The following is a 121896-nucleotide window of genomic DNA, read 5'->3' as shown; positions in this document are numbered from 1 at the left end:
TGAAATAGCTCAACTGGAATTCCATCACCTCCACTAGCTTTGTTCGTAGTGATGCTTCCTAAGGCCCACTTCTCATTCCAGGATGTCTGGCTCCAGGTGAGTGATCACACCATCGTGATTATCTGGGTCGTGAAGATCTTTTTTGTATAGTTCTTCTGTGTATTCTTGCCACCTCTTCTTAGTATCTTCTGCTTCTGTTAGGTCCCCACCATTTCTGTCCTTTATTGAGCCCATCCTTGCATGAAATGTTCTGTTGGTATCTCTAATTTTCTTGAAGAGACCGCTAGTCTTTCCCGTTCTACAGAATGGGAAAGATTAGCGATCAACAAAGTATATATTTCTTATTTTAAAAATACACAGTATTTCATAGTATACACATCCTAATTCTGACTCTTCGGGGTCTGGGCACGCCCATGTTCATGGATACGATCTCTCCGGGAATCGCTGTGTGCACTACTCAGCTACGGAGCACAGCTTGCCTTCACTGCCATCTTTAAGTCACTGCTTAGTTTTTAAAGGCAAAACAGTTACCAGTTTTTGTGAGTTTTTTCCACTGGTTATAAAAATAAAACACACACACATTATGCAGAAACGTAAGCTCAGGCATAAAAGGGAAAATAAAAATGCGTTTCAGTCCATCCTTCCTGTGACTGTAGTTTAACATCAAGCATTAGTTTTCAGGTTTTTCTATTAACATATGCATCCTGTGTTATGTAAACATACATTTGAGGACTTTTCCAGGTCATTAACTTTTTAAATGATATGGTCTTGCATGAATGCCTCTCAGGAATATGTGGTGATGAATGAAAACACTCTTACTATAAATATTTTGACTCAGTTGCCAGTTTATTTTCCAGAAATGCTCCATCTTTTTTCTGCCCCTACAGGCCAGGTGTGAGCATGTGTTCCCACGAGGTTCAGGACCGTCTGGCTCCCTGACTTCGGGGGGTGGGGAGCATGGCCCCAGGGGTGTGGGTGTCTCAGCTCAGCTGACGAGCCCTGCAGACAACAGCTTCAGCAACAGACGCTGACCTGTCACGGCCCCGGGGGCTAGAGGCCGGGGCCGGGGCTGCAGGGTGGGCCCTGGGCCTCACTCCTCACCGGGTCCTCTCCTGCACACCCCTGGGCCCCCACCTTCGGGACTCCATCCCACCTGGTCACCTCTGTAGAGCCCCATCTCTGCAGAAGGCCATGCTGGGGTTTGGGGAGATTCTGGGGAGCAGCTTTTGGGGAGCTTCCTGGGTGTGTGATGTGCAGTTAAGGCCTGGATCTGGGACCCGGGGGGCACGGGGTGTGGGTCTCCCCTGGGCTGGGACCCCCCCCCTCCCGGGAGGCAGGCCAACATTACTTGATGCATTTGATTTAGAAACTTAAAGGAAAACGGAGTGTAAAGCAGGTGGATCACAACTGTCAGCCCAGAGGCTGCGGACGCTCTGGGGGGAGGGGTCCCCTCCCTGCGTGAGCCGGAGGTGTCCCTCATTCTCTCTGGAGGTGTTGGGCTGGTGCTCCTGGCGGCCTCTCCCGTCTCTCCTATTTTACAGGGTAACTGATCTGTTTCAATAACTGCGTTGAGACCGTCTGCCCAGGAGATGCTGCATTTGTGTGTTTACCACGGAAGTGACTAGAAAGAGGGCGTGGCTCTGCTTTATGCAATACGTGTTTATGTCAGAATCTTAAGGGAACTCTGTTTTAAACGTATGAGCAGAGCTGGGTAACTTAAAGGGCCCCTGCCAGAGTCCTTCAGTCCAGGTGTGTTAGACTCTTTAAAGGCAGGAGTGACCATGTGAACGTGAGAGCAGACCGTGACCCCCAGAGCTGAGAACAGTCACCCCCTGACCTGGCGCAGGACCCCCCACTGCACACACAGGCCCGTGTCCGCGCCCCCGCCCCCAGTGCTGGGAACGCGCAGGACGAAGAATGGATTCGCTCCCCGGGCACCAGACCTCCTCCGAGGGGCTCAGCAGAGGCTGGACAAGGCCCGGGGGAGAAGAGTGGAGCTGCAGCTCTGGGGCGGGGGAACGGGCCCTCTCCCCCCGACCTCTACGAATCTCTAGGACGTTCCGGCTCAGGGCGAGAACCGTGTGTGTTACATGGTCAGCTCTTCCCTGAGGCTGCTGGGAGTGGCCCCGGGACACCCCGGCCCCCCTGCTATGCGCAGCCCGCATGATGGAGAAGGCGGGAGGGCAGGGGGGTGCACGCAGGGGGCGCTAGGCCAGCTTGAGGCACTGCGTGTTGAAGCAGTCGCCCTCCTTGCTGGCCACGGCCTCCAGCAGGGCCTGCTTCTTCTGCAGGCTGCGGGACGACTCCAGCTCGTACATGGTGGTCAGGTTGAAGAGCACGCTCTCGTGCAGGTACTGCCGCGGGTCCCGCTGGGCCATGGCCTCCAGCTGCCGCAGCGAGTCCTTGAGGCGGCCCAGGTACAGCAGGCACACGGCCGCGTTGTTGTTGGCCTGAGGGGGCAGGGGATGGGGGCAGGGCTGGGCGGGGGTGTGCGGGCGGCCCAGGGCCCCCCAGCCCGTGAGGGTGCCCGACGCCAGCAGACGCGCCACCTCTGCCCGGGGCGCCTTACCACTGCATTTGATGGGTCCACCCTCAGGATCTCCGTGAAGAACCTGTGCGCTTCCGCGAAGTTATTCTGACCGAGGTGAAGGAAAGCTCTGCAAATAAGTGACACGGGAAGGATGATCAGAAGTCAGGATGCAGGCGGGTGTGTGGCGGGGACACTGAGGGGGCAGCTCCAGGAACTGGAACCTCGCGGGGAGGGCACGGGGAATGCAGCCCGTAATAACGCCTTATCTTAGTGGGCGGACAGATCACGTCTAGCTAGACTAGTCGTGCTGATCAGTTCGAAAGCGAGAGGAGGACCAGGTCACTATGCTGTGTAACAGGAACAAATGGTGTTTCAGGTCAACGACACTCCAAACAAACTCACAGAGAAAGATTCGGCTTGGGGTTCCCGGGGGAGGAGGGCAGGGATGGGATGAAGGTGGGCCAGAGGTACAAACCTCCAGTTATGAATGAGTACCGGGGGTGTGGTGTACAGCACTGTGAATATCATCAACACCACTCTATTACGTGTGAACGTTGAGAGAGTGCGTTTAATTTCGCATCTGTATGAGATGATGGGTGTTCACTGTTTTGTGGGCATCACTTCACAGTGTATGGAAACCAAGTCATCACTGTTCACACCTTAAACCTGCACTGTGTGGTCAGTTAATCTCAGTAAAGCTGGAAAACACGAAAAAAAAAATACACACCTGTTCATCAAAACCATGGTTTTGCCTTGTAGTCCATCCAGTTTCTGTGCTACTTTCTCTACGTCTTGAAAGTACTTTTCAGCTGTTTTTATGTCTCCAATCTGCTTTGACAAAATGAAGTAGTCAGTTCAGGCGATGAATGTTAAATCTACATCCACGCATACAGTTCCCTAAGGTCAGGTGAGGATACTGAAGACGTGATTACGAATCAGGCAGGGTAAAACTTTGGTAACTATTTACTGTCATTTTTCATTAAAAAACAAATAGCAAAAGCCATTGAGGACAGAGCAGGATGTCAACATCTGTTCGTGTGTCAGAAAGTGAGTGATTAGATTATACAAAAAGGCAATTAAAAGGCAATATAATAAAAGTATTGTGATATATCTAGTAAGCAAATAAACAAACCCAAACTAGTTATTGAAGAAAAAACATGAGATAATAAGTGGAAGAACTAATCAAGAAAAAGAAAGCGTAAGTAAAACAGAATTACAGATATAAGAGGAGAAATGACCACAGGTAAAATGAAACTGAAGTGATTATGAAGAAGACTGATTTACAGAACTCAAAGCAAATACACGTGAACACGTGGAGCAAACGTGCGCTCTTTCTGTTCTTTCTAAATTGCCAAACTGATCCCAGAAACAGAGAAGAAACCTCTCCCACACATGGAACACTAAAGGTGTTAGTAAGCTGTCCCACAAACCCCATGAGTGTGGCTCAGGCCTCTTTGAGGTCAGTTATTCACATCTTCCAGCAACAGATAATTCTAGAATTATCTGAGAACAGAGAGAGAAAAAGCAAGCTACCTCTATGAAGACAGAAAACAGATACCAAGTGCTCCTGAGAACAGTGGGTGCGCACACACACACAGACACACACGCACGCATACACAAACACACACGCACACAGAGACACACACAGATACGCACACACACATGCATGCACACACACACAGACACACACACACGCATGCATGCACACACATGCACAAACCCAGACCAACCACAACTGCAAAGAGCTGGGGCCCTCCCGCAGAGCACAGGGTTTCGGGGGGATGCGGCCCTGAGTGTTTCCGTGGTGCAAAGTGAAGACGCTCCCACCTGCTTCTGCCCTCCATCCCGGGGAGGAGGGCGTGAGGGGGCTGGGGCGGGAGAGGAGCACATGGAGGCCGGCTCCTCACGTCAACACGTTTCTACTGCAACAGGGCAACGCCTCAGTCACCGTCTCTGCACCGCCTGATGGAAATCTACGTACATTCACGTGTAGCAAGTGGCTTCCCCGTGACATCGAAGTGGGAGGCTCGACGCTCAGTACAGTCAAACCAGGACCAAAAGAGAACCCGGCTTCTGACAGCAACAGAAGCCTGACGTGACGCCCTCCCCGCGCTCCTGGGACCTACAGGGCTCGCCCCCAGCCCCACGCACCTGCAGGGAGATGCGGCCGATGCAACTCAGCACCTGAGGCTCCTGCTCTGGGTGGAACTGGGTGACGGCGCGGTACGCGTCCACAGCCAGCACGTAGTCCTGTGGGAACACGCCAGTCAGGAGACGCCGATCCGCGTGCACGGCGCCCAGACCGCGTGAGCAGGGGACACGGCCCCTGCCAGGCGGGGGGCAGACGGCGCAGCGGGCCGGCTCTGGGGTCTGGCGCTCCCGAGAGCTCCCCGCCTTGGGGGCCCGGCTGTGCGCTTGGCCCGGGGGCCTTTCTCCCTCCATCCGCTGAGCAGCAAGTAGCATTTCACCCGGACCAGCTTTTTCCTGCTTCTGTCAGCCCCCAGGGTCCAGGCTCAGATGGCAGGCGGCCCCGTCCTGTCTGCGCAGGGGACGCTGTCTGGGGCTCATGCTAACAGCTCACTGTCTTGATGGGCGCGGTCACAGACCATAGGCCTTGACGGTAGTTTTCTCCTGAGCCTCCGTGGAGCCCCCGAAGATACTTCTCTTTCTTTACTTGCCTCCGTCTTCATCTTCACACAGACCGGGCCTGGAGGTGCTCATTTGCTAACGGGGACGTCAGATGACCGGGGATGTCCCACAGGAAAACCAGGCGCAGACGCTCCAGCCCCGCATCTTGGAGCGAAGCGCATCTGAACGCACTGGGCGCCCTGGTGCCCGCGGGGAGCCGGCCACGCCCACTGCCCGTGCCCCACACAGTGTAAGTGCCCGTGTCCACGAGAGTGAGGGCCCTTTCCCGGGGGCGCAGTGGCCCCCGGACTCCCAGGCCTGGACGGGAGCCCCGGAGCAGCTGCAGCGCTGGGCTCAGGTGTGCTCCGAGGAGCCCGGCCCAGAGCTGCTGTTGGCTGGAGGCCGTTTAGGGAGACTGTCCTCTGCCGGGTGAAGACACGCCGCCCCTTCAGGGCTGCAGTGGGCTCTCCAGGGAGAGTGCCACCCACTCTGGTCGGGCAGCCATGGCCGATGGTGCTGGGAGTGGCCGGCGTGCGGGGCGGCATCGACACCACGGCCTCACGCTGCTGTGCAAACTGGCTCGCCTGAGGCAGCAGCCGGACGCACACGTGTGCCGAGGCTGTGACCGCAAGATGCTTCACTCCTTTTTAACACAGGAACACGAAAGAATCGTCTCAAATTTCAAATTAAACTGCATTTGGGGCAAAAGCACTTCTGAACCACCGTATTGGTTCTGTGCTGGGTTCCGAGAGCGTGGCTGGCAGGCGTAGTCAGGATGAGGGGAGCCCCTCGGTGAGCATGGGGCCGGGACCCCGAGGAGCACTGGAGGAGGAGGACTTCGGAAGCCTCGTGCAGACCCGGCACCATCACTAACCAATTGTCAGTGCTGCACTCCGCGGAGGGCCCGTTGAGGAGAAACTAAAGCCTGCGGACCCCAGGTGTGGCCCTAGCCCCTCTGCTTACAGGCCGCATGGGGGCCCTCCCCCCCAAGAGCCCAGGGCTCCCCGCCTCTGAGGAATGGTACCTTCATGAGCAGCAGGCAGTTGGCCATGGAGCACATCACCCGGCCCAGGCGGGACCGCCACAGCTGCACGGAGGCTGCAGGAGAGAGGGGGTGAGCGCGCGGGGACACGGCCAGCAGCCCAGCCACAGAGGGACGGAGCCCCCCGTCCCTGCGGCCCTGCCCTGTCGGAGGTGGGCGGAGCCCCCGTCAGAGGTGGATGGAGCCCCCGTCAGAGGTGGATGGAGCCCCCGTCAGAGGTGGACAAAGCACCACGTCCCTGCGGCCCTGCCCTGGCCACGGCTTCCTGTGCCGCTCGGCCCATTCCTCGGGCTGCGCTCTCAACAGCTGCCTGGCTTCAGGGTGGACAGATCCTGACTGGACCAGGAGATGAGCCATCGTGTGGCAGGGCCGCTCCGGTGGGTTGTGGATGGGCAGGGCTCCCTGCTGTTGGGCTGGTGGACAGTCACACGTGGGCGTCAGCACCAGAGCCCTGGGGACAGCGGCCTGCCTGCCCGAGGCCTGGGTGTCCCACCCTCTTTCGTGGAAGCATTGGTTCCTAACCCAGCTGCCTCGCGGGCTCCGAGGGCTGGCGGGGGGGGGGGGGGAGACGTGGGGTGGGAGGGTGGAGGCCGGGGCAGCTCAGACCCCAGTAGGACCTTCCTCCTGCGCTGGGACCAAGGGGCAACTCTGGGGGTAAGAACCTCCTAAAAAGGAGGCTCGTTCCGGGAGGAAAGCAGCGAGGAGACATGCATGGGAGGGTGAGCGAGACTGACAGAGGCTGAGACCCGGAGCAGCCTGGGCCGGCCCGCGGGCGGCACTGACCTTGCCTGTTCTCCTGCGCGATGCTGCTCATGGTCCCGTCCTCCGCCAGGCCTTGCTCCAGGTTGGCCAGGATCTATGGGACATGCAAGGACGACAGGAGTGAGTCTGCTTCTGGGCGCTCTCCTAAGACGCCCCGGAAACAGCAGGTTTTTCTGCTGAGGAGTGTCTCCCGGGGACACGAGTCGAGCGGTTGCCGCTCGGGACGCACAGAGCGGGCGGCAGACAGAGGGGGGCCCTCTGGCTTGAGGAGGGTTAGGGCTGATGATGCCCGTAGAGCGTCCAAGGACCCCGGACGTGCAGAGGGTGCGCCCTTCTGTCTCGGAAGCTTCAGGTATGAGACACATGAGGACGATTATTCACTTCTGTGAAAAACGTCAGTCTTGCTCCTCCAGGACACCTGAGGTGTGTGGCCCTTTGTTAATCTATCACAGAAGTTCTGAGCATCTATCACTTTACAGCGTTTTTACTCTTTGGCTAATGACCTTGAATCACTTCTTTTGTGACTGTTTCCCCCGAAAGAAAGGAAGTTGCTGCCGTGGTGATCTGGGCAAAGGATAGATTCTCATGGAGGGCAGGATGAGGAGAAAAAACTGTTAACAGCAAACACTGTTTGCTGGGGAGAAAAATAAAGGCGTGTTAACTGGAGATGGGCAGAGAACTCACGGTTCTGTGATGGCGGGCTTCAGGCACCTGCTCTGCGGAGACACCCTTGCTCCGCGGGTCACCCCAGAGGGGAAGCTCACCGCCAGCAAAGCAGCTGCTCTGGGCTCTCACTGGCCGGGGACAGGCCACTGGGCCTCTTCGGCCTCAAGGGTCTGCTCCTCATGCCAGGAGGAGGACGACGTGCCGTGAACACAAAGGCCTGTCCTACCACGACCGCTCAGGACACACCCGTGGTTTAAAACTAACAGCGGCAAAGACGAGCTAGTTGGCCCAAACCAGGTCCCTCTTTTCAGCTATTTATTAGCCGTCTCCTGACCAGGAACGGAAGTCTTGATGGGCCACTGAGTGGGGACAGGAACACAGAGAGGGCTGGAGGCACCGAGGAAGAGGAGGGGGCCTGGCTCTCCCGGCTTAAGGGCCGTGCAGGCTCCCGCGGGCCCACCAGGCGTAGGCCTGGGTGCAGGTCAGAGGCCATGAGCCTCTGCCTCCCAGAACCACCCAGGTGGGCTGCACCCAGGGCGCCCAGGCTGGAAGGTGCTCGGGAAATGTGCGTGGGTGGGGGCAGGTCAGCCCCACCTGGGCTCCAGGCCAGAGGACACAGTTCCCGAAGCAGCTGCAGTAATGAAGTAACAGTGGCTCTGAAAAGTGAAGATGTTGCCTGGAGGTCAGGCGGGAGGACTCAGGAGAAAGTGGGGTCTGGGGGACAGTCCTCAACCCCATGGGCGGGGCCGTGTGACCAGAGCTGACGGGCTGCATGGAACCTGCCCGCCTCGCCCCCACCCAGGGTCGGGCTCGTCCTGGGCTGGCCCTGGGCGGGGCAGGGTCACTCAGCCGGGCAGGCACCGTCAGCACCACGGCCAGCAGTGGAGGGAGGCCCTGGGCCCAGGAGGCAGGCGCTTGCTTGGTGGTTGGTTCTGTTCAGGAGAAAAATGCTGGCCTCTCGCGGGCTGCGGGTGGGGACGGTCTAAGGACTGGGTTTACGTATGAAGTGTCCAGTCCTCAGACCCCCGGGCGCCGGCCCTCACGACTCACTAATGACCCATGAGCCCACAGAGGGGCTTAGATTCCCCTGGAGCGTCCTGGGACCTTGCCAGCCCTACCGTCTCTTCCAGACTTCGGAAAAGAGGCTTTTCAAAGTGAGAAGAGGCTTCCTGGAGCCGCCCCAGGCCACTGAGGGAGCATTAAGCACTCCCAGGAGCCAAACGCTGGTCCGCATCCATCATCTGACCCCACGACAGCCTGGAGGCGGCTGGGGACATTCTTCCTCCCCACGAGAGGCGCTCAAGGCCTCCAAGAACCAGTCATCCCGCTAGGAAGATTCTGCCTGGCTCCAAAGTCCCTCCAACCACGGCCCGTGGATGTGCCCAGCGGGTGTCATACTTTGAAACCACACTCTTCCCCGTCAGGTCAGAGTGCGAACCTTCAACGACAAGGTGAACCAGCCCCCACTTCCTGCTGGGAACCCGGAGGACCACCCAGGAGCTCCGGAAGCATCCACCAAGAGAGGCTGGAGCCTGGAGGAGCTCGGCAGGTCCAAATAACCCCATCTTACGAATCTGTCACACGTCGCTGCCCCGACTGCTCACAGTCACAGCGCTGAGAGCCCCCCTCTCCCACTGGCTACCTGGCAGGGGGTGGGGCGGGGCTGCAGCCGGGGGACCCCAAGCCCCACCCCCCGCCCCATCGCTCGTGGAGCAGTCTGACCGGCTGGCGCAGCCCATGCCTGCCACGTCACAGCCGCTTTACAGCTGAGAGCAGCTCGGGATGCCCTGCTGAACCTCACCTGCCTTCAGAGCCAGAACTGCGAATGACAGCTGTCACGACAGTCGCCATGACGCCGTGTGATCTGCTTTGATGCTGGAACTTTTCCAGCCATTATCTCTTTAAATCTGGCCCCAGCGCCTGTCAGACATGAAGCAGGTGCTCGGAGCCTCCGCAGGACGCGCAAGCGGCCGGCAGCCCAGCCACACGTTCACGGGTGTCACTTCTACACGAGAGGAAACGCTTCTGCTTTTCATTTACTGACAGCACCAGGAAGAAGGGTTTCAGGCCACAAGCTTTGCCAAAACCCACCCACCATCCCCCAGAACAGCTCAGCAAGAAGCGCGTAGCATGGCCACAAGGAACTGGGCCACCTGCCCTCCTGGAGGGGGACGCGGAGATGGGGGTGGGGACAGGGCGGCCCAGCCGGAGCAGGGCTTACCTTGCTGCAGACGGCCTTCACCCTGTGGAGCCGGTCCAGGGCCTCCTGGGGGTTCCCCAGGTACTGCTGGAGCTCCGCGTGCAGGATCCGCATGGAAAAGGGGACCATGGAGCCTGGAAGCAGAGCCAAAGCGGCGTCAGTCTGTCTGCCATCACCAAGCACAGCCGGGAGCCCGCGGACGCTCCCGAAGCAGGGAGGACAGACCCTTCCTTTCTTGGCGAAGTACACAGTGATGCCGGTTCTCAAACCTGTCCTGGTTCTTTTGGTAAAGCGTGTGTTCCAGACGACGGCCACAGGAGGGCTGGCCGTCACCCCCTGCCCACAGCTACGCCCCAGTTGTGTGGAGGCCACCACCTGCTCCAGAATAGGACACTTGAGGACCCTCTGTGAACAGGCCAATATCTACTTAAGATAATTAAATCAATAAGGAATAACTTTCCGAAGGAGAAGGCAGTGGGTGCAGATGGTATCACTGGTGAGTTCTACAGAACATTAAGGAAGAAGAGGTGCCAATTCTCTATAGTTTCTTCCGGAAAATAGAAGTGGAGGGGATCCTTCCTAATTTGTCCTATGAGGCCAGCATTAGCCATGTATCAAAACCAGACAGTATCACAAGAAACAAAAACTATAGATCAACACGGCTGACGGACACAGATACAAAAATCCTCGGCAAAATTAGCAAGTCAAATCCAACTAAATTAAATCTACCAAAAAATTAGCAAGTCAAAACTAACAGTGTATAAGAGAAATTATCCACCATGACCAAATGGGACTCATTCCAGGTGTGCAAGGCTGGTTCAACGTTCAAAAATCCATGTCACCCATCATGTCAAACAAGCTAAATGAGAAAGATCACACGATGAATCCAGGGGAACAGAAAAAGCATTTGACAAAATGTGACATCATGATGAAAACTCTCAGCAAATGAAGAGCAGAGGGAAACCTCCCCAGTCTGATAAAGAATACCTATGAAAACCTACAGCCAGCGACCTGATTACGGTGAGAAATCACGCGCTTTTCCTCCAAGATCCTGAGTAACGCAGGGAAGTCCCCTTTTCGCCGCTCGTACTGAACGTGGTACTGGAAGTCCCAGCTAACGCGGCAGAACAGGGAAGCCGAGACCCTGCCTGCAGCGCTGTCTGCTCTGGGCCCTCAGGCCATCCTCTCTTCTCTCCACGCATCGTCTTCTATGGACTCAAGCCTCCTACCGGAGCCCACCCGCCCTGGACCAGACTCTCGCAGCCCCAGGAGGTGGACAGCGGTGGCCCTCCATGTGCGCCTGTGACTTGCGTCTAGAGTTGGGACTCTACTCAGACCAGAGTAGGAAAGGTGGGCAAGGGAGGGCCAGCACTGGTGTCCTGTAACCACGCTACCTTTGCCCGTGACTTTCCTGGAGGGCCCCGAGACAGCCAGGCTCCGGGGGGCGTCGGCTTCCCCCTTCTTGCTTGGCACCGCTGGGCTGGTGCAGCTTACTCGTCTCAAAGGACAGAACCCAGGAGGGAAGCAGACACTTGGCCTCAAGACACAGAGAGAAAAAATGCCCCTCCCTAGAAAAACACGGCTCAGAGTCAGGACAAGAGAAGGGGATAGACCGTCTGTTACTTCCGGCCTGAACAGGTTAGCTGGAGAGCCGCATACTCAGCAGGTCTTGGTGCCAAGTAGAAGCGCACGCGCTGGACGTACAGTGAAGGGACGCGGCCACGGTCCCCAAGCAAACGCTGCAGGCTCATCAATAGAACGGCAGACACTGCTTTGACCTAAGTCGGGCCTTTCTTTTGTTTGTTCGTCTTAAAGAAATACAAACAAAAATACCTAAGCTGGCTCTCAGTCCGGCAAACCCGGCCTCGCTGTGTGTTAAGAGTCACTGGGAATCGGTGAAACCCTTCACGCCAGCGGAGTCCGGCAACACGACCCGCGCGGCTCCACGCCAGCCAGGGGCCCGTCTCCCCGGCAGGGAGCACGCGCCTTGAAACAGAGCGCGTGTCAGAATCTGGAAGGAGACTGGCTTCCCGGAAGGTCCCCTGTGTGGCCGTGACCTGCCGACTGCTAGGTTGGTATAAATACTGTAGGCGCGCTCCCGTGAATCATTTAGGAAACGCTAAGTGCAAATGCTCCTACACGGCTCATGCTCTGGAGCCCCTGGCAGGACTGCAGGCCCACTCGGCCGCCAGCACCAGAGCAGGTGCCCCAGGAATCACAGACCGTGCCGGACAGCAGGCCTGGATGGCAAAGCAAGAGGGGTGACGTCAGCCTGACCCCAGTGGGCTGCCTCCCTCAGCAGGCGCGAGACTTCCCGGCGTGGACGGGCTGGGCCTCCGGCCTCCACTGGCCCCGCGTGCTGGGCAGGCGGCGTCTTCCCTCCAGCGCTCCGGCCACCTGCACGGGACAGGGAGCCGGACACGGCCAGGCTGCTGTGAGGCCCGAGGGGCAGACGCAACGGCCCGGTGCCTGCCGGACGCCCAGCAGAGCACAGACTCCGCAGTCAGCAGGCCCAGCTCGCCCCCGCAAAGCTGGGCAGGGCCTCTCTCTGTCCAGGCGGCAGGGCCCGCTGCCTGAGCGCTGCTCTGGGCTCGCTTCCCTGGACCCTCCCTGGTCTCCCCGCCCCCTGGCGCCCCACCTTTCTGTGCTCCGACGTGGGGACAGAGGTCGGGGACAATCTGTGCCAGGCTGATGGCACAGTATCTCTCACCCACGCTGACAGTGGAAACAAAGAGCCAGCCCGAGCAAGGCCAAACAACCCTCAACAAACACACCGCGACTTCAGGCTACCTGGAAACAGCGCCAGCCCGAGCGAGTCCGAGATGACTCATTACTAAGGGGTCATTCAGTGCTGCCCCCACGCCCCGCGGCAGACGGGGAGCTCAGAACGGGCCAGGTGCCCCGCAGCATCTCGGGCGCTGTGTCTGATGCAGGCAGTGGGCATGCATGCATCTCCCTGCTTCTCGCGTCTGGAGGAGGGTAGAGGCGGCTTCGCCCAGGTGTCCTGTGGAGACGGAGCCCGACCGAAGAGGCCGTATCTCTGACGGCCTGTTCCAGGAAAAGACTGCAGACGCCAGAGTTCACAGGAAGGGTGAGCCACGTGAAAGGCGGCAGGACCCCGGACCAGCCCCCTCAGACTGAGGAAGATACGCCTGACTCGTGCAACTCGGAAGAGCTCTGGCACAGAGGAAGGCGAGCTGGAGCCCAACTTGCCCAGAGGATGGTCACTCTGGGGGGCGGGTCCGTCTTGTCACGGAAAACAAAGGGGTCACCTGGCACCCGCTGAGCTAACTCCGTACCACCGCGTGAGCTCACCTGCTGGCAGTGTCTGCATCCAGCCTGGGAACTAGACGTGAGCTGCGTGGTTCTGGAGGGAGCGCCGGCAAGGACTAGAGAGCAGCGGCGGCTCACCTTTGTGGACACGGGCGGGAGGGGCGATGGGGCACTCGGGGCCGTCAGAGCCGGGTGTGCGGACACACAGGCCCTGGGGAGGCGCGCTGTCTGCTCACGGCCCCCAGCCCGGGCTTGTACACCGAGGCCAGCACAGCGCAGACGCGAGCGGCCTCTGACGCCACCTCCAGGCCCCGAGGTACAGGGGCGCACCCACAGCGAGGGGGAGAAGCGGCGGTCCAGGGGGAGGACGCGGACCAGGGCCGAGGAGGGACAGGCTCCCAGCGGGTGTGTGGGCCCCGGCCCAGTCCACTCGGGCCTGTTCAGTGACCCGTCATCACTGTTTCAGAACAAGGAGAGAATCCAAACAACCGACTGAAAGGCAGCCTGAGTGTGTGGAAACCACACTCCCTTGTAAGGAACTCCATGAAATTGCTAGAGGTATCAGCGAAATACGGAAGACCACAAGAGTCTTCCTTTCTTGGATGAAAACAAAAAAGGGAAATTTCACAATATTAGCTCATGATTCATTACGACTTGTTATGAATACTCTGAATGGATTAAAAACTATGCCCAATATTTAAATAAAACATATTAAAGCTCATTCATAAAAGTTATTCCTTTATATCGTTATAGCTTCCTTTTTACAGCACAGTTTAATGACCTGCTTTGCTTATGTACTGCAAGCTAAAATGAAACAAATGAATCAAAATCCCACATTTATGCTTGTTATACCACAAAATGGAAAGAAAAATTGGTAAACATTGAGCATACCATTATGGATGAATGTTAGCACACTTTAGCTAAGATACATGTATAATTTATGTCTATTTCATAACTTAAATTAGCTGCTTAATGGAGCAGGGCGACCAGCTCCTCTTTATCCCTAAGACAACACGCTGCAATTCCAGTTAGGATGGGAAGCCTGCTTAGTCTGCACGCTGACGTCCCGGGAGCTGGGGGTGGGCGGGCGACGCACCATCCCACGCCTGGGCCCGAGGGCCTGGGTTCTCACTTCACGGGAAGCTGGGTGTCATCTCCATAAACCTCTGTCCCTGAGGAGAGGGAGCAGGGCCGCAGTGCCCAAAGGACCCGGTCCAGCACCCTGCCTGGCATCATCGACCAGGACCCTGGGGCTGCTGAGCGCTCGGCGTGGTCAGGGCTGGACGCTTTCACTGGCCACCCTGGAAATACCTGCTTTTCCGTCTCCAATCATTCTTTTTTAATAAAAACATGTTTATTTAGTTAGCTGTGCCAAGTCTTAGCTGTGGCATGTGGGATCCAGCTCCCTAAGCAAGGACTGAACCCATGTGCCCTGTCCTGGGAGCTCGGAGTCTCAGACACTGGGCCACAAGGGAAGCCCCAGCTCGTCTCATTCCTAACCTGCAGTAAACTCAAAGTAGCTGATGTATGAACAGTTGTTTGAACTTACAATTTACGTGGGCCTCAACAGGAAAAGAAAATCAGCATTTTTATGTAGCTGTGAGTGTTAAGGTGCCTGAAATCCAGGCCCACTGGGCGCCTGCCTGTATGCTCGGAGGTCTGACTCTCTGTTAGCAGCGGACAGACCGGCCGTCAGCATCAGCTGCCCACCCCCGGGCCCAGCGCGGGGTCCCGCTCACGGCATGACTGGGGGGGCCCAGGGGCACTGCGGCCGGGGTCGGGGGGCGGCGAGCAGGCCAGGCAGGGGCTCACCTGGCCAGAGCTGGGACACGGTGCCAAGAAACCATTTTTCCTTTCCTACGCTGGAGGGAAACAGCTGCTCCTTGTTAGAAGCACAGGAGAGCCCTCTCTTGATCATCAAAGCTTTCAGGTAGAATTTTTTGAACGGAAATATCCCAAACCTCCCATGTAATGTGCCTGTTACCTCTCCACAGAACGTCGCTCCCTGTAAGAAGAGGCGACAGAGCCTGATCCTCACGGGGGCAGAGTCTGCCCACTGTCTTTCTGGGAGGGACGGACCGTGAAGGGTTGGAAATGTGGACGAGAAAGCTCTGGCCCTCACTCCCCAGTGGGGACGTGGCCCCCGACAGCCAGGGGACGCTGAGCCCCTGGATACGCACGGAGCTGCGTGCATGACGTGCCTTATGGAGCAGAGCAGGCTACGGCCTGCGCCCCAGGCTGCGGGGCTGCCTGTGTGGGGGGGGGGTCACAGAGAGACCAGGTGGGGGCTCCCTGAAGTGAGTGTGGGGGGTCAGAGAGAGGAGGTGGGGGCTCCCTGGGGTGAGTGTGGGGGGTCAGAGAGAGGAGGTGGGGGCTCCCTGGGGTGAGTGTGGGGGGGGTCACAGAGAGACCAGGTGGGGGCTCCCTGAAGTGAGTGTGGGGGGTCAGAGAGGTGGGGGCTCCCTGGTGCGAGTGTGGGGGGGTCAGAGAGAGGAGGTGGGGGCTCCCTGGGGTGAGTGTGGGGGGGGTCAGAGAGAGGAGGTGGGGGCTCCCTGGGGTGAGTGTGGGGGGGTCAGAGAGAGGTGGGGGCTCCCTGGTGCGAGTGTGGGGGGGGTCACAGAGAGACCAGGTGGGGGCTCCCTGGGGTGAGTGTGGGGGGTCAGAGAGAGGAGGTGGGGGCTCCCTGGTGCGAGTGTGGGGGGTCAGAGAGAGGAGGTGGGGGTTCCTTGGTGCGAGTGTGGGGGGTCAGAGAGAGGAGGTGGGGGTTCCCTGGTGCGAGTGTGGGGGGTCAGAGAGAGGAGGTGGGGGCTCCCTGGGGTGAGTGTGGGGGGTCAGAGAGAGGAGGTGGGGGTTCCTTGGTGCGAGTGTGGGGGGTCAGAGAGAGGAGGTGGGGGCTCCCTGGTGCGAGTGTGGGGGGTCAGAGAGAGGAGGTGGGGGCTCCCTGGGGTGAGTGTGGGGGGTCAGAGAGAGGAGGTGGGGGTTCCCTGGTGCAAGTGTGGGGGTCACTGAGAGAGGAGGTGGTGCCCTGCCGCCCCGCGCAGACACTGTCAGACCCACTGGAGGAATCATGGGTGAGCAAAGCCGGGTGGGCGCAGCTCCCACCCACCCCTTAATGCCCAGGACCATCCCCTCCGCCTGGGGCCGCACCCCTGAATGTTGCTCACGGGGCTCCTGGCTTTGGTCCCTTCCCCCCGATCTTCTGGAGACCTGCTGGACTTGGGGGGCCACTGGGGGGCAGGCCGTGTCACACACGTGGGATGGGCCTGCTGCCCCTCCTGAGTGCATGCTGCCCGGCAGGCTGCCTCGCTCCCTCTGAGCCAGCTCCATCAGGGCGACCACCGGACGCCTGCCCCGCTCCGGGCTTCAAAGCCTGCCTCCCCTTGTCCTCCACGAGCTGACTGCTGCCCTGCTCCGGGTTTGAAAGCCTGCCTCCCCTCCTCCTCCACAAGGGCGAAGTTCCCGCAGTCAGAAGGAAGAGACAGAATTTTAATGCCAGGGAGGCTAAAGGCCTCAAAGTCCCCCACGCTGAAAATCCTCCTCCAAGCCTGGGGAAACTCGGGGCAACACAGCCCGGCTCCCGTCAGTCTTTACGTGTGAGAGAGCCGGTGATGAAGGAGGAAGCGCTGAGAACCACGACAGCACAGCCCCAGCCTCCCCCGCGTCCCCAGAGACGGGGCTGAGCTTCAGGGAAACAGCAGAGGGCAGAAGCTGAGCCTCGGCCGAGCGGGCCCCCGCCGGCGCCTCACCCCTGCGCCCCGGGTACACGTGCGGGTAATACTCGTAGTAGAGGTCCGGCTGGTCCAGGCTGCCGAAGGGCTCGAACTCCATCTCGGCGTTCTGGAACAGGCCCAGCTTCACCAGCAGCGCCAGCCTCACAAACCAGAGCTGCAAGCACAGAACACGAGGCGCACAACCGTCACCCGCGTAGACGGGTCCAGAGGTTCCCCCTCCCCACTGGCTGCTTCAAAAACGTAGGCGCCTCTTTAAGTTTTCACTTCACTTTTATTTAGGCTGTGCTGCAGGGCGTGTGGGACCACTGGACCGGGGAAGTCCTCAAGGCCCATTAATTTGATATCAGAGCTTGATTTCAAATAGATTTAAACAAGTACTAAACTAACACTCCCTGGGGGCTCAGCTGGTAAAGAATCCACCTGCAATGTGGGAGACCTGGGTTCGATCTCTGGGTCGGGAAGATCCCCTGGAGAAGGGAAAGGCTGCCCACTCCAATGTTCTGGCCTGGAGAATTCCATGGACTGTACAGTTCATGGGGTCGCAAAGAGTCAGACACGACTGAGCAACTTTCACTCACTTCACAAACTAACGCTCTTTCTTAGCAATTTGCATAACTATAAGTTTATAAAAATGGATATAAAAGAGACGCTCCCTCCCTGAAGGAGAGCAGAGTCCAGCTGGGGCTGGGGAGGTGGTGGAAGGCAGGGGCAGTTGGACCTAGCGAGGGAGAGAGGCGGGGGCACTGGTGAAGGACCTGGACTCTCCACCAGGAGGCAGGGACCATGATGGGATCAGGGGGCGGTGCACAGCCAGCTCCATGTGGCCGGAACGCAGGGTCCCTTCCGGAAAATGACGGCCGCCAAGTGAGAGGGCAGGACCAGACACTGGCAACTGCCGGGGCCGCGGGAGTGACCCGAGTCAGCCTTGTCCCGCTGATGGGAGAAACAAGGTTCAAACAGACCACGCCGCAAGGGACGGACCGAGAGGCTAGGCCCGGGGTCGGGGAGGTGGGGGGGCCGCCGGGGCGGGGGGCCACCCGGGGCAGGGGGCAGGACTCAGCAGTGCTGTCGGAGCAGTCGGGGAGAGAGCTGGGCTGGGTCTATGGCAGCTGAAGCCGCGTCCGCTGAGGACCGCCCTGGCTGCGGGCGCAGTCAGGGAGCACTGTGCGGACGCTGCGCCCCGGGGCCTCGGAGCCCCTCCCCTCACCGGCTGTCAAGGGACCCAGAGAACCTGGGGGATGGTCTGGCTGGGGAGGGGGTTCCAGGGGACGTCAGCATGAGAGACCGCGGCTGGGGTGGCGGGCTTCAAGGACTTGGGCAGCTGCCCCCTCTCCTTGGAGGGCTTTCCTGCCATTCAGAACCCCGCTACCCACACCTGAATGACTGAAGCCTTCACTGTCCCCAGGTGACGGTGGCCCGGAGAGGACGCGGTCATACCTGCAGGGAGTCCGCCGTGTGGCTGGTCGGCAGCCCGCTCTTGCCGTAGCCTTGGCCATGGGCCGTGAGCAGCCGCCCGCACAGGTCCACCGCAGCCCGCCAGTTCTTGCAGCTCTGTAAGACACGGACGGTCACCAGAGGGCCACCTCAGGGACAGCCACGCCGGGGCCGGCCACCCCAGGGCCGGCCACCACGGGGTCGGTCACCCCAGGGACGGTCACTACAGGCTTGGTGCTCCGACGCACAGGCCTCACGGGCACCAACCACAGACGCCCTTCAAGATGAGCCAAAGATAAACCCTTAAAATGTAACCACTGATAGAATCCCAGGAGCAAAACTCTTGTTGGAAAGCCCCACTCTGCCCCCAAACCCATCAGGCTGCTTCCTGTTTAGCAAGGTAACTCCATCTCATGATTTTTTGAAAATTAAACCACAGTCAACATTTAATTTCAAGCTGTGCTGGATACGTTTATTTGTATCTAAGGTCTGCATGTGACCGTAAGTGGTTTTAAATATGTTTAACAGAATTCTCCGCTGCCAACATGAAACACGATCAGTGAGCTGCGCTGACACATCGCGATCCAGGCCGCGTGTCCACATGCAGCTCCCTGTCAGGCCTGGACCCGCAGAAGCCCAGCTGAGGCGGCGCAGGGGCGCAAGGACTCGGCCTCAGCTGCTCCTCCCTGCCCTGAGGGACGCAGGAAGGAGGACCACCAGGCTGACAGGAGGAGGAACAACACCAGAGGGACCGTCTGACCCCTGAAGAAGCTGAAGAGGATGCTCACTGTGCAGTTCCCAAGGACAGGCACTGCCCGCTGCCCTCAGGGCACAGACCAGGCCTCGGGGCCGCCTGTGTGCCGGAGCGGGTGAACACTCACCCTGGGCCCTGTTAACCGCAGGTCCAGAGAGGGAGCCGGACGTTAGCCCGCGGTGTTCTTTTTAAAGGATGCTCTGGGCATTCTGTGCTTGCAAAGTGCTTCTGAAACAAGAAGCTGAGGGCGCCAGGAGAGTGAGTCCAGCCTCTGGTATCCTCAGCGAGAACTCACATTTCTTCTTACGATGCAGTCAGCACCAGCTCCTTGAGGAGGAACCGCCTTTGCTCGTCTTCCTGTGTGTGTGTGTGTGTGTGTGTCTCTGTGTACATGTGTCTGAGTGTGTGTACGTCTGTCTGTGTATTTGTGTGTCTGTGTCTCTGTGTGTGTGTGTGTGTGTGTGTCTGTGCACGCACACACACCCAGCATACCTAGTGCAGCTGGATCAGGAAGCATGCTGGCTCGGCCTTACTCCAAGCTCCGTGGTGATCGGGCCACATGCCCCAATGTGCCCCACCTGACGCCCGGCCCCAGGCGCCCCAGGCTCCTCAGGGCTCCTCCTGACTCGACAGTCACGGCGTCAGTGCCGAGTGACAGTCCACCACCGTGGCAGTCACCCCACCCGTTCACCTGCTGAAAGGCTCCTTGTGTGGCTGAGTGCTAGGTCGCTTCACTCGTGTCTGACTCTGTGACCCCCTGGACTGCAGCCCACCAGGCTCCTCTGTCCATGGGACTCTCCAGGCAAGAGCACTGCAGTGGGTTGCCAGTTCCTCCTCCAGGGGATCTTCCCAACCCAGAGATCGAACCTGCGTTTCTTACATCTCCTGCATTGGCAGGTAGGTTCTTTACCACTAGAGCCACCGAAAGGCACCTGGACTGCTTCCAATTTCTGGCCACAGCGAGTCAGGGTGCTGTGAAGATATGTGTGGAACCTCTGAGTACAGGGCCAAGGTGGGGGTGGTGGCGACTTATTTAGTCATTGGTTAAGAAGAAACTAACAGGAATATTAACACGTTTGCTTATTATCTTCAATTAGGGAAGGAGCCACTTTTTAAAAGACTTACATTTACTTAAGAAAATGAGTATTAGGATAGCAGGTTTTTGCTTCATTTTTAATAATCGTCTGGTTTGAAATATAGAAAACACATTTTTAATATAAAAATCATAGCAAGAGCTGAAAGCTTTTCACATGGTAAATTTTACCATTTTTAATCATTTATTCAGCTCAGTCGCTCAGTTGTGTCCAACTCTTTGCTACCCCATGGACTGCAACACACCAGGCTTCCCTGTCCATCACCAAACTCACATCCATAGAGTCAGTGATGCCATCCAACCATCTCATCCTCTGTCGTCCCCTTCTCCTCCTACCTTCAATCCTTCCCAGTATCAGGTGGTCAAAGTATTGGAGTTTCAGCTTCAACATCAGTCCTTCCAATGAATATTCAGGACTGATTTCCCTTACGATAGACTGGTTGGATCTCCTTGCAGTCCAAGGGACTCTCAAGAGTCTTCTCCAACATCACAGTTCAAAAGCATCAATTCTTCAGCACTCAGCTTTCTTTATGGTCCAACTCTCACAGCCATACATGACTACTGGAAAAATCATAGCTTTGACTAGACGGACCTTTGTTGGCAAAGTAATGTCTCTGCTTTTTAATATGCTGTCTAGGTTGGTCATAGCTTTTCTTCCAAGGAGCAAGTGTCTTTTAATTTCATGGCTGCAGTCATGGTCTGCAGTGATTTTGGAGCCCAAGAAAATAAAGTCTGTCACTGTTTCCATTGTTTCCCCATCTATTTGCCATGAAGTGATGGGACCAGTTAAAATGATCTTAGTTTTCTGAATGTTGAGTTTTAAGCCAACTTTTTCACTCTCCTCTTTCACTTTCATCAAGAGGCTCTTTAGTTCTTCACTTTCTGCCATAAGGGTGGTGTCATCTGCGTATCTGAGGTTACTGATATTTCTCCTTGCAATCTTGATTCCAGCTTGTGCTTCATTCAGCCCAGCATTTCTCATGATGTACTCTGCATAGAAGTTAAATAAGGAGGGTGACAATATACAGTCTTGACATACTCCTTTCCCGCTTTGGAACCAGTCTGTTGGTCCATGTCCAGTTCTAACTGTTGCTTCTTGACCTGCACAGAGATTTCTCAGGAGACAGGTCAGGTGGTCTGGTATTCCTGTCTCTTGAAGAATTTTCCAGTTTGTTGTGATCCACATAGTCAAAGGCTTTAGTGTAGTCAATGAAGCAGAAGTAGATGTTTTTATGGAACCCTCTTGCTTTTTCGATGATCCAACCAATGTTGTCAATTTGATCTCTGATTCCTCTGCCTTTTCTAAATCCAGCTTGAGCATCTGGAAGTTCACGACTCATGTACTATTGAAGCCTGGCTTAGAAAATTTTGAGCATTACTTTGCTACCCTGTGAGGTGAGTGCAATTGTGCGGTAGTTTGAGCATTCTTTGGCACTGCCTTTCTTTGGGTTTGGAATGAAAACTGGCCTTTTCCAGTCCTGTGGCCACTGCTGAGTTCCACACCGCCTGTGTCTTGATGGTAACAACGAATTTCTCCAGAGGGTCTCCTGCTCTTTCCACCTCACTGTCTTCCAACCCCAGTTCCCCTTCCTGCCCGGTGGCCCGCCTCCACTTTCATTATGAGTTGTTAGAAATGTTTGTTGAAAAAACTGGTTTTCAAAGCTAGAATTTAAATATACTATTGTAATTTTTAAGCACTGTGAAGAAAATCTTACGAAAATCTCTTCATTACTGTATATGACATGCAGAACTCTGATATCAAAGGTAGTTATATATGAGAAAAAAGATCTAAATTTCAAAATATTGTTTTTTTAAAACTAGGAAATAAGATAGAGACTGTGTTTGAGAAACTGAACATAGTTGAACATTCCCCAACTTCCAGAAGAGGAGAAAAACAGTCCAATAAAAATCACTCAAGTAACTAACAGTATGTATGTAACTTTTCCCGCCTGTGACTCAAAGGCAATCATCAGTGTTACATGTGACACCAGGGACGTGATTAAAACGTCCCTCTCCATGGGCAGCGACATTCATTTCCCCGTAAACGGCGATCTTGGAACAGTGACATTACTTAGGAAAATGTGCTGAGAAACTGTCCTAGTTTTAAAGATGAGTGCGATTATTTTAGGACATAATTAAAATACCAGGGCCAGGTAATGGGCTTTCCTGAATACATTTCCCACCTTAAACAGGTCTCCTTGCTAGCACTGTTAATATAATTTTTACTGGCCTCAAGTATTTTCAATGTATGAGAAAAAATCAAACCAAACCACATGTACTTGACACCAAGAATAATAAAAAGACGTAACAAATTGGCCTGAGGATTAATGACCACGTCTGTGTGTGGCTTCGTGTGTCCCCTCCGAGCTCACAGTTACAAGTCACGCTTCAAACACAGCTGCCTGCTTGTGACGCTGCCGCACGGCAGGTTTTCAAGGCCATGGAAATGGAACGACAGCGGCTGCCCCCCGAGGCAGAGGGTCATTCCACCAGACACACGCGGCCGTGCACACCGTCACCACCCACACGTGCGACTCCATGAACACGTACCAGAGCAGACAGACTCACAGACACTCACAGACGCGCTGTCCTCTCTCCCTTTTAAAAACTGAGTATGTCCTCACCTTTCCTTCCCAAAGCTTCTCATTCATGGGAAGAATTCTAGAATCACTTCAATGAAAGAACCCAATGAAATATGTGATCTACATTTACTAAAGAAAACCACTAAACTTCAGTGTGAAGATGTCAGCAAACCACCTAAGCAAGTGTTCCTTTGCACTTTTGTAACACATGAGAGATGCTGTGGGGCAGATGGTTCCCAGCGGCTCACGGGCCCCGGGAGCACTGCCCGCCCAGGTCAGCGTGCCCGCGGTCAGTCTCCCCTTCTGCTTCATGACCACGGCTCAGCCCCGGCGTCTGCACTCACTCTGGTTAATGAACAAAGAAAGGCTTTTGTGTGCGCTTCTGGGGAGTCTGCTAATTTAGTAATAAACCTTCTACAACAAGTGCAGAAAACAGAGTTCTTTCAGAAAATCAACATACGATTACTTCGCTCTAGTTATTTTGATGAAGCATATTTAATCAAAATATATACTGTCTCAAATAATTCCCATGTTATATGTGATGCTCTCTGTTGCTCAGGACTGGTTATCTGATCCAACACAACTCCATTTCTGTGCAAGGGCTGAGCATAAGACACTCAAAGTGACTGGCCCTTGGGAAAATATTACGAGGGAGGAAGAACTTACACGGAACATCAAATGCACCGTGACTTACGATGAGCTGCTTCAACCCGACCAGAGACTGTTCCACGGAGCTGGCGGTCAGCACTTGTCTCTTCGCTGCAGCTTTTTCACCCAGGAAGCGAAGCATTAAGTCCTTAACTGCATCTCCCTGGAAAGAACACAAGAGAAATATGTCAGGACAATAGAATGTTAATTAAACTCAGCTACCTGTAACTCACAGCTAACCAAAATTTCTCTTCTTTTCCCACTGGTGTATGGAGGCTAAAATGCGGTTATGGTACAGCTGGGCTGCAACCAGCCAGACGCTCTAGCACCCCGGTCGCTGGTAAGATGCAGAGCTCAGAGCAGCTGTTTCTCCCGGAGAGGAGGTGGTAAGTCAGCAGTGGCAGTGCTGCGCTGGAGGCGGCCGGGGCTCGTGGGGCGCGAGGCGCCGCCGCCCCTGGGAGGAGCATGGTGCACGGCGGGGCCCAGGCTGGGCGGGCAGGCCTGAGCCCTCTGCCCACAGCCCACACGGCAGCCCCCTGGCCTGGACCTCTGGGGGTCCCCAGGGCTCAGCCAGAGCAGTGAGTGGTGGCCCGGGCATCGTCCTCCCCCAGGGGCCGCGTCACCCCAGCCCAAGGAGGGCCCTCTGTCGGGGGCAGCTGCACCAGACTCTGCACAGGGGCTCCCGGCCCAGCCCCGCCTGCGCCCGGGGTGAGGCTGGGAGGGAGTGACCATCCATGGCCCGGTGGCCAGGGAGAGCCCGGGGAGGGGTGGGGACAGACCGCCGACAGAGGGTGACGGAGGGCAGCTCGCAGCCCACCTCTGCCCAGGGCCCCCCGACTCCTTCCCGCCGTGCCGGGGAAGCAGGCACAGCGGTGCCACAGAGGCAAGGCTCCTCTCCCGTGATTGCCCGCACGGTCGGCGTGGGTTGGGCACGCAGGAAGGCTGCCTCCTGCTGCTGAAGGAGGGCAGGGCACAGCCTGGCAGCGGGGGTCCCGGGCCCTGAGCCTGGAGCTCAGAGGCCACGCTGCACCTCCTCCTCACGCGGGGGCAAAGGCCTGGAAGCAGCAGGGTTACAGTTTCCGCTTCCAGAGAATAAGGTGAAATAGCTCAAGTGCCAGGCCCCAGGAGGGGCACCGATCCGGGAGGGTAATCAGAGGGCGGAGCGAGCAGAGCGGGCACCCGGCCCCACAAGGCTCTGCACACAGGCGCCTGCGAGCAGGCAAAGAGCTGTACCCGAGCAGAGGGCCTGTGAACCAGGGAAGGGCGGACTCACCCTTAAAGCCGCGGAGCAGGGAGGAGCAGTGTGAGTCCTCTGACCTTGCAGCACCCTCGGCAGTGAGCCCACACTGCAGACGCCTCCTGCCCTCTCGATTATGCCAGTTAATTAGCACAGGATGCTCGAGACAGGAGCACCGTGGGGCTGACCAGCACTCACACTGAAAGCCCACAGACACGACAAAATGTTCCGACATGGACTGGTTCCTGCTGTGCCGCTCGGCCAGGGCGGTTCTGATACGGGGGTCCTGGCGCCTTGGCTGCGGACCCTCCACAGTCACCGGAGTGAGGGGTGTGGCCTCCTCCCTGGGATGTTTAGAGAGCTATCTCCCTGCACCTGGGGGGGACCCACCTAGAACCCCACAGACCCCTTCTACTCAGCAATCCCTCAGTGTGCCCAGGGCAGGGCTGAGGAAGACCGCGTGAACGGGAGTCTGCGGCGGGCCCTCCGCGTGCAGAGGATAGGGCTGCTCCCCCCCTGCAGTGTGCGGACGGCTTCAGCAGCGCCTTCGAGGCTTTAGCGGATGACATCCATGTGAAACACAGTGGCTGAGTCACGGGCAGGGCCTGTGAACGTTACTGTCAGGGACGCCTGGTCATGGGCAGTGGGGCTGGAAGGACAGCACCCGGGCATGACCAGGAAAGGGGTCCCGGCGCCTGCCTGCTTCCTGGTGGGACTCCCGTCACATCCACACTGTGGGGGCCGGGGGCGGGATCAGGGAGCAGAATCAGACCCCGGTGGAGGAGAGGCCTGGCCCTGGGTCTGGATGTTGGGTTCGCAGAGCCCCCTGCGAGGCCAGAGCGCCCCAAGGCGCCTCGCTGTCCCGTCACCCCTCACAGTTGGCACCGACTCGCTGCCAACTCTGGTCTGTGGATCCCGTCCCCTTCCCTCCCCCCTCACGGAACAACCTCCAACTTCCACCCTCTCCTGGTTCTGAACATTTCTGAACAGCCATCTCCCCACAAACTGTCCATCCAGTTCCTCAAGAATACAGGCCTCCCAGACTCTGATCAGTTAGAAATGCCGACACTCCTCTTTGGAAGCTTCTGCGGTTGGATGAAGAGTTACACGCTCACCTGAGAGGCCTCCACCTTAACTCACACTGCTCCAGGAGGTCACTTCACAAAGAAACAATGTAACGCTTCCCCCTGCCCACATTTCATCCCTTAAGAAGGAATGCTTAATTTGGTACCAATAGGTGAGCAATTTGGAAAAACTGCCAAGTGTTTTAGAAAGCTGATGCAGTGTTGCAACAATAACAGTGGCGTGGGGAGGAGTGTGTGAACAGGTAAATCCAACGAACGCCTGGCTGACATCTTAAAAGCCTGGCGTGCACAGCGAGTTACCACACGTGCTGGACCGATCTAACTCCTCTGGAAAATAAACATAGCATTTCTGGCGTAAACCACACAGCTTTTCTTTTCCGTGAAAAGTTCTTTGAAGAATAATACATGACTGAAGAGACACAGGTGAAGAACCAACTGGCACGTTGGTTCCATGGGAAAGTCAAAGGCCTTTCAGGAACTATTCTGCATTCATATTTCAATTTACGAGGTTTCCAAAACAATCACTGTGGACTGCAAGAGGGATGGAAGACACTGCTTAAGGATTTAAAGGAAGCAGAAAGGACACACAGCGTCTCCTGGCTGGCCGCAGGGTGGGCCCTATCCCAGCAGCGGACGCCTGCCTGATCCTGGCTGACCCCTGAATGCCCTGCTTATTCCACGATCAGCCACGTGGAAGCGTCAGAGCTCTGAGGGGCCGTCACAGACCCCTTGCTTCTCACTGGCGGAAATGGCCTCCATGCTCGATTCAGTCTGGGTTCACCTAGCAGCAAGCATTGGCACTGTTTCTCAGCTCAGGAGTGACCGACCTGCCTCACGGAAGGGCGTCGCGGGGCGTTCAGCGTCTCTGGCCCAGGAGAGCACCGTGCTCAGCCCACCCTCAGGCGACCCGAGGGAAGCAGCTCTGCGCAGCCCCAAACGCACCCGAGGAGCCCTGGGCCCGGGACCGCCCCGCGGACCACGGGGTTAAGGCATCAATCCTGACCAACAAACGCCTCTGACATCCGAGCCCATAACTGGGATTCACTGAGGAGGCCGGGAAGGCAAGTTCACACCCAGTGCGTTCTGCTGGAGAGGGTGGGGAGGGCGCCCAGCACAGCGGCTGGCGGGCGGCGAGCCCCCAAGGAAGACGCGTCTCGTCAGCAGGCACCCCGAAGAGAACACACACAGGCCGTCCACATCTGCGGCCTCTCACGTCAGTGCCCCACAGGGACCTGGGTCAGGAAGATCCGCTGGAGAGGGGCTAGGCTGCCCACTCTAATATTCTTGGGCTTCCCTGGCGGCTCAGCTGGTAAAGAATCTGCCTGCAATGCGGGAGACCCTGGTTTGATCCCTGGGTTGGGAAGATCCCCTGGAGAAGGGAAAGGCTACCCACTCCAGTATTCTGGCCTGGAGAATTCCATGGACTGTGTAGTCCATGGTGTTGTAAAGAGACTCAGAGACTTTCACTCACACTCCCCAGAGAGACGGCCGGCCGAGCTCACCTCTCCAGAAGCTGTGCTGCTTCTCCGTAGGATCGGCCTCACGGGCCGGGGCTCCACCCCGCGTGGCTTTCTGACCCGGCCATGGCAGGGGAAGGGGAACGCCTGCCTTGGGAGGGGCCCCTTCTGTTCCCGGAGCGGACAGCACGGGACACGAGCCACAGACCCTGCAGATCCCACCCGACACACAGCCGAGCTCACCTCAGGTGGACGTGCACACACACCCACGGAAACGCTACCACGTAAGGCACGCTACGTGCCTTCCTGTATCTGGGCTTTCAAATTTAACAAGTTATGAGTCCCATTAAATATTTTATTATAACATTGTCTTCATTTTTTCACAATAAATAAAAATACTTATTTGAATATAACGTTATTTTTGTGTGTGCATGTGTGCAAAGTCACTTTAGGCATGTCCAACTCTTCGCAACCCCATGGATTATACCCCACCAGGCTGCTCTGTCCGTGGGATTTCCCAGGCAAGAATACTGGAGTGGGCTGCCATGCCCTCCTCCAGGGAATCCTCTCGACCCAGGGATGGAACCTTACCTCTGTCTCCTGCATTGGCAGGTGGGTTCTTTACCACTAGTGCCACCGACGAAGCCATAACATCATTTTTTCAGCCGAATATGTAAACGTTCCACTGAAAAGACGAGATGTGGTGAATGTATTCAACTAGCCTCCCGACAGTGGACTCCCAGGTGCTTTCAGATTCTTTCCAGTTATAAACCTCGCTCTGATGGGCGTCCTGAAAGCTGGCTATTCATACACCAGTGAGATTCTTTCCTCATAAATAACTACTCAGGGTGGGATTTCTGGGTCAAAGCATACGCACATTTGGACATGCATTTTAAAACTTAAGAAAGTTTGTGACAAATTATCAGCCCCTCAGGGCTGCCTAAGCTGGCTACTTCCTCGCATTCTAACAGACACGGAATAATTACAAATGACTCAGATAAGAAAGTGAAAATAACTTCATCTTCTTTGATGACTGGTAAGATTGAACTTTTTCATGCTGTTATTTACAATACATAGTATTTATTTTATGATTACATATTTATATATCTTGTGATTTATTGAGAGACCATCTATTTTTTTTTCCACCAAATCTGTAACAACTCTTTCTACATAAAGCACATTGCTTGTAACACATACACACTTTGCCATATCTTAAAGGAGAAGAAAGGGGATTTATCATCTATAGGAGCTCAGCTGTCATAATAAACTGACCACACAGTTTACAGCTTCTCCAGAGAGCTGTCATGCAGCTCCCTTGCTGGTAACTATTTCTAAGACTCTGATTAGCACCTTAAAGACCTTTGTTCAGAGAAATCAACAGGGTTCTAAATTACCTAGTGACATCAGAGCAAACACTCTCATGATCAGAATCTTGGGACCTGCTGGAAAAAATCAGGGTTTTTCAAAGCTCGACAGGCCTCTTCTGTGTGAACATACAAGGAACAGAGACGGGGAGAAGCGAGGAGACGTGGCCGGGGACACTCCCGCCCGCTGAGCGCACCCACCGGCCCTCGGGTGCGCTGGAGGCCCTGCGCCCTCACCTGGATGTTGTCGAACTTGAGGCCGGGCATGGTGAGGTCTTCCTTGTCCACGAACACCGAGCCGTACTGCTGCGTGGCGACCGAGACCAGGACGCTCCTGGTCGCCTCCCCGGGGATCCAGGCGTCGCTTCGCCGGTCCATCTCGCTCATGCTCAGGGCGGTGGCAAATGGGTCCTCGCTGCCGGCAAACACCGCCTGGATCTGTGAGAATGGCTTTGGGGACTGCGAGATCTCCAGAGGCGCCGTGGAGACACCCGACCCTGGCCTCTCCACCCCTGGGGAGGAGGCAACGTCCACGGAACCTGGGGAGCTTCCTCCCACGGGGGTAGCGGCGAGCGAAGACAGGCTTTCCGGAAGGGAAGGGCTGGCGTTGGGGTTACTGACGGAGATGAAGGTGGAGGTTGTGAAGGAATCAAAGAAGTCCGAGGCCAAGGAGCTGCTGCCGGTCGGATCGCCGAAGAACTTGCTCAGGCTGGGGCTCGGCTGGACCACCTGGGGCGGGGTCCTGGGGGCAGCCTCACTGGCGCCGCTGAAGCTGGGGGATTTCACCATCTGGGACTCGAAGCCGTCACGCAGGGCTGGGGTGGGGGCGCCGGGGGGCGGTTGGCTAAAGATGGTGCACACGGGCACCGGCTCGTCCTTGGGGGCTGGCTGCCGGGGGGACGTTCCTGACGGCGGCCCCGCTGCGGGCACCCGCTCAGCCCCTGGACCCGGGTCCTCTGCGCCCCTGTGTTCAAAAGCAGGTGGGTCTTCCACGTCACCGTGCTCGGGGTCCTCTCTCAACGAGGCTCTGCTGTCAGGGGTCATGTCCGAGACGTCCTGAGGCGTGTCCCCGCCATCACTCTCACCGTCGTCACTCAGAGAGCCCAGCGTGCCCTCTTCTGTGCAGGGCCCCCGTCTGTGATCACCGCTGCCCTCGGCGGGCTCTCCCACGTCCTGCAGACACCCCAGGTCACCCGCGTCATCTTCGCTGTTGTTTGGGGAGTCAGAGATGAGCACGCTCTCCATCAGGGGCTCATCGAGCTTATCCGCGAAATTATTCGAGTCCTCGGATTCGAACTCGTCTCCACCGAGATCGATGGTCTCCTCATGGTAAAGAAGCTGGCCCTGGTCTCCCTGAGGCCCCTGTGGAGCGATGGTCTGGGCTGGCCCCTGGGCGGGCACGCTCTGCTCGGGCACATGCTGGCCGGCACCTTCGGCATTCTCCATGACCACCTGAAATGGACAAAGGCACGTCAACCTCAGCAGCTTATATCTCGGTATTAGAATGGCTTTGTCTTATTGAAATTGTAGATGGCCTTGAACTACTTCCCATAGGGCAACGCAGTAAGAGAAGACTCGTCACTAACCCATCATTATGTAGACTGGATCCTTACAGCAAGAAGCAACGACTTCAGCAACAATTAAAGAACCCTGGACTAAAGCTATGATTTTTCAAAATCTGACCTGTGAAGTAGGCAAAGACTTTTACAATGGACAGTTTTGGGGAATTTATGGGACACTTACTTATTGATAAGGGAATGAAACCTTTCTCAAACACCATCTTCCAACAACATAAGACATGACTCTACACGTGGACATCACCAGATGGTCAATACTGAAATCTAATTGATTATATTCCTTGTAGCCAGAAGTGGAGAAGTTCTATACAGTCAGCAAAAACAAGACCGGGAGCTGACTGTGGCTCAGGTCAAGAACCCCTTACTGCCAAATTAACACTTAAATTGAAGACAGTAGGGAAAACCATTAGACCATTCAGGTATGACCTGAATCAAATCCCCTATGACTATACAGTGGAAGTGACAAATAGATTCAAGGGATTAGATCTGATAGACAGAGAGCCTGATGAACTATGGACAGAGGCTCACGACACTGTACAGGAGGCAGTGATCAAGACCATCCCCAAGAAAAAGAAATGCAAAAAGACAAAATGGTTGTCTGAGGAGGCCTTATAAATAGCTGAGAAAAGAAGAGAAGCTCAAGGCAAAGGAGAAAAGGAAAGATATACCCATTTGAATGCAGAGAAATAGAGGAAAACAATAGAATGGCAAAGACTAGAGATCTCTTCAAGAAAATCAGAAATACCATGGGAACATTTTATGCAAAGATGGGTTCGATAAAGGACAGAAATGGTATGGACCTAACAGAAGCAGAAGATATTAAGAAGAGGTGGAAGAATACACAGAAAAACTGTACAAAAAAGATCTTCACGACCCAGATAATCACAATGGTGTGATCACTCACCTAGAGCCAGACATCCTGGAATGTGAAGTCAAGTGGGCCTTAGGAAGCATCACTACGAACAAAGCTAATGGAGGTGATGAATTCCAGTTGAGCTATTTCAAATCCTAAAAGATGATGCTGTCAAAGTGCTGCACTCAATATGCCAGCAAATTTGCAAAACTCAGCAGTGGCCACAGGACTGGAAAAGGTCAGTTTTCATTCCAATCCCAAAGAAAGGCAATGCCAAAGAATGTTCAAACTACTTCATAACTGCACTCACCTCACACGCTAGCAAAGTAATGCTAAAATTCTCCAAGCCAGGCTTCAGCAATACGTGAACCAAGAACTTCCAGATGTTCAAGCTGGATTTAGAAAAGGCAGAGAAACCAGAGATCAAACTGCCAACATCCATTGGATCATCAAAAAAGCAAGAGAGTTCCAGAAAAACATCTACTTCTGCTTTATTGACTATGCCAAAGCCTTTGACTGTGTGGATCACAACAAACTATGGAAAATTTTTCAAGAGATGGGAATACCAGACCACCTGACCTATCTCCTGAGAAATCTGTATGCAGGTCAAGAACCAACAGTTAGAACTGGACATGGAACAACAGACTGGTTCCAAATAGGAAAAGGAGTACGTCAAGGCTGTATATTGTCACCCTGCTTATTTAACTTCTATGCAGAGTACATCATGAGAAACGCTGGGCTGGATGAAGCACAAGCTGGAATCAAGATTGCTGGGAGAAATATCGATAACCTCAGATACGCAGATGACACCACTCTTATGGCAGAAAGTGAAGAACTAAAGAGCCTCTTGATGAAAGTGAAAGAGGAGAGTGAAAAAGTTGGCTTAAAACTCAGCATTCAGAAAACTAAGATCATGGCATTTGGTCCCATCACTTCACGGAAAATTGATGGGGAAACAATGGAAACAGTGACAGACTATTTTTGGGGGGCTCCAAAATCACTGTAGATGGTGACTGCAGCCATGAAATTTAAAGATGCTTGCTCCTTGGAAGAAAAGCTATGACCAACCTAGACAGTATATTAAAAAGCAGAGACGTTACTTTGCTAACAAAGCTATGTCTAGTCAAAGCTACGGTTTTTCCAGTAGTCATGTATGGATGTGAGAGTTGAACTATAAGGAAAGCTGAGCGCCGATGAATTGATGCTTTTGAACTGTGGTGTTGGAGAAGACTCTTGAGAGTCCCTTGGACTGCAAGGAGATTCAACCAGTCCATCCTAAAGGAGATCAGTCCTGAGTATTCATTGGAAGAACTCATGCTGAAGCTGAAACTTCAATAGTTTGGCCACTTGATGCGAAGAGCTGACTATTGGAAAAGACCCTGATACTGGAAAAGATTGAAGGCGGGAGAAGAAGGGGATAGAGGATGAGATGGTCGGATGGCATCACTGACTTGATGGACATGAGTTTGAGCAAGCTCCGGGAGTTGGTGATGGATAGGGAGGCATGGTGTGCTGCAGTCCATGGGGTTGCAAAGAGTTGGACACGACTGAGTGACTGAACTGAAGTGAGCCTGTCTGAATAGCTCGGCAAAGAATAAAACTCTCTGATAAGCAATTCCGTGTTTACCAACTCACTTAAAATATATTTTTAAAGAAAACACCATCTAAAAGAAAGAAAGTCAAGTAAAAAGGAACACTCAGTCTGTAACAATATTTTTTGATTCTCTTCAGTAACTCTGTTTCCATTTCAATCTGACTTTGAAAACTAAAGTCCACCTCTTTTCTAGTGATACCGTCTACACAGATGATGCCCCATCCAGAGTAAAAATTAAGTTGTTTACCATAGTTTCTAAATAGAAATTACACCTTTGTTAGAAACCATTACCAGAGGTTGAAGTGTTGGGCGGAAAAGTCTTGCAAATCAGTAATCATTATCAGCTGAGTGCCACTGTGTCTGAGTCATTACCCTGCACTCCATGAAATGACAGAAACGAAGTTAGCTGCAACACACATGCCACCCCCCGACCCCCCGCCACGAAATAAAGAAGGACCTAGGTGGAAGTGGGCAGTAGCGAAAGCCCCACCTGTCTCCCGACTTCTTTCCCTAGAAAACCTTAGAAGGTTCTTGTCACTCTGACTCTTCTGAAGGCAAATTTTCTATAAACCATTTTTATCAAACACTGAATGATACAATATTTATAACCTGCGGCTGATATAATACATCCTAACTCCCTTTTCAGACCTAATATTCTGAGATCTCTCATACTCTTGCTCTTCTTTCATTTTCCTCGTGTATTTCCTCAAACAACATGTTAGATTTTTGCTTTTTACTTTAATTTCTCCTCCGCTTTTAACCTTGAGACTCATTCCTGTAAGCAGCATAAAGCTGTGATTCCTCATTTTTGCTGATGATGCTCTACTGTGTGATGGTTCCACAACCTAGTGTCCCTTCTTTTTTTTTTTGGCCACCTCATGTGGCATGTGGAATCTTAGTTCCCTGACCAGGGATCGAACCTGTGCCCCATGTATTGGGAGCACAGAGTTTCAACCACCGGACTGCCAGGGGAGGTCCTGATGTATCTATTCTTCTAGAGGAGTTCCGTTTTTGAACACAAACAGTGCTGCTCTGAATACTCCTGTACGTGCCTCCTGCTGCATGTGTGAAAGCGCACTCGTATTATTAAAAGTGAAGCACGTGGGGGCGTCGTGGAGAGTACAATTCTTCATCAGTTAGCACCGCACTGTTTTACTAAGTCCATGTACCAATTCACACACCTGGTAGTGGTGTGTGTAAGTGTTCTTCCCGTTCAGCAGTCACCAACGCTTGACATTGTTACACTTCTTAATATCAAGATACTAAAAATTCATACAAATCAACAGGATTATAAATGATCCAACAGAAAAGTATCCTGAACAAAGATCTGAACACGGTGAGAGAGATACACATTCATTCCACAGGCGTTTGTCCTGTGACTTAAACAGCCGCACAGCTTGATTTTATCAGGATGATTCCTCATTGGACCAATGGTTACAGTAAAATTAAGCACTTCTTTTCAGTCTCAAGAGTCCTGGCTGACACAGCAATCAGAGCGGAAAAAGAAATAAAAGGAATCCAGATAGGAAAAGAAGAAGTGAAACTCTCACGGTTTGCAGATGACATGATCCTCTACATAGGAAACCCTAAAGACTCTACCAGAAAATTACTAGAGCTAATCAACAAATATAGTAAAGTTGCAGGATATAAAATTAATACACAGAAATCCCTTGCATTCCTATATACTAACAATGACAAAACAGAAAGAGAAATTAGGAAACAATACCATTCACCATTGCAACAAAAAGAATAAAATACTTAGGAGTGTATCTACCTAAAGAAACAAAAGACTTATACATAGAAAACTATAAAACACTGATGAAAGAAATCAAAGAGGACACAAACAAATGGAGAAATATACCATGTTCATGGATTGGAAGAATCAATATTGTGAAAATGACTATACTACCCAAAGCAATCTATAGATTCAATGCAATCCCTATCAAGCTACCAACGGTATTTTTCACGGAACTAGAACAAATAATTTCACAATTTGTATGCAAATACAATAAACCTCAAATAGCCAAAGCAATCTTGAGAAAGAAGAATGGAACTGGAGGAATCAACCTGCCTGACTTCAGGCTCTACTACAAAGCCACACTCATCAAGACAGTATGGTACTGGCACAAAGACAGAAATATAGATCAATGGAACAGAAGAGAAAGCCCAGAGATAAATCCATGTACCTATGGACACCTTACCTTCGACAAAGGAGGCAAGAATATACAATGGAAAAAAGACAACCTCTTTAACAAGTGGTGCTGGGAAAACTGGTCAACCACTTGTAAAAGAATGAAACTAGAACACTTTCTAACACCATACACAAAAATAAACTCAAGAATGGATTAAAGATCTAAATGTAAGACCAGAAACTATAAAACTCCTAGAGGAGAACATAGGCAAAACACTCTCCGACATGAATCACAGCAGGATCCTCTATGACCCACCTCCCAGAATATTGGAAATAAAAGCAAAAATAAACAAATGGGACCTAATGAAACTTAAAAGCTTTTGCAGAACAAAGGAAACTATAAGTGAGGTGAAAAGACAGCCTTCAGAATGGGAGAAAATAATAGCAAATGAAGAAACAGACAAAGGATTAATCTCAAAAATATACAAGCAACTCCTGCAGCTCAATTCCAGAAAAATAAATGACCCAATCAAAAAATGGGCCAAAGATCTACACAGACATTTCTCCAAAGAAGACATACAGATAGCTAACAAACACATGAAAAGATGCTCAACATCACTCATTATCAGAGACATGCAAATCAAAACCACAATGAGGTACCATTACACGCCAGTCAGGATGGCTGCTATCCAAAAGTCTACAAGCAATAAATGCTGGAGAGGGTGTGGAGAAAAGGGAACCCTCTTACACTGTTGGTGGGAATGCAAACTAGTACAGCCGCTATGGAGAACAGTGTGGAGATTTCTTAAAAAACTGGAAATAGAACTGCCATATGACCCAGCAATCTGACTCCTGGGCATATACACCGAGGAAACCAGATATGAAAGAGACACGTGTACCCCAATGTTCATCGCAGCACTGTTTATAATAGCCAGGACGTGGAAGCAACCTAGATGCCCATCAGCAGACGAATGGATAAGGGAGCTGTGGTACATATACACTATGGAATATTACTCAGCCATTAAAAAGGATTCATTTGAATCAGTTCTAATGAGATGGATGAAACTGGAGCCCATTATACAGAGTGAAGTAAGCCAGAAAGATAAACACCAATACAGTATACTAACGCATATATATGGAATTTAAAGAGATGGAAACGATAACCCTATATGCAAAACAGAAAAAGAGACACAGATGTACAGAACAGACTTTTAGACTCTGTGGGAGAAGGTGAGGGTGGGATGTTCTGGGAGAACAGCATTGAAACAAGTATACTATCAAGGGTGAAACAGATCACCAGCCCAGGTTGGATGCATGAGACAAGTGCTCAGGGCTGGTGCACTGGGAAGACCCAGAGGGATGGGATGCAGAGGGAGGCGGGAGGGGGGATCGGGATGGGGAACACATGTAAATCCATGGTTGATTCAGGTCATTGTATGGCAAAAACCACTACAAGATTGTAAAGTAATTAGCCTCCAACTAATAAAAATAAATGAAAAAAAATAGATGGAGAAATAACGGAAAAAAAAAAAAAGAGTCCTGGCTGAGACAAATACGGTCCCATTACTTATGTGTCATGGAGGAACTCCTGCACGTGGACACCACAAGCTGTGACCATGAATGCTATAAACAGGAAGTCCAAACAAAATACCGCCCTTTTCCCAAAGATTTAGACCCTGGAAACAACTGCCTGTAGATACCATAATAAAGAAACAGTAGTATACTCAAACTGCAGTGAAAATGAATGAGCTATCCTATAGCAAATGCTTCAATGTTTGGACCTCACAAATCTAATTCTAACACACTGAATGGGTAGAAAAATAAACAGTACGATGACTTTCTCCCTGAAGTTCAAACAAGAAAATTAAACAATATATTATTTTAGGAATACAAACAGAAAAAGAAGGTGATAATGCACAGTTGGACTGGGGAGAGGGCTGGAAGAGGCCTCGAGGAAAGGTTTGATGGGGGCGGCGCATGGGTCTAAGCTGTTGGCAACGCTGGTGCCAGAAGCCACGTCTGCACTTGACTTTGTGTTTTTCATGTCTGTTACATGCAGGCTTTACATTTCATACTTTAAAAACAGAAAAGCACATGTATCTGTCCTTGATTTGCATGAGATATAAATCTTCGCTTCTCCTACTGATTTAATAAATGCTCACATGGCACTGGTGGTAAAGAACGCACCTGCCAGTGCAGGAGACACAAGAGACTCGGGTTTGATCCCTGGGTCGGGAAGATCCCCTGGGGGAGGGCATGGCAGCCCACTCCAGTGTTGTTACCTGGAGAATCCCACGGACAGAGGAGCCTGGCTGGCTACAGTCCATGGTCGCAGAGTTGGACATGATGGACCGACTAACACACAGCACAACATAAAACCAGAGACGTGGTTTTAAGCTTACATCCAGAATCAAAAATACTAGGAAAGAAATCAGACTTTCTCCTTATCTGCTTGAGTTCTTTGCACATGAGCTTAATTAATGCCTGAAAATATTTTTAAGTGATTTAAATTCACTAAGAACAATGAAAACTACTGCTCTTTAGACTCCCTTTCTGGACACAAGACTGCAGTTAGAAATCTTTCACCAGATTGCAATAATGGAAACCATATTTCCATGAAAGAACTGTGCCAAGAGGTAGGAATCTAATTAGTATACAGTTGGAAAGGCCCCCATGGAGAGACCACTCACCACAGATCAAGCATTTTACATGTATTATCATATTTAAGCCTTTAGGACCAGCTTACAAAGCAAAAGCTCCATCACAAAGCAGGGGTCAAGTGATTAGCCTGATGTTGTCAATGGATACGGAGGAGATTCCTACACAGGTTTTTCTGCCTCTGCTGTCCTGGTACGGCTGCTGAGACAGGTCAAGATTAAGAGCAGAGGGTAAGGCAGGGAGAGCTTGGAATGACTGCTTGAGGCTTGGGCTTACTACCAAGTAAAGTGACCTCTGAAAATGACTTAATCCTTTAGTCTCTGCTTCCTCATCTGAAGATTGGGATCATGAAGATTAAATAGCAATGGACGCACAGGAACTAGTAATTATCATTTTAATGATGAAGCAGAGTGGTAACACGCTGTCCAGGAACAGTGAAGATCCTGTTAGGGATCATAGACCGTGAGGACTCGTGACTATTACTTTATTTGCGACCGTCTGTCCCTCCCCCCAGCCCATTACACAGACTGCTGAACTCACTGACATACAGCACAGCTTCCTGAATCTGCAAAAAGAAACAGGTATTTAAATACGATGTTTCCAGCAGCCATAAGAAGGTGTGAAATGCAAGTCCAAGGAAATGCTTCATTGGGGTTAAACTCTTTTGTGGACTAGGTGAGAAAAACAGGCATATATAGAGAACTTTCTTGAGCCTTACGCTCTACATGTTTTCAAGTCCTCCCAGTATCGATACTCCAGTCAGCTCTGTCCTGCGTGATGCTCTGGAAAGCGTCAGCCAGCTTTTACATAGAGACTGATAAGCCTTTACACAGACCATCGCGTTTTGTCCCCACAATGAGTCCGCTTGGGCGGGTTACCGTGAACGTTCATCTACAGAAGAGGAGGCCAGGAGGAACGAGTCACAGTACGACAGCTGGGCCCCGGGGCGCAGACCCTCCCGAGCTTTCGGCGCCCAGTGTGGGGGCCGCTCCAGCGGTGTGGAGCCAACGGCCGCCCCTGCAAAGGGCACGCACCCAAGGCTCGCGCTCCGGACCCTCAGGGCCACCCTGGGCCCGGAGGGTGGCGGGACAGAGACGAGTCCCCAGGGAGGAGAGAATCCCGAGCAGGAGAGACCTAGGAGCAACGGAGACCTGGGAGGAGAGACCCCCCCGGGGAGGAGAGACCACACGCCCCCCGCCAGGGGAGGAGAGACCTAAGGCGGGGGAGGAGAAGGAGCCGCGCAGACCTGGGGGGCGAGACCTCCGGGGGGGAGAGACCAAGGGGGAGGGGAGACCTGGGGGGAGAGACCCTCTGGGAGGAGAGGTCCGGGAGGAGACCCTCCCACCTCAGGGGCTGAAACTTGAGACGGCACGAGCCCCCTCTTCACAGCCCGGGCCCTGTCCTCACCCGCCCCCCAGCCCCCCGGGGTTGGGGAAAGGGTCACCTGTGGCTGTGACTCGGGTCCGGGAGAAGCTGGAGGAAGCCCGGAAGCCAGGAGCGGACTCGGCGCTTCCCGCGGCGCCTGCGCCTGCGCGCGCCCTCTGCCGCGCATGCCCCGTGCAGGAGCCGAAGACCGCCGCGGTTCCGGTTCCGGCCGTGGTGGGCGGGGCCTGGGGGCGGGAGCGAGGGGGCTCCGGGTGGGGCGGGGCCGAGCGCGTCCCGGCTAACCAGAGGGACGTCGCTAAACCTGTGGCAGAAGGCAGCTGGGAGGGAAATGGCTGAGCTTTTTTTTAAGTTCGTGGACAGTGCATCCTTGAAATACTTATTTCCAGGGCTGTGTCTTTGTGCCTATATGTGTTTTCAACTTTTCTTGTTGAGAATACATCCATCTGTACTACTTGTGTAATCACATTAAGGATAAAAATGGTAATAATAATAATACCAATGATAGCCGGGTGGAATTGATCCAGCAGTATGAAGATCCTGAATGCCCTAGCGCCACAACTCAATCTCAGGCAAGCGGAGCTGCCGAAGAGGATGCCCGCGTCTGTGCTTCTGCTTTCTTGACATCCGCTGTCACCTTGGAGATACCCCGGTTCATCACCCAGCCTAAGTGTCAGGCTGGGCGCCAGGCGCTGGAGCACAGCTGAGCCAGGCCACACCCAGCCATTTCCTTCTTATTCTCTAATGATTTATAACATTTTTATTTATTTTGACAAATAAAAATAGTTTGTATTTAAGCTGAACAACGTGACGTGCTGATATATCTAAACATTGTGAGATGGCCACAATGGACTTAATGGTCTTATCCATCACCTCACTCATTTTTTGTGTTTGTGGTGAAAACATTTAAAATCTATTCCCTGCAAATCTCAAGTATAGGACATAGTTATTATTAACTATGTCTCCAGAACTTATTCACTTATCATTTAAAGTTTCTATTATTTGCTCAATAGCTTCCCTTTCTCCCAACCCTCAGCCTCTGATAACCACCGTTCTACTCTTTTACAATGATGTCAACTGTCTTTTTTAGATTCCACCTGTAAATGGAATCATGCTGTATTTGTTTTTCTGTATCTGGCTTATTTCACTTAGCACAATGTCTTCTAGGTTCATTTATGTCACAAATGACAAGGCCCCATTCTTTTCTAAATTTTATTTAAATTTTTAAAATGTTTTTCCTTTTTACAGGCTGAATAACATTCCATTATATATATATGAAAAAGCATGTAAAAAAACATTGGCCAACTTAAAATAGTTTTCCTCCTTAAATAGAATGATTGATTAACCAAATCTTGAGTTACTTTACAGACAGTACTGCTGCTGCTGCTGCTGCTAAGTCAATTCAGTCGTGTCCGACTCTGTGTGACCCCACAGACGGCAGCCCACCAGGCTCCGCCATTCCTGGGCTTCTCCAGGCAGGAACACTGGAGTGGGTTGCCATTTCCTTTTCCAATGCATGAAAGTGAAAAGTGAAAGTGAAGTCGCTCAGTCGTGTCTGACTCCTAGCTACCCTGTGGACTGCAGCCCATCAGGTTCCTCCGTCCATGGGATTTTCCAGGCAAGAGTACTGGAGTGGGGTGCCATTGCCTTCTCCGACAGCACTACACAGATACAAAAGGGGAACCCATGTCTCCACAATGACTTTCAAATGAAAACTAACAGAAATGTCACTGGCACCTTTTACGAGGCAAGAACTCTTTCAATAAGGAAAATCTGGCTTCCAGCAGACTGACTTGAGACTAGAGAATCAGTTCCTAAGTTTGAAATTCCCCTAACCCCTTAAATTTCACCCTGAATCTTGGATAGGGGAGACAGATCCGAGACCTGTCAACCGTTCCCTCGCTGGTAAACCTCACAATAAACTTCATTCTTTCCTCAAAAGCTGATGTCACAGTATTGGCCTCTATGATAACTGGGTAATGCTCCCTTGGTTGGTAACGCAGGTGTGCGTGTGCATACATATACACACACACAAACACACTTCTTTTCCATCCAGCTGTGGACAGACACTTTGGTTGTTTCCGTATCTTGGCTACTGCAACTAATCCTGCAGTGAACATGGAGTGCAGGTATTGCTTCAAGATAGTTCATTTAGGTTGCATCACAGAAGTGGGATTTCAGGATCATATGGCAGTCCTATTTTTAATTTTTGGAAGACCTCCCATACTGTTTTCCATAGTTGATATATCAGCCTACATTCTCACCAACAGGGTACAAAGATTCCCTTTTCTCCAATCCTGCCAGTGCTGCTTATCCTTTAACTTTTTGATGATGGCCACTTTAATCGTGTGAGGTGGTGGCTCACTGTGGTTGACTTGCACTTCCCTGATGATTAGTGAGCCTGAGCATCTTTTCACATACCTATCCCAGACCTCCTTACCTGAAACAAAGATTAAGGAGTGATGAGAAGAAAGTGAAATGGTCACACTGGTGGAGAAACAGTGCATGGCCCTAGAACCTCTGAAACCAGGGTGCTGAAGAATGTGCACATGGCATTCTGGGGTTACATGCACTGTTACCCCTGTCTGCCAAAGGCACTGCCAAAAGTCAAGGCACGCGCTTTGGCGGACTCCTGGACGGAGGAAAACCTCAGCAGCGTTAACAGTCCTTGGAGACCCAAAGACGCCAGAGTCTGTCCATCGGATTCCCTTCAGAGACAAATAAATGTCAGGCGTCACTTACCACCCCAGTACTGGCAATGCGACCCTTGGCCGCGCCACGTACAAGGCCGGGCGCCTGCAAACATGAGCGAGCCCGGCCTCTGACCCTAAGGCTCCTGGGCCCAGCCCACCCGAGTCTGCCAGCCCAAGCGCATCCCCGAGTCCTCCACTGAACACCTCTGTGCCCCTCAATGTCCCCGAAACGAGCAGCGGTCGTCTGTAAAGCCTAAGGTGCCGCCTTGGCTGGTGGGCCGCAGAGGACTTGACAGCGCCTGCAGAGCGCTTCCCGGCGCCCGGCCGTCCCACGACCGCGTCAGTGCCCTAGGGGAACCGTAGGGCGGCAGAGCTGGGGAAGTTCCGACCTGCAGCCCCCCTGGCGCCCCCTAAGTGCGAGTCCCGCAAGCCCAGCCCGCCCGGCAGGCGCCCCCACCAGGCCCTCCCCTTCCGGTCCTACCGGCCGCGGAGAGCCCGGATGGAGCCAAGTGCGCATGCGCAGGAGTTCGGCGCTGCCGTCGTCGGCCACCGCCGACCGGGAGCGCGTTGATGACGCGTCCAGAAAACACAGGAAGTGAATACTACGGGAGCCGCGGTGGCTCAGAAAGGCGCCGCCGGGGCTGGCACGCATGAATGGGAGCGGAGCTGGGGCGCGCCGGCCCAGGGGACCCGCCTTCAGCGAGGGCGCTGCCATAGCATGGAGGACGACGCGCCCGTGATCTACGGCCTGGAGTTCCAGGTGGGTCCCGGAACGGCCCCGCGGCGCCCGGTGCCGCCGAGGTCACTGCGGAGAGGCCTCGGGGGGCCAAAGGCCGCGGTCATCCAGGCACGGCCGAGGGCCCGCGAGACGCCCGGGGGGCGCGGCGGTCCGGCCCGCGACCCCCGGCCGTGGGAGCCCCCGCCGCCTGCCTGCCGCCCCGGCGTTCCTTATGGCCTGACTCTCACGGCTGTACTTGCTTGTGAACAATTCCGAGAGCCTTGCTGTTCTTGGAGGCAGGCGCCGTATCTGTATTACTATTACTGTTTTAACTTGGACACGGTGTTTAAATGTACACTAAAAGTTGCCAAGATGCAGGGGGAGTGCTTATGTCCCCTTCACCGAGTTTCCCCTAATGTTGGCATCTTCCTGTGGCCCGGGCACAGTGACCAAAGCTTCGAAACTAGCTCTGAAACCATCCTGTTACTCTTCCCTGGTGGCTCAGATGGTAAAAGAATCTGCCTGCAATGTGGGAGACCTGGGGTTCGATCCCTGGGATCAGAAAGATCCCCTGGAGAAGGGCATGGCAACCCGCTCCAGTATTCGTACCTGGAGAATCCCATGGACAGAGGAGCTGGTGGGCTCCAGTTCAAGGATTGCAAAGAGTTGGACACGACTGAGCGACTTTCACTTCAGTTCAGTTCAGTCTCTCAGTCGTGTCCGACTCATTGCGACTCCATGGACTGCAGAACGCCAGGTCTCCCTGTCCATCACCAACTCCCGGAGTCCGCCCACACCCATGTCCATTGAGTGGGTGATGCCATCCAACCATCTCATCCTCTGTCTTCCCCTTCTCCTCTTGCCCTCAATCTTTCCCAGCATTAGGGTCTTTTCAAATGAGTCAGCTCTTTGCATCAGGTGGCCAAAGTATTGGCGTTTCAGCTTCAACATCAGTCCCTCCAATGAACAGCCAGGACTGATCTCCTTTAGGATGGACTGGTTGAATCTCCTTGCAGTCCAAGGGACTCTCAAGAGTCTTCTCCAACACCACAGTTCAAAAGCATCAATTCTTCGGCACTCAGCTTTCTTTATGGTCCAACTCTCACATCCATACATGACCACTGGAAAAACCATAGCCTTGACTAGACAGACCTTTGTTGACAAAGTAATGTCTCTGCTTTTTAATATGCTGTCTAGGTTGGTCATAACTTTCCTTTCAAGGAGTAAGTGTCTTTTAATTTCATGGCTGCAGTCTTGGTCTAACTTTCCTTTCAAGGAGTAAGTGTCTTTTAATTTCATGGCTGCAGTCTTGGTCTGCAGTGATTTTGGAGCCCCCCAAAATAAAGTCAGCCACTGTTTCCACTGTTTCTCCATCTATATGCCATGAAGTGATGGGTTGGATGCTATGATCTTAGTTTTCTGAATGTTGAGCTTTAAGTCAAGTTTTTCACTCTCCTCTTTCACTTTCATCAAGAGGCTCTTTAGTTCCTCTTTGCTTTTTGCCGTAAGGGTGGTGTCATCTGCATATCCGAGGTTATTGATATTTTTCCTGGCAATCTTGATTCCAGCTTGTGCTTCCTCCAGCCCAGCGTTTCTCATGATGTACTCTGCATATAAGTTAAGGTGGTCTGGTATTCTCATCTCTTGAAGAATTTTCTACAATTTGTTGTGATTCACACAGTCAGAGGCTTTGCCATAGTCAATAAGGCAGACGTAGATATTTTTCTGTAGTTCTCTTGCTTTTTCTATGATCCAGCAGATGTTGGCAATTTGATCTCTGGTTCCTCTGCCTTTTCTAAATCCAGCTTGAACACCTGGAAGTTCTCGGTTCACATAGTGTTGAAGCCTGGCTTGGAGAATTTTGAGCATTACTTTGCCAGCGTGTGAGATGAGTGCAGCTGTGCGGTAGTTTGAGCATTCTTTGGCATTGCCTTTCTTTGGGACTGGAATGAAAACTGGCCTTTTCAAGTCTGGTGAATTTAGCATTCAGTAAGTGTTATTCTGATTATTATAATGAAACAGAATTCTTACAGGAGCATTCTACACAAGGCAGTATCTCAGTGTTCTGTGAGTCAGGAACTGTTGGGCCTGACAGCTGGCTCTATCACACAGGGCTCCTCTGGTGGCCCAGACAGTAAAGAATTCGCCTGCAGTGCGGGAGACCTGGGCTCAGTCCCCGGGTTGGGAAGATCGCCTGGAGAAGGGAAAGGCTACCCACTCCAGTATTCTGGCTTGGAGAATTCCACAGACTGTATAGTCCACGGGGTTGCAAAGAGTTGGACACGACCGAGTGACTTTCACACACGTGCTGTATCACTCAAGACTGGGGCCTTAGAGACCAGTGGAGAACGGAACGGCGCTGTGTCTTGGGCACTCTGCTTAACATTGTACGTATATTTCGTTTAATTCTCACATCAGTCATATTGTTAGATGTTATTTTTCCTGTGGTTGGAGTCCTCGTAACTAGTAAGTGATGGGGATTCTGGCCTAGGTGGGCTTTAAACCCAAACCAATTTCAGAGCCCCGTAACCAGCAAGTGAAACTGCCTTCTCCTCAACCACGAGGTGCACACGTGGGTACGTCCAGAGGGCGCCTGCGGAAGAGAGAGGCTTCCCTGACCTTGTGCTCCCTAAAGTGTGCATCTTCTTCCAATGCTTCTTAATAACTTTTTGATCTCTTTAAGTAATCCCCAAATAACCCAGACGTTTTGATCTTCAGTATTGGATCTTTGAGGTAACTAAAATGTTGTTTCCTAGGATTTTGGACAAATCAGTGGAGTGGATTGTTGCCTTGGGCCTCAAGTATTTTATCTGAATATCTTATCTTAAAAGAAGTAGCTGATTGTCACACTTCTTTACACAGCTCGTTGGGCCCTGGCTTTCTTGAATCTGGAGAGCAATTACTGTGTGTGGGGAAAGAGAAAGTTAGCTAAGATGGTGGTGGTCAGGCTTTCTCGCCCCACGTTTTGTAACTACGTGGTTATGTAACAGTAGAGATAACTTAAAGCTCTGTGCATCTCAGTGTCCCCACGTGGCCACCGCCATGTCTGTTCTGTAAGCATGTATAAGCTCCACCCGAAAAGCCCTTGAGGCTGCCTTATGACTGTGTCTGCTGGGTCAGCCCCAAGGGAATACAGCATTTCTGCTGCTGGGCCAGTCAGGAGAGAATCGGCACGTCGGCAGTTCTTAGGGCTCCTTGAGTTTTCCTGCAGGCTCCCCGCTGGTGCTGTGCCTGCCCCGGGTTCCGTGAACAGTGTGCATAGCAAGAAGCAGTGGGACAGCGGAGGTCATCAGCAGCATGAACAGCCAGACTCAGGACCAGCCCCAGCGGAGAAAAAGAGAAAGTGCAGTCGCAGTGGAGAGTTTAGAGCTGAGTCAGTGCCTGCTGAACCCACGCCTGCGGAGCCCCGAGGGTCCCCAGGGCCTGCAGACAGCCAGAGGGGACGCTCGGGGGTGGGTGACGCGCAGACAATACAAGGAGGGCCTGGGCGATGATGGGGAGAGCAGCACTTGGGGTCAGCCGACACCACGCCCTCAAGCTTCTGCTCTGGCCCGGTAGCCCAGAGGACTGCGGGCGTTATGAAGGCGGCACGTGGGACGCTGTTCCAAACGACGCCCCGTCCACCTCTTCCGGCTCCTTAACTGCTCCCTCCATGGGCGGCAGGCTTGGGAAAGTCTAGGGATGGCAGCAGGCAAAGGGGATGCAAATCTGGGCTGATTTGCTGGCAGCGGGAGTTGATAGAAATAAAACTGATAAAGGGACCACTGCTCTGCTCCTAGAGCGACGGAGATAGCTAAGACCAGAGCAGCAGTTTACTTGGTTTGGGAAGGGCCACAGCAAAAGATACGGGCAGTTCAGTTAGAAGATTACATGGCGTCCGCAGACCTTCCTTCTGATGCCTCTTAAAGGCTGTGTCCTTAAATTGGACGGCTCCCCGTGCAGAGCTATACGGTAAAGACTGTGTCCTTACCTTTGGAAACCGGATCTCTCCCTGTGTGGAGGCACTCTGTAAAGGCTGTGTCTGTGATGTGGGTTTAGAACAGTGGAGTGTAAAGACTGTGTCTGTGATGTGCTACTAACCTCTGATTCTCTGGCAGATTTAGGACAGTTTGAAAGCATTTGGAATAATGTATGTGGGCTGTGAATGCCACAGATTCCTTCTTTGAAGGGGAGGGCCCAGCGCCTGTGGCGGGTTTGAAGGTCCTTAATAAAACCTGTCGGAGAAGGCAATGGCAACCTGCTCCAGTACTCCTGCCTGGAAAATCCCATGGATGGAGGAGCCTGGTGGGCTGCAGTCCATGCGGTCACTAAGAGTCGGACACAACTAGCGACTTCACTTTCACTTTTCACTTTGATGCATTGGAGAAGGAAATGGCAACCCACTCCAGTGTTCTTGCCTGGAGAATCCCAGGGACGGCGGAGCCTGGTGGGCTGCCGTCTGTGGGGTCACACAGAGTTGGACACGACTGAAGTGACTTAGCAGCAGCAGCAGCAATAAAACCTGTGGAGGCTTTCCTGCCATCTCACGACGACAGCTGGTGGAGTGGACTTGGCCATGGAGCTAAAGTCACTCCATGTGTGGTGGGTGGCCCTTCTAGCCCCATGAGAGCAAGGACTGCAACGTGAGTTCCAGATGACACCTGGCATTGAGTGTGCTGTGTACTGGGGACGTGACTGTTTGCTGTAGCATCTACTGCTGTTGCAGAATGTCTGTTCAAGGGTCAGCGTTACTCACCAAGGAAACAGCGTGAAAATGAACTGTGTGCAGATTGTGAGCCGAGAGACCCTGAGGGGGTAGAATGTGGAGAAGGAGCACATTGGCCAAGAGGGTGGTGGCCAGACCCTTTTGGCCCACGGCCTCTCGCTCTTGCTCGGCAATCTGTAAATGTGGTTCTGTAACAGCTGGGATCACTCACAGCGCTGTGCGTGTGCATCACGCCACGCTGTCTTCGGCCACGTCTGTCTGTAAGCGTATATAAGCTCCACTGAAAAGCCCCTGAAGCTGCGTCAGGTCTGTGTCCGCCGGGTCAGCCCCGAGAGGAGGGAATGCAGCGTGTCCGCTGCTATGGCTGTGGCCCCAGTCGGGAGAATAAATGTGTCTGCAGCTCCCATGGCCCCTCAAGGGTTCTCCAGCTTCCCCGCTTGCGCCTGTCTGCCCTGTTCAGCAAACGGTGTGGACAGAGAGACAACTGGTGTAATCGGCAGGATGGTGCAGCAAGATGTTGACCACTGGCTGAAGGTGATGAGGTCTGGAGGGTAAAACGAGGCAGCTCAGTGCCGGTAAGAGGCAGAAGAGCAGTGTGGGCGGCTGTTGAAATGAGAAAGTGCTGAGCACATTCGCCTTTCTGCAGCACTTTGACTTGTGTTCATGGTTTTTGTTCTTTTTTGTGTGTTTAAAAAATTTTAAACAATCAGTGCTTTCAAGTCATTTAAGTCAGTTACTGCAAGTCTGGTTAAAATCACCAGACCCCAAACATTTCCTTTCCACCTTATCTGGTGAGAATAACCTCTCTCAGCGTTTCAGAAGGTGTTTCTTCTAGTCTTGACCTGCCCGCTCTTCCCTCCCGGACATAACCTGGTGACTGGACACCGTGGCGCCTGAGGATTTTCGGCTTTTTCCCCGCTCTCCTGTCTCCTGTCGGACTCCCAACAGTTAATCACAGTCTTTTGCCAAATCTTTACTCAGGTTTCTCCTTTTTTTAATTGCACAATGTTTTGTTGACAGCTGATTCAAGTAGGGTTCTCTGCCATGTTTAGCCAGCATTTCAGGACTTCTGCTTGGAAGCAGGGTGAGTTTTAGGTTCAGTGCTTGTGTGTGTCCTGGCTTCCCCAGTTAATGCCTTGCTCACTAGCGGTGCTCAGGGCACCAGGTTTCTCTCCCTGGAGTTTCCACCCCCTTGTCCTGCATGCTTTTGAGCCGGTGCCTAAGTTCTTGCGTTTCTGTCACCACAGTGAAGAGCAGCTGCCCAAGGTGGCTGTGGTCAGGCGCCCTCACCCCCCGTTTTGTAGGCTGATTTTATAGGACTTAACAGTAATCGTTGTCAGTCAGTCAGTGGATCTGCTGCTTCCAAACCAATGCACAGGGACGCTGCCTTTTAACCTGATGAACTGAAGCTCAAGGCTGTCTTGCTGTTCCATTTCATAGACCTGCTGCATCTTCAGAGGTTGCGTGTGTTCCTTATTTGGGGTTTCTGTCCTTGTGCGTGGCGTGGGGTCTGGTTCACGGTCCCGCCTGCCATGTCGGCTCGGGTTCAGTTGTCTGGGTGGTCTTGCCGAGCCTCTCCAGTCTGTTCTTCTCCCTCTCGTTTGAGGAGGTGTTTGCTCTCTAGTTTTGAGTGTCCCTGTGTCTGATCGTGGGTTCTGGCCCTGCCATGGCCCTGCCGCCTGGCGTTTGCACCTCCTGAAGCCTTTTCCCCTTGTCTCCCTCCAGCCCTCCCTCCAGTCTTCCCTCTGATCCTTCCTCTGGTCCTCCCTTCGGTCCTCCCTCCTGTCCTCCCTCCAGCCCTCCCTCTGGTCCTCCTTGCTGAGCTCCCGTGCCGTGGGCTCTGTAGGTGGAGGCAGCCCTGCCTGGCCCAGGCCGACAAGTGCTCGCGGCTCTGGGTTTTGCAGCGCTCGTTTCCCCTGGGGGCCCCCAGGGCAGCCCCCCGCTCTGCCCCATGGAGCTCCAGCCACCTCCTGAGATGCCAGTAGGTCCCCTGCCCTGTTCTAGTTGGCGCCCCGGTGTGTGGGGGACCCCTGTTCTGGCTGGCCCCTCTGGTGGTTCCCCGGCCACGGTCCTGCTTTGCTTGGGGCGTGGGCGCCAGCGTCTTCCTCAGCATCTTCTCTCAGAGCCGACCTTCCCCATCTCAGAGGTGGTGTTCCCTGGGCACTTTTGGACTATAGACGTCTCCACGTTTCACTGAAGATGGTTGGTTTCTGCTCTTCAGGCCCCTTCCTGCCCTTGCAGGACTTCCGGAAGTCTGAGGAGGGAGGGGCGAAGCCTTTAGCCCAGGTGACCATGGGCAGGCGGTCAGCACCCCCCCCCCACCCCCAGCTTCTTCCTCTCCTGGACCTTGCAATTCATGCCTGTGACAGCTTCCTGAAGCCTTGAAACAAGCTCAGGGTTTTGGATTGAGTTTTTCCAGTTGGCTCTGCAGGAGATGTGGCTCAAACCACCTGCTCTGCCCTCAGTGGGAGCCATCTTCTGCTCTGTTATTAAGAATAATTTGTTCAAACAAGTCAATGACGTAAATAATTTTGTTAAAGACAAAATTATATATCTTTACTGTTTAATTTTTGTTTCCAATCACAGTTGTTTCCAGACCCTTCGGAAGCGCAGTTGGGTCACAGGTCGTACAAGAGTCGGGGGCTCCTGCTGCACGTTTCTAAGCTGCCTGGCAGACCCTCTGCCCCGGGGGCTCCCTCAGCGGCGGTGCAGGCGGTGGCTGCCCGCGTGGTCTGTCCGTCCGCCTCCACCCACGTGTGCCTTCTTCTTCCCCCTGCAGGCGCGGGCTCTCACGCCTCAGACCGCGGAGACAGACGCCATTCGGTTTTTGGTTGGGACGCAGTCTCTCAAGTATGATAATCAGGTAACTATTTCTGACAAATGTATACATGTTAATTACCAAGCCTGTTCTTAGTTTTATAGCTATTTTGTTCTTGATTTTTCAAGTAGCGTTTGAGAATTAATGCCACCCAGACAAAGCAGAGCTTTCATTGGGATTTACACAGCCCGCTGTATGTAACGGCCGGGCGCGAGGAATTTAACCTTGTTCTGTGTGTCGTTGCAGCCGTAGTGTAGTGTTTTGTGGGTGCGCCGGGGTCGCCATGCAGGTGGTTGAGGGTAGGAGGGTACGTGGGCAGTGTCACCCCTTTGACCCCGGCCACTGGACGACCGGTTTGATGACTCATGGCACTCTCTAGCTGAGGCTGGACGAGGCCCTAATCCCGTCTCAACATTGAGTTTAGGCTGTCACTGCGGGTGATCCAGGGAGAGACACAGGGTGTGGCTTGTCTCTAGGGTAGGAAGAATGATGTGTTCTCACGAGGTCAGGTTTTCAGCTTGGCCTTGGCCAGACCTCAGATGTCTGGCCTTGAACGAATGGACTAACCCCGCTGGACTTCATCTTGCTCGTCCTCCAGTGGCGGCGGAGCCATGGACGCAGGTGCGGGATGTTGCAGAGACTCACCCGCCCCCACCCTGGGGGAGCGCGCGCGAGGTGGTGCCACGTGGCGCAGCCCGCCTCCGGAACCCCGCCCCCGCGGGTGGCGTCAATCGCCGTGCGGGCCTGCCCGGTGCGGATGGGCGGATGGGCGTGGTGAACCCGCTCCTGTGCGGACGCGACTTCGTGTGGCCCCGGTGAATGGGAGCTCATTTGGTGATACCCGTCTAGAGATTCACACAGTCTAAATGTTCACAGTATTTAACCTGTATTCCGTACACCGAAAACATCGAAAAAGCTTTACATACAAGGAACATTATTGGGATGGTACAGAGGATGGGAGAAAACGGGAGGCTGCCACGCACGACATGCCATTTGTGATGGTGCAGCCACGTGGTTACCCTGGCTGAATCTCCTCCCTTTCAGAATGGTGTTCATTCACTGCAGGCAGGAAAGCTGAGTCTCCTCAGAAGCATCACAGCTGAAAAATTCTCAGGGGGTTCTTAGATGTTAAGACCGTATGCAGTACGTGATCACCAGTGTGTAAAAAAAAAAAAAATTGCAATATATACAAATATCAAATCACTCCATTGTATGCCTGAAGTTAATATAATGTTCTGTCAACTATACCTTTATATTAAAAAGGTATATAAAGTACAAAATTGCATCTCTGCATAGAATAAAGACTAGAAATAGGTCAAAAGGGCCCAAAACGTGAGCCATGGTTATCTTCAGGGGATGTGCATATGATGTAAATTGTTTCCTTGTAATTTCTGGTTTTCTGAGTGTGTGTATGTGTTGCTTTTCTCCTGGAAGATGTCAGATGGGACTGATTTATTTATAAAAAGAGTCAGCCGTGGCTGTCCCACAGGCAAGAGGAGAGTGGCCCCGTGCAGCCTGGGGTGCTGCTGGGGGATGTGGGGGGAGGAAGGCGCCCAGTGCCAGCGGGGACACATGTGCGTCTGGAAGGACCAGAGCAGCGTGTGATGGGGGCGCTGGGGCTCAGGCACCGAGCCAGTGCACGACCACCTGCCTTTTCCTTATCTACTTACTTTTCAATGCCCCTCATTTCCGGGCCTGTACTACTGACCTTTTCGGTAGAACATCATTTTTTATTTATTTTTTTCTGGCCGCGTGTGAGTTCCCCAATCAGGGGTCGAACCGCGTGTTTTAAGATGGCGCGCCCTCCTCCCTGACTGTCCCTGCCCCCTTCCCCATCCTGCCCTGCTTCCCGCGGCGAGGGCGTCCGGGGGCCTCCCCGTGTCCCCTCCACCTGGCGAGTCGCGTGTGTCCCCGTGTGAGTGCTGTGTGCATCCCCCTCCAGGGAGCGCTCGCAGCCGCTTGCAGCCACAAGCTGGTGAGGGATAAAGCCGGTGACACCCGGCCCTGGCCGGGAACGCTGGGGGACCAGCGGCTGGACAGGTACCGGGGGTGCCCTGGCCCCGTCTCCAAACAGAAGACTTGGCCCTGAGCAGCCACGTGGTTCCTCCCAGGGCCCGGCTAGGACGTGGCGAGGTGGCCACTAAACACCCCGTCTCCCCGCCCCCCGCGCCTGCCGTGACTGTGAAGCTCAGCTGCTGAGGTTTGCTGTCCGGGCGGCCCCAGGGCCAAGCCCGCCTGCCCTGTGGCTGTGGCAGTGGCCGTGGCATCGCGTGACCCCCAGCCTGGAAGCCCCCTGCCCCGCCCCCGCCCAGCCCGGGCCCGTCCTGGGAAGGCGGGCTGCTGGCGGGATCTCTGGCCCCGGGCTTCGCCTCAGGCTGTCAGCGCCTCCCCGCAGCTGGCAATTCCCGGGGAAGTGCCCGGCGCTGGAGTCCGCGCTGCTGAATTCAGCTCGGCTCTTTCCGCTGACAGTTTCCGGGGCTGTCACAGTTGCAGGCCTCCCCGTGCCTGACGAGCCGCTCTATGTTCTGTGACGGCAGTGTCGCCCGGGGCCCTACCTGCGGTCAGAGCTGGTCAGGCCGCCCTGGAGCCTCCTGTTGGGGGCGCGCCTTCTCCGGGGAGGTGCTCCTCTGGTTGGGAGCTGGGCTTTTGCAGGGTGGGGGTTTATTTGCTTCTGCACCAGGCTTGCCCTGCAGAGGCCACCTGCGCGATGCTCGTCCCATTGAGGAGCGCCAGGCTGACCGCTGTGGGGTCTCCGTGAAGCCCTTTCAGGGCTGCGCCTCGAACCCACCCCACGTGCACCTGCCCCCCACCCCCCACCCGTCCTCCCATCTCACTCCCAGGAGTCGCTCCCCTCTTTGTGGTCTGGGGGCTCTGGTCTCGCCGTGTTGATCGTGTCCTGTGTGTCCTTTTTGAAGCAGTTCTGCGTGTGTTTCTCGCTTGTACATGTGGTCACGAGGAGAGAGCTGGCTGACTGTCCCCCTGACCGGCTCCCACCCCAGCTTTTCCCTGGCCCTTGACCACGTGTCCCCTCACTGTGGGCTGAATGCTGTGTCCCCCCACAAACCTGCACATGGGAGCCAACCCCGACGTGATGGAGGTAGGAGGGGGCCCTCTGGAAGGCGCTGGGGCCGTGAGGATGGAGCCTCGCAAGGTGAATCTCCTGGCTGGCGGAAGGGTGGAGATGTGAGAGTCCCCAGAAAGGGACAGAGACGTGGAGTGAGCAGGTGCCGCTGCAGAAGGGCCCCAGTAGCCCTGCTGGGGCAGGGCCGCCCCAGACCTGAAGTTGGGAACCGCAAGGCACCGTGGGGCGCAGCGCCTGGAATCACTGCAGCATGAGCCTGCCTGCCTGCCTGAGGTGTCGCCTCCCCGAGCTGCCGGCTGCACGGCTGGCTTTGGATCCGGACGAGAGGCAGGGCGCGCCGGTGGGGAGGCCGTGGTGTCTGCTGGGGGCGGCTGAGCTGGAGCTTCTCGCTCAGCGGCCCCGCGGAGGGCCGCCGTGGGTGCCAGGAGGACTTCTCATGGGGAGATGCTGGGGCTTTACTTTTCCTAGGGGGGAGCTTTCACTTTTTAGTTTCCAATTTTGCCACATTTTTTTTTCCCCTCTGAATTTTCAAGTTTACTGAGTTCAGTAAGAGATGAAACGGACAGAGTGTGTTGGCCTGGGGTCATGTGCTCGCTCTCAGGACAGGGGCCGCTTTCTCTGAGCCCTGATTCTGTGAGAACACGAGCGGCCTTGATTAAGAGCACCTTTACAGGCTTCCTAGTAAGTTTGATCACCCTGGCTCCTAAACTCTATAGAGTGTTGTCTACACCCTTAGCCCTGCACTGCTAAGTCCAGCTTTAAAATTTTAATAATGGTAATTCAAAATATGAGTTTGAGCTTCATTGAAAGTGAAAGTCGCTCAGTCTTGTTGGACTCTTTGCAACCCCAAAGTTGCAGTCCATGGGATTCTCCAGGCCAGAATACTGGAGTGGGTAGCCGTTCTCTTCTCCAGCAGATCTTCCCAACCCAGGGATTGAACCCAGGTCTCCCGCATTGCAGGCGGATTCTTTACCAGCTGAGCATTCAGGGAAGTCCTTGAGCTTCATTCTAAGCTATTAAAAGCTCAGCAGGGGTGTGAAGACCTCACACACTGCCCAGCCGAGCACACACGTTCCCCCCTCGGAGCCAACACGAATCGCTCTGTGTTCCTCGTCCCCGTCATCTTTTGCCCTCACCCTAACCGTAGTGTCTTCTCCGTGATGTAACTTGCTTTTGTAACTGGCCTGCAGCTGCACATGTCAGTGCGTGTGCACCTGACGTGAGCAGCGTAGGTGGTGGTGCCCTGGGCGCAGGCACCTGGGTCACAGCCTCTCCCCGGGATGCGGGGTTGCCTGGCCCTCTGCTGACCTGCTGTGGCGCGGAGCCCCGTGTTGTGGCGGGTGGGCACCTCCTGTGCCCCGACGGTGGGGGGGTTCACGGCACTTGCTCTGGAACGAGCCACGCTGCTCCAACTTTGTCAGCCCCGGTTTCTTCCCCTGTAACCGTGGCTAGTAATGATACATCATCCTGTCATCGTCGAGGTCTCTTCAGGATTAAAGGAGCCAGCGTGGTACAAATAGCTCAAGTGTCTGCGACGTATCAGTCGCCATTCCTTTGACCCCTGCTTGTCGGCGGTGCTGACGTCCCCCGCCCTGCCCGAGCGTGCCTGATGACAGCATCTCCCGAGGTCGTGTCCCAAGGACCAGTCCGTGATCCTGCTGCGGGCGAGGACGTGTGGAAAGAGCCTAGACTCTGAAGCTTAAAGGGCACGTTATTAGAGTGTCAGATTAGGAGAGGTGGACCTGGGGGTCATGGACTCCTCCCCACCCCCGCCGTGGAGGGCGGAGGCTGACGTTTACCTGGGCTGGAGGAAGACCCGTGTGGACCACAGACCAGAGCCTGGCTGGACTCCCTGCCTTCTCGTCCTCACAGGAAAGAGGCTCCTTCCCCAGGTGGGAGCGGGGACTCTGCGGCAGCGGGAAGTGTGGGGAGAGATCAGGCTGGAGGGACAGCTCCTCAGCCAGGAGCCGCTCGTGTGCAGGGGAGGGTGTGCACGCCCCCAGGTCCACAGCCCCAAAGGAGGACCGGGAAGCCAGCGCTCCCGTGCTCCCCACGCAGCTGTCCTGACAGTGCTCCCGGCCAAGGAGGACAGCTCAGCGCATCCTTTTCTCAGCACTCACAGATGTTCTGGTAAGGCGGAAACGTGTCAGATACTTAGGAAGAAGCTTCTTGCTCACTCTAACAACACAGAAATAGTTCCCGGGTTTGTGTATTGCTGTTTAGTCTATGTTCCCGTGCGACTGTTACAAACTTCATATAGAAGCTGTCCACCCGGAGTATTTCCAAACCCACTGCGAAAACTCCACTGGGCCATGAGTGCTGGAGAAACTGACCGAAAATCGTCTCAAAGATTGAAAACAGTGTTGCTGGTGTTTAATTTCCTCACTGCCCCCGGAGAAGGGCGGCTTCTGCCTGGCCGCGTGGTCCCAGCACGGTCGTCACACGCTCGGGCACGCCGCGGCTCGGGTCGCACAGGCTGTAGGGGGCAGTGGTGGGCTTTGAGTTCTGCCCAGGCCGGCCCTCGAGGGACTGGGGAGCGACTCCGTGTGAGAACGTGATACAAGGGAAGCAGCCAAGGGCAGAGCCAGAGGCCCTGGGCCAGCAGGGGGAGGTGCTTCGGGTGTCATGGAAACGTTTTTTAAAATAGCGTTTTAGTGTTTGTTCTGACTGCAAAACAGTGCTTGAAAAAAATTTAAAAATAAAACCAAACCACAAAGAAGTAAATGAAAAGCCTCTATAATTTCATCACCCAAAGGTAACCAGTCACTTTCTGATTCTCTCACTGGGGCGTGCTTACTTTTTGGCAAAAAGCGTGTGGAGCGTTTGTGCGGTTCTTTTACTGGTTCTTTTTTCCTTTTGTCCCCTGGAGAAGGGATAGGCTGCCCTCTCCAAGCCCTCTCTTCTTGGGCTTCCCTGGTGGCTCAGCTGGTAAAGAATCCACCTGCAATGCAGGAGACCCTCGTGTGATTCCTGGGTCAGGAAGTTCCCCTGGAGAAGGGAAAGGCTTCTCTCCGGTATTGTTGCCTGGAGAATCACAAAGAGTCTGATACGACTGAGCGACTTTCCCTCTCCCTCTCCCTTTTGTATATGCTATGGACCCTTTTCCCGGCACTGGAAAGTGTTCAGAGAAGAGTGGCTGGCTTCACGCTGTTGTATTATAGTCGGCTCACCTGAACAGGTCCCCGCTGCCAGGCACATGGGTGGCTTCTGTTTCATTGTGACAGTGAGTGCCACAGCGAACATTCCTGATTGGATATAGGTCTTTGTGCAGATCCATGATTATCAGTATAAATTGATTTAAAAAACTGTAAATTTTATTTTCCCCAGTGACTTGATTATTGATAAGAGAGTGAATGTGAACATCATTTTCATTCCCCTAGAAATTATCCGGAAGAGCGTGGCACTAGCATATTTAACTTTTCACTTAGTGGCTGAAACATGATGCTACATGATCAGAGGGGTTGGTGGCGGTCGGCCTTATTTTTAGGAAGCGTTTTAAGAGGGGCTGACCTGATGTGCAGCACTCTCTCACCACTTCTGTCCTTGGCTGCTTCCAACAAGAGTTGTGTCCACTGTGGAGGGGACTGATCGGGGCTAAGCCTGGTCCTCGGCAGGCAGCAGCGCCCTGCCCCGCTCAGCCGAGCCGCAGGCCTGGGCTGGTCTCGGCAGGCGGTCCCCTCCTGCAGACTCTGGCCCTGACACCCGCCAAGGCCTGACTGCGCCTTTGATGTCTCATCTGGAGGACTGGGCGTGGCGGGGCAGGGTTCTGTGCTCGCAGGCTTAATACTTTGCAGGGATTTCACACTTGTCTTTTGAGAGGTATAGAGTGAGATGCGCGGGTAGAAGTGAGCGGTGTTAGTGCAGTACGGAGGTGCGTTTGGTTCTCCTGTTAGTCTCTGACCTGTGAAGGCGAGTGGGAAGTGTGTGAGCTTCTGACCGGGTCTTTCCTTGTGTCTGTAGATCCACGTCATAGACTTTGACGACGAGAACAACATTATCAATAAAAATGTGCTCCTGCATCAGGCGGGGGAGATCTGGCACATTAGTGCCAGCCCCGCAGACAAAGGCGTGCTGGCCACCTGCTACAACAAGAGTGAGTATCCCCAGGGGTCTGGGTGCCCGCGGGCCACCTGTTACAACCAGAGAGTGTCCCCGGGGGTCTGGGTGCCCGCAGACCACCTGCTACAGTGAAGTGAGTGTCCCGGGGGTCTGGGTGCCCGCGGAGGGATGGGTGCGTGGTCCGTAAGCTGTGGACTCAGGGAAGTGCCTTCACAGAGAAGCTGTGATACTGTGGGTGGATGGAGACTGTAATAAGCGGTTGTTATAGTCCAGGGCCAAGAAAGGAAGCTGGAACCACAGCTGTTCCCGGAGCGTTGACCCCGGGACAGGGGAGGGATGAGCCTGAGGGTCTCCGCCCAGGTGGGTGGGGGCACAGCCACCCGCATCCTCGCTCTCCCGCACCCTCAGAGGGCGGCGGGCTTGCTTGCGTCTTTCTCGCCATCTCTGTGCGTGTCAAACAGCCGGAGGGTGAAGGGTCAGGGCCTGGGAGCCACGCCTCTCAGCGCGCTGCGTGCTGCCACGCCCCCACGGGCTTCCGCCCAGCCCCGGTTCACCTTCCCGTCTCTGGGACCCTTTAGCATGTACACATCCTCCGTCGCTACAACCTGCAGGCAGACAGCTTCTTGCAGAGTTCTGTTCTTTGTTGGAAAATGATAGCGAATTTGCAGTCGGTTGAAGTAACCTAGACGTTCAGATACTTTCTCTGAGCAAGCCGCCCCCCCATCCGTCTAGCGCCCGTCGGTGTCACGGGAGGACCGGACACATGCAGTGGGGTGCTGGGGGTCGCAGCATCAACGTGGTCTCTAGCGTGACGTTCGCTTCTCAGGAACCAAAGCGTCACATGTAGTGTCCAGTGAGCATCGTGCTTCTGAAGGGGAAGCAAAGCGCGTGCATCTGCTGACCCCCGGACTCACGGGGTCCTTCAGACAGGTCCCCACGTCCGGCAGGCAGATGTAGGCCGGTCTGCAGGACGGCTCTCTGCCTGGCTCAGGCGTGGCCCGGCGCGGCCGAGGTGGGAGCTCTGTTTAGGGGACGGAGGCGTCTTGTGTCGCTGGAAGTGCTTGGCGATGACCCGCGCTTCTCTCCCCGGTCCCCCTCCCTCCCTGGTCCCCCTCCCAGCGGGCGGCCTCCAGGTCCTGCCACCGTCTCCTGCCGCGATGGGTTGGCGGGCATCCCTCCAGAGACGGCCTCCTCTTCACTCGGCCTGCAGTTGGGCATCTGCCCTGTGTACACCGGACCTGGGGGGGTGATGGGGGCCATGGCAGCGCCCCAGGCCTGAGCGGGCTCCTCTGAGGGGTAAAGGTGACCCAGGGGGTCCCAGTGCCCTGGCTGGTTCAGGAAGCCACTTCTTAGGCCTAGAACCTTTCACTTCTCACCCAGTGACATGCGGTGTGGAATGGGTGCAACTATAGGCAGGAATTGTGTCCTTTTATCACTCGGAGAGGTCATGTTTGGTCTTCAGAGGCTGGAGTTCTTCCTCCTCCTTGTAAGCACCGAAAGGAACCACGGTGTAACTTCGCTCACCTGCCAGTCTCTAGATCCCCAGCAGGAGCAGACGCTGCCGGCTTTATGGTCTGTTTTTCTTTTTTTTTTTTTTAATTTATTGAATTATAGTTGCTTTACGACGTGTTAGTCTCTGGTGTGCGGGAAAGTGATTCAGCTATACATACACATGTATTTATTCTTTTTCATATTCTTTCCCATTATAGTTTATTCAACCGACGTTGAATATACAGTTCCCTGTGCTGTGCAGTAGGCCCTTGGGTATTTTACATATAGTAGTTTTTGTCTGCTAATTCCAGATTCCTAATTCATCCCTTCCCACCTTTTCCCCTTTGGTAGCCATATGCATTTTTTCCTGTGTCTGTGAGTCTATTTCCGTTTTGTAAGTAAGTTCATGAGTATCGTATTTTAGATTCCACATGTAAGTGATGTCCTCTGATATCTCTGACTTCCTTCACTTAGTATGATCATCTCCAGGTCCATCCACGTTGCTGCAAATGTCATTATTTCATTCTTTTTCATGGCTGAGTAGTATTCTCTTGTATATATGTACCACATCTTCTTTATCCATTTATCTGTTGATGGACATCTGGATTGCTTATATGTCTTAGCTGTTGTAAGTAGTGCTATGATGAACATTGACCTGCATGTATCTTTTCAAAAAGACTTGGACCTAGCTGAGTGAGTGAGCACAGTACACAGCACGTGTTTTCTTTGCAGAAATTTCTATTTAGACTCTCTGCCCATGTTTTGATTGGGTTATTTTCTTGATGTTGAGTTGTATGAGCTCTCTGTATATTTTGGAAATCAGGCCCTTGTCAGTTGTGTCATTTGTAAATATTTTTCTCCCATTGTGTAGGTTGTGTTTTTGTTTTGTTTATGGTCTCCTTTGCTGTGCAAAAGCTTATAAATTTGATTAGGTCCCATTTATGTATTTTGGCTTCTGTTTCTGCTGCCTTGGGAGACTGTAACGTTCTTGGGTTTAATGGATTTTGCCACATTTGGTTTATAGACCTGGTTTGGTGAGTGATAACTCGCATTTAAGCTCATGACAGTCATTACAGGAGAACCATGCTTGCTTTGTCAGCAGCCACGAGAGCGGCAGCAGCTGGCATGAAGGCTGCTGGCCCGGGACATCAGACGCTGTTTCAACACTTCAAGGAGCGGCCGCTCGTCACGCTCCCATTTTACTGATGAAACCGAGGCATAGGAAGGCTGAGCGACTGTCAAGTTCGCGTGTCTGGTGGGGACAGGGTTGGGGTTTGGCCCTGGATCCTGTTCTGGGCGGTGCCCTTGACAGCGAACAGCATCTCTTTGGTCAGAGTCCCACCTGGGGCAGGAGGGGGCCTGTTTAGAGCCGGCTGGTCCATCTGGGGGCCACACACCAGCGCAGCATGAGTCTCTGGCTCCAGACGCTACTCCGATGTTTAAACTCACCATTCTTCTGAGTTTTTCCTGTACTTTAGATGTGGGATGTGGAAAGAGGGAACGCCTTTCCTTCAGGCAGTAGGCGCTCAGCTAGGAGGCGAGAGGTGAGTCTTCTCCCCAGATCCAGGTGCTGAGGATGAGCACATTGAAAAGAAGTCAGAAAGTTCTCTGGGGAGAGCAGTCTCTGGGGAGCCCCCGGGAGCTCTGTGCCAACCCCAGCCCTGCAGATGTGGGGGTTCCCCACAGGGCCGGCCCCGGGTGTCCTCCCCACCCCAGACTGAGTACAGCGGGGCAGGAAATGGAAGTGGTCTGCACCCCATTTTAACATGTACAGGTTTTCTGGCCTCTCTTGCTCTGTGGCTAACATAGATCCGATGGGCTTCTCCTCACTGAGAGCTCTGTGCGCCGACCAGTGTCCGCCAAAGATGACGTCGCCGGGAGCAGGAGCCCTGGTGAGGGCCTGCGGTTCTGTAGGTGCCATGCGTGGGGGGTGTGTCTGCCGCGTGATCATTAGGTGTGTGTTTCGTCAGCTCCTTTTCCATCTGGGGTTCACGTGGAGGTCCTTCACTTGGGTCCCTGTGTCTGGTGAGAAATGGGAAACCAGCCATGTGAAATATTATTTTGGGATCAAGTTACTGTTTTGTTCCAATGCTGTTTCCTTCAGGATGTAGATACGCTTAACTCTTACTTGCCAAAAAAACTGCGTGTTACTTTGTTGCCTGTTCCCCTGAACGACTTATCCGTTAGTGAGGAGTAGAAGGTGGCCCTGGCGAAGAGAAACACAGCCCCACCCATCTCCGGCTCATCCGCCGCTTGCCCGCCTGCGCAGAGGAAGCAGAGCTTCTGCACGGCTTGGACCGAGGTGCAGGGCTGAGGAGTGGCCCGTTACAGGGCCTGGCTGGAGGCCGGCGCCAGGCATGTGGGGCGTGGTGTTCGCCCGGGAGATTCGAGCCGAAGCCCCACCCCATGGCTCATGGTGGGTGCTGGGCAGGTCACACACTGCTGCTGACTCTCACCATCGCACCATCTCGTTCTGCACGTGAGGAAATGTGATTATGACAGCTACCTCTGAATGCTAAGGTGCCAGGCGCGGGCAGTTCATTTATTAGGATTTTTTCCAGTTTATTGAGATATAATTGACATATAACCTGTGTTAGTTTCAGGTGTACACCATAACGGTTTGAGTCACATACCGTTAAACTCTCAGCAACCTTCAGATATGCACTACAGATGAGATCAGGCGCGTTCAGGGTGGTATGGCCAAAGACTGAAATATACGGTACAGTGTTGTCAGCTGTGGGCTTCCCAGGGGCCGCAGTGGTAAAGAATCTGCCTACCAGTGTAGGAGATGCGAGAGACGTGGGTTTGATCCCTGGGTCGGGAAGATCCCCTGGAGAAGGGAATGGCTACCCACTCCAGTATTCTTGCTGGAGAATCCCATGGACAGAGACTATAGCCCGCCAGGCTATAGGGGTTTTGCAGCCATGGGGTTGCAAAAGAGTCAGACACGACTGAGACACAGCACGCATTGTCGCCCGTAGTCGCTGTGCTGTATATTACATCCCCAGGACCCATGTATCTCATAACTGAAAGTTTGGACTTCCTGACCCCCTTCACCCAATTCTCCATGCCCCCAAAACCACCTCTGGCGACCACCGCTCTGTTCTCTGTAGCTGTGAGCTTTTTTTTTTTTCCTCCTAGATCTCACATACATGTGAGATCATTCAGGGTTTGTCATTCTGCATATGATACCTCATCTCACTTAGCGTAATGCCCTCCAGGTTCATTCATGTTGTTCCTAATGAAGAGTGCCTTCTTATGGCTGAGCAATGGTCCGCTGTGCGTCCACACCACGCCTCCTGTGTCCACTCACTCAGCGATGGGCACTTGGGTGGCTTCCGCATCTTGGGTGAGGGTGATGACCCTGCCGGGAGCATGGGGTGCCCGGTATCTGATTTAACCCTGCTTTACCGCACTTCCGGCAGGACCTTGCTACGGTGATTCGTTGGTGATTCCAGAGCCCCTGACCCACATTCTTTCAGGCTGCGAGGAAATTGTTTCTGGGGCAAGGATTTTGTAAACACTTTTTGTTATAAAGATGTTTTCTTCTTGTTGGTTTTTGTCACCAAGAACAGACACATAACGGTCCCCACTCTTGAGTGATGTTTGTGATAATGTTCAAATCTTGGCGTTTAGAGGCCGATGAGATCAATGATCTTAACACAGGGCCCTGTTCTTTCTTTAGAAATCCATCATATTTTACAGACCCAGTATTTTGTTGCTTGTCCCAAATGTCCCAAACCCGCTGGTGTTCTTCCTCTCATCACCGGGCTGTGTGACCTGGACTGTGTTACCAGAGCCTGTACTGGCCTCTCACTTTTAACTGGAGGGTAGCTGCTTTACAATATCATGTTGACTTCTGCCGTACAGCATCGTGAGTCAGCTATAAGTAAACACACGTCCCCTCCCTCTTGAACCTCGCCACGCATCCCAGCCCTCTGGGGGTCACAGGGCATCCTGTGTTACACAGCAGCTTCCCGTCAGCCATCTGGCCTCTGGCTTTTGAACTGCAGGTGAGGAGGGTTCCGACTGCCGGGTTTATCTGAGCCTGGCTCACTCCTTCCAGTTTCCAATTTTGGATACGGAGGCCTGGACAGTGAGTTCGGACTGCAAGGGCCGCCTGCATTGTTCTTGTGCAGCCATCTGACGGGAATTAGATGGAGTTCCAGAACATGGGGGAAGTTTTTAATTAGCTTCTGTTTTTGGAGATGGAATCCTGGATTGCTTCTTACTAACCTCTTTGGATCCCATCTGCCTCGTTTCCATGTCCTCACTGACTTCCTGTAGCACCTCCAAATTTAGTATCATCTGGAAATTTAATTAATGTGCTGTTTACCGCTCCTTCCAGATCGCTAATGAAGATGTTAAATAAGATGTGGTCCCCCGGGCTGGCTGCTGGACACCTTGTCAGGGCTTCATTCTCTGTCATTCATCAGCGCACCTTGTTTATGGTCCTTCCTCCAGGTTTCAGGCCACGAGGGGGTGCTTAGACAAAGCCCAATTTGAATTAATTTTTCCAGTAAGACTAAAAAACCCTGTGCCTGATTCCTCCCTCAACCCCAGCCATGTCGTTGGCCTTGCTTGTTCTTCCCTGCCCCTGCCCCCCTCCCCTGCCTGCTCTCCCCAGAGATGCAGGCGGGGCCGCCAGCTGCCCTGGCTTTGTGAGGCTGGACCATCTCTAGGTGGCTCCTTCCACGGTGCTCTGCCCTGCTCACAGTCTCCCTCTGCCCCGGTCTGCATGGCAGAACCCACGGACGTGCGTGGACAGCCGCAGCCTGAGGTCCAGGAGTCCCCCGAGGGCCCCCCCTTGGCTTCCTCTCACGTGGCCGTCCCTCTGGGCCTGGCTGTGTCCCAAAGCCCGTTTCTCCTGTGGATGCCGGTCCTTTCGAATCAGGGCTCCACCCTAATGACCTCATCTGAATCGCCTCTTTGAAGGCCTTGTCCGCCTGAACCATCACATGCTGAGGTGCTGGGGTGAGGGCTTCAGCACGTGAGTGTGTGGGTTGGGGGGACATAGTTCAGTCCTTGAGAGCAGTGGATATGTGACTCGTTTACTTATGTGAGAGGTTTGGAAAGAGGTTTGGGGAGGGCTTCTGTCCTGATTGGGTTCTCAGACCCAAAGGTAGGTAACCAGCCTCCATCACTTGGCGTGTTCCTGGGTTCCAGAAGTCAGTCCACCCATCGGATGCACCTCAGGCCTCCCTGCACACGCTTTGCTGTTGTGTTTTGACTAGAGGTGAGATCTTGAAGGCCTGCCCTCTGTTCTGATGACACTGTTTGGGATGTGGGAGGGGGCATGGCCAGGCAGGGCGTGGCCCTGAGGACTGCCGCGGGGAGGCGTGGCTAGTAAGGGGCGTGACCTTGAGAGCCTGGTGGGGGCGTGGCTGGGGGGCGTGGCCCTTGAGGGCCGTGGGGAGGCGTGGCTAGAAGGAAAGCCTAGCGGGGGCGTGGCTGGAAGGGGAGGGGCCTTGAGATCCGGTCAGGGCGTGGCTGGGGTGGGCGTGGCTTGGACCCGCCCCTTGGCCTGCTCCGGAGGAGCCTGTGGCACTGGTGGCCTCCAGGAGAAACGCGGTGCTGGAGGGGGTGGTGGGGGCAGGCGCTGTGCATACACCTGTGGACAGCTGGGCTGGGCCGGGTGACCACCGTGTGCTCTGGGCCCCCGGCAAGAGCAGGACTTCCCGGGAGGAGGCTGGGGGTTAGGAGCAGCCACTGGAGAGGCAGGCCGGAGTGATGCATCCTAGCCCCCTCAGCCAGGCGGTTTCGGGGTCAGATCTGCAATTTTACGAGATCCCAGAGGGACGAGAGGGGACGGAGGAGGGGGCCCTGACCCCGAGGACCGTAGGAAACCCTGCTCCTGCTTCTGGCGGTGTCATTCATGTCACTGTGTGGTTCTGTGAGTCGCCAGACATAAAACCCTGCGAAAATAGTCTTTAAAGAAAGGTGCAAGTACCTGAAAATGAGAAAAATCTTCTCTGCGTGTTGGTGAAATCTCAGGAAGACCAACAGACGCTCATTTTTTTTTTTTTTTTTTAAAAAAACAAGTGAATTCAAGATGGAGAACAAAGGTAAAAGGATGCACACAGGGGGGATGAGTTGGGGCTTTTAGAAGCTCCCATCCAATTGGCGGCGGGCTCCGCGCCTCCTGCGACCCCGGGAAGGCTGGGTGAGTGGCAGCTGGTATTACCGGCAGCGGAATCAATCTCGCGCCCCCGCGCGCGGGGGAGAGCAGCCCACATCAGGACCAGATGAATTTTTCAGCAGCGGAAGGTGAAATGTCAGGAAGACTGTAGATCACGCCGGCGCAGGGTCCTCGGGAAATTAGAGCAGTGAAGGGCTGACAGAGCGGCGGCGGTGAAATACTGCTGCCGCGTCCCCCTGCCCCCTCTACAGTGAGCTGAGGACGACGGGGGCCGCTGCGCCGTCCTGGGCCCAGCGTCTTGGGCCCATGGTCAGGCGCGCAGTTTGGGGGTGTCCCAAGGTCTCTCTGGGACTGTGGGTGTGGGTGGGAGTGAGAGGAAGCCTGAGGGGCGCTTGGGCTGGCTGCTGAAGCTCCCAGGCTGAAGGGTGAGGGTCAGATGACGTGCTGACCTCTTCCTGGCCTCGCTCCCTACTCCTCCCCCCACCTCCCGTCTCCTCTCTCCTGCTTAGGCCACAGCTTGGGCCTTCAGGTCTCACCTTGACCATTGTAATTTGACTCCTAGAACAGATTGTTTTTTAAAGCGCGGATGCAGGCTCTCACTTGGCTTCACCACCAGCCCAGAGCATCTGGGAGCCTGTCCTGGCCCCCTGTCTTCCCCTGACCTAGGGGCCCTCCTGGGCCTGTCTGTGTCTGTGCAGCGGGAAGTGTAATTGTGGGCTTCGGGTGCCTGGTAAGGGGCTGTCCCACCTGCCCCACGTCCTCTGTGAGCTGGCCCCACGCTGCTCTTCTGCCCCCGCTGGCCGCTGCAGTCTGCCAGTTCTCTGGCTGATTTTCATGCTAATCCCTCCTCAAGCATTCTTCCTCCAGTTGCCTGCCTGTCAGTCTGTCTGTCCTGAGCCAGCCTGTCCCCTCCACCTCCGCGCACTGGGCTGTGTGTGTCGGGAAAGGCGGGGGTGGGAGGTGGGGGCTCTGCTAAAGACGAAATGTTCTAGAGCTTCCCTGACCTCCCGGTGCTGTCCAGGTCAGGGGAGCAGAGTTCTCCGGAGGTGTGTCCGTGCTGCCGCTGTCTGTCTTCCCTGATCCTCTCCTGGTCTGCCTCCACCACTGCTGTCCTCCTGTTAAGGACAGCATGGGTGTCAGTAGATGAGAAGCGGGTGTGGGCCCCCTGAAGGCGACGGTCCTGGGCAGGCAGCGGCTGCGGGGGAGCACCTCCCCCCTCTTACCCAGGATGCCCTGCGCTTTTGGAGGTGAGCTGTTTTGCCAACAGTTTATTGTTGGAGCATGTGTATGTGTTTAATTCATTCTGCTGCTCTCTTTTAATTGGTGTATCTAGACTATGTTTAACGGTGTGTTAAGGCTTCCATGGTGACTCAGTCGGTACAGAGTCTGCCCTAAATGCGGGTCACCTGGGTTCGATCCCTGAGTTGGGAAGATCCCCTGGATAAGGAAATGGCAACCCACTCCAGAATTCTTGCCTGGAGGATTCCATGGAGAGAGGAGCCTGGTGGGCTACAGTCCATGGGGTCGAGAAGAGGTGGACATGACTGAATGGCTGACTTTCACTCAGACTGTTTTTGTCTAAATTACGGGTATGTGAGGGCTGAAGCGGCCGTTATCTGTTTTCTGTCTTGGTTTCTCATCACTGTCCTTTTCTTACCTTCCCGTGGGTTACTTCAAGTTTGTGAAATCTCATTTGATTCATTTATGATGTTTCTGAATATGCTGCTTTATATCATTTTCTTGGTGTTTGCTCTACATACATGACTTTTCAAGTCTACTCCTAGAGAAGTACAGAACCTTCCATGTAGGTCTCTCTGCCCTCCTCAGTTAAAAAATATAATTATCTCAAGATTTTCTTGACATATATTGACATCAGCTGTGTCATTTTCTATGTATGTATATACTTTTGTTTGTATTGTTTTTGTCTTTTATTTTGCCTTTGGTTTAAAAATAGGGATTTAGTTTCCTAAGTGGTCCTCCCTCTGCACCGCGTTACCGGAGGTGCCCCCTGCCCTCTCCCCGCCACGGCCCGGGGCCACTTCAGCCATTCCAGTCGATGTCCTTACCTCTGTGCTTGGGGACGGTGCTCATTCCTTACAGAGTTACAGTTAGAAAAACAGGAAAAGTATGGCAATAAGAAAGTCTCCATCTTAAACCATGAAACCGTTTCTGCAGGTTAGTTTTGACTAATAGGTTTTATGATAATTATTCTTCACTAGTCGGTCTGATGTAACTATATAAGATTTGAAAACCTTCCATTTGAAATCAAGCAGGAGCTGTTTGCCCGGCTCTCACACTTGTTGGCCACCTCTCTCAGCGTGCTTCTGTGCCAAGTAGTGTGACAGGCGGTGGGCTCGGCCAGCAGAGGGCGGAGCTCTTCCGGGATTCCCTGTTTTTCCATCACTGGTCTGGAAGTTTCCCTCGAGCCCAGGGCAGACCACTGAGAAATCAAGTCAGGGACTTATCTGGGGCGCCTCATCATCTTTTGAATTTTCTTCCTGTATTTGGGGGAATTTCCTACGTTATTAGTCCTGTTTCCCCTCATGGAAATAAATCAAGTTTCCCGTTTCCCTTGCAGCCGGGACACAGCACGTGGCCTGGGCTCCTCGGGTCAGAGGTGGCCACACGAGAGGACAGTGGGGTCGCCAGTGTGGGGGCTGCAGAGCTGTCAGCTTGTGGGTGGGGGGCCGGGTGGCCGCAGTGCCTTGGCCTCCAGGTGGGAGCGGGTCCCCGGCACTGCGGTGGGCCTGGCCCTCGATGGAGCCACCAGGCCAGTCCCTGGTGTATTTCCAGCACTGCCCTCAATGGCCAGATGGGCCCGGTTCCCGTTAACGACTGAAGCGCCCTCTCATTCCCCTGCGTCCTAAAGTCACCTCCTCTTTCAATCGACGGAGGCAACTTTGTGGATGCGGCTGAGGCCCGAGGGCTGTGTGTTGTGCCAGGAGCTGGGCCACCTCCAGTTACCACCCTGGGTCTACAGGGGTGACATGGAGGCCCAGCCCGTTCCCATTCTTACTGGGCCGCCCAGGGCCCCAGGTGCTGGCCGCCTGCACACCGGGTGCCCCTTGCCCTGCCCGGAGGAGACCCCGCCCTGCCGGGAGGAGACCCCACCCTCCCGGGAGCTCGCAGTTGGGCGGGGAGGACAGGCCCTACCCGGTACCCCCACAGCGGCGGTGCCTAGGGCAGGGGCTGGTGGGGGCAGTCAGAGATGGGCCGTGCGCCCAGCGCCAGCTCTCCTGGTGGGGACCACTCGGCCAAGGACAGGCCTGCCCCTCCTGGACGTCCCCTCCTCCCCATTCATCCATCCAGTGCCATCCGTTGCGCTCGCTTCCTGCGGCCCATGAGTGTGCTGAGAAGCCACACAGACAAAATAAGGGACAGAGAGGAAACCGCAGGGCAGGGAGGAGGTGGGGTGGCCTGGCGGAGTCAAGGGCCCGGATTCAGAGGAGGGGACCTTGTGAGGGGCGCCTGGGAGACGGCAGTTCTCCATTTACTACACGTGCTGCGATGGTTCCTTTCTGTGAGTGACTTGAAACCAAACACATCCTTCTAGCATATGTTGATGTTTGTTTTTCCCTTTTGAAGATCAGCTCTCCCTGTTACCTTGAGAGGGCAGGGCCATCCTGCTCCCTGAGCCGGGGCCGGGCATCAAGCAGAGGCTCCCTCCTCCAGACACCCCGCCAGACACCCGCGTTGGATCCAAGGCTGGTCGAGTTCAGGGGAACTGGTTTCTTTGCTGTGGGCCCAGAAGTTTCCGAACGCCGAGCTGCAGCGTCCCCCTCCTTCGCCACAGATGCTCTGCAGGGGCTCTTCGCCTCCCTCCCACTCTGGAGGTTCTGTGCGGCTCTGTGGACTGAGGAGCCCCGTGAGAAAGTCCCATGGGGCTCTGCTCTAGCACACCCAGATGTGAACTCTCAAACTGATGTAACTGACCGGAAATACTTTCCCGGGAGTTGGTTTTTAAGTCAATGTGGTTCAGCTGTGTTCACCCCAGCACGTGCATCCTGAGCTCCGGGGTGAAACGGGCTGCCCCAGCTGGAAGGGGCGAGCGCGTCCTCCGACCCAGAGGCCTGCTTAGGAGAGTCCCTCGGCCAACCGTGGGCGCAGGCCTGCTCTCCTCAGGGTCTGAGGGCCCGCCTCTGCCTGTGGAGGGAGAAGGCCTTTCTCCATCCAGTCCCCTGTGTTGCTAGGAGCCGGGTTGCTGATCCCAGAAGGCGAGCTTCAAAAGGAGGTAATTTATCATCTTTGAGTGGAACCCAACTGGTGAGGACTGGCTTCGTCATCCCCTGACAGTGCCCTTGGGGGGTGAAGGGGTGTGCGGTCTCTGACAGGAGCACCAGCCCCGTCACGCAGCTCTGCTCATGACCTGACACCTCCCAAAGGCCCCTCCTGACACCGTTGCACTGGGGGCTGGGATTTCAGTGCAGGAACTTGGAGGGGGGATGCAGACTTTGAGTCTGGTAACCTGTTACGAAGAAATAGGCATTGCTTCTGTCTCCCCACTAGGGTCCTCATCTTGGCAGAAGCTGCCTGAGTGCAGCTGGTCATTTTTAAACCTGTTGTCTTAACAGAGGTTACATTGTAAATACTTGGGTAAAACTTTTAAAAATATACCTTTTTTATAGTATTATTTTGACCTATATCATAAGGCATTTAGCAAGCAGCTATCCTTCCTAGCTCCCCTTTGAAAGCAGAGAGGTTACAAATGATAAATATTCAGGGCCCAGCAGACTCAGATACAGAGAAGGCACTCAGGTATGTAATGAACTGTGCGCTGTTCACATAAGACGCCATCCCATTTTGCCTCCATGTGAATCATAATTACAAAAAAATTGAATTCTTGACCTCCAAGTGTCTGAGTGGTGACGCTGGGTGTGACCGTGAGCTCTCTCTGAGCTGCGCCCCCCGCCCCAGCCGTCCCCACCACTGCGGGCGCTGGCGCTAACACCCGGCGGGCACTCATTCCTTGACATGGAGGCTGGGTTCAGGACCACCAAGCACCCTCATCGAAGCCGGGGAGTCTCGGGAGCTTGAGAGAAGCTGAAGGTCAGGTCTCTTTTCTGTCCTGACCAGAAAGTGGAGGGCTGGCTCCCTGAGGGTGGAGAGGTTCCCCAGGCCTGGGTGCTTCCCCTGGGAGCCTCCACTCCTGGCCTGGCCTGTAGCGTGAGGGGACGAGACGGGCTTCCTCCTTGACCCTCTTGTGGCAGAAGCAGACGCACCTGGTCCGGCGGCCGTTGGCCTGGCTGGCCACAGAAGGACGGGGCACACGGTGTCCGGCCCCTGCGTCTTGTCCCCTTTCTGTCCCTGCCTTCCCTGGGCTTGCTTCGCCCTCACCCCATCGCCTTCGTCCTGGGCAAACCCTGGGGCCAGATTGAGCATGGACGGCCAGGTGGCAGCCCGTGTCTCGAAGCCCGAGTCGGAATTAACACCCCCTAGGAAACACTCCCAGTCCCTGGCGTGATTCCGTCCTGCGCGGCCGCTCGTTCGAATAGTAGTCGTTTAATTCCGTCCAGCTTCTCTCCCACATAAGTGCATGCCGCCAACCCAAGGATGATTCAGTGGACATGGACACGAGCCCCTTGAGGCCCCAGAACTATCTTTTCGGTTGTGAACTAAAGGCTGACAGAGATTATCACTTTAAGGTGGATAATGATGAAAATGAGCACCAGTTATCTTTAAGAACGGTCAGTTTAGGGGCTGGAGCAAAGGATGAGTTACACATTGTTGAAGCAGAGGCAATGAATTATGAAGGCAGTCCAATTAAAGTAACACTGGCAACTTTGAAAATGTCTGTACAGCCAACAGTTTCTCTTGGGGGCTTTGAAATTACACCCCCTGTGGTCTTACGGTTGAAGTGTGGTTCAGGGCCTGTGCATGTCAGTGGACAGCACTTAGGAGCTGTGGAGGAAGATGCAGAGTCAGAAGATGGAGAGGAGGAGGATGTGAAGCTCCTGAGTATGTCTGGAAAGCGTTCTGCCCCTGGACGTGGTAGCAAAGGTTCCCCAGAAAAGAGCAAAGCTTGCTGCTGATGAAGATGACGATGATGAAGACGATGATGATGACGATTTTGATGAGGAAGTTGAAGAAAAAGCTCCAGTAAAGAAATCTGTATGCGATACTCCAGCCAAAAATGCACAAAAATCGAACCAAAATGGAAAAGACTCAAAACCATCAACACCAAGATCAAAAGGTCAAGAATCCTTCAGAAAACAGGAAGAAACACCTAAGACACTGAGAGGGCCTAGCTCTGTGGATGACATTAAAGCAGAAATGCGAGCTAGAAAAAGCGCGTTGACGGTCCTGGGCGCTACTGGTAAATTAAGCCCAAAGATGGGGTGAGGAAAAGGAGAGACACACATAGTCCAAACTGAGTATCGTCAGCAGTCCAGACTGAAGTCTTCTATTTTAATCTCAATCCCCTTTCCTGATTGGCCACCCAACCATGCCCCTTCCAGGCTGGAAGCAATCAATTGATCTCCTAAAACACCTTGCCTGCTGTGATTCAGTGAACCTTATACTTTGCTTTCTATTTGTGCAATTGCCTCACCTCTGACCATGTATTTCCCTAGCTGCTCAATAAATATTTGAATTAAAAAAAAAACACAACACTCCCAGAGGCGTCAGCTGGAGTGGATTGCTGTGACTGTGGCTTAAGGGAGGTTTTCTCTTGACTGTGTTCTGGTTCCCCGGGAACGTCTGACTTTCAAATTGCAGTCTGACACTCCGCCCCACCCCCCACACGTATCAGTGACAAAAACCACCTTCACCGTAAGGGTCGTTGCTTTGTATCCTTCTGGGTTTAAAGGCGGGTTTTGCGTCTCTGATGTGACATGGTGATGACCGCTTGGCTCTGTCCTGGGCCGTCTCCACCTGCCGGCCCGGGGTGGACCTGGGGGTGGGCCCTGGCTCACACGTGAGTGTAAATACAGATCCCGTGGAGGAGAGCGTCGGGGAGGTGCAGCGAGAGGCCTGGGTCCTGCGAGGCTGGGCGTGGCTCGGGGCAGGCTTCTCGACGACGAGGGGGAGCTTGAGCACCTGCAGGAGGGGGGACAGTGTGTGTGCGTGTGTGTGTGCGCGTGTCACACCTGTGCACAGGTCTGGGAGACTCCCGCTCCAGGGGCTGCCTGAGCTGGGCAGCGTGCAAGAGTCCAGGGAGCGGGAGCGGCTGGGCTGCCGTGTGGGGCAGGAGGCTGGTGGCCTGAATTCTGGAGGGGCTGGCAGGCCCAGCTCTCAGGACGGTGGGATACGCGGCGGGGGAGGGAGGCGCACGCATCTGTCTGTCCCCCGGGTGTTTGTCCAGCTGCTGCTTGCTCTGCATGTCCAGGGCTCGAGAACAGGCCCTCGGAGCCTCCCCCCATCCCCACCCAGGGACCAGTGCTGTGGGGCAGAGGATGGATGTGGGGGCCGTGCCAGCCGGGGCCTCTGGTGTGTGTGATGCCCCATGTCAGGAGAGCCCTGGCCTTGGCCCTGATCGTGGAGGTGGGATGCCGGGGAGCCTGGATGAGGAGCGGTTCAGGTTCAGCGCTGGACAGGGAAGCATGTCCTGTCACTGGGCTGCGGGGAGGTGGGTGAGCTGCTGCTGAAAAGGAGGTGCCGTCGGCATCTCTGCGGGTTGAAAGTCAAGTTGCTAGCCTGCCTGCGGCGAGGACGGGGGGCTGGTTCCGTGCCCCACTGTTAGGAGTCCAGGCTCGCTCTGCTTGCTGCAGGACAGGCTGATAATGGAGAGACGAGCTGGCGGGGCAGAGAATAGTGTCTTTACTCAGAAAGCCAGCAGACAGATGACGGTGGGCTTGTGCCCCCCAAGGAACCATCTTGCCAGAGTCAGAATCTCTGCTGCTTTTATACTGAAAGGGCATGGAACAAAGTCAGACGCTTCCCCCTTCCCTTCCGGCCCCCAGGGGAATGTGTGAATGTCTTCCTCCTGGAGCAGTTCACAGGTGGTCAAGAGAAGTCCTGTGAGCTAAACCAAGCTCACTTCATGCTCATTACCTGGGAGCAGGGTTCCCGGAGATGGGCCATTATGGATAACTGAAGTCTGGAGGCAGCATTTCTTATGATGAACCTGTGATGGAATGCAGAGGTTCTTCCTTATGACCCTCGGTATCCCGGCTAGGGAGTCAGCACCCAGGGCACTCTCAGCCCTGGCCCACCTCCTGGGTCTCTGTCTCCTCCCCAGGTTTCTGCTGTTGGTTGTGGAGGTGTGGTCCTGGGTGTCTGGGTGGTGTCAGTTCTTCTTCCCACTGTCCGCTCGGAAGGACGGGACATTCTGAGGCTGACGTCCTTTGTTTAAAGCCAGATAGAAGGCGGGAGTGGCCTCAGCGTGGCTGAGAAGGGAGGCAGAAAGTGGGTCCCCAGAGGCCAGGGAGGATGGTGGCAGGGGCCTGACTCCAGCCTCCCTCGCCAGCCAGTGGGGAGATGGAATAGACAGTTCTGTCCCAGGAAGAGAGGCCCGCGGGCAGTGAGTGCGGCAGAGAGTGAGCCTGGGTGGGAATCCTGGGCGTGGAGTCTGCTCCAGGAGATGGTGGGTGTGTGTGGGGGGTTGGGGGGAACGTACTGCGGCTGCAGCAGGGTGGCTGCTGCCCGTCCACGTCCAGGTCTGGGGACGCGGTGGCCCCGAGGGAGGTCCAGGCTGCGTTCTGTGAGTACCCTCCCCCTCCAGTCACTCGCTGAGTCGGCTGACGGAAGGCCCTGGGCCCTCCTTTGGGAAGCCCCCCTCTCAGTAGACTTCCCGCGTGCGCAGGGCCCGCTGTTGTGCATTTGGAGTAAGACGAGACTGTTTTTAGAGGTCAGGCTCTGAGGTGGGGTGTGTCTCCGCCATCCTGCAGCGTCTGACCCAGTTTTCAGCGGAAGCTGTTCTCCGAGATGGTGAGGATTGCCCCTGGGATCTTCATGTTTGGACTCAAGTGTCTGCCACCTGGACGTGGCTGAGGGTCCAGGAGTGACACTTGAGGAGCCCGAGGGAGGGCGGGGGAGAGGAGAGGAGGTGGGCCCTGTTGCTTAGTGACATTTCCAGCCAGCATCTCTTCTTCCAAGAACCTGGCCATGGCCTGCCGTTGTAATGGGAGCACTTTGGTTTTTCACAGTAGTTGTCCCTGCATCACTGATGGCTGTCATCTGCTTGCTGATGCCGGTCAGAGAGGCAGAAGGATTTCCCAAACACCCTAGCAGACCTTTTCCCAGTCGTAACGTTTGCTGTTTCACCATGGTCTATTTTCAGAGAAGTTGGGTAACTTTAATGAAAATTTCTGAAACTACTGAAGGGTCCCCAGATCTGGTTCAGATTCAGTGTTTGAGCTCCCTTTCTGTTTGGGGATGAGGTCGTGGTCTGTTTTACGGGACCTCTGTGTCACTTAGCAGAGGTTGAGGAGCAGCTGGAGAGCGTCCTGCTTTTCCAGCAAGGAATCGGGTCGTGTGTGGTCCTCTTCACCTGCAGCCTCAGGTCCTCGCTGTGATGGAGGGACAAGCCCTGGATGGGGGGACACTGGCAGGTCACCTGGGAGCCCATGGGGCCCTGTGCTTCCGCCCCAGAGGCCGTGTGTCCAGGGTTTCACTGGAACCGCTGCTGGAGGAGGGACAGGACCGGTCTCGGGAGCAGCCGTGGGGTGGGGTGCAGGTGACGCGCGTGGAGCCCGGCGGCCTGGGCGGGGCCGGGGGCGGGGCCAGAGCGGAGCTTGGTGTTCCCCGTGGGAAGGGCCTTCCTGGCCGTCCTCTGCTCTCGGGAAGACAGGCGGCGCTTTTACTCAGCTTCCGTGGTGGCTCCCCGCGCCATGAGGGGCATGAGGGAGGCTCAAGGAAGGAGCCACCCTCCTGAGAGCAGCACTGAGGGAGATGCTGCACGCTGGGCGGGGCGGGGCCTGGAGACCGCGGAGGGGGCGGGCGGAGGGGCCGGCGGGTGACACATCTGTGGGCAGGCGAGCGGAGTGAGCTGGCAGGCCTGTCTCCCGCGACCACGTCTGCGGACTCGCATCCGTCCACGCAGCCCGCCCCACCGTGTCACCTCTCGCAGGGGAGGAGGGTCAGGTCAGGTGTCAGCAGGGAGTGTTACCTGGGTTCACCGCGCAGACACTCCCCCGCACCCGCCTGCTGCTCAGCCCTGCCCGTCAGGAGCTTTTCAGCGGGAAAACCGCACAGTGTGACTAACTTCAGCTGCCTTTGGGCTTTGCAAAGACCTGGGCGCTTGAAGCTTGTCCAGGAGAAAGTATTGTAAATATGTAAAATGTTATCAGACCTTACGAGCAACTTACGTGTATGTGTGTATGTGTGTGGGTGTTTCACGGAAAGGTCCAGAGTTTCCAAAAAGTGACCCTGTTCATTTTAAAAAGACTGATGATCAAACAGACCTGGTTTAAGTTAGTCTTACCTTTGTGTTTTGGAATCCCCCCTTCATGTCCTGCGCTTTGAGCCATTCTCAGTAAAATAAAGTAGGAAGGAGGAGCATTTCCAGTAAGGTAAAGGACGGTCCATCGTTCCAGGGCTGTGCGCTCATTTCTAGTTGGCAGGGGTGGTTTTATGAGTGTGCGGCGCAGAGATAGCTCCTTCTCTCCGCCCAGTGCTTTGCTGGGCCAGTGAGGGACTCTGTGTCTGCTCATCAGGCTCCGAGGTGAGCCTGCGTGTCCACGGGCAGAGTCAGGCTTCTGAACTGGCGCCAGCCCCATCACCCCGAGAGCAGTAATGGGCATCAGCGGGGTTCCCCGCGCCTGCAGAGGGCACATGCTTCAGTGGCCGTTCCCTGGGCAATGGCGACCTGAGCCCGCTGGCTCCATCCCCGCCCGGCAGCGCGCACACCTGCCAGCAGGCGAGCTGCAGCCGTGACGCCTGTGGGCTCCTGTCTGTGCGTTTGCAGTCAGGTGTCAGGGTCCAGCACGAGGAGGAGCCCCTGGGCGGCAGTTCTCGGGGCGCTCGGCCAGACATGCGGCCGCAGCTGTGGGGTGCTGCATCTGCAGGAAGTCGGGTCGGAGAAGGGCAGAGCTCTCCGGGGTCTGCAGCGGGCCTGCTGGGGGGTGAGGCCTTGGAGCAGCCCCGGCCCGCAGGGCTGCAGGGTCGGTGGTCAGGAGGGGGCTCTGGCCGGCCCTGGCCTGCTCCCTGCTGGCCACCAGCACAGGGGCTGGGTGTGTCCCTGTGGTCGCTCAGCGCCACCCATGGGCGCTGCCGGACAGACTCGGTGAGTCAGGACGGCGCTGGGGCCACGTGGAGTCCAGCTGGGGCTGTGAACGTCTCTGGGGGTCTCAGGAGTAAGGATGAGGGTGGTCCCAGCAGAGCCGGGGGCACAGGGCTGGGCTGGACCTCTGGGGTGGGTGAGGTCATGGGTTTGCACCTGTGCTTTTTGGGTCGCTTGGCTCCACCTGGTTGGGTGTGGGGGTGATAGAGGCCTGAGGAAGGGCCAGCAGGCTGGCTGGGGTGGGCAGCTGGGGCTCTGGGCTGGGAGGCCACGGAAAGGCGGCTGCCAGCTGGAGGCAGCGGGGGCCTGGAGGGATGAGGGTTCTGGCCTCCTCGGGGGTCAAGCTCCCCGGACACCTGGCACCACACCACTCACGGGACCCCTTGTAGAGCTTGTCCCCCGCAGCGCCCAGACCCCTCGACCGGGAAGGCTGGCAGGACGTGCCTGGGCAGCTGCGTGGTTGTTACGGAGCAGGCTGTGGCTGGCGCCTCAGGAGCTGAGAGGGGAGCGTGCAGTAGGCTGCATCCCAGCTTTGTGGGCCGCGCGGGCCCTTCTCAGGCCCTTCCCGTCGCCTCTGAGTCTCCTTTAAAAGCAGCCCTGTCCTCTGGTGGCCCCCCGAGACAGGCAGCCCCCCACCTGGGTTGGTGTCTGTGGCAGGGGCACGGGGACGAGGCGCTGGGGGCCGGGAGCCGCCCGCCTTGCGGCAGTGGGCCGGCTGCTGGTGGTCCTCCAGGAGGCCGCTGTGTGCCCGTGCCGTCTCGTGTCTGGGACAGCAGCACGCCGGACAGTGGCCACACCGGCCCGGGGAGCCGCCTCCTGGAACCTTCTGCCGCCTCGCAGGTGCCCCGTGGGTTTAGCGCGGGCGTGAGGAAGCTCCGCACACCAGGGGCCCCCAGACGTGCTCCGTTCCCCCGCCCCGCGGTGTTCTGAGGGGAAGAGGATGCCCCCCTGTCCTGCCCCACTGGCTCTGCTGTCCCTGGAGGGGTGGGGACCCCGCCCCCTCCCCGTTGTACCGTCTGGAGTCGGGCACGCGGTGCCTGCTGGCCCTCTGAGAGGGGGCCTGGGCCGCCGTGTGTGGGTCTGACGGTGAGATGGGGTGCTATGTGCTGGGCGGGGACTGCGTCAGCTCTCGCGGGGCCCTTTCCTCCTGTCGCCACTGCCCCAGGAGTGGCTAGCTTCTGGGGGGAGACCTACAGGACGTTCTCGGGGTGGTGCTACGGGGTCGTTGCCCAAGGGAGCCCAGGTTTCCTGGAAGGCAGGGCCCTGGCCTGTGAACCGTCTCAGGAGCGGAGTGAGAGGCTGTGACTGCACCATGGGGGCTCAGGGCAGGTCACACCCCCCAGGCGCTGGAGGACCTGGCCCACCTCCTGTCTCCTCTGCGCTGCCAGAGCCCAGGACTGGCGTGCTTCCTGCCTGTGCCCGCCGGTGCTCACGGCCTGTCCCCCCGACCCTGCTGCGCGGCATCGCCCCACCCGCCCTCAGGCATCTCGGGGTGCAGGGCTCCCACCGCTGGGGGCGACGCCTGTCTGCCCTTTGTTCCTCGCCGCAGGCTCCTTCCTCCCGGGGCATGAAGACTGGGGCTGGTGAGGGGCGTGCCTCCCTCCCTGGGTGCTGGTGGGTCACACCAGCTCAGCCGGATCCTGCCTCGTCCACCCTGCTCAGCCCTTGTCAGCGGAAAACAGCCTCAGGTTCCAAGTCACCGTGCCCCACGGAGGCCGCCTCCCCCGCGGCTGCGGATCAGACTGTGTCCCTGGTGGGGCTTTGCTCAGGCTTACACAAGCTCTAATCTCCTCCGAGTCCGTGAAGCCTGGCCTCCTGCTCCCCACCGCAGTCTGCGCCCTGCGTGGGTGCACTTGGCAGCCTCGAGTGTGCTGTTTCCATGCATTTGCCCGATTATCTTTTTATCTCATTAAGTAAGTGCCTTCAGACCGAGTGTTACATGTAAAAGACAGGCTGGCATCAGATGGGCCTTCGAGACACAGCTCACAGCGCACGTTTTCTCCTTCAGAGCGCTGGGCTGTCCCCAAGCCAGGGGGCTTCGGCGGGCTTTGGGCTGGTGCGAATGAGCCCCGTGAGCCGGGGTGGGCAGTTGGGTCCCTGGGCCTCAGTCTCCTCAGCTGAGGATGAGGGGCATGGTGGGGAGTTGCCTGCGCCAGGTCGTCCGTGGGTCTGAACCTGCGGTGGAGACCGGGCTCGTAGGAGGTGGCCCTGCCTGCGGGGCGTGGGGCGGGGGGGCTCCTGGTCACCGGAGAGGAGCAGTAACTCCGGCAGTTAGACTGCGGGGCCTGACTTCAGGGTCGCTTTGAAAACAGAGATAAAAGAAGAACGCCTTGGTGGTCATTACCGCATTTTCCTTCTAAAGATCGGGTTCTCCTTCTTAAAAGCACCTTGGTTTCTTTGATAGCTGGTGGATATGTGTTGAATGCTCAGTTGAGATCCATACAGATGTGGAAACCCTCAGAGTTTCAGAGCCAGTTTGCGTGTCTCGATGGGTATACCTCCAGCGTTTCTCATTTAGCACTGTTTACCTTCCATTTCATCTGCTTCTGACGACTTGGAGAGTTTCGATAACGCCTACCGTATTCCTTGGACTGAGCGCGCGCACCCTGACAGTACTCTGCAGCCCTGCACATCTCTTGGGCGGGTGATCTTGGCAGGAGCCTCCCATAGGCCCTGAACCTGGTGGCTTTCTGGTTTTCCTCAGGATGGTTCTGGTGTTTGTCTTTCAATAAGGGGCTTCGGACTTGCCTCGTGTTGATGGAATTCTTCCCAGCAGATGCGGTGTGGTTTCATAATTGCTGGCCTCCCTCCCTGGTCTGAAGCAGGCCCTCCACACGCCTTGACTGGTCCCCGAGGCCCCTCCTGGTTTGGTCCTCGAAGGCTCCAGCCCTCATTTCTCTCGGCGTTACTTCACCTCGTTCTGTCCCACATGGGAGCATTGGCCATGCTCCACGCCCCGAGGTCCCTGGGCCTGCGATCCTGCTCAGAACACCTCTGTGCACACTTCCACGTGCCCACACCTTCCCAGGGACACGGGTCAGGTTGCTCCTGTTCCCAGCAGCTTCCTCTGACTCCCCCGCAGGGAGGGCGTCTCCTTGCTTCAGGCACCTCGCCCTGACTCTCACGGCACTTGCCGACCTGGACCTTGTGTCATGCAACCATTTGATGATGTTTTGCATCCTTGTGGGCCGCTCTGGTCTGACTGGGCTCCCAGTCTTCTCCGCTGGGCTTCTGGCCAGCCCATTGGCCTCCAGCCTCAAGTGCAGGTGGCGAGGATGGGCAGGGCGTGCATCTGCTCTGTGGCTGCTGTCCACAAGGCCCCGGCCCGCCAGGCCCTTAACCCTTAAAGTAGGCCCGTGTCTCCACTGCCCTTTGACCGGGAGAAGGACCCTTTCTGAGGCTTCCACCCGCTGACCCCAAAGGCCACGGGGCGGTGGGCCTTTTACCTCCTGCTGTACGTCCGCCCTGTGGGAATGGCCTGTCTGGGTGGGTCTGCAGGCCTGGGGCCCCTACTGTGACCTGGCTTTGTTCATTTATCGCCTGGCCCCCCAGCGCCCCAGTCTAATGGGGACATGGGACGCTTTGGGTTCAGTGAACCTTGAGCTGCCAGGGTGTGGCCCTCTGAGCCCCAGGTAAGCAGCAGGAGGTCCCTGGAGACCGACGGGGGTGGGGGTGTCTTGTTACACACCTGCCTGTTGCTGCGGGGTCCTGACTGCGGGGCATCCGGCCACGTTCCCATCAGCAGGTCCCGTGTCTGAAACTGCCGAGCCCAGGCCTGGGTGAAGGACTCTGACTTCAGTGGGGTGACTCCCCTCAGCCTCCTGCTCATTCACTCCTGTTTCCCTTGGCATTTGTGTGGACGTGTGTCTCTGTGTGGGGGGCCAGCGATACAGGGGCGGAGGGCCATCTGCTCCATTCCTTGGAGGACGTCTCCTGTTGTCAGTCCGCCAGTTGGCCTTCCTTGGCTGGTACCCTGGCCTGGTTGGTCGTTAGGATAATTGCTGCCCCCTGGCTTCTGGCAGTCACCTACCACCAGCAGGCCACTCTCGCTTCGGGGCCAGGTTTAACTGCTGGGGTCAGAGAGTGGTCACAGAGCCTGTTACCAACAAGCCACGCTTCCCGACAGCTTCTCCTGAGAGCAGGATTGCTGGGTCACCTGGTATGTGGATTTTCAGCTGCCAAAATGTTTTCCAGAATGTTTGAATTATTTTACACTCTTTCTAGCAATACTTGAGGAGTACAGTTGCCTTTACATTGACGTTTAGCCTTTCCGGCAGGAATGCAGTCTTGTCTTGTTTTGGTGTTATTGTGCATTTTCCTCCAGTCACTGCTAGTGTTGAACGTCTTTTCTGGAGATTTTTGACCATTCATATGTTTTCTTTTGTGAAATGTCTAATTCAGTCTTCTGCCTGCTTTTGAAAATTGGGTTACTTGTCTTATTATTAAATTGTAGAAATTCTTTATATATATTAGATACAAGCCCTTTATCAGGATACAGATACATGTATTCTGAATATTGTCTCCCAAGTTCTGCGTTATTTTTAAAGCCAAGTCTTTCCAAGAGCAGCAGTTTTAAATTTTGATAAAGTCCAATGTCTTTTGGTGAATGAAGTTCTTAATTATAAAGTAGCCTGTTATCAGTCTTTTTCTTTGTCATTTGTGGTTTTTCTGCCTCAATTAAGACGTCTGCTTGTTCCAGAGTTAGGATATACTACTGTGTATTCTAGAAAGATTTGTATGGTTTTATCTTACTCATTTCGATCTCCAGTCTTTCTGGAGTTAGTTTTTGGATGTGTTGTGAAGTAGAATGCAGCTCATTTTTTTTTTCACATGGATGCATAGCTGATCCAGCGTCTTTTGTTGAAAAGATCATCCTTTGTCCACTCCAGTAAGTATCATTTTGTCATTTTGTTTTAAATCAGGTGGCCATCTCTGTGAAATCTATTTCTGGATTCCCTTTTCTTTCTCTGGGCTATTTATCTAACTGGGTATCAGCAGTAAATTAATGCCAGATTGTAAACCATCCAGTTTTGTTCTTCTGCATGACTGTCTTGGCCATCTGGGTAGTTGACATTTCCATGTAAATTTTAGCATTTCTTCCAAAAAAAAAAAAAGCCAAGTAGAACTTTGAGGAGTCAGGGCTCTTTGCAGTCGAGAAGTTTCCCATCTATGAACATGGTATGCCCTCCAGTTAGTGAGGCCTCTGCTCTGTTAGCCGTGTTTTGCATTTCGTACCTCTTTCATTTGAGATATTGTTGGATATTTCATTTTCTAATTAGATCATTAATAGTTTTTCAAATTTTGTTTAAAAAAAATCTTTGTGAATCTGTAGATACCAGTTGAATTTTATACATCATCTTTGTGTCTAGCAGTTTTGCTGACTTCCCTTTGTATTTTTACTATCTGTGTGTGTAGACGCTAAGACTTTTACACACATAATCGTTAGCAAATAATAGCACTTTTGTTCTTTTCTTGTTCTTACAGCTTTTTTTTTCTTGCCATGCTGAAGTAGTTAGGACCTCCGGTGTAACATTAGCTAGAGGTGGTAGCACAGAGTATTCTCGTCTCGTTCCTCTTCTCAAGGGGGAAGCATTTAACGTCTCACCCACAGCAGTTAGGTTTGCTGGGTGAGCAGGCAGCTGTAGGAAGCATTACCTGCCCGACTCCGGAGCAGGATTCTCGGAGGGAGCTGGCCGCGGGGGCTCAGCGCTGGCCGCCCCTCCCGCACCAGCTGTTTCTGCCGTGTGTCACCTGCTGTCTCGTGCACACAGCCAGCGTTTCGTTCTCAGGTCACTCGCCCCATCACTTTTCAGGGTAGAACTTTCTCTTTCTGTCGTTTAGGAAGATTAGAATAACCTGTGCCTCTGCTGGGTGAGTGTTTTGGGCATTTGCTGCTGCCTTCCAACTCAGAGTTACCAGTTAGTTTTTCTCTTTTCAGGAGTTCTGTTGCCAGCCCCAGGGGCTCTGCAGTGAGACTGTGAAAGTTAAAATCTCAGCAAAAAAATCCATTTCGCTCGTAGACAGAAACTGTCATGCTGTACTCTGCATGGTTAAAGGTGGATGTGTTAACACTGAATTTGCATGTAACATCCATGATTCTCTAAGCTGCAATTCCCTGCTCTGTCAGACCCAGTCAGGTACATGGACAGAGCGCTGAGATAGGGATCAGAGAGACGTGGTTGAAGTCCTGATCCTCCTGCTGACCGTTTGATCGTGGGGGATGATGGTGTTGTGATAACAGCACTGGGGGGCCAGGCATTTCCCATGTGGTCACTGCTGTGGGGTTCCTGGCTGATGAGTTTGGTGTTTAGATCAAAGGACCATGGCATGTAGTAAGAAGTGGGACCTTTTCTAATGGATGGTAAGGTCCTTTTTTTCCCCCCCTCTTAATTTTTGTGTAGGAATTACTGCTCATGGGGCATTGTTTTCTACAATTATTTCATATTCTTCACTTGATACCAGTTACTGATTTAACACTGAAGCCTATTCCTTCTTTTATTACCGTTTATTAAAGACCACTTTTAAAGGGGAAGGTGTTTAGCACATGTGCTGTTCAGAACCAAGCAGCACATTTTGGAAGAGTTTACGTTTAAGAGTTTGTGGTTCAGCTTTTAATCATGTAACGTTAAATCTGTTTCTTTGGTCTCATTTGTGTCTTTTCATCTTATTTTGTGTCTCACTGCAAAAATCTGCTCACAGAAGAGGACTTGTTTAGAGGGCAGAAACCTGGAGCCGTCACGCTCCTTGCAAAGAGGGAACCTGCCTCTCGTCCACAAAGTGGTCTTGCGTCGAGATCGGGCCCTGGGCTGCTCTCTGCCAGGGCTTGACCTGTGGCCCCCAGCCCGTGCTCACGGCTTCAGTGGACTGAGGGGCCTGCACCCGCACTGACACCATTTAGCACATATGTGTGAGCACCACACACGTGCTCCTCCGCCCCTGAGCCTGGCGCTCTCACGGGGCTTCCAAGGAAAATGTGTTTAATGCGGCCCTTAGACCCTCTGCACCCACAGTGATTATAGCTTTAGCTGCAGCCCACCCCAGCCCCCCGCCCCGTCTCCCTCCCTTGTTTGAAGAACTATTGAAGAAGAACAGGAGGAAATCAATTTTGAGGAAATTAAATTTTCTTCAGCAGCAGGATGACGTGGGAGCAGGGGAGCAGGGGCTTGAGCTGCGCGGTCGGTCCGGTTCCTCGGGGCAGGGGTGTGGGCCGCTGCCTGCGGGGTGGGGGGGCAGTGCGCTCTGCTGACGTCTCCCTTGTCCTGCCCCGCAGCCGCAGACAGCAAAGTGGTGACCTGCGCCGCTGTGTGGAGGATGCCCGCGGAGCTGGAGCCCGGCGGCCAGGAGTCCCCCGAGGATGCGACGAGCCCTGCACACGCCCTGGAGCTGCTCTGTCACTTGGAGCCCGCGGCCCGCGGCAGCACCGCCTGGTAGGCCCCCGCCCCGCGCGCCCCTGGGGGCAGGCGCCCCGCAGAGGCCGCTCCGCCGTGTGCAGAGGAGGCGGCAGTAGCTCGCCTTCACTCTGTCCAGTGCCAGCGGTTATCCAGACGATGCGTCTCCGAGGGCCCTGCTGCACACACTCTGGGCGGAGCTGTGTCCGGGGCCTTTCCTGCTGACGTCCGTCCTACTGGTACCTGCCGGGAGGATGGTCAGGCGCCAGCCAGCCCTGAAGCACTCCAGTGCTTTCTGCCTCATAAGTGCATGTCTGCCCCGCCATCCTGTGCATAAACTGACCTCTCTGTCGGCTCTGGCTGGAGGCTTCTGGTGTCACCTTCTGTGGACCCAGTGGATGCCCCTGTGCAGGTCATGTCGTGTCCCAAGTCCTTGGAGGCTTCGTCCCGAATTTATTTCCCCAAACGTCCCGCGCAGTGTCAAGACAGAGAGACGCCTCCAGCCTCCATCAGGGCTCCGTGGCGCATGGCTGCCCATGAACGTGGTGACGGGGTGGCTCTGCCTCTGGGGTGACGCACAGACCAACCTCAGAGCACGCCCAGCTCACCCCTCAAGAAGCCCTGTTTCCTAGATGCGACGGAGGGAATGTGCCCTTGTGACGGGCGTGCATGTTACAGCAGGAGTTGTTCTTGACACAGTAGCACTGCCGAGTGTGCGTGTGCGTGCACAGTCCCTTCTCAGCCACCCCCTGACAGTTAAACGCATCTGGTCCAGCAGGTTAGCACCCCACTGCGCACCCTGCCTTGCTCCAGGGTGATGGGCCCAGGGACCTGGCCTCCAGGAGTCAGGCTTTTTAGGCGGGGACGTGGTGTCAACATCTACCCAGGACCTGGGTGGGCGGGCAGGGGCCAGGCTGGAGTTGTGAGCCCTGTGCATGGGCCCTGAAGGAAGAGATACTCACAAATTGGCGAGGGGGTCTCTGAGGAGGTGATGTCTGGAGCTGAGGCTGATCCTGGTCTCCCCATCTGGGTGTGGGAGGTGGGGAGTACAGCTACAGCCTGGGAGGCCTGTTGCCTGGGGGGGTGGAGGGGAGTCAGCACACGCCAGGCTGCGCGGGTCTCTCTCCCCAGGGCATGAGCCATCTGTGTAGCAGGGGTGTGAGGGCCTGTCCTGTCCCCCAAAGCAGAGCCACCCGCACCCCACATGGAGCTGTTTGGAGGCACGTCTCAGATGGCAGCCCAGTTGACAGCCCCGTCTCCCCAGGAAGTGTTTGCACGTGTGTGTGTGGTCCTGAGGAGGACCCCGGGGGATGGACAGCCCGTGGACGCGTGCCCGTGGAAGCGCCTCTGGGTCCGCAGCCTTGGGCTGCTGTGAGCTGACTCTCTGAACAGTCTCTGCACACCCAGGTCTCCACTCTGCTGCCCGGCGCCGGGCGCAGCTGCTGGCCTGGGCAGGGCAGTGTCCATTTTGTGGAGGTGGGGGGCTGCGCCCGCGTGTGTGCGGGCCCCGTCTTGGTGCCCTCGCTGGCACCTTCTCTGGAGCGTCTTTAGTGCAGTCAGTCTCCTCCTGACACACGACCTTGAGTCCAGAGAGGTGTGGGGGTGAAGGGTGCTGCTGGTGGTCATGCACGTGGCAGGCGGTGGTTCCGTTCCCTTGTTTCCCTTTGACTGGTCATCTGTGCTGAGAGCAGATCTAGGAGCGCGGCTCCCAGCCGTCCTGAACGTCCTCCGCTGCTGCCCGTGGGGGCATCCAGGAGCACTGCACAGCCCCAGGGCCCCGGAGCGTGGCTGTGCCCACTGGCCGAGGCACGGGCTCCTACCCTCAGAGCCACCTGTCCTGAGCACCCGGGACACTGGGCGGATGGCCTCCTCGCCTCCACCGCAACAGGCAGGGCCGGGCAGTGCCCGGCGGCTGACGCTCGTGTCCTGAGCCCCCTCCAGGGACCGGCCAGGGCTGAGGGGGGACGTTCTAGAGGGCCTGTGGCTCTGTGTGCGTGTTGGGCACATGCTACGGGGGCCGAGCACTGACGTGTCCCATGTGGGCCCGGGCCCTTGTGCTTGCCTGTCCCAGGTGGCAGTAGGGTCACTGAAAACTCACCAGATTCTCTAGAGCAGGTCTCCATTCCTGCAAAGGAGGTGACGTTTCTGGTCGTGGCGGGGCCCCTGGATTTGTGGTACTGTCTGTAAATGAGGCAGTGAAGGGGCTGGTGTAACGTACCCCCCAGACCCTTCAGGGCCTGACTCCCCGCTTCTGCCTGTGGGGACACAGGTCCCGATGTGGCCTGGAGGGGCTGCCCGGGGAGATCTGCAGCCCTCGACTCCCATGGGCTCAGTGTCACCTCCTCAGGGAGGCTCTTCCTAATGTCTCTCCAAATGACCCCTGCTCACCCCCACTCAGGCCCTTCTGTCGTTTTGCACGATTTCATCTTTTGTCGCATCCGTGGTCACCACTGCCTGTCGCTTCGCTGCGCTCCTGCTCCCATGGCAGTCTCTGTAGACTGAGCTGCTTTCATGGCGGGGCTCTCAACACTAAGGACAGCGCCTGGCGCTGCGGGAGAGAAGGGGCGGCTTTCAGCACCAAGGACAGCGCCTGGTGCTGCGGGGAACAGAAGGGGCGGCTTTCAGCACCAAGGGCGACGCCTGGTCCTGCGGGAGAGAAGGGGCGATTTCAGCACCAAGGACAGCCCCTGGTGCTGCGGGGAACAGAAGGGGCGACTTTCAGCACCAAGGACGGCGCCTGGTGGTGCGGAAGAGAAGGGGCGATTTCAGCACCAAGGACGGCGCCTGGTGCTGCGGGAGAGGAGGCGCGAATTGGGGCCACTTGGGGCCACAGTGATGACGCTGAGTCCTGACCGGGCCCTGGGCCCTGGGGGCGGGGTTTATACACATTGCCTCGTGTGTTTCTCACAGCGACCCTGTAAGCGGGAACCAGCACAGACACACCTAGTTCCCCGGGGCCCCTGCAGCCCACCCATTCCCTGTTCACCCCAGTGTCTCTTGCAGTCCCACGAGGGGGAGGTGTTCAGGAACGCGGCAGGCAAGAGCAGGAAGGGGTGGCAGTCTCCTTCACCGGCTCCTGTGAGATCTCGGCCATTCCACGACTGCCTTCGGCCGGAGCGCTGAGTAGCCTCCATAGGGTGACTGCAGCCAGCCCTGCGTCTCCTCCTGATGCTGGAGAGGCGCTCAGGCTGCTGAGGGGGTGGACCTTGGCTGTGGGCCTGTCCCCCACCGAGCTGGGGAGCAGAGTCCACGGTGTGGGAACAGGGCTGCTTCCTGGGTGGTGTACGGGGGGCAGGCACACAGATTGTGGGGTCTCATGGGTGGTGAGACCCATGAGGGTGGGCATCTGCTTAAAGGAGGCGTCACTGAGATCAGAGCCCAGCAATTTTGGGGATGCGGTGCGGTTATGACAGTTGGCTGCAGCCCCTTCCCCACGTGCCCTGCTCCCCCCTCAAGTGAAGGGGCCGAGATGGCTGGGGAGCCTCACCCCAGGCTCAAGCCAGCTCTCCCTCAGGCCCTCCCAGATGCTCCGGGCCCTCGATGGGGGACCACTGGCCTCTGCTTTCTGCGCCAGCTTTTAGGGGAAGGTCCCTCTTCGGTATAGGCGGAGGTAAATGTCACGCTGACGTGCCAGCCTGGCAGAGGGTCGGGGATCTTGGGAAGTGGCGTCCACATTACTCGTCCTCATAGGAGAAGCAGAAAGGCACAGGTGTTGGGGTTGAGTGTGGAGGAAACACAAGAAGAGAAGCTTGTGTGGGTCCCTGAGCAGTTGGGGTGTCTTGGCCAGAAGAAGGGATGGGGCCTCATCTCTGGTTTTGTGGTTCTCCATTTCAGTCCATGGGATGGAGGAGTGTGTGTTGGTTCAGGTGAATGTTACATGGAGTGAATTCTAAGCTATCCTTAATATCTTCCAAAGCTGTCTCAGAGGATAAGTAGAGAGGATGTATGAAGTTTTCAGAGAGCTGACCATTGACTCTGCTGTCAGTGAGGGTGGAAAGGTCTCCGTGGTTACGACAGCGTTGTCACGGGAGACTTAGCAGGTTTTTATAAGATCTGTGTGTGTCTTCCTCCTCTCACCCCACCTGAATGTCCTTAGGTGTAAAGCTTGTGAACCAGAAGTTGCCCTCCTGGTTCCTGGCTCACTGCTGGAATGGCCTCAGCTTTGAGAGAAGTCTGGAAAGATGCTTGTGTGTGTGTATTAAGTCGCTTCAGTCATGTCCGACTGTTTGTGGCTCCATGGACTGTAGCCCACCAGGGTCCTCTGTCCACGGGATTCTTCAGGCAGGAGTACTGGCCTGGGCTGCCATGCCCTCCTCCGAGTGATCTTCCTGACTGAGGGATCAAACCTGCGTCTCTTAGGTCTCCTGCATTAGCAGGCAGATTCTTTACCACTAGTGCCACCTGGTAAGCCTAACAGCCCTTACTTTGTGCAGGGTAAGAACAGTTGGTGGTCTCACAGGACGGTGTAAAGATGCCTTCCCCCTTCCCTGTGGCTGACGTCTCCATGTCAAACGGGATGGTTGTCAGAGCTGCCCTGTGGAAGGAGGACAGGACGGGAGCCCCAGGGGGCGGTGTCGATCGGCTCCATGTCCACCCTGTGTTGTGATGGGGCCTCAGACGAGCCCACCCAGGGGACTTCTGGGGAGGGCAGGTCCTCCCACCCGCATACCGTTCGTGGCTGGACTCTTAGTGTGAGGGCATCTTTCTGTTGAGCCCCACACGTGGGTGATGGAGCAGTAAGTCTGTGCAAGCAAGCAGCGTTAGAATAAACACAGACCTTCAATAAGTAGCTCACTGGTGCCCAAGGCCACACACCTGTCTGCTCTTAGTAAGGGGTCCCTGTTTGGGCATAAGTGATCATGTCAGTACAAGTGTCCGCATGTCACCACCATAGGAAACCTTGCGTCTGTAGATTTGATCAAAACGGGCTTCTTGACTTTATGGTGTAACTCTTAAAGTAGTCTTTTTTTTTTAAAATCTTCGTAGCATTTATGAAAAGCTAACTTACATTCTGCTGTGAATTTTTGAGCAGGAAGAAATTAATCAGGTTGCCAAATCTGTATTTTAAGAGAGAGATATATAAATTGAGGAAATAGTGTATTATGTTCTCCTTGTAAAAGGTTTTCAAAACTTGACTGGTAACAACTGACACAATCACCAGTGACTTAATAGTTGTGTTTCTTACCTAAGGTTTTTCACTTTCTCAGTAAAGCAGCAAATGGGAGAGTTTCGGAAAACCACTGGAGCTGCAGTCCTTGCCTAGCTGTCTGCGTTCTGTCTTCAGTTCCGTGGTGAGCGCTGACTGCCGTCTCACGTGTCTCGTGTTCGGTGGTCTCCGTCCTTTCAGCAGCTATGCTGCCCCGACAGCCCCCCTGCCTGCCAGAAGGGGCTGCAGGGGGTAGGTTGGAGAGGTAAATGATGTGGATTGAAAGTAATCGTAGCTCAGTTGGTAATGAATCTGCCTGCAGTGCAGGAGACCCACGTTTGATCCCTGGGTCAGGAAGATCCCCTGGAGAAGGAAACGGCAACCCACTCCAGTATTCTTGCCTGGAGAGTCCTACAGACAGAGGAGCCTGGCAGGCTTCAGTCCACGGGGTCGCAAGAGTTGGACACGACTTAGCGACTAAACCACCACCAAAGTAATCTTACACTGAGGTTGTTTTAAGGGTTTCTCGGTGTCCTTAGAGTGTGCTTACCACAGGTGTCAAAATCTAGTGTGTGAATCACTCATTTTGGAGCCACTTGTCTGAGGGAGAGAAGTGTGTTTCGTTTGATCATGTGCAGCCTGTGAGACCAGGACCCTCACTCCTGCTGTCCTGGCCTTGTTAACTGCGCACAGAGCTTTCGTTTCTCTGGCTTGGGTTTATTTGCAGAGACGGCCCTTTCCTCCTGTTTCTGTCTCAGTGATAATGAGCGGGTGCAGTGTACACACATTAGGTGTGTGCTCCCTGGCTCCTGACTTAATACAGTTTTACGTCGCTCGCATCCATGGAGAGAGAGTGAAAAAACAGAAATGTGGATGACTTTTATGAACAAAGAAATAAACGCCCTAGTTTGGAGTAGCAAGTGTGGCAGAAACTCTGGGTTATTTTCCTATGTTTATAGCACTAGTTCCCTGGTGATGATGCGTGATGCAGTAGAATTTCCTTTTTTATTGCACTTTGCATGCCCCACTTATTCCAGTCTCATGATCATGGGGGTTGCTCCCTGTAAACCGACCGCACTTACTGTCAGATGCGTCACCCCTGGGTGGGCAGTAAACAGCAGCTCTGCTCAGCGGCTGGGCCCCGGTTGAGAGGGGGCGTCTCCTCTGGGGACAGTGCCGTGTGTGTGCACCTCAGGCTCGCTCTGCTGTGGCAGGGACCCCGATCGCCTGATATGCCGACTGTAGACGGATACACACACACGCTGGGTTTGTTGCTCCCGTGGGGGCAGAAGTTGTAGGACAAAAGGGAGATGCCTGGGAGGAGTGCAGGGAGAGAACGTGGGAGCCGGGAGCCGGGGTGAGGCTGGTGGGCGGGAGGCGGGGGTTTGGGGTGTGTTTCATCAGCAGTGACCGTGGGGGACGGTCCACACGTCCAGACTGCAGCCGCCTGCTCAGTGGCCTGAAGAGCGCCCTTGTTTTATTTACCTCCTGGTCCTCGGTCCTGGTTTACTTGACTCAGCTTTGAGGAGCCCCTCCGTGTGCTCCCGTGGGGTTTGGCTTCTTCTCACAGTTTTCAACAGTGAGCTGTCCAGAGTCACCCGTCATATCAGCTTTGGCAGACGCACGTTCCGACCATAGCCTCCCCCAAACATGCCGGGTGCCGGCCCCTTTCACGTCTGTCTGGGGCGTCTGTCCAGGCCCTGTGTGGGAGCCGGGCCTGCGGCAGCAGTGAGAACATGCCCCAGACCTGGAATGGCATGTCTGCCTGTCCTTCCGTGCCCTCCCCGCAGCCTCACACCGGGCTTAGACGGGGCCCAGGTTTCCAGCGTCCGGGCTTTCTCTCCGTCCCGGGGCGGTTGGTGGCTTTCTCCTTAGTCTCGTCTCTTTCTCAGGAAGTTAACAAGCTGTTACTGACATGATTCGTGTCAGTTTTCTGAAGTACCTGGTTTTCTCTGCTTTTCTACTTTGGGCGTCTCTGGTCATTCAGGTGGGCCACCGGGGGGCACAGCTGTAAAGAATCCGCTTGCAATGCTGAAGACTCTGGTTCAACCCCTGAGTGGGGAAGGTCCCCCGGAGAAAGGAATACCACCCACTCCAGGCTTCTTGCCTGGAGAGTCCCATGGACAGAGGAGCTCGGCGGGCTGCAGTTCATGGGGTCACACAGATGTGGACCCAACTGAGTGACCGAGCAGCAGGCAGTGTTGTGATAAAAGTCGTAACAGCCCGTTGACGGTCCTGAGGGGTCGTACTAGGGAGGTGCCCCCCATCGGGCAGTATCGTGATCTGTGTGGAAGAGAAGCCGTGAGGGTCTCCATCCAAGTCTGCAGTGGCCACATGTGCGAGGATGTGAAATGAAGCTCTCTCCATAAGCTCTGAAGAATTTCATTAGGGAAGACAGAAATTCATCCCTGTGGTCACGCTGAAGAATTCTCGATCTCTTCATGGTTTTATCGCTTGGGCGATGTGATTTTTGTCTTGTTAATTGTTCAGATGTGCACTGCGTCAGTTAGGATGGCTTTGGCTGCGGGTAACAGGAAACTACGGCTCACGTGGGCTGAGACAGAAGGACGTGATCTGACATCTTGGGCCTGGCGGTTGACCAGGACTCTCAGCTTTGCCCTCCCAGGAGGGGGCGCTGGAAGATGTGGGCACCACCCACCTGGGCCCCTTCAGACCCAGCCCCCAGCAGGCCCCCTTGCATCTCGGCGGACAGGGTCTGTTAGCTGTCTGTGCCTCAGGTCCCGGGAGAAGCCGTCAGCGGTGCCTCAGCTCAGGTGCCTTGATGAAACCCACAGCCGGGAGCCCACAGGACGCAAGAGTTGACTGCTCACAGTTCTCGGGGCTGGAGAGCTGGAATCAGGGTGTGGGCAGGCCAGGGGCAGGAGCGGGCCCTTTTCCCAGCTTGCAGGTGGCCGCCTCCCACTGTGTGTTCTCAGGACAGTGGGAGAGAGACGGAGATAGAGAGATGGAGACGGATAGGAAGAGAGAGAAGCAGAGAGTCAGAGACGGAGCTTGGGAGCAGGGTCAGTCCCCACCGGGGCACTTTCCCCATCACAGGCCCCATCCTCCTGACCTCAGTGAACCCTCATCACTTCCCAGACGGCCCCCCTCCCCCACCCAGCACCAGGTGGCTCTGGGGGAGGGACGTGGGCACTCAGGCCTCATGAGTGTGGCAGCTGCCCCGGGTCACGCTGCCTCTCCCTGCTGACAGGGGCTGGGCAGGGCCTTGCCGAGGGCCGGGTGTCCGAGCTCCGGGCCCCGGGGTGGGCATCTTTTAATGCTGGGCTCCCTCCTTCCCGCAGCGTCGCCTGGGAGCCCGCGGGAGACGGGAAGAGGGTCATCTCGCTGGCCGACAACCACATCCTGCTGTGGGACCTGCAGGAAAGCTCCAGCCAGGCCACGGTGAGTGATTCAGGCCACAGGGTCTCTGTCTTCTGTCTTCTTGATTAGACCCTTCAGGTGAAGTCACAGTACACTCGTCGGTTCCCATACGTGTAGAATCTTGACGCTGATTGTGCAGTAAGTAAGAAGCAGACTGGCTGGTCGTCGGTCAGATGACTGACTGTCTCCTTCGGGCAGGGAGCTTCCGACTCGAGTCAAAGGGCCGTGTGCAAGGGAGACACGGAACCTGGGTGTTGACGAAACTCTCCCCTTTGGCCATAATTTGCCCCAAGTCGTGGTCTTCTGTTTCAGGTGTGAGTCTTTTTAACGAACGGTTTTCAGCATGTATTTGGTTAAGGTCACCTTTAAGAGAGGAGCATTCATGACATAAAGGTTTCCTGGTCGTGAAAATGACTGTTGACCGTGACCTGGTGACCCCCCAGCCTTTCAGGGTGTGGCTGTCGGGCGCGTCCGCCTTTCTGTCCGTGTGGATGCACGCTGGCTGCCGTCCGGCCCCGCCAGGCGCCCGTGTGTCCCCTGAGGTCTCGCCCTGCGGCGTGGGGGCAGCTCTGCTGCAGGGCCCCGACCAGGTGGCGGCGTCTCCCCCGATGGCCCGTTCACCCCCAGGCCTGCGCAGTACTCCACCCCAGCCTTCTTGGGAACCAGTCTGGCTTTCACATACTCCTCACTTCAAATAGTGTGTTTTTCATAGACTAAATATTCTACCCATTGGTATGTATTTTTTTCATACGTGATTCCTTAAAATGTCCTCGTATCAAATGTCTTGTTTTACATGCATTCATAATTTCAGTGCATTTGTTTGTCGAAGCCACAACTTTGGAGAGAAAATGAAGCAATTTGACACGATAATGCCTCTAATGCCGCCCACACCTGGGTCCCTCTGCTGTACCCGGGGGCTCGAGAGGCGCGCCTCTGGGAGACCCGTTCAGGGACCGTGTTCACTTTCTGTCCGCTCATGACCGGGACGTGTGCTTAGTTCTTTTGCCTTGTGTCTTCACCCTCTGGGTTGAGGTTGCATGTGCAGTGATTGATCGTTAATCGACACACAGCGCAGAAGTCAGACTCGTCCCAGTGTGGAGTGACCTGTCCACACACACAGAAGGACCTCTCACAGGCTTCAGGGGGAAGTTAAGAGTCGGCCAGCTTTCCTAGCGCAGTCATAATCCTTCAGGAAAAAAATCACTGTCTTTAATAAAATTAAGAAAAAAATAAGACATCTCTCTATCCTGGAGCAGAAAGCAGATTTCACCCAAACTGAGGCCCAAGTGGGAACGTGAAGGAAACTGGCTCCTGACGTTGCCCTGAGGCCCCCTGAGTCCGGGGAGATGCCTCCACAGTCTCCCTGTCCCTCCGCCTTCCGGGGGACTCGGCGGGGTGTCCGGACCACAGTGCAGGGTGTGGACTCCTGCCCCCTGTCCCCACCTGCGCTCAGGGGGCTGTTCCTCGAGACCACCCTTGAGCCCAGAAAGGGACAAGGCTGACCTGTGAGGGTGCCGGGCCTTGCGGCAGTGCCGTGCAAGACACTGGCCCCCGTCCGGGGATGCGCAGAGTGACGGAGCGGCCACTGCCCCGCCCGGAAGGCGATGCCCGGAGGGGTTAGGAGGCCACCGCCCCGCCCGGAAGGCGATGCCCGGGGGGTTAGGAGGCCACCGCCCCGCCCGGAAGGCGATGCCCGGGGGGTTAGGAGTCCACCGCCCTGCGGCCCCCACTCTGCGGGCCCATCCACTCATCAAAGTGTGAGCAGCTCTTCAGACCCTCCGTCGTCTCAAAATGATTTTACGGTAGGGTGATTAATCTGTAACTGATTTTCTGCAGGGACCAATTTCGTTTCTCTCCCCCTTTTTTTATCTGCTGTCAGCAGTTCTGTCGATACCACTTTGCGACCCTGGGGCCGGAGTATTTAATACCGAAACCTTCCTATCGATTCCAGCCATCTTCACACCCGGCTCCTCAATTTTTATCCTTATTGTTTGAGGATATTGCCTTCTGCGGTGAATCTAATCTTATGCTCACTGCATCATTACCTTTTGCAATTAAATCGGAGGCTCTCTGCCATTTATAATCATTAGCGGAGCCCCGGGGAGGCCTTGGAGGGGGTGCTCCGTGGGGCCCGGGACCCCCACGCGGGCCGATGCAGTGCCCCTCAGTTTGGGTCTGCACGTGCTCACGCCCGGGTTCTTGAGCTTTCCCCGGCTGTGGGAAGAACTAGCTTCCGCGGGGCGGAAGGGCGGCTGGCGTCACTTGCCCGCGTGCAGGCCTGGGGGCGGTTCCCTGGGGAGCACTTCCTGGGAGAAGAGGACAGGCTTCAAGGACACAGTGTGAGTCCAGAAGTCTCTTGTGCAGGGTTTCACGCATGCCGTAGGAGGCCGCAGCCCACGCCGGTGGGAGCCGCTCCCTGCAGCCCTGCCTGCTCTGCCTGAGCCCCAGGCAGGCTCACTGCCCGGGGACAGAGGCCCAGGCTCCCGCCTCCTCGCCCACAACCCCGCTTGCCTCTGCTTCCTGGGCTCCGGGCGTGGGGAGTGGGCCAGTGGGGAGAGGGGCCGGCTCCTGGGGCCCCCGGGTGAGAGTGGAAGGCGCAGAGAGGCCGTCTCTCCAGCACCTTGCTCGGGGCTCCTCTATGGGACAGGAATACCCCTTACCTTCTCGCCCATCTCTGCCAAAGACCTTAAATCCGTGCTCATAGCCTTCCCTGTTTTGAGTCTGTTTGGAGCCGAGGTCACACCCGCCTTAGTGGGTGTCAGACACGTTTCTGTCCACGAGGAGGGGTTGGCTTTTGGTGCGACAAAGGGAAAGGCCTCGCGCTCTTCCTGCGGTGGAGTCAGTCCTGCTTGAATGAACGACAAATCTGTCGGAAACGACCTCGGGTTCCTCACGCTTGCCGGCACCTGCGGCTGTGTGAGCACTTCCTAAGCACAGGGACTCTGGTTTCCAGGAGGCTGCTCTCAAAACCTGTGGAGCCGGAGCACTCCTGGGGGGCAGAGTCCTTCACGGGGGTGGGAGCCACCAGCCCTGCGTGGGGCTGTCGTGGGCTGGGACAGGGCACGCAGGGGGTTAGCCCACCTGCCCTGTGACCCTGGGGCAGGGGCGGCAGGACCCTTTCTTCCCGTCTTGAAGGCAGCGACGGGGCTGGGGTGTCCCGCCCACTGTTTCCACGACAGTCCTGAGTCCTCTCCGTGGGCCCAGAAGACAGCGCCCCCGTCCCTCCCCCCGGCTCCCTGAAGGCGGAGTAGAGCTGCGGGCAGGGGCGGCGCTTTTTAGGGGTTTGTCTTGTTGAATCCTCATAAGCCTTGGGGGCAGATTCTTTGATATCTTTCTTACAAATGAGACACAGGAGAGAAAGTTAGGCCTCAGAGAAACGCAGTAACTCGTGGTCACTCACTGGGAAAGCGGGGACCCACTCGGGGGTCTGGCTCAAAGAGGGGCTGCCCTTCCCTGGAGGCATCCCTGATGGCGTTGACTCAGGGGCATCCTGGGCAACCCAGGGAGAGCACATTTGGCTGCAGGACATAAGAAGTGACTTAGATAGAGAAGTTTTATTGTCTGCTGAAATAAGAAGCGTAGAATAAAGCCCCTTGGGGTTGGTTGATTAAGGGTCTTCATCAAATTGAGGGCCCAGCGACTCTGCATGTTTCTCCTCTGCCGCGTCCACCTGTCACTGCTCTCCCTGTCATGACCAAAAGGTGGTTGCAGAGGTTCCAGCCATCACATCCAGGCTCCGCAGCATCCTTGGTTTGTAAGGAAAGCCTTTCCTGGGAGTCCTTTTGTCTCTTTCACGTGTGACTCTGTGTCCAGGCCTAAACCCGTCTTGGAGAGGGGAACCAGCCCACCAGGCCTGGCTCAGGGCTCTCTTAGTCCCTGGGGGCTGTGCAGGGTGTTCCAGGGAGAGAGGCTCCCGCGGTGGGGGCTGCTGTGTGACCGGCAGCCAGGGCCAGGCTCACGGTGGACATGCCTGCGTGGACGCGGTGTCTCTTGTGCTGGAAAAGCCCCAGCCCTGCAGTCGCTTCATGTTGGGGGCGGGGCGGGGGGGAGTGGGATGGTGGCGCTCGCTGAGCTCTCTGGCCCCGAGGAGTGTGTGCTGGGCCCCGCACGCTGAGTGCTGCCCCCGGCCCAGGTCCGCCCAGTCCTGCCCCCCCACGCTGAGTCCTGCCCCCTCCACGCTGAGTCCTGCCCCACCCCACGCTGAGTCCTGCCCCCTCCACGCTGAGTGCTGCCCCCGGCCCAGGTCCGCCCAGTCCTGCCCCCCCACGCTGAGTCCTGCCCCCCCCACGCTGAGTCCTGCCCCCCCCCCACGCTGAGTCCTGCCCCCCCACGCTGAGTCCTGCCCCCCCCACGCTGAGTCCTGACCCCCCACGCTGAGTCCTGACCCCCCACGCTGAGTCCTGCCCCCCCCACGCTGAGTCCTGACCCCCCACGCTGAGTCCTGCCCCCCCCCACGCTGAGTCCTGCCCCCCCCCCACGCTGAGTCCTGCCCCCCCACGCTGAGTCCTGACCCTCCACGCTGAGTCCTGCCCCCCCCACGCTGAGTCCTGCCCCCCCCACGCTGAGTCCTGCCCCCCCCCACGCTGAGTCCTGACCCTCCACGCTGAGTCCTGCCCCCCCCACGCTGAGTCCTGCCCCCCCCACGCTGAGTCCTGCCCCCTCCATGCTGAGCCCTGCCCCCTCCATGCTGAGTCCTGCCCCCCCCACGCTGAGTCCTGCCCCCCCCACGCTGAGTCCTGCCCCCTCCACGCTGAGGCTGCCCCCTCCACGCTGAGGCTGCCCCCTCCACGCTGAGTCCTGACCCCCCACGCTGAGTCCTGCCCCCTCCACGCTGAGTGCTGCCCCCGGCCCAGGTCCGCCCAGTCCTGCCCCCCCATGCTGAGTCCTGCCCCCTCCACGCTGAGTCCTGCCCCCCCCACGCTGAGTCCTGCCCCCCCCCCCACGCTGAGTCCTGCCCCCCCCCACGCTGAGTCCTGACCCTCCACGCTGAGTCCTGCCCCCCCCCCACGCTGAGTCCTGCCCCCCCCCCACGCTGAGTCCTGCCCCCCCCACGCTGAGTCCTGACCCTCCACGCTGAGTCCTGCCCCCTGCACGCTGAGGCTGCCCCCTCCACGCTGAGTCCTGCCCCCCCCCCATGCTGAGTCCTGACCCCTCCATGCTGAGGCTGCCCCCTCTTCACGCCGTGGGGCTTGGTGATGGGGCTGCTGCTTGGGTCTCTGGAAACCTCACGCCGACACTCTCCTTGAACTGCCCCCGCCGGCTCGAGTCCCAGCGTTTTCTTCGTCAGCGGTGCCTTCTTTGTTCTTGTCCTGCACCAGTGGCTCTTCTGAGAGGGTCTGGGGGAGCCTTTCATCACTCCTGCTGGACCGGGAAGCACTGAATATTTCTCTTTAATGCTGGGAAGCAGATTGCCGTGTGCACTGCACCCTCTGGAGTTCTTGCTGAGTTCTGTCTCCGTGTCACCAGGAAACCAGAAAAAGTGATTGATTAACCTTACAACTTGCACCATGCTGGCTGCCCCACGTAGCCCCTTAAAAAATTGATGGTGAGCTGTCTTTCAGGTTTTCATTAAAATCTGCCTCGCAGACTTCTCGGCACCCATGGGCACGGGCTCTGTGGGCCCGGTGGTTCCTGTGTTTGAGGGAGTGGTGGAGCGGGAGCCGGTCCCGCTCTGCAGGGCGGCTGTGACCTCGGGCGGGGCCCCTGCCCTCTCTGCATGACCTTGGACGGGACTACTGCCCTCTCTGCATGACTTCGTGGGGTCCCTGCCCTCTCTGGCGGGGGGGAGGCCCTGCCTTTTCTGTGTGACCTCGGGTGGGACTCCTGCCCTCTTGGTGGGTGCGGGGGCCCTGCCCTCTCCGTGGGGGTTGGGGGCTGGGCCGCGGCCGTGTCTCCACTGCTGAGTTCACCCGGGGTCTTATCCGTTATCCATGCTCCCTGACAAGCGCCCACCACACTGTCAGCACTTTCCACAGTGGCCATCACGTGGCTTCTGTGGGGACAGTCAGAAGTCTGGAACTTCAAGGCCTGTGAGGCTGCGGGCCAGGTGTCAGTGGGGCTGGGGTCTCATCGAGGGGCTCTCGGACGTGTGTGGACAGAGGCCTGGGTTCCTCATGGACTGTTGGCCGGAGGCCACCTGCGTGTGGGTTTTGGAAGCAGGCTGTGCTGGTCAGTTTCGCGCTCTTTCCTTCTTTTGGAGCCCAAGTAGAGGCAGCACGGGGAGCTTGACTGGCAGTGACATTTCGTAAGGGTTCGACCTGGCGCTTGCTCCCGGTCATGGAGTTGGGGGCAGGGCGGGCGCCCAGGAGGGCTCCCTGTGAACCTGGACGGTGCAGGACCGTCTGCAAGTTTCCTTAGAGATGAGACACTGTCCTGACCCTCCGGCCTCTGTCCAGCACTCGGGGCATGGACTCCAGGCGTTCGGTCCCCGGGAGAGGAGCATGTGTGCCCGCGAGGACTGGCGCCGAGACGGGCTGGCACACAGCCTGTTGTCCACGTGGTTTGCAGAGTCGGTGAGGCGGGAAAGTGGGTTTTGGGAAGAAAGGTTTTCTGGGACAGGTTGAGACTGTCCAAGGAAGAGGCGAGGTGCTTCCAACTGGTCAGTGCCTCCTGGGCGGTGACCCCTTATGTGGCGGTCACTACGTAAATGGGGCCCTGGCTCAGTCATTCTTAAAGATGTCTCTGCTGTCAGACTTCTTAGCGGGGCCAGGCTCCTGGGAGAGAAGCCGTGGTTTTCCCCAGGTTCTGATCGAATCCCCTTGAACTGACTGCCTCATGCGCCACAGCTGGTGGGGCTGAGTCTGGGCCCCTCGCAGAGGCTCTGCAGGGCGAGGCTGGTGCTCAGGGTGAGGTGAAGTGAGTCACGAGGGGCGGGTGTCTGAGGGCCACAGACAAGCCTGGCGCCCCCGCGTCCATCCCCACCGATGAGCCCGGCGCCCCCGCGTCCATCCCCACCGACGAGCCCGGCGCCCCCGCGTCCATCCCCACAGACGAGCCCGGCGCCCCCGTGTCCATCCCCCCCGAGTGACAGGCCTTTGTGCGTGAGATCGAGGGTGGGTGGGCAGCGGGATGGGGAGCCCGTCTCCCAGGCTCCCCTGGGGCCGGTGCTCTCCAGGGTCTCCACTGTTACCCACTGGGATTGATGAACCCCCAGGTAACAGAGCTAGAGGCCCTTGAGGCCGGGAGGGGACTGTGAGCGTGTGTGTGGTCAGGTCGCGGCCGTTGGTCCCTTGGCACCTGGGCCGCCTGTGCAGACCCCTACCGCCTCATCCTTGTCTTTGGAGGAGGACAATGCTCGGGCTGTTCCGTATCATTGCCTCAGATTTGAGCAGATCCTCTAATCATACACCGGCAAATCCTGTCTGAGAGATGCTCTATTAATACCCTTGCTATTTTTTTGCTGTGCTCCATTTTGTAAATAAATAAATAAATAAATAAATATGCATTTTTTGCAAATATGGTTCAAACATTCTTGCCTTTTAAGGGGAGAAAACAAAGACAAAGCTTCCTAATTATTTTCAATAATTATCTTTGACAGTATCCTATACAAGATATCCTCTTAAACGTTCTGAATAGAGTTCGAATTACTTCTCTTTCCTTCTTCCTTTGAAAACATCACCAAACACACAGCTGGCCAGCTCAGCGTCGCTGGAAGGGAAAGGACAGCTGAAGTTCACGACGGGCCGCTGGAGCCCACATCACAACTGCTCCCAGGTGGCCACGGCGAACGACACGGCCATCCGCGGGTGGGACACGCGGACCATGAGGTCAGTGACGCCAGAGCCAGACACGAGCCGGTGCCCCGCCCTGCCCCACCCGCGCCCCTGTCCTCCAGGCTCAGTTCCGGGTCAGCTCTGTTGGGAGCCACGCGGCCGGTCTGTGTCGGTCTCGGGGTCCTAGGGAGTTGCACAGCCGCCTTCCTCCTCCGCCCCACCTTCAGTACACCAGGGGCTGTGGGTCCGAGCCTCTCACCGGTGGTCTGGCTCCTCCGGGTGCCCTTCGGTGACCGCAGTCTCCCTTGGAGATCCAGGTCAGGCTTTTGCAGCAGCTGAGGCCCGAGACGGTGGCCGCGGGCTCCCGGGTCCTGTGACGGGTGACTCCAAGGTGAGGGCTGCCGTCTGTGGCTCAGCAGCTCTGTCCTCCGGGGCGCACACCCAGGGGTGATCACACTTTGTCACCTGAGTCATTACACGGACAGCCCGCGCTGCTAACGGAGCACGGAGAGCAGCTTTTCCGAGCCAGGTGTGGCGTTGACGGGTGGAGGAGTGACGGGGTGCGCTCTGTTGTCATGGCAACGGGAGCCCGGCAGTCTTTTCTAAGATAGAGTTTATCCCCTCAGCACATCGTAATTTATCACTAAGCTGCAGAGATGGAGGTCGGGAAATAACTCCTGTTGCCTTCAAGGGCGGCGGCACAGCCTTAAATCTCGATCCGGGGCCCCCTGAAAGTGCAAGGGGTAATCCATAATCGACGTGTGTGTGTGTGCTGGGCTGTGCTGGGTTTGCTGTGAGGCTGAAAGCCGCAGGTTTGGATGGTGGGGACTCTGGACCGGAATGCGTGCCTCCAGGGCCCGTGGCTGTCTTCCTGTTCTCATTGTTCCTTGAAGGATGTGAAGATTTTTGGGGTCTATATGAGAACCTTGAAGGCTAACCTCACAGACCCCGAATCCAGGGTCTGGGGGGTGGTGCCCTGCAGCCCCCTTGCCCGCCGTCCCTGGAGGGCGTCCCTGGGGTGCTGGGCAGTGGGTGCACCAGACTCTGCTCCGCACGGTCCCTTTCCTGCAGACAGCCTGTATGCCTCCTTGGTCTCTTTCCTGCCCACCGCGTGTGCCTCCTTGGCTGGCTGCTTCCGGTGCTGCTCCTGGGGTGCACGGGGCTTTTGTGTTCAGACCGCTGTGCCCAGAGCTGGCAGGAAAGCCTGAGTCAGCACTCTGCAGGCCCCAGGGCCCTGCCAGGCTTGATTTCATCCATTTCCCTGCTTCCCTTGCAAGATCTTGAGGCTTGGGCCTCTTGTATAGGGAGAAATTACTAGGTTATTGGAAAGGTACAGGATGTAGAAACCAGTTCCAGATTTTAAAGTGGCTTTGGGCTGGAAAACCCAATCTGGGAGAAAAGATGAAAAGGACTGAAGTCGTTGCCATGAGCAGGAGCGTGGAGGTCTGGGGTGCCAGGTGAGGGAGCTGCCCCCCGGGAGCCGCGGGGAGCATGTGACCCCCGCAGCAGAATGCGGAGAGGGCGGAGCGACGGGCACGTTGTGGGGCCGGGCTAGGCCTCGTCCATCCTGCTGGATGCAGGCCTCTTGTCCAAAGCTGCTGTCCCACCTCAGGATGACTGCTCCTCTGGTTTGGGTGTGTGACGTGAGAGGGGGTCGCTGTAGAGAGAGGACAGTGTAATTCCACACCCTGTGAGGGGTGGCTTGGAGCTGGGCGGTGGGGCATCAGTCAGGTCTGTGCACCTGTGTGTGTGCCTGCTCTTCTGTGCACACGCGTGTGGGCATGTACACCTGTATGTGTGGGCACATGTACCCATGCGGGCACACACGTGCATGTGTGCTGTGTGCATTGTATACACGTGTGCACACCTGCGCGTATGTCCTCCTCTGTGCACACATGTGTGGGCATGTACACCTGTATGTGTGGGCACATGTACCCATGCGGGCACACACGTGCATGTGTGCTGTGTGCATTGTATACACGTGTGCACACCTGCGCGTATGTCCTCCTCTGTGCACACGCGTGTGGGCATGTACACCTGTATGTGTGGGCACATGTACCCATGTGGGCACACACGTGCATGTGTGCTGTGTGCATTGTGTACACGTGTGCACACCTGCGCGTATGTCCTCCTCTGTGCACACGCGTGTGGGCATGTACACCTGTATGTGTGGGCACATGTACCCATGTGGGCACACACGTGCATGTGTGCTATGTGCATGTGTGCTGTGTGCACACGTGCACTCTAAACAGCTGTGGCCGACCCAGCCCCTCCCGCCACTGAGTTGATACCCAGGCTGTGTGTATGGATGAGGGACGGCCCTAGCCGTGACAGGCAGTGTCTCCCTCGGTGTTTCTGTAGCTTCTCCTTCCTTTTCTGTCTCTGCGGCTCCTGACAGCGTCAGCACCGTATCCTTCTTCCACGCACTTTCTGTCTCTCTGGTCCTTCCGGACGTGGGCCGTGTGTGCCGTCCAGTCTGTCTCTGCTCCTCCATGACCGTCCCCTCCCTCCGGCCCCCTCTCATCAGGATGCCAGGTCGCCCCCTCGAGAGCCGCCAGCCAGCCCCCGTCTGCAGGGTCACGGGCGCGGCCAGCGAGCAGGAGCCCCAGCCCGGACCCCACGCCGCGGGGTGTGGGAGGGGCTGTGGGGGCGGAGCTCCCCGTGTCCCCGCTCTCACCTGTGCGTCCCCGCCCCCAGGCAGACCTACTGCATCGAGAGCGCCCACGGCCAGCTGGTGCGGGACCTGGACTTCAACCCCAATAAGCAGTACTGCCTGGCCAGCTGCGGGGACGACTGCAAGGTGAGGTTCTGGGACACCCGCAACGTCGCCGAGCCCGTCAGGACCCTGGAGGAGCACTCCCACTGGTGCGTGTCTGCTGGGGGGGCGGTACTTAGGTGACTTATTTTGCTGATTACGTCACCATTTGGAAAGGCAGAAACCAGCCTAGTTTGTGCTGCTGTGACTCATTCAATCAACCAGTTTTATTTTTCCTAAAGAAATACTAATTCCAAATCTGAATGTGATTCATAAACGTAGGAAAAGAAAAACATTAGATTCTGTCTTCTCTTGAACTAGTGCTGGTTCACGTATGCAAAAATGAACGTGCACAGATGTCCTTGGGGCATTGTGTGCCATGCATGGGGTGGAGACCCCCAGTGCCCAGTGGTAGGAGGGTGGCTAGGTCAGTCCAGCAGCATCCATGCGGGGCACGGTGAGGGCGTGAGGCAGGGCTGGGCGTGCAGCACGCAGTGCACCCAAGACCCACCATTCTCCCCAGCGTGTCGTTTCTGTGTGTTCACCACGTGCTGGGGGCTTTTTGCTAAGTAAGTGAAAAGGATCAAGTCGGAGAAAATTGGGCATAGTGTGAGCCAGTTTTTATCCAAATCACGTGTGTGCGTGTTTGTGTGCTTATGCATGTTTGCATGTACGCTTCTGTCTGTATGCATATGCGTGCCTCTGTGTGCTTATGTCTGTGTGTCAGTGTGTACTGCTGTGTGCATGTACACATCTGTGTATACACACGTGTGCTTGCATCTGTGTGCATATCTGTACTGCTGTGGGCATGTACACTTCTGTGTGCACATGTGTGCATTTACCATTTGAATGCTAGAGTACAGTTTAGACAGTTCAGTCATTCCTGCAGTCCGGGAAGAAGCTCCCGTCCCCTGGACCTGAGTGGGCTGTCTGGCTGTCCGCTGCCCACCCCCCAGCCCGGGGTCTGCAGCACCTGCCCGGCGGGCGGCTCAGCACAGCGAGCTCGGGTCCTGTGGGTCAGAAGGAAGCTGGGCCTGGTGACTAGACCAGACAGGTGGGCAGCCCTGGCCGGGGCAGTGTTCTGGAGGCCGCCCGGGGTGGGCTTGCGTCCCGGTCGTCTCTGGTCCGCACTGTGCTTCAGGCAGTTAGGCCTTTGGCGCTCTGGGAGGCCTGTGTGCACGCTGCAGTGAGGCCAGTGAGTCCCCCTGCAGTCCCTGCTGCCCTGTGGTCACGTCTCTGTCAGTCAGGATTTACAAGGTTTCAGGCTGCGCCACGAGCCTGCCCCCGCTGAACACCACCCGGTGTTGGCCTGAGCAGGACGAAGCTGCCCCGTCCAGGGGGGCCGGTGGTACCAGCGCCCTGTCCCCCCAACCCCCCCAGGGTGTGGAACGTCCGCTACAACCACTCGCACGACCAGCTGGTCCTCACGGGCAGCAGCGACAGTAGGGTCATCCTTTCCAACATGGTGTCCATCTCCTCCGAGCCCTTTGGCCACCTGGTGGACGACGATGACCTGAGTGACCAGGAGGAACGCCGTCTGGAGGAGAAGTAAGTGCTTGCAACGGGCGGCCCTGGCGTGCGGGAGCGTCTCTGGGTCCCTGGGGCTGGTGTCGGATGCGTCCACATGGGGAGGTGCGGGGTCGTGGGTGATGGAGTCGGGCGGGTCAGCAATGCTGTCTGGTGTGGCCTCTGAGACATGTGTCTGTCCACGTTCTTACTGAGCTTCACGGGTAAGGTTGTCAGGACTGCGGCTGGTCTGTACCCTCGGGAGCCGTGACCCCCGCTGGCCCTCGGGACACCCTGTGGGGGAGACTGTGGTGGCTGTCCTCCTTGCTCTGCCTGGCCCGTCGGTCCCACTGGCGGGTAGCAGGGCAGGACCACAGGCCCAGACCCGGTCCGTCCCCCACGCCGCTTCCCCTGAGAGCCCAAGGCGGTGCTGGGACCTCCACGTGATGCTTGTCCTGACAGCCGCACCATGCCGTGGTGGTGTCTTTTCCCTGGACCTTCCAGCCCTACTTGCGTCTGCTCAGGGGCCCTCTCTTCACCCTGGGGCCCAGGCCCCGAGACTCATAGGGCCCTGGGCTTTGGGGCTCACACAGGGCGCCCTAGTCCAGGGCGGCGGCACCTGGGAGGGCCGGAGTCCTGCCTTAGCAGCCTGGGTATTGAAGGAGACGCCCCTTGTCTCTGGGAGGACGTGTCTTCATGTGCGGTGGCCGCTTTCCGGTGTGAGGGAGCCTGATTCAGGCCTCCCTGGAGTTGGATCCGGGGCGGGGGGTCTGGAGTAAAACCCGTGGAGTCAGGCAGCCTGAGCCCCGGAGCACAAGAGGGCTTGTCTCTCTGTCCTGAGCATCCTCACTCTCTTCCGTTGTCTGATTTCTTCCGCTGCCCCCCAACCTCCCAAGTGAAACTGAAAGCCGCTCAGTCGTGTCTGACTCTTTGGGACCCCATGGATATACAGTCCATGGAATTTTTCAGGCCAGATCACTGTAGTGGTAGCCTTTCCCTTCTCCAGGGGATCTTCCCAACCCAGGGATCGAACCCAGGTCTCCTGCATTGCAGGTAGATTCTTTACCAACTGAGTTACAGGGAAAACCCCCCGTGTGAGATGCTGACTTGGTAGCGACCTATTGATCACCTTCCTTGATGCCATCGTTTTTCTGTTCAGACGCTGGGAAACACAGCATTTAGACACAGCTGCGGTGACTTCAGTCCAGTGACCTGCCCCGTGCAGGGCTTGGGTGTTCTCTGCTGTCCTCTCTGCTCTCAGCCAGGCAGGAGTCTGTGTCCTGTCTGTACCAGAGACAGAGCCAGCGGCCCCTTCATTGGCCCCCAGTGGGCCAGGGGTCCCACCTGCACGTGGCAGCTTCAGACAAGCTCACCAGGAGTGGAGGCAGGCGTGTGGCTGGCAGGCATGCCCGGAGATGGCATCATCGTGAGGTGCCCCATGGTTTCCTGCCAACCTGCTCCTGGGATTGGTCCACACATCTTAGTGAATCGGGATTCCCCTGAGGACTTGTATGTAGGGTTTGTACCAGGCTGCCCGCTGACCATCGCAGGCTGGCTTCCTGGGAGGACAGGGCCAGGGGATGAGTGGGATCCTGAACCCAAGACCAGGGGGCACGTGGGGCAGGGTCTCCCAAAAAGGGTCTCCAGAGCCCAGGAGGCGGGGCATGTGGGGCGGGGTCTCCTGAGAAGGGTCTGGTAGCCCCGGATCAGGGGGCAGGCGGGGCGGGGTCTCCTGAGAAGGGTCCTGCGTGCTGAGAGCCCTGTGGGCAGGGAGTGCTGGTGAGATGGGGGCAGTGCCCCGAGGCCCTCCGGTGGAGAAGCAGCTGGCGCGCTGCAGGCCTGTGGTCTCCGCCTGCTTGCGGGCGGCACAGCTCCGCAGGCTCTCGGGGGTCGGCGTGTGTGAGTGCCTTCCGGCCAGCGTCCCAGGGAAGGGACCTGGGAGTCCCAATTGTGGGGGTTGATGGGGAAATCACAACCCCAGGCAGGACCTGCTGGCCCTTCGCACCGGCTCCGGCCAGCCCCGCACCTGGTCCAGGCTGGGGCTCCCTCCGCCCACCCCTGGACTGTGCTGATTGGTCCCCAGGTCCCCCTGTCAGATGCCACCAGACCATCAGCCGTTCTCCGCTCGGCCACTGTCCCCTGAGCACAGACACATCCTGCTCCAGGGCTAATGGAGGAGGTGTCGGCAGTGGATGGCACCCCACCATGGCTCCTAGGGCCCTCTGGGGTGGCCCTGGGCTCCTGCCCCCAGGAGGAGGTGTTGGGCAGTAGACGGCCCCCCACGGCCCTGAGACCCCTCTGGGGTGGCCCTGGGCTCTGCCCCCGGGAGGAGGTGTCGGGCAGCAGACCGCCGCCCCCCTCCCCCTGCCCCTCGGAGGCTGGGGGCAGGGCGCCCGCCTCTCACGTGTGTCGGTGCCTTGCAGGAGCCAGGAGCCCCCGCAGGACAGCGTCATCGCCACCTACGAGGAGCACGAAGACAGCGTGTACGCCGTGGACTGGTCCTCAGCCGACCCCTGGCTCTTCGCCTCCCTCAGCTACGACGGGCGGCTCGTCATCAACCGCGTGCCCCGGGCGCTTAAGTACCACATCCTGCTGTGAGCGCCGGGCTGCCTCGGGCCCGGCCGCGGCGTGTGGGGCCCAGGCTTTCCAGGCAGAGCCCCGTCGGACTCGGGCGCCCGTGAACAGTGACAGCGCCTCTGCCCGCCGACCTCTGCGCCCTTTGCGTCTCTGCCCGGGAGACGGACACGTGCCCAGGCCGAGCGGGGCGCGCTCCCTCCTCCCGCTCTGAGAGGCGTTGGGCGTTTCCCTGTGATTTGTTTCCTTGACGTCGACGCCGTCTTCTCGCGAGATTAAATGGAATAAAAGCAGCGCGGCGGCTGCGGGCGTCCTCCCTGGGGCTCCTCTTCCCGTCTCCGCGGGGGCGCTGACGCTGCCGGTGCCCCGGGTCTCCGCCGGCCGAGGCCCAGTCCCTGGGCGCTACGTGCCCCGGGGTCCTGCGCTGTGAGGCTGACGGCTCCCTTGTCACCGCGCGGTCACGGCCTGCCTCGGTCACCCGGAGGCCTTCCCGCTAAGTCCCAGGTTGTCGGTGAACCCCCGCCCCGTCCCCCGGGCGCCCTGAAGCCCTGGGTCCGGTCCCCCTCCGTGGGGCGGGCGCGTTCACTTCAGCGAGGCTGGCCCTGCGCGCTCTCCCCTGACTGGACGCTGGAGGACCAGCAGCGGCACCTGGCTCACACTGAACCCTGTAGACTCTGCATGGATTGGTGCTGGGATGAGGCCCAGGCCGGCCCTCCCGCTCTCAGCAGAGGGCCCCTCCGGTCTGCGGGCTACGTAGGACCCCAGAGTCAAGGCAAAGGGGAGGTGGGCTACAGACCCTCGGTCCTCAAAACCTGAAGCTTGCTCCCTGGTGGCTCCAGCCCGAGGTGGACTTGAGCCCTGCTTGGGACCGTCCACGCGGCCACAGCAGGGCAACACCCAGACGCACTGCACCCAGGAGGGGCGCCCCCGCGTCCAGCAGTCCTGACTCGGACACGCGGTGACCCGGGGTTTCCAGCGTCACCGTCACCCAGTCACGGCAGCTGCCCCCCCCCCCCCCCCCGCCACTGGTCTCTCCCAGGTCCGCCTCCCCTGGTGTCCCCGGCCTGTCCTCTGAGACCGAGTCCGGCTGTCACCTCTCCTCTGAGGCGCTTCCCGGGACTCCAGCTCCTTGGTCAGCCTCGCGTCTTCCCGCCCGAGTCGTGTGCAGAGGTTCCTCAGACAGCCCTTTGCCCGCGTGGCGGCTCGGCCAGCACGTCCTGAGCCTGCTGGGGTCCAGCAGGACTGCAGGAGATGTGCCCCTTCCGCAGGGCCAAGCAGAGACAGTGAGGGCCCCCCTGCACAGGGTTCTGGGGCACAGGCCCGGCCCAGCGCTGGTCACGGCGTTTCCCCTGGGACAGCTCGGTTACCTCCCATGAGAGCTGGATGCCTTCACAGCTCTATGCGGGAGTAAATTAATTTATCCTGTAGTGCACTTAGGACCCTAAGTGTGTGTGGCCGTTACTGGTCATCTTAATAGGAACACATGCAGGTCAGTCCATTTTAAAATAGTTTAAAATTGCAAAAGATCAGAGATCATATGTGTTGGGAAAGGTAAAATCTTATCTGTCCCTTTTCTGGTTTCTTCTGTCTGATGTAAGGATTAACCTGAGACAGACGACAGAGAAAATCAGATTTAATTACGTGGGTACAGAGTACCCGTGAGCAAAGCAGGACCAGGATTGGCTGGGCACGAGGCTCCTGAGCGTCGGGAGGGGAGGGTTTCATGGGGAGGAACCAGGGAGACGAGTGTCTGGTGAACGGTTGCTGGGCCACGGGTAGAGGCAGGACAGGACAGGACTTCTGAGTACCGCCCCCCCCCCACCCCCGGCTGTGTTCTGTGTGGGCATCTCTGGTGATTCTGCACTCCTCCAGCCGGACTCCCCTAGACAGGAATAAAAGCCAGACTTCCTGGCCCGCACACCGGCTGCCTGGGCCCAGGGTGGGCAAGAGGAGACGTTCTCACACCACCAGCAGGGCAGTGCCAGGCTGCTTGGCTTGGCTGGGGCTCCTACACTTAGGTATCCGGATGGGAAGATGATGAAATGATGATTTTCCAGGTTTCACATGAGAACAGAACGCGTTCCCTGGGTCTGGCTGCACTCAGAACGTGTTCCTTCCTGGGCCGTTGTGTCCAGGGCTCAGCGTGACCCCCTTCCCCCAACTCCCACCCCAGGGTCAGCAGGAGGGGGGCCAGCTCCCGTGATCGGGATGTCAGAGCCCGGAAGGTTCCAGGAGGATGGCAGGTTCTCAGCACCCGGCCGGCTGTCAACTGAGTCGCTTTCACCAGGCGTCAGTGATGGCAGCACCAGAGCTCACTGGTCCCTTTGCTCTGCCCGCTGGCGGTGCCCCAGCGAGCCAGGTGACCCTTCTGTCTCCTGAGACCCGCATCACTCCTGAGTGCAGGGCTGGGACAGGGAAGACCCCCACAAGAAAGCCCAGTCCCGGCGGAGCAGACCCAGGCCAGAGACCGGTCAGAGGGTGTCAGATTGCAGAGCCCCGCTGGCCAGCGTGGTTGCTGTCCTTGGGCCTTGCACACCTCCAGGGGCAACAGATCTGATCTTGGGACACCCCCATAAAATCTCCCCAGGTTACCAAGCCTGGAGGGACATTGGGCAGGAGGGGGTCGGGGGCATCTGTGACTTCATCAGAACAGGGCCGGGCTTTCCCACCTGAGGTGGGGGCATCCAGAGGGGCTGCAGGGGCAGGGGCAGGGGCGGGGGGGGCGGTGTTCCAGGGGCGGAGCCCTGGCCCCTTTGACCTGGGATCCACATGCTGGGCCGTGTAGGGGTGACTTGGACTTCTCCAGCATAGCTGCGCTCTCTGCTCAGCTGATGAGCCCCCAACTGGGGCTGAGAGCTGTCCCTGCCCTCTGCCAGCCTGGAGCCGCTGCTGCCCTCCCAGGACTGGCCTGTGGGGGAGAGGGCCATGCGTGGGGGGGCCTCCTGGGCCCCAGAATCCTGCCCTGGCTCTCAGGTGTCTTCACGGGGTCAGCAGGGACCACTGCTGTCCTTCGTCACTAACCTCCTCAGTTAGGGGGAGCGGGGGTGCTGTGTACACAGCCAACATTAGAGAGATGGGCCGGGACTGACCCGAGTCCCACGCACGTCCTAGGAAGCCCCCATCGCCACGGCTCTCCTGGCTCAGGTTCACCAGGAAGCGTCCCCATGTGCGGCCCCGACTGTCTTGGTGGGAGGCGCTTGCCCTGGGGGCGGGCTGTGAGCAGCAGTTCAGGGGGGCCAAGGCAGGGGACGTCAGCCTGCGTTCTGTCACCACAGGCCACGGAGCCGCTCAGGCTGAAGGGAGAACCGCTCAGCGGCCTGGCCCCGGAGGGGCCGGTGTGGTGTGGGTGAGCCCCGGACCCGTGGCTGCAGGGAAGTCAGTGACTGCCTGAGGCCCGCCCTCCCCCAGAGCTGGGGGGTGTGCAGCGGGTCAGCCGTGTGGATCCATGCTTTCCCTGCCTTCCAGCTCTATCGCCTCTGACCAGCTAGATGTCAGAGCCGACAGGAGGCCAGGGCGCTTGGCAGGCGCTGAGCCCTGGGTCTTGGTGGAGCTCCCCGCACACGGTGGGATGTGACGGGCCCTTGGGGCGTGAGGGAGTCCCCTAGGGCCAGGGGGCTGGTGCCTGGCCCGGGGAAGGGCTCCGCGGGGTCATGAGCAGGTGCAGGGACGTGAAGCCTGTATGCACCGCGGAGGCCATGCCGGCCCCTTGGACCATGTCTGCCCGGCGCCCCTGCCCCCTGGTACCCCACCTGTAGGGCCTTGTACAGTGGCTTCCTTCTCCAGCCTTGTTTTTTAAGTGCGATAAGAAACAGGATATTTATCATCCTCTCCAGTAACAGAATCTGGAGAGAGGAGCTCGTGAGCGCTGTTCCCGCCCAGCAGCTGCCTTATTTTCAGCTGTCGAAGCTGATGGCCCATCTACTTTTTGATGTAGCCATGATGGGTTTAGGAGATTTAGACAGGATTTTTTTTTATAGCGTGCAAAAAGAAAAATAGGACTGCATATATGATAATGATGAATCCTCCAACTTCTGTGTCTAAAATTGCTTCGAGGCAGGAGTTCTTGCACAATAATTCACGCCCTGTTGTGTCTTATGCTTAATAAGCGTGTGGAAAACGGTTATGTCGGAATTGCCTCTCCCTTGTCATTTGGTGCCGTCTCAATGGTGCTTGCGTGCTGGCTGTGTTGGGGGGCTGGGTGCCCCCAAGAAGAGCTGCTCAGGGGCCGGGAACCCGCGACCAGTGGGGTGGGGGGAGACAACTTGGCTTGTGGTGGACACTCCCCGTCCTGCCCCCGGATGCTGCTGAGGGCATGGCCAGCTGGCCCCTGACCGTCTCTCCAGGCTGCGGGGCAGCCTTCAGCTCTGACCGTGACCGGGGACGTCGCATTCTCCCTGGGAGGCACGGCCGTCCTGTAAGACCGTCCTGGAGCGGGCCTGGGCACCGATGCTCATGTTTCTATAGGGGACCAGCTCTGCCGCCGGCCCCGGGGTCGTTCACTGTGTTCCATTTTGATCGGACAGATGGAGACAGCTGCAGGGCTCCACGGCACCCCCGAGGGCAGAGGATGGCAGTGCTGCTGCGGGCGGGTCCCTGACGCCACCTGGACTGCTGTGCCGCCTGCCTGGGTCAGGGCAGGCTCTGCTGACCCCGGGGCCGTTCACACCTGGGAGGGGGCCTGACGGCCCTGCTGACCCTGCGCCTCTCACGCCCACCTCACAGCATCGTTTCAAGCAGAGACGGGGAACATGGGTTTGCAGCCGGAGGGCCTGGGTTAGGCTCACAGCCCCTTTGCTGATGGGCACTCGGAGGCATCTCCGTGTCCCGGGCCATGGTTTCCTCGTTTGTAGAAAGAGAAGGCCCCCGTCCTGAAGGCACAGCTTAGATTGTTTGATGAACACAGGTCCAGGTGTTCAGTAAACTTACTCCAGATGTAATGACTGGGAGGGTTTTGGTGATTAGTTCAATCCTTCTCACGGTCGGTCTGTGTCGATTTTCCACTTCTTGGTAGGTTGTGTGTTTCTCGGAATGTTCCCATACCTTCTGGTTACCCCATTTGTTGGCATTTAATTGTTGATAGTGATCTCTTATCCTTTGTATTTTTGTGGTATCAGTCATAACACCTCCTCTCTCACTTCTGTTTGTTTAAATTTTCATCCTCTCTTTTTTTCTTGGGAAATTTGGCTAAAGGTTTACCAGGTTTGTTTAACTTTCCAGAGAAATGGCTTAGTCGTGTGGATCTTCTTTATCATTTTTCTGGCTTCTGTCTTATTTATTTCTTACCTTTGTTATTTTCTTCCCCCTGCTAACTCTGAGCTTTAGTTCTTTTCTCTAGTTCCTAAAGCTGAAAAGTTGGCTATGTGAGAGTTTTCTTTTTTCTTAATGGGGATATTTTATGCTTATCCTCAAATCATCTGTACCTAGCACAGTGCTAGGCAAACTCCGGGAGTTTGGGCAAACTCTGGGAGATAGTGAGGGACAGGGAGGTCTGGCCTGCTGCAGGCCATGGGGTTGCAAAGAGTTGGACATGACTTAGTGACTGAACAACACTTCTGGCTCAGCTGGTAAAGAATCTGCCTGCAATGCAGGAGACCTCAGTTCAATTCCTGGGTCAAGAAGATCCGCTGGAGAAGGGCTAGGCTGCCCACTCCAATATTCTTGGGCTTCCCTTGCGGCTCAGCTGGTAAAGAATCCGCTCGCAATGCGGGAGACCCTGGTTTGATCCCTGGGTTGGCAAGATCCCCTGGAGAAGGGAAGGGCTCCCCAGTCTAGTATTCTGGCCTGGAGAATTCCGTGGACTGTGTAGTTCATGGGGTCGCAAGGAGTCAGACACGACTGAGCGGCGTTCACTCACTCGCTCGTGAATAGCAACAGCGATAACAACGTGGAGCTGGGCCCAGGAACCTCGAGTGAGTGTGTACGCAGTGAACAGACCTCACGCCAAAAACAATCTGCATCTTAAAACTAAAAAGTTTTAAGGGAGCACTGTTAAACAGCGGAATGACAACAATTAGCTTGATGTCGTGCAGGTGTTCAGGGCAGTGCCAGAGGAAGGGCCACACAGGGTGGCGACAAAGCAGCCTTTGAGGTCTTCCCTTAAGCAAACATGGGCTTCCCAGGTGGTCAGCGGGTAAAGAATCAGCCTCCCAATGTAGGAGACGCAGGAGATGCAGGGTTGACCCCTGGTCGGGAAGATCCCCTGGAGAAGGAAATGGCAACCCACTGCAGTGTTCTTGCCTGGAGAGTCCCATGGACAGAGGAGCCTGGCGGGCTGCAGCCCATGGGGTTGCAAAGAGTCGGGCACGGCTGAGCCTCTGAGCGCAGCACTTGAGCAGACGTATGTCGGGCTTGGGCCCTGGAGATGTGGAGATACTAGGGACCTAAGGCAGATAAAACTGTGTTCCGGCTCTGAAGAGCTCACAGTTTAGGATGTTCATTCAAAGCAACGGAGGGTGTCGGTTGGGGCACCTGCGTTAGGACACTGAGTCTGAGTCCAGGGACCCCATGCCCGAACGGCGATGGTCCCCACGGGGTGCTGTTAGTAGGCGCAGCGGGGACGGGTCCTTGGGCCCTGCCCTCTGTGGCTGCTGGCCTGCCTGCCTCCTCCGGGAGGTTCCAGGGCTGCCGCTCGGCGCGCCCGTGCCTGGGTGATTGAGATACGAGTGACTGCCTCACAAAACGCTGATGGGAACAGGACCCCACGGATGTCTGTGCCCCCGCAGCTGGTGCGGACCCCAGCTCGTGGGGGCCGCGCAGACTCCCCGGGGATACAGCCTGTCAGGCGCGCACACCGCGGGCACTGTGTCTTCACGACAGTCGGGCCGCATCCGTCATCCTGCTGCGGGGATAAATCCGCGTGACCTTCACACATCCTTGTCTAAAAACTGCTAATGTGTGCTCCTTTTGAACTATTCAGGATGTTGGGTGTGATTAAACGGGAGACAGGTTAAGGTGAGTTACGGCTTTATTTAAACTTCAGTGCGTTGGGGTCGACCTATTATGTGGAGGGACTGAAAGCGCTTAATAATCCAAGAGGGCAGGCACGGTGGTGGATCAAGACGTGATGCATCGCCGTGCGGGCTGGAATCCATCCCAGGCGCCTTCAGACAGTTGTCCTGACGAGACCTGGACGGGAGCCTGGCCGTTGCGTGCCCCCCAGAGGACTGGGCCTCATCCCCCGAGCTCCTGGAGGCCCAGGACGGGTGGGTGGGCCTGTGGCTGGGGCTTAAGGCTCCAGGGCAGCGTCCCGGAGCCCCAGAGCTCCCCCCGGCCTCACATTCTTGGAGTCCCTCCTCCTCCAGACCATGTCCCCAGCCCGTGGCAGACCAGCCTCCGAAGAGCGGAGGGTCCACCCGCAGCCATCCGAGCCTCGCGAGGTCCTCACCTTCAGTCTCCCTGCCTCGTGCGTCGGACATGCCCCTCACCCCGGGCCCCCTCTGAGCAGAAGTGCCCCGGGGCCCACTCCAGGGGAGGAGGCGCTGGGTGAGGACCCAGGGGTCACTGTCGGCGTCTTCACCCACGACAGGGAGGATTCGCTCAGCCCGCCCGTGGGGTGGCTGGAGGTTCCGACAGGCTCTGCATGTGCGGGGGGCCTCGCGGAGCTGGACTCTGGCCTGAGCTTCTTGCCGGCAGGTCGCCACCTCCTGCGTGCCTCTGTCTCCCCATCTGTCACGTGGGGACAGTGGTACCCACGTGCCCAGCCGTGTCCTCGGGGTTCATGGTGTAACGTGTGGGAAGGACAGCGCCTGGCCCGGTGCAGAACCTCAGCAGGTGGCAGCTTCTTACAAGCGGTCCCCATGAGGCCGCGGTCACTAGGACCCTTGCCCCCGCTGTGCTCAGAGCCCGTGCCCGGGACCCTGGTTCCTGAGGACAGTCCCCTCCTGACCGGCCGTGTTTCCCAGGCTGAGCTGCTGCTCTGCTGTCTGTAGGGGCACACACGGCCCCCACAGCGTCTTACCTTGTGCATCCGGCAAACTCCCCCGATTGGATCCCTCTGAAGTGTGTGTGTTATGCCGCCCCCCCGACCCCGTCGCCGAGTAGAGTTCATTTCCTGGTGGAAGCAACCAGGGCGTCTTCCCCAGCTTCTCCTGTGACGGGTCAGCTCTGATTGGCACTTTGTAGTTATACACAATGGCGTCTAAATAGCAGGGACAGAGTGAAGGGACAAATCAGGTGATGAAATAGTGAATCCCACCGGGTGATTGTAAATAGAAAGATACGGAGACCCCTGTAAGTAGGTGATCCCTCAAGAAAGCAGGTTTGCTCACCCACAAAACCACACAGGCTTGCTTATGAACAGAACCATAAACCGTGCAGCAGAGGCCTGAGTGAAGTGAAAGTCGCTCAGTCAAGTCTTTTTGACCCTGTGGACTGTAGGGTCCATGGAGTTCTCCAGGCAGAATACTGGAGTGGGTAGCTGTTCCCTTCTCCAGGGGATCTTCCCAACTCAGGGGTCGAACCCAGGTCTCCTGCAGTGCAGGCGGATTCTTTACCAGCTGAGCCACAAGAGAAGCCCAAGAATACTGGACGCCCGAGACGTGTCCCCGGACAATGACACAGTGATGGCGTGAGCCCCACATCCTGCACAGTGGGCTCAGCAAGCTCATGATCCCTGGGGGTGGTAGTCACTCAGTCAACTCTGCAACCCCATAGACTAGCCCACCAGGCTCCTCCGTCCATGGGACTCTCCAGGCAAGAATACTGGAGTGGGTTGCCAGGCCCTCCTCCAGGGGATCTTCCCAACCCAGGTCTCCTGCATTGCAGGTGGAGGCTTTACTGTCTGAGCTACCAGGGAAGGGCCCAGGATACATGAAAAACAGTATGTGTGGACCTAGCTTGACCATGCAGGACAAGAAGACTCCCTGCCCAACCAGGAGGAGAAGCTGATGATGGAGGCCTGACATCTACTCAAGGAAGAAGGCCTTCTCCCCGCCCCCACTTTGTCACGTTGATCACTGATGTTGGTGATTGTGGCCAAGATGGAAGACGCACGTGAATCAGTCTCACTCAAATGTCAGTGTTAGGCACGTCCACCTGCTGGTTTACTGAAGTCAGGAGTCTGCGAGGTCGCTGATTTAGCGCTCTCACGGGGCCCCAGTGGACCAGCTCCCTCCCCGGCTGCCGGGTCTGACTCCGGTGGATCTGGCGTGAACCGTTCCATGCACAAGTCTGCACCTCTCTCCTCCTCTCCTCATCCACGGGGGAGACAGACGACTCTCATTCATGTCTCCTGCCTGCTGTGTGTAAACTGTTTCTTCTTGTTATGAAAGAAAGAGGATTCTGACTTGCTGCCTCGGAACGACCCAAAGACCAGAAATTCCAAGTTGGGATCAGGCCCAGGGGATGAGGCAGGGAGGTGCCATCGACCCCACGCCCTCGGGCCCTTGCGAGTGCCCATGCAACCCGAGCTCTGGTGGGGCAGGGACCTTCGGGATGCGCTGGGGGAGACCCAGGGGTCTGTCAGGGAGGGCCGCTCAGCCTGTCACACCCGCTGCCATCCAGTGGGGGACGGTGCCCACGAGTGACCTTCACCTTCCTCTGGCTGCTGGGCAAGGCGGGGGTACGGGTGATGGGGCGAAGGGTGCTGCCTTTTGAGAAAAAACGTGAAAACGTTTCAGAGCGAGACCTCTGCTCTCACCAGGGCCTTCAGTCCAGTCGCTCAGTCGTGTCCAACTCCTTGCGACCCCATGAACCACAGCACGCCAGGCCTCCCTGTCCATCACCAACTCCTGGAGTCCACCCAAACGCATGTCCTTTGAGACGGTGATGCCATCCAACCACCTCATCCTCTGTCGTCCCCTTCGCCCGCCTTCAGTCTTTCCCAGCATCAGGGTCTTTTCCAATGAGTCAGTTCTTTGCCTCAGGTGGCCAAAGGATTGGAGTTTCAGCTTCAGCATCGGGCCTTCCCTTGGCTGCTTTCAAAGCCTCGCCGTGCTTCCCCGGGCACGTCCGCTGCCCACGCAGCTACAGGTTAGCCCCCTGCAGAGTCAGTGCTCCTTCGGGCCCGCTCCCTGCAGGGGTCCCCAGTGGCCCCTGAGCCCCAGTTCTTTGGCTGGAAAGTTCTGGTTCTGCTGAGTCTTAGATCCAGCCCGCTCCTTCCTAAGTTGCACAGGACTGGGTGGTTTTCAGGGCAGATGGCAAGAGGAAAAAAAAAATAAGCAAAAGGATCCCCCCCGCCCCAAATCCTTTGGGACACAGGGGCCAATGTCCCAGTTCCCCAGAGAGAGGCGGGTTTTTTTCTGGGCATTTTAGGTGCTTCCCCCCATGGCTGAGACTAGCTTCGTGGGTGGAGCCCCCATGGGGCAGGCTCAGGAGACAGAAAGGGAAAGGGACCCCTGGGTGTCTGACTCTCTGCCTCTCGGAGCCCCTCCCGCGTCCTCCCGGCTCCCTGAGGTTCTGAGCCTGGCTCATGGGGCGAAGCTGAGATGGAGGAGGGAGGAGGCGCAGCCGCGTCCTGGGCCGGCCGCTCCCTTCTCGCCCCCTCTTTGCAGGCAGTGCTGTTTCTCGGGGTCCTGCACGGCCGTCTGGGTCCCATCCGGGAGTCCAGCTCTGATCAGGGCAGGACAGCTCGGGGGGGACCTGCTTCCTCTCAGCTGGCCCCAGAGGCAACTCGTCGTCTTTGTTAAGAAGGAGAAAGGGAAGGACTGAATCTGGTTGGTAAGTAGGCTCTCTTTAGAAATGAGTGGACCCTGTTTTCTTCTCTTGCGAGACTTTGAAGTTCCGTGTGGGTTGGCACGAGGTGTTTTTCATGTTTGCTCCTCCTCTGATTTGCTTCCTGAAGAAGGAGATGTGTCTGGTAGCAGAAATGTGGGGGATGAGACGGCAGACGCGCCACTCCGGGTTCAGAGGCTCACCTGCCATTGTGGTCGCCTGCATCGTGAGGCCTCGGGACTGAGGCCCAGGCCCACACAGGGCCCTGTTCCGCGTCCCACAGGCCTCGTCCTTCCTGCCGCCGGGAGGTCCTCACTGCCGGCTGAACATGGAGGGTCAGCAAGGCCTCCGTGGCCAGTCTGGTCCCGCCACGCGTCGGAGGAACCGTGGGTCCCTGGGGCCTCATCAGCCTGTGACGTGAGCGGCAGTGGGTGTGACTCTGGGTGGGGCCTGCGGGCGTCTGCTGCGCCTCAGGGTGTCCACCCTGACAGACACCGCCTTATCGGGCGACTGCAACCCCTCCCTGCGTGGACGCCCCGGGGGAGGCAGCAGCCTTCCGATGCGTTGCTTTCCGTCTCATCTCAGTTTAGCCCCAGCTGATCGGGCGCATGAGGCTGACCCCTTAGTCTTGGGGGTTTTTTTTGGCACAGCAGTGTGGCAAGATAAGCTGCAGCAATCTCTGGAAGGTTTTGAACTCCTCAGAGCAAAGACTTCATAAGACAAGGTCTTATTATTCTCATAATTTTGAAGCAAGTACCAATCTGCCAAGTACACGGAGAAAAATTATTCATCATCCCTTAACTTGGACAGAACATAAGTACAGCCTTTCCCACTGGGATCTGTGGATAATTAAAAAGCATGGAGCTCTGCCTGCTGATCCCCACCCTCCCCCCGTCACCGCCGCGCCCTTGAGTCCCACCCTTCATGGGCACTGAGCCCCCCACAGCCGTCGGGAGCCCAAGACGTGGATCTGCTTGGGGCGAGCCTAGCATGCGCGGGCCGTCCCTGCCACTGGTGAGACACAGGTTCGTTAGGCCAGGCGGTCCGGCGGTGAAGACCGTGCCACCCGCCATTTGATGAGTGAGGTGCTTATCGTGTGTGGAAGCTCCTTAAAGAAGCCAGGTGCTGAAAGTGATCAGAGAGCTCCTGCAGAGGCCTCCTGCAGTAGCCTTGCACGTGGATGTGGACGCGGACGCCGCCCCGCGGTCTCCTTCCCGCGTCCCTGGTCTCCTCTGGGCTCGTCCGTAGCACCTCACACAGGTCAGAATGGCTGTCGTCAAAAAACTCCTCCACACAATAAGTGCTGGAGAGGGTGTGGAGAAAAGGGAGCCCTCCTGCACGGTGGGTGGGAATGTAAACTGGTGGAGACCCCAGAAATAAACCCACCCTGTGACGTGCAGCCTAGATGTCCATCGCTTTCTGAGCGGTTTTATGTATCCGTCCCCCGCCCCCCAGCTGGGAGACGTCTCCACCCCGGTCTGCAGCACCCAGAGCACCCAGGGGACTGGGGCGGACCCCGTGAGGCTTTGCTGAGCGAACCGTCTGGTGAGGGTTGTGAACCTCTGCGCTGAATCAGAGTAATCAGGACGCACTTAGCAAAATACGTGAGACCTTGCAGAAATCTCATCCAGCCACATGGTGTGAGACGGTGTGCAGTGAGCCTCTACTGACGGGAGGCATGGGTCTGTCCTGACGTACGTCTGTGTGTGTGACGTGAGACAGATGCAGGTGGGTCTGCGTAAAATCATTAAAATTTAAGGTCATTCAAAAGGTTGGCTTAAAGCTCAACCTTCAGAAAACTAAGATCATGGCATCCAGTCCCATCACTTCATGGCAAATAGATGAGGAAACAGTGGAAACAGTGGCTGACTTTATTTTTTGGGGGCTCCAAAATCACTGCAGGTGGCGATTGCAGCCGTGAAATTAAAAGATGCTTACTCCTTGAAAGGAAAGTTGACCTTTCCTAGACAGCATATTAAAAAGCACAGACATTACTTTGTCAACAAAGGTCCGTCTAGCCAAGGCTATGTGGTCATGTATGGATGTGAGAGTTGGACTATAAAGAAAGCTGAGTGCAGAATTGATGCTTTTGAACTGTGGTGTTGGAGATGATGCTTGAGAGTCTCTTGGACTGCAAGGAGATCCAACCAGCCCATCCTAAAGGAAATGAGTCCTGAATGTTCATTGGAAGGACTGATGTTGAATCTGAAACTCCAATACTTTGGTCACCTCATGCGGAGAGCTGACTCATTTGAAAAGACCCTGATGCTGGGGAAGATTGAAGGCAGGAGAAGAAGGGGACAACAGAGGATGAGATGGTTGGATGGCATCACCGACTCAATGGACATGAGTTTGGGTAGACTTTGGGAGTTTGTGATGGACGGGGAGGCCTGGCGTGCTGCGGTTCATGGGGTCGCAAAGAGTCGGAAACGACTGAGCCACTGAACTGAACTGAAAGCGTCTCCAGGCTCCCACTGCTGGGACTGACACGGGGCTACTTTTGTTGAGTTGCACTGAAGTTGGGGACCGTCGGTGGACGTGTCCCCCTGAAGATGCTCTGGGCATGCTGGGATCTGGTCTCTGTTTACCATTCCCCAGGGAAGGGAAACCCTGGGACCCGTGTGGGAGGCTTGTTCAGTCACCCGGCCTCATGAGGCTTTGGACCAAAACAGCTCGAACTCAGGTCCTGTAGGAACAGGGCGTGGAGCACAGACCTCTGTGTCCTAACCGCGTCCAGCAGCATTTTCCCAACGAGGGACTCCTTACCTCCTGCAACTGATTGGGTGGCAGTTGTTGATAGTAACCTGGCGGTCGTGTGGCGTCTGGAGATGGCTCAGATGTGCGTCCAAGAGTCCTGCCTTTGGAGCCAAGCAGACACAGGTTCAAGTCCTGGTCACACTGTTTGTCCTCAAGCCCCAGACTCTGTGCATCAATTTCCTTTGTGTGCATTTTAAACAAGGATGCTCCTTCTTTCCTGAGGAGCATGAAATATGAGAGCGCTTATGCAAAGGCCAGCACCGTGCTTGGTTTATAGTTGAAAGAGGTCTCCAGGTTTCTGACCCTTAACTGGCAGGAACCAGAAATCGTGGCCCAATAATTTCTGGAGCGTCTGGTCCGAAGCAGAGCAAGAGGCAGTGTGGGTCAGCTCAGGGGGAGCCTGGCCCACGTGGGTGCTGGCGCCACCCAGGACGCGTGAGAGCTTCCAGTGGTCAGAAGGATGGAGAAGCTGGGTCATCCTCTGTCGTGAGGAAGAGGAGCTCACGGATCCAGGGGGCAACCACGATAACAAGTGTACATCCGGCGTGGTCTGCGGAAACCAGGGCCAGTCTTGGCCACCGGCCAGGTAAGGAGGGACCGCCACTGCAGTCTGGCCCCGGGACCCTCTCTTCTGATGGAGGATGTCTGACCTGGAGGCTACCCGCTGCACGGTGTCAGGACTCACGGCCACAGATGCCAGCCTGTGGGCGGAGCAGCTGGGGTGGACACTTCTTCCCTCTGGGTGTCCCTGCAGGCGGGTCCCCGAGGGCAGGCACTGTCCGTGTGAGTGACGTGATGCCACGTCCCCCCACCAGGCCCTGGGACTCCTGCTTGGCCGGAAGCGGACTCCTGGTGTGGGGGGCGAGCCTCGTGGTGGGTGGGTGCCCTTTATGAGGGACTCTGCGAGCACCCTGCTCCTTGCCCGAGATGAGGACATGGCGGGAGACGCCCTCTGTGAACCAGGGTGACGGTCCTCACCGGACTCGCGTCTGCCCGGCTCCATCTTCAGGCCTCAGAGTGGGCACTTCAGCCCTGGCGAGGGGCATCCTGTGCCCACCTCCGAGCAGGAGGAGAGGGTGGGGGAGGCTTTTATAATCCATTGAGACGCGGATTGCTGCTTTATGAAAATTCATATTATTTTTGGAATGAGGTTTGAAGTTCCTTTTGCAATTTTTTGTTCAAGAGCTGTTGCTGTGTAGTTGACCGTATGCATCAAGGTGGGCATTTTCTGGGGGAGGCAGCATGCGCCCCCAGCCTGCTGCCGGGAGGGGCCCAGGCCCCCAGCACACTGCTCCCCCCTGAGACGGGCGTTTCACCACACACGTCCCAGGGCTGTGCGAGCAGCAGCGTCCCCCCCCCCATCCTGCTCCTCCCCTCCTGGTGCTCCCCCCACTCCGTGCTGTCCTGCTCCTCCCCTCCTGGTGCTCCCCCACCCCACCCCATCCTGCTCCTCTCCTCCTGACTCCCCCACCCCACCCTGTCCTGCTCCTCCCCTCCTGGTGCTCCCCCCACCCCATCCTGCTCCTCCCCTCCTGGGGCCCCCCCCTCCCCCCACCCCGTCCTGCTCCTCCTGTCCTGGTGCTCCCCCCACCTCATCCTGCTCCTCCCCTCCTGGTGCTCCCCCCACCCCATCCTGCTCCTCCCCTCCTGGTGCTCCCCCCACCCCCCACCCCATCCTGCTCCTCCCCTCCTGGTGCTCCCCCACCCCACCCTGTCCTGCTCCTCCCCTCCTGGTGCTCCCCCACCCCACCCCGTCCTGCTCCTCCCCTCCTGGTGCTCCCCCCACCCCGTCCTGCTGCCTGGCCTGGTCCTGTGCATCCTTTCCCACCAGCTGAAGCCACCCCCCCCCCCCCACCGTGGGGTGATGTGGGTGAGGGGTCATCACTTGAGAATTCTGTGGGTCTTTCACAAGGGTTGGAGGTGTGTGGCTGGCCTAGCAACCTGCCTGAGCAGGCGAAGGTCACATCAGTGGACAGAGGCCCTGACCCCCGGGTCCCGCGTGCTGGGGGTCACCGCCACCAGGACAGGAGGGGCCTGGGGGTGGGGAGGAGGAAGCCGTGGCCCCTCCTGGGACTCCAGGACTGAACACGGGGAAGTCTCCAGAGACGGGGTGGCACCCAAGCTGGCGTTCCCAGGGGAGCAGACCCGAGGCTGGAGGGTCAGGCAGGAGCCCCAGACACGGTGCTTGGCTCTGCGGGCGGGGAGGGGGTGCACACGTCAGGGAGCCACGAGGGGCCCTGGGCGCTGAGAAAGTCGCTGAGTCCTGGTGCTTTGGGTGGATGAAACCGGGGCGTCTGCAGGGCGCCCGGCTGCGTCCCTGCGGTGGAGTGGAAAATCGCAGCTGGGTGCAGATGCATATTTAATAAAGCCTTTCTCTCCTCTCCGGCCATCAGCCCGTGGCCTCTCCAAGCTCAGAGAGGTTCACGGAGTGGGCATTTGAAGTTTGCTTGGCTGCTGTTCTCATGGAACCGAAGAGCATGAA

General features: G+C 56.3%; 2 protein-coding genes and 1 pseudogene across 7 annotated transcripts; 2 read left to right on the top strand and 1 right to left on the bottom strand.

Annotated features, from left to right (window-relative positions):
* Positions 1–827: 827 nt before the first annotated feature.
* Positions 828–38854, bottom strand: TRAPPC12 (trafficking protein particle complex subunit 12). 3 transcript variants are annotated; one of them, XM_043870674.1, is made up of 12 exons: positions 38744–38854; positions 28724–29938; positions 23390–23506; positions 18270–18383; positions 16848–16986; positions 9850–9962; positions 6984–7056; positions 6183–6343; positions 4682–4780; positions 3258–3358; positions 2570–2657; positions 828–2450 (listed from the first exon to the last, which is right to left on the bottom strand). In XM_043870674.1, the coding sequence occupies exons 1-12, from the start codon at positions 38849–38851 to the stop codon at positions 2208–2210; spliced, it is 2571 nt and encodes an 856-aa protein (XP_043726609.1). In that variant the 5' UTR covers positions 38852–38854; the 3' UTR covers positions 828–2207. The 3 variants fall into 3 exon arrangements, with proteins under 3 accessions (XP_043726609.1, XP_043726610.1, XP_043726611.1); XM_043870675.1 differs by having other exon boundaries at positions 6183–6256; XM_043870676.1 differs by lacking the exons at positions 828–2450; positions 2570–2657; positions 3258–3358; positions 4682–4780; positions 6183–6343 and adding an exon at positions 6352–6613.
* Positions 38855–41945: 3091 nt separating this feature from the next.
* On the top strand, positions 41946–106321 carry EIPR1 (EARP complex and GARP complex interacting protein 1). Of its 4 annotated transcripts, XM_043870677.1 has the most exons (9): positions 41946–42135; positions 49578–49661; positions 56659–56791; positions 82816–82972; positions 91382–91481; positions 99090–99226; positions 101870–102037; positions 103308–103475; positions 105857–106321. In XM_043870677.1, the coding sequence occupies exons 1-9, from the start codon at positions 42094–42096 to the stop codon at positions 106029–106031; spliced, it is 1164 nt and encodes a 387-aa protein (XP_043726612.1). In that variant the 5' UTR covers positions 41946–42093; the 3' UTR covers positions 106032–106321. The 4 variants fall into 4 exon arrangements, with proteins under 4 accessions (XP_043726612.1, XP_043726614.1, XP_043726615.1 ...); XM_043870679.1 differs by lacking the exon at positions 56659–56791 and having other exon boundaries at positions 42120–42135; XM_043870680.1 differs by lacking the exons at positions 41946–42135; positions 49578–49661; positions 56659–56791 and adding an exon at positions 63254–63484.
* On the top strand, positions 65681–71642 carry LOC122673080 (annotated as a pseudogene).
* Positions 106322–121896: the final 15575 nt, after the last annotated feature.

The sequence above is a fragment of the Cervus elaphus genome, chromosome 16 (genome assembly GCF_910594005.1).
Source record: "Cervus elaphus chromosome 16, mCerEla1.1, whole genome shotgun sequence".
Lineage (NCBI taxonomy): Eukaryota > Metazoa > Chordata > Mammalia > Artiodactyla > Cervidae > Cervus > Cervus elaphus.
Note: the sequence above shows the minus strand (reverse complement) of the source record. Positions and strands in the feature narration are given on the sequence as shown.

What these genes read in the sequence shown, in the direction of transcription:
- TRAPPC12 (XM_043870674.1), bottom strand. Translation starts at nt 38,851, where the DNA reads ATGCGCGGCAGAGGGCGCGCGCAGGCGCAGGCGCCGCGGGAAGCGCCG. An exon ending in ACACGGCGGACTCCCTGCAG is followed by an intron (nt 16,987 to 18,269) that starts GTATGACCGCGT and finishes CTGTGCTTGCAG; the next exon opens with CTCTGGTTTGTGAGGCTGGC. An exon ending in CGTGTACCCGGGGCGCAGGG is followed by an intron (nt 9,963 to 16,847) that starts GTGAGGCGCCGG and finishes CTCTGCTTCCAG; the next exon opens with GCTCCATGGTCCCCTTTTCC.
- EIPR1 (XM_043870677.1), top strand. Translation starts at nt 42,094, where the DNA reads ATGGAGGACGACGCGCCCGTGATCTACGGCCTGGAGTTCCAG. An exon ending in TCTACGGCCTGGAGTTCCAG is followed by an intron (nt 42,136 to 49,577) that starts GTGGGTCCCGGA and finishes TTCCCCCTGCAG; the next exon opens with GCGCGGGCTCTCACGCCTCA. An exon ending in CTCTCAAGTATGATAATCAG is followed by an intron (nt 49,662 to 56,658) that starts GTAACTATTTCT and finishes TTGTGTCTGTAG; the next exon opens with ATCCACGTCATAGACTTTGA.